The sequence below is a fragment of the Cupressus sempervirens genome, chromosome 11 (genome assembly GCF_028749045.1).
Source record: "Cupressus sempervirens isolate cs-2001-9-10 chromosome 11, ASM2874904v1, whole genome shotgun sequence".
Lineage (NCBI taxonomy): Eukaryota > Viridiplantae > Streptophyta > Pinopsida > Cupressales > Cupressaceae > Cupressus > Cupressus sempervirens.
The window spans coordinates 375339959-375484137 of NC_143128.1; positions in this window are offsets into that span (position 1 = coordinate 375339959).

The window sequence follows — 144179 nt, forward strand, 5'->3', positions numbered from 1 at the left end:
GATTCCACATCTAATGATCATGTTGAAGTGTGTGTGAGGTTTAAAGGCCCACAATCTACACATACATTTCTAGCGCCCACAATGGGGTAGAGGAAAATAATTTTTCTAGCCTCATTTGTCTAGTTTTTTGACATGTTCATCATTCTATCATACTTGCATGTACAATCTTCTAGATTTTCATGTGAGAAATCTCATTTTTGCAGAAGGATTTGAAGGTTTCACCAGTTGTTGTCCACTTCCTCAAGTGAAAAAGTGCCCTATTTTGTGAACTTGTGCAATATTTTGCACGGACTTGTGCAAATGGATCCTCATCTAACACCTCATTTTCTCACACGTGTAAGTGAGAGAATTCACATGGACTTGCACAAGATTTCACATAAAATCTTGAAACAACACAGTTAAGATGCAATTTTTCAGTATGTTGTTTATTATTTTTCACTAACATGTTTTCTCTGAAGCATCTTTATTTTATTTTCTTATTTTCTTGTAGCTTAACAATTGTTTGTAGGGTGTTTGACAAAGACTCCTTTACACAAAATTTCCCAAACATGAACTGACTATGTTTTTGTACGACATTGTCAAAGATATGATTGTCGAAGACCAATTTTAAAACCCACTAAAACAATGTGTCTTTTTCTTGTTTTCCAAATATAGTCTAATTAGGGCTTGTGAACTTTGTAGGGTGCAAGACAAAGGAATAGGGGACTATGCTCTTCACCACTTGGAGGTCATGACCAAGGGTGAATTAGAAACTTAGAAGCCTCTGAAAGATGGTATCTAAGGGAGGCAAGCAACTTAGTGGTTCTCTAGTATGAATCCTTTTCTATAATGAGATGGTGATTTCCTTTTAGGGGATTAGAATCTCTAGAAAGGATAAGTCTAGAGTGATTAAGCTAAGTTAGTGATTAATGTATTTTGTGTGTTTAGGTGAGTTAATAAGGTAAAGAAGTATGCTCTTTTCCCTTGAGGGAAATAAAAAAATTTGACCCTTATATTCAAACCACTAGTCTAAGTCAATCCTTTAGAGGGCTTGCAATAGTGATCCAACCTCCAGGAATGACCTAAGTGAGCACACTCCTTTTGCTGGAAACTCCAACTCACTATAATAAAGAAGCTTTGTAGAGAAAAATATTCCAAAGCCATGTTAATTTCCTCTCTTTCATTCTTGATATCGCATATCAAGGAGAGGCTCTATTTGTTGCACAGGTCGGCACCAGCCCCAATCTTGCTAAGAAAGTGTGTGCACTTTTTAGATGTTGGTGTGGGTTGTTGGTCTCAACTCTACTTGTGGAGCCATCAAGGATTAATATGAATGGAAGCCAAGTAAAAACCTTTAGTTAGAGGCTACCTAGTTCACCTCCAAAAGGGGGCATACTCTTTGTGGAAGGAAGGGGAAGAATCTCTCCTATAGAACTCACCATAGGCATGCTATTAGGAATTAGAAGGTGGTATACACATTCGACCCATACCATAAGGGTGTTCATTTAGTGTATATATTATTGAGCCCTTTGATTACACCAAAAACATGGGTGCCTTCTAGGGGGTGACATGGCTATGTGAGGTGCACACATTCACATAAGTTGTGGGATAAAGGTTTTTCCTTCTCTACCATTTTTTGGTTTTAGGGATAAAGTGTATTTGTAACTAAGTCCTAAATATTTCCAAACCTATCTAAATAAGCTAAGGGTCAAGACTCCTCCATCCCTCTGAGTTGCTTTGTCTTCAATTGGATTTTATTCAACTACTTCTTACTTCTTGTGTCTTGTTAAAAACAATTTGTCTTATTTGAAACCCAACACTATTTTACAATTTGAAAATCAACCTTGCAATCTATCTGTGATCTATTGAACTCACCAACAATCTGTCTAGAATATTCTAAAACTTACAAAATCTCTTCAAAATCTAGTTCAGTTGTTAGTCTGGTCTCAATTTTCATGCACATTTTGCAACATTTCATGCAAGTACTTTTTGTCCTATCACTGCTTCATGTGGTTCTGATCAGATCCTCACATGAGTAATTGTACATCCCTGCATGAGCTCTTGCTAACATCATTCTATTTTGTTTGCCAAATCCCAACACTTCTTCACATGACCTATAATAAAACTTCACATGAGCTTAGATTGCTATTCTAAGACTTTGCCTATGCCTTTGTACTTTCTTGTACACCTCCTAGAGGATCCTCGTGTGGGATCTTGAGTCAAGACTATCAAATTAATCTATTCAAGATATTTGTGCTTTGAGTCTAGTTTGTTTCCTACATCAGTTTACATCTTCTATATCTATCAACAATCCTAAATAGTGGCATTTTTCTTGGTTGAAGACTGTGGTCTATACTTTAACTAGTCTCATCTCTCATTTGTCTTGTCCTCATCCTCTAGTGTTTGTTATACTTTGTGTCATGATAGTCATAATATTTGGTTGTTCTAACTTTCACTCATACTACTCATACCTCAATATACAAGACTCTTCTCTTGCTTTTAAGACTATGTTTTAGTGTGATCCATATCTTGGTCTTTGTTTCTTGCCCTTGTCTATGATTTTTACAACAAGAAGTGGAAACATATTTTATCCCCTTTGACTTAGGTGAGGTTGAGCTAGGAGTCATAATCATGATAGAGGTCACCTTCCATTTTATATATGGTTTGCATCCAGTTTATCCATTAAGGAATCTTTATGATTTCCCTCACCCATTAGATCACCTCGAGTCCAACAAATGTTCTCCATAAACTTACAAAAAACTAGGAAGCCCTTGTATCAAGAGGATCCTAAGACTAGAAAAGGTCCCACATCTCCAAAAAAAACTTCTAAATTCTTTTTCAAAAGACCTTTCCAATCACAACATACTGAAATTGAACATGTTCCTACAATGGTTGATTATGAACTTGAACATGGTAATCACAATAGACACCAAGACCAACCTAAGAATGAAAAACAAAAATACCATGATACTGATGAGGAATAGGAAGAGGTGGAAATACTTCTTGAACACATAGCAAAGTGTCATAAAGACAAAAAATTTCAAAAGGTCATGGAAATCCTACTCAACTAAGAGAAAGAAAAATACTTTCTCAAACTCTCCCAAGAGGGAGCTAAGCTACCCCATCATTTCAATGTGGAAACCATCATCACACCTAAAGAGGAGATTGAGACTTCCAAACTCCAAAAATAATTGAAAATTATGCAAGACCAACTAGCTTAGATGATGTGTGATAGAGACAAATCCATAGAAACATACACCTTAGATGCTCTTTGTCCATTTCCATTTGACAAGAGCATAGATATGCCTCCTTTTCCAAGAGGAGTAGAGTTACCTAAGTATGATAAATACTTTAGAACTACCAATCCCTAAGATCATTTATGGGAATTTGGTACCTTGTCTATGGATTTTATGCATAATCAGTCATATCTCATGCATTTATTCCCAAAAATTATAGGTGTTTAGGCTATGGAGTGGTTTTCACACTTTCCTATTGGTATCAAAATGGTTGATGAAATTGCCAACCTATTTGTTCAACAGTATTCTCATAACATTCAACACCCTATTAATATTCAAGATTTGTGTAATCTTAAGTAGAAGGATAGGGAACCTTTTCTCACATTCCTTTAGAGGTGGAGACAACTTTACACTAAATATTCATGCAAGATTTTTGATATGGAAAAGCTTGACATCTTTACTGATAATCTCCTTCATAATTTTGGGTATAGAGTCCAACTTTAAGGTCCATGCACCTTCGAAGACATGGTCACACAAGCTATCTAAATAGAGGAATTCATGGTCAAGAAGGGAAAACTTACTCTTTAGAAGGACACAAAACAAGGATCCACCTCTAACAAGGACAAACCCAAGTACATCAAGAAGAACCGAGAAATTCTACATGATGGGGTTGTTGACAATGTCATTCCTAAACTTGCTAAAGTAGCCTTTAATCTAACAAATAGTCTCAACATGGCCAAGAATGTTGAGAAACCTCCTCCTGACAACAAGAAATCTAGAAATAGATTGAGAAAATCGTGGGCTACATGCTCTAAATCAGAGTATAAACCTTTGGGTGAACCTTTGGATGTGGTTTACAAGACCTTGTTATAGAACAAGCTCATTTAATCATTGGACAACTCTCACCCTTATGATCCACAACCACACCCACCATGGTGGAACAAAATTGCATTTTGCAAGTACCACCAAAATAAAGGACACAAAACTAGCAATTGCATAAACTTGTATCACAAAGTCAAGGACATGATTGATGATGGTGACATTGTGGTAGATGGACATAACAAGAACTCAGATCATAAGGCTTTCAAAGAGCCCTTCTTGGCTTGTGAAAAAGGAGAGAGCTCAAAACCAAAACCTAACAACAAGGTCAACTATACATACTTTAATGATAACAATGTGATCAACATGGTTGAACCTATGGATTTTGATTACTGTGACATTATTACCATCAAGGGAAAGCAAGATAATGATAAACCCAAGACACCATTTGTCTTGAGAAAGCCTACTTCCCATACAATGAACAACACATCTTCGTAATATTGTGCCAACACTGTTACATGCTCTCACGCCAAGTTGGTGCTCAAAGGCCTTGCTCCTTCTACTCTTGATCTTGAACAACACAAAGATAAAACCCTTGCTGGTCCATCTAGTAGAGGTGTAAAACTCACAAAAAATTCAGTAGCAACTAGCTACAGTGCTCTTGATCAATTAAAATGAAATCACAATCTTTGAGCTACTTAAAATCTTGCTTGCCCATAGGAAGATTCTGACAAAGCCCTGACTGAGGCAAATGTTCCTCAAGATCTTGATCTTGAGTGATTTCAATCTATGTTAGGTCACCCAACCTTGCCTTACTTTATGTCCTTCTCTAAGGAGGATGATAATTTATTGAGTCACCCACAAAACCAACCTCTACATATTGAGGTCATGATACATCAGACACATTTTTGTTAGGTACTCATCGATAATGGTGCTAGGTTAGACATTGTCTCTACTACTTTGCTTAGACAATTAAATTGTTCTAAGGACTCTATTGATCCTTTCCACAAGATCACTACCAAAGCATATGAAAAAGTTGAGTGAAAGTATGTAGATCTTGTTGTGTTTCCCCTTTGTGTCAGTTTTGTAGAAAGGGATGTCACTTGTTAGGTCCTCGACATTCCCTTGACTTGTGACATTTTGATAGGAAGGCCATGGATACATGAGATGTGCCTTGTGCCATCCACATACCATCAATGCATAAAATTCCCATTTCATGGCTTTGAAGTCACTATCCCTACTGGTACTAGCTATACCTACAATATGTTGAATGTTATTGAGAATTTTTTCCCCACTAATAAGGAGTCTATTGATTATCAGGATAACAAGCTAAAGCAAATTGAGCAGTCATTCGAGCTGAAAGAAACTAGCATGGGTGAATACCAAATCAAACTAGTGTTGCCATTAACATCTCTTTTTGAGTCCTCTTGTCATTATGGGAGACCATCTAAGGCAAAGAAGCCATTTTTGTTGACACCTCAAACCAATTATAATGGAACTTTTATCAAGGCTACAATCCCCTTAGAGGATGAAAGTGAAAATAGAGCCATTATTGCATGGCTTTATAAAGAGGAGACTCTAGTTGACCTAATAGAACAAGCTTGTGAGATCACTCCTAAGAAATATGGCCCTGGTCTTAGACTCATGAAGTGCTTTGGCTATAAGGGAACTAGTCCTATTGGATGAAATAATAGTGGTCTAGTTGATCCTATCAAAGTAATAGCTTGAAGAAATAGATATACATTTGGTCTAGGCTTTAAGAAGGTTCCCTTCCATTTAGGGGCTATCAAATTCATATTAGAGCCTAAGGGTTCATCCAAAAATGAGTTACAAGACAAGTCAAATACTCAAGAAGATAATTTGGACCATGAGGATCCTTATCCTTATCCTATTCCTCATGATCTTGCTAAATTCTTTGCTAAGCTAGATGACTTTGTTCCATGCATTAGCACTATGGATGGTACTAATGATTCTTCTAAGGATAATATTGATCCACACTATGCTCATTTAGAATAGGGGGAGTCTAGCTAGGTGTTATGTGTTGAGTATCTATGTAAAAATCTAGATGATGAAGGAGAGTATGTCCATATCACTGTTGGGGAATTCTGTAGCTTGTCACCATGCAACACTAATTCTAAGGAATATGAATTTGACTCCCTTTTAGAAGAAACTACATATAAAGACACTGACCAAGTTCATGTCTATGAAAACCAACTCAAAGTGGGTGAAATGTCTAGGGTTAGGTTGGATAGGTCTGATCCAACTAGTATCCTCAAGTCTTTAGTTTATGATGTTAGTACTCAAAGGCATTTGAACACACTTGTGGACACAACCACTCTAGGTCTTGAATTGCTGGTCCAAGTATTTAGACTAGAATCCTAATACATCTAGTGAAGTCCCCACATTCTATAATGACTATGCTCTTGCCTACTACTTGAACATTATCGAACTAGTAATGTCTTCCACCAATGAACAAAGCATCAACATGACTGAAGCTAACATCAAATATCTCAGTCATTTAATTAAAATGAAAAAAAATAGAAGGTCTAATGGTGAAAACCACATTGTGGCAATATCAAAAACCAAAAAAGTAAAAATAAAATACGCATCCAAGGGTGAAAACCTCTCTAAGATGCCTACGGATGTGATATTTGATGAACTTCCTAGTCACTTTCAAGAGAGATCATCAATGTTGATAGAGCCAACATAGAAAATCAACTTGGTCATAGAAGAACATCCTCATATGATACATCTGACATAGTCATTGTCTCTAGAAGAAAAGGAGGAATTCATTGCCTTCTTTTGAGAGAAGAAGATAAATTTTTCTTTAACTTTTTCTTGGACATATTCTAACATGTTAGGACTAGATCCTAATTTCATTATGCATCATTTGTCCATCACACCAGGCATTAAACAAGTTTAACAAAAAATTCACAAAATGCATCCTCATGTTGCATTACTCATGAAAGCTGAATTGGAGAAACTTATGAAAGTTGGTTTCATCCATGCTATCAATTATGTTGAATGGATATCCAACATTGTTCTAGTCTCCAAGCATGATAAATCCATTAGCATTTTTATTGACTTTTTCAATCTCAACTTAGCATGTCCTAAGGATGATTTTTCACTTCCCAACATCAATATGATAGTGGACATGATAGTAGGATATGAGATGTACTCACTAATGGATGGGTTTTCTGGTTATAATTAGATCAAAATTGCACTAGAAGATCAGGAAAATATTTATTTTATATGTGCATGGGGAACCTTCTATTGGAATGTAATGTCATTTGGCTTGAAAAATGTTGGTGCTATATATCAAAGAGCGGTCACTACAATTTTCCATGATATGATGCATAAGACCATGAAGGACTATGTGGATGATACCTTGGTCAAGAGTGAAAAATGCAATACTTATCTACAAGATTTGGGACCTATCCTAATTACATGGAAAATTTTAGTGTTAGACTTAATCCTATGAAATGTGCACTTAGTGTCACATCTAAGAAACTATTGGGATACATTGTGTTTGCAAAAGGAATTGAGGTAGATCTGGAGAAATTTCAAGCAATTATGGATATGCCTCCACCCTGTAACATCAGCTAGATGAGAGGTCTACAAGGAAGACTCCAATCTACTTTTAGGTTCATCTCACAGTTGATGGATAGATTACAACCTTTTACAAAGACTCTAGATAAGGGTGTTAAATTCAACTAGAGTTAGGATTGTGAGCAAATCTTGACACAAATAAAACAATATCTTGCTAATCTGTCAATCTTGATGCCTCCTATCTATGGAAAGCCTTTGATTTTGTACATCTTAGAAACTAAAACATCTCTAGGAATCTAATTACCTCAAGAGGAAAACAATAATATGGAAAGAGATATTTACTATTTGAGTCACATGCTAATCTCTTATGAGATAAATTACAACATCATTGAGAAAGCTTGCTTGGTGGTTGTCTTTGCTTTCAAATAGTTGAGACACTACATGCTTGCTCACACTACATGGCTAGTGGCTAAAATTGATCCACCAAAGTACTTGCTCAAAAAGGTGGCTCTAATAGGAAGATTGGCTAAGTGGGTCATGATACTCAGAGAGTTTGACATTCAATATGTTGAACAAAAGGCTATCAAGGGACAAGCGATTGTAGATCAGCTAGTAGATGCACCTATGTAGAGTCTTCTCCCAATGAACATCAATTTCCCTGATGAGTCAATTTTGACACTCACACACCAAATGTGGCTAATGTTCTTCAACAGGTCCTTCACACAATAGGGATCTAATGCTAGGTTACTCTTCATAGTGCCATAGAGATATTCATTGCCCAAAGCATATAAGATTTTGTTTCCTTGTACAAATAATATTGAAAAATATGAGGCTCTAATTAATGGCATGAAGATTGTAGCTAAATGAAGAGTGAATTAGTTAAACATCTTTGGGGACTCTCAGCTCATAATCAACCAGGTTGATGATGTGTATTAGAAAAAGGATGAGAAATTGATCCCTTACAAATGCATGGTTGATGACATGAAGAAATATTTTGCTCACATCACCTGGTTGATGCCATGGCTACTCTGGCCTCCTTGCTATAGATGCCTAAAAATGATCTTCGACATGAGTTCTTGTTACTCTACCCTACTTATGATACTCCTAGTTCTAGGATGCTCTATTCTATTGTAGGACAAGACTCATCCCACTATTACTACCTCTACTCCTATCTCCATGACCAAACCATTCCGGATAGTCTAACCCAGAATGAAAAATGTTACCTTAGCTGTAATGCTTCATGATATGTCATTATTTCTAATGAATTATTTAAGAGAGGTCTTGATGGAACACTCCTTAGGTGTCTACAACCCAAAGAGTCCAAATGTACATTAATTGATGTTCACAAGGGCATTTTTAGATCTCACTCAAATGGCTTAACACTAGCTCACAAACTCATTAGAGCTGGTTACTATAGGCCAAAAATAGAGCAAGAGGCAATTAAGTATGCCAAGTCTTGCAAATAGTGCCAGCTCCATGGGAATCTGATTGATTCTCTATCCAAGAAGTTGATTCCATCTACTAAGGTATGCCCATTTCAACAATGGGCCTTTGATCTTGTGGGTCAGATTCACCCATCTTCTTCCAATGGACATAAGTTCATTATTATGGCTACAAACTACTTCACAAAGTGGGTAGAGGCAATACCTCTCACCATAGAAAATGGAAAAATTGTACATCTTTTTATCATAAAATACATCATCTATAGGTATAGTGTACCATCCTCCATCATTACTGATAATGGAGGATAGTTTTTTTTTAAATACCTCAAAGATTTATGTAAAAGATTCAAAATCACACAACATTGGTCTTCTATCTATTACCCCCAAGGTAATGGTCAAGTAGAGGCATCTAACAAAGTGATTCTCAAGATCCTCCATCACACAGTTAGAAAATCTAGGAGGGACTGGCACCTTCAGATTAATCTAGCTTTGTCAGCACACAAGACAAGCATTAGGACTCCAATGGGTATGAAACCCTTTGCTTTGGTTTATGGAGTGGATGTTGTGCTTCTAATAGAGGTTGAGATTCCTACTATTACATGAAGGGCCTCATTACTGATGAAGATTATGGAATAGCTCAACTTCAAGAGCTAGTACTATTACATGAATGTTAACAAGTGGCATGTGATCATCTATAAGCTTATCATTAGAAAATGTCCAAAAGCTACAATAAGAAAGTTAAGCCATGTGACTTCCAACTGGGTGGTCTCTGTACACTCGAAAGTGTCCCACTCTAAACCCTTCTATCCAAACGATTCCATAAGTTTGGAATGCTTGGATGCCGACTTAGAGCTCCCTATCCATGGAGTGCAAGAGAGTATATTTTAAGAATAAGAAGGCTCTCAGATGAGCCTTAGAGATACTCTTCTTGCTAGTAAACCATGCAATGGGAGGTTCCAAAGACAAGATGCAAGAATGCAAATGTCCCAAGGAGTTCCTCAAGAATGCAATGCAAATGAAAGTTAAGCTAGAATGAGATGCAAAGTGAATCTATGCTAAAACATGTATGAGAATGTTACAATACCATTATTAAGCTATGTGAGATTAAGCTACATGTAAAGATGAAAGCTAAGCTAAGATGCTATGGTATGAGAGAATGTAGACAATAAATAGAAGTTCTCCACAAAGCTCCAAAGAAACCTGTTAGAAAACTTGCAGCATAACAATGTTCAAAAGATGGATTGAGGGGGAAAGCTCTCTCCCTTTTAAAGATGTATGGATGGTAGAGATCAAGATGAAGATGGTGGATGATCAACGGTGGAATTTGAAAAGAGGAGTGATCCATGTGCACACACAAATCAACCAATAGAATATAAGTTGACTTGTCATATAAGACAAAAGTCACAAAGCCTTTTCTTTTAATTGCAAAATAGAAAAAGGACTTTATGTGTGCACTTTAAGTGGGTTAGAAGAATGGGGTCTTTTATTTAATTAAAAGGGGACATGTTCTTTTAATCAAATAATGAACTTAGGATAGCATAGTCAAACTATAGGTTATAATCAAATAAATTGATTATTAGCAATTTGGCTTAGGTAAGTGATTAAATTAATTTAGCCAAAATGTTGAAAAGGGGGCCAATAGTCTAGATGACCATTTTTAGGTGATTACATTTGCCCCTCTTTGACTAATGCATGATCGATCTGGGAACACATTATGTCAAAGAAAATTGAAGCCAAGTAGGCGATGATAGATATAGATGTCTAATTCTGAAGAGTGAAATGCAAAAATAGATAGCAAGTCCTAAATGCACAGCCTGATAGCAGTAGTACTGAACACTAGGAAGAGATGATGTTAGAATTCAAGAAGAATACTAACACTTAGAAAAGCAGATAGAGTGAGAGCAAGTGAGAAGATCAAACAAATGCTCCTAAGTAGTGATAGAGTATTTATGCCCCCTCGGGATCGAAATTGAAATGAGGTAAGGGGATGCAAAAACTGGCTAGAAATGAGAAAATTAGAATATAGCAATGTCCAAGATGACAGATAGATGATTAGAACCCAAGAATGACTATATAAAAAAATTGATAAAATGCCCCAGTTTGACTAGAGTTGACCTTGAAGGATATAGCATAAAAATAAGGTCAAAATGAGTAGAAAGGTGATTTTAGACATGAAATAGTGAATTTAAGTAGATATGAAGTTTGGAAATGATGAAGACATGAAGAAATGAAGATGCCCCAGTGATGATTCGGAGATTAGACCTCAAAAGGTCAGCTAACTGGTCAGAAGAAAGTAGAATTTTAAAAGACAATTTTGACCATCAAGATGAACTCAAATTTGGATTTCGATCCCGAAAATGAATTTACGATGTTGAAATTATTTAAGAGGTCAAAAATTAATAGAATGTGATGATAAGATAGAAAAGAGATGAAGTGAAAGATTAAGAAGGTGAAAAGACATGAACAAGAAGAAAGTAAAGAAATATATGAAAGGAGTTAGCCGATATGTCCATAGAAAGATGAAGAGAGAGCTCTCCCCATATGCAAGAATGCAAGACTAAGCTAGAAAATGAACCTAAAATGCAAGCTAATATGCAAAGTGGTTTACCAGCAAGAAGTGCATAACATTTAGACTCTTAATTTCATCATTGAGCATTTAGTAGGGACATCATGAGATCATACAACCATCACTAGTATAACTATGAGGATATGAATATGATCGATATTAGATAGGTATGTGGAAATCCAATCTAAGCATCAGAGACATGTAAGTCAAGATAACTACATGATTAGATTCCCTAAGTTTAATTTAGCAAGATTACACCTGTATCAAGGCATAAGAGCCAGGATAAACCCTGAGTGCGGTCTTGCAAAACAGTCAAGGATGATACATTTATAAGTCAACATGTTGGATAGGACAAGCATAAATGCTTACAACACTATAGACAAACAAAGTATACCCACAAGCAAAAATCAAGAAAGTATGTCCCATGCCCCCAGTCTTCTAGTCAATGACATCCTCGAAAGACTACTAGGGAGGGAACACATGGCAAAGAAATCATCATAGACAACACACAAAGTAGATAAATGTCAGCATAGCTCAGTCGTTTAAGTGTTAAAGTGCGTGTGTGTAAGTCACTTGGCCATTTCTTCCAGACTTGATTCTGATAGTGAGAAATATCGTGACATCGAAGACCATAGGTAAACTATCTAAAAAGTGTTGAAAAACACTTGATGTCAAGCTGGGGGAAGTGTTGAGAAACACTATTTTGTGAGTTGTCAAAGAAACCCTAATGCACAAGAATACCTCAATAGGCTAAGTATCTATGCCCCCAAGATGAGGACAAGAAACAATTTCAAGCTAGGAAATGTGTAGTGAAGTGGACGATTGAGACTGATAGACATAGTTGCAAGGGTTTCAAGTAGTGCCTATTTCTAGATTTTCACCACTTGAAAAAAAAATTTCAGGACTTTTTTCAATTTTATTGTATTTTTGAAGTTTTTTTTTATTTTTTTGGTGATACATCAAAGTGCCTATTGCTAGGTTTTCACTAAGAAGATCTTTTTTTCAGGACATTTTCTGATTTTTAAAATTTTTTCAGCATCATATATGATTTTTTGGATTTTTTAGAAGGTTTTAGATATCACTAGTTCTCAAGAAAGATCACATCATTTTCTCCCAATGTCTAGCAAGGTATAGGACACGATGGAGAAACAAGCCGATAGATAAGCAAAGATGCATAAGAAAGGAATGTGAAGCAAGTGAAAGTGATCCTCAAGGACTGACTCCTCAAGAGTACCCAAGCTAGGGAAAGAGGTGAAATAGTCATATGAAGCATATTTTGGATAAGCAATGGAAGTAATGAGAAAGATAGCATGTAGGATAAGCAATGAAGCCAACAAGTGTGATAGCACATAAGATAAGCGATGGAAGCCAATGAATAAGATAGCATGTAGGATAAGCAGTGGAAGCCAATGAGAGAGATAGCATGAAAGTGTGTAGTCCAAAAGAGTAGCCATGTCAAGAGACCTATGAGAACCATGTTTCATTTATTGTGATCAAGACCAAGGGGTCAAGTAGATAGGATAGCGATGGGATAAAGCAATAAAAATAAAGCTCAAGATGGAGGCTATGAGGGAATGAGAAAACACAAATAGAGAATCTCATGGATAAGATAGCCAATAAGCAAAGATAGGTCAACATTTTCAAGATTAAAGAGAGAAGAGGGGATAGATGGATGATGGAAGAATTACGCATGACGCCTGTTTGCAAGGTTTTCATCATGGTACTTATCCAAGGTGTCACAAGAAGTAGTTTTCACCATAGGATAAATTTATTTCTCTTTACTTTTGCTACCAAGGTGCCACAAGATGTGGTTTTCACCAAGGCACATTTTCATTTTTTTTCATTTATTTTTTTAAATTTTTTTTTTTTTTTGAATTTTTTTTTTTTTTTTGTTTTTTTTTTGAATTTTTAGAAAGAGCTGAAGCTGTTTGAATGTAGATAATGCTCCTATAGAAAAGATAAGTCATGATAAGCAAAGACCATAGAAAGGTATGCTCAAAGATGTTGATAGGGTGATGAAAGAGAAAGGGTAGTAGGAAGAGTATATGGAGGATAAGAGTTCATGTATAGAAAGGAGGTGTAAGCTTTAGAGGATTTCATGAGGGTAGTTGAAATATTGGACAAGATCAACAGTGAAACACACCTTGAAGGGTATTGAAATGATGGAGGAATCATGGATGAAATAGCTTGAGATTTAGATGTATGAGGTGGTAGAAAAGATTTGGAAAAAAGTGTAGTGGAAGGATTTGGAATATTTTTAGGAAGATTTTTGGAAGAAGATGGAATAGAAGCCTTTGGAAGCTTGAATGTCAACTTTGAAATATTTTCAATATTCAAGTCTTTTAAAAGAGACTTGGGAATCCACATAGCTTTAGATTTTCCTCGTTCTTTGGGTGCTTGAGAGTGCATTTGTATAATGATGGATTTAGGAACCCATATTTTTTTTGGTTTAGCTCTTTGAGTAGTGGACCTTTGCGGTCTTTTTTGTGCATTCTCCTTCTTAGCATTCACATGTCGATTAGATGGGACATAGTGATCTTTCTTTTTCAATGGATTCTTATGTTTATTCTCACTTCCAAAGGACTTGGGATTTGTGGATGAATACGACTGATATGACTGGTTTAGATGTATAGATGGGTGAAAAGTCATCAAGGATGAGTGTCTTTGTTGATCTTGAGGTACGATTGGAGAGCTAGGGAATGAGCTAGGAGTGAATGTAGGAGATGGAGGAACATAAGGCCCCAATATGGATGGAAGGTTTGAATGCTTTAGCTTAGATGGATAAGGAACAAGGATAGATTTAGAAGATGCAAAGGGATAGTGGGAAGGGATATCAACATCTTTATAGTGAGAAACATGGTCAAAGCCATCAATAGACTCATGAGTACCTTTGATAGGAACAACATTTTTAATAGAAGCAATTGAAGCTTGAGCACAATTTTGAAGTGGATGTGGAGAAGTAGAACATGATGGGATGCTTTGATCTTGACAAGTAGCTTTGGATAGCATATGAAGAGAACTTTTCTCATAATTTTCAGTAAGCTCAAGGGGGATAATGGAAGTGGTGTCTTCATCATACTTAGGAGGTGGATAAGATATAGGATATGGAGGGGAAAAATCTTGAAAGAGATGAAAGGGTGCTTGATCTTGATCTTTCTTAACATTTATAGATTTTTCTTTTTGAGAGTCCTCTTGACATGGAGCCACTTCTAAGGACAAGGGAGAATGAAGAGTGAATGGAGTAGTGCTTGGACTAGGCATAGTAGTGCATGAAGGTTGAGGATGTTTAGGATTAGTAGCATGGAAAAGGTTTGTAGCCAAGTGAAGGTTAGCTTGAGTTTCTTTTAGAGGTAGCCCTTGAGGGTACACATATTGCATATGGAAAGCACTAGGTTTTTTGTTTGTTGGAAGCAAGTTGGAAAGATTTGAAGTGTTGGGAGATGCATGAGTGTTGGGAGAGGTGGAGGTATCAAGGAAACCATCACTAGACATAGGTTCATTCATGTAATCTTGCTCAAGAGAAGTATCTTCACCACATGAATCATTAAAGGTATCAATAATTCCATTATCAATAAGATCTTGGATTTTATGTTTCAGCTCAATGCAATTTGAAGTACTATGCTCATTATATTGATGATAAGCACAATAGATATCCAAGAATGGGTTTCCATATGAGCTAGACTTTGGTAACATGATGATCTTATTGCCAAGAAGTTTTTGCAAAGTGTCATCATAAGAATCTTCCAAGGGAGTAAAAGTTCTATTAGAAGTATGCCTAGGATCTTCTTCTTGTTTCTCAAGTGAATGGTATGCATCCATGTCTTCATCATTAGCTTGGTCAAAGATAGGTCCATCATGAAATTTTAGCATAGGCTCAAAGGAGGTATCACTTGCTTGTTCTCTAAAGAGGTCTTTAGATCTAGAAGATGAAGACATTTGATGTCTTGAAGTAGAGCATGTAGACCTAGAAGAAGAGGATGACCTCAAAGAAGGTGTCTTACATGCATGTAAAGACCTTAAAGAAGATTCATGTAATGATGCAATCTTCTCCTCTAACCTTTTCTCAAGTTTAGACTTCATTTCCATCATGCGCTTAGAGAGATGAAGGTAAGAAAGATCATTTGTCTCTTCTAGTTCTTTGTATTGTGCATATAGATCTTGAAAATCTTTAGTGACATGGATGATATCATGATCATCTAGATTCGGTTGAAGTTTGGTAGCACAAGGTTTAGATCTCATAGTTTTAGATGCAAAGCCAAGCATAAAATAGTCTAGAAGATAACTTGATGTTGAAACTATAAGAGGTAGAGTGTTCACTTGTTAAGATAGCAGAGAGAGATTAAAGTGACTTTTCAAACAATATGTCCAAGAAACTTACGACATGAATGACTCAAGTCAATAGCTAGGCAAGATGCCCAAATAGCCAAATAGATAGAGCAAGCAGGGTGACAAGTGAACAACTCTCCAACCCAAGTGTGTAGTCAAGAAATCAAGGAAACCATTTCAGAAAAAAGATAACTAGCAAGTAAACATAGACCATGAAGATAGGAAGACCATTAGCACTAAGACCAAAGAGTCACTTTAAGCATGTTCAAGAACTAGAGACATATAAAATAAAAATCAAATGATGAGACTCCCCTTAGCAAGCAACACAAGAAAATGTTTGCATTTGATGTTTTGACTTGGTTGACAAAGTTTGACAATAGTTGATAGCATAGAAAGTTTGATGTTCAAAAATAATTTCTTTCCAAGCAAGATAGTGACACATGGAGTAGTCTTCAAACAATCAAGCAAGGGACAAAGCAACCTTGCATGATACAAGAATATGTGACGTCTCAAAAAAATTCCCTAGAATTATCGTCATGTGTATGTTCAAAAGATTTTCACAAGTATACCACATTCGAGAACACATCAAGAAATATCTACCTAGAAGTCATGGTTCATTACTCAACAACTTGGCCCACGCTTGATGCTCCTTTGCCTCACACCAAGTGGTTTCCCACAAGAGATATTGGCTTTGTCATGGAAATGCCATAAGCATAACCAAGGGAACACATATGGTGAGTGTAAATCTTGGGGTGATCCGGGTAGTCCACTAGGATCAATCCTTGCACCAAGAAGTTGAGCAGCTAAAAAAGGTAGTTACTAACTTAGGGTGTTTAGATAGGGATTCTATTCATAGTGTTCCTCTTGCTCCCAATTATGAGACACCTCACCTTGCGATGAGTAATCGATCTCGCGATCACAAGAGTACCTTAAGCATTCTTGCCTAGTGATCTCCCTATGGTCGAAATCCCATAAGCAATCACACTAGGTGAAGATAAACACTATGTCTATCAAAGTTTTGTGTCCTTGATAGCCTTGAGTTTATAGTGGGTTGGAAGAGCCGGGTAATCTGCTTGTCCCCACTTGGGTCGTTCCTCTCAGGTTGTCCGAGAGCAGGCCCTCTAAAGGATTCTAACTACACAAAGAGTGGATCAACTTTCGAAAGTCAAGATTTCTGATTCACCACAAGGGTGAAGAGCATACTCTCCTATTCCAATTGTTTTCTCCCAAACATGCCAAGAAGATTCAGTTACCCCTTGCTTTTGAAACCAAATGGCAAGTCAAGATTTCTGATTCACCACAAGGGTGAAGAGCATACTCTCCTATTACCAAAAGACTCCAATCACAAGTTTTATGTGCCTATGAAAAATGAACAATTATTCAATGCCACACATGAAAATATAAAATCAAGAAATTTTGGGTTTTTATGCTTTGGGCAGCCCTGCAAACAATCGTTAGTAGCCCTTGTGCATTTGAAGCTTTGACATGCGTTCTTTTTATGCAATGTTTCAATTTTTTTCACAAGGATGGCAACCTGAAATCACAACTTGTTAGCAACAAAAGTTAGTGTGAAGTAACATAAAAATCTGCAATAAAAAGTGGTGAGTTGCTTCAAAAATCTAATTTATCTTCCAACCAAGTACATGCAAAGAAAGTGCAAGTTAATCACAAATGCTTTCATTTTTACTCTTTGGTTTTGACCTAGTCAACAAGATTGGACTTTTTTTGCTATGATTTCATATCCAAAAATGAAAATGAAAAGAAGAGACCCCTGTTAAAAATCAGAGAGCTTTCCAAAAATGTAAGAAATTTTAAAAAATCTCTTCATTTGCTTCCTAGAGATTGATTTTGTCAAAACAGGTCAAATTTATCAAATCGAGTTTTTTATCCTTAATACGATCTCAAAATTCAAAACACAAAGAAAGAACCCTCATTAGAATTAAACAAAAATTCTGAAAATGTAAGTTTTTAAAAAAAATCGCTGATTTGCGATCAGAAACAACTTTTTATGAAAAAAAAAGAAAAACTCATAACTCCTGAAAATCACGTCAAAATGCTTTGCAAATCGGACTGAGACATTTTGAGCATATATCCAACCTGCAAAAAAAATTTCAAAATCAAAATCCAAGCGGTTTAAAAGATATGATCAAATCTTTAAACCAACTAAGTTTTTGGCCTTCAAACCAATTTACTTATGGCTTGGCCTTAAAACCAAAGTGATAATTCTACAAAAGAATTTGATTAGACCCAATATGCTACTGTAAAAAACCAGAGATAAGAAATGAAAGCAAATGGAGCTAAAAATTTGATTCAAGCCCCACGGTGGGCGCCAAAAATGTACACTCGAAAGTGTCCCACTCTAAACCCTTCTATCCAAACGATTCCATAAGTTTGGAATGCTTGGATGCCGACTTAGAGCTCCCTATCCATGGAGTGCAAGAGAGTATATTTTAAGAATAAGAAGGCTCTCAGATGAGCCTTAGAGATACTCTTCTTGCTAGTAAACCATGCAATGGGAGGTTCCAAAGACAAGATGCAAGAATGCAAATGTCCCAAGGAGTTCCTCAAGAATGCAATGCAAATGAAAGTTAAGCTAGAATGAGATGCAAAGTGAATCTATGCTAAAACATGTATGAGAATGTTACAATACCATTATTAAGCTATGTGAGATTAAGCTACATGTAAAGATGAAAGCTAAGCTAAGATGCTATGGTATGAGAGAATGTAGACAAGAAATAGAAGTTCTCCACAAAGCTCCAAAGAAACCTGTTAGAAAACCTGCAGCATAACAATGTTCAAAAGATGGATTGAGGGGGAAAGCTCTCTCCCTTTTAAAGATGTATGGATGGTAGAGATCAAGATGAAGATGGTGGATGATCAACGGTGGAATTTGAAAAGAGGAGTGATCCATGTGCACACACAAATCAACCAATAGAATATAAGTTGACTTGTCATATAAGACAAAAGTCACAAAGCCTTTTCTTTTTAATTGCAAAATAGAAAAAGGACTTTATGTGTGCACTTTAAGTGGGTTAGAAGAATGGGGTCTTTTATTTAATTAAAAGGGGACATGTTCTTTTAATCAAATAATGAACTTAGGATAGCATAGTCAAACTATAGGTTATAATCAAATAAATTGATTATTAGCAATTTGGCTTAGGTAAGTGATTAAATTAATTTAGCCAAAATGTTGAAAAGGGGGCTAATAGTCTAGATGACCATTTTTAGGTGATTACAGTCTCATCCTGAGAGAGAATCCCAAGAATCAACAACAATAATTCCAAAAATGGAAGTTTGAACCAAACTAGCTTGGTCCTTACATAATCACCACAGTGCACAGATCTGGTGCTTACCAAATTTCTACAATTGAGGGAGAAGTGCTCAAGGAGCCTATCAACACTCTTCACCTAAAGTGGTTCTATAGCTGATTTGATCTCAAAAGATCTCTGTATATATTTAAATGTCTTGAAAAAAATCATTAAGTTGGTGAAAACCTAGCAATAGGTACCTTAGTAATACCAAAAAATTTGGAAAATTCAAAAAGTAAAAAAAACAATCAAAAAAGAGAAAAATACAAAAAATTGAAAAACAAGAAAAGTGCCATTAATGAAGACGTAGAAACAATCATTATGGTAGCAAAAAAATATAAGCTCTGCCAAGAAGGTGAAAACTTGGCAAATAGGTGCCTTTTGTTCCCAATGCTCCATCCTATAGTGCATCTTCTAGCTCCCTATACAATCACTCTCCTACTTAAGTTTCCTACCTTTTTGCTCATGTATCCATGGATTGAATCTTGTCACAACTTGGGGGTAGTACCACCCTTCAGTGTCCTAGAATCTCTTTTTTGATAGTCACCAGTTATTTCAGCTACATCTGCCTATTGTTGCTAGTGTCACTCTTTGTCAAAATTCTCTTTATAGAATCTCTTTCATGACAGTCACTAGTTGTTTTAGCTAAGTCTACCTACTATTGCTAGTGTCACTCTTTGTTGAGATTCTTCTCATAGAATCTCTTTTGCAATAGTCACTAGTTGTTTCAACTATGTCTGCCTACTATTGCTTGTGTCACTCTTTGTCAAAATTCTCCTCATAAAATCTCTTTTATGATAGTCACCAGTTGTTTTAGCTATGTTTTCCTACTATTTCTTGTGTCCCCTTTTGAGATTCCTTTTATGAAAGATCTCTCTTGCATTAATCACCAGTTGTTTTGGCTATGTCCACCTCTTGTCACTTAGTTCTACTCAAGTTCTTCACCTTGAAGATTCCTCTTTGACTTTAGTCACTAGCCATTTTGGTTGTGTCTATCTACTATTGTCACCCTATTAAATTGATTTATTTCACCCATGTTCTAGACATTGACACTTGACATCAATCTTACAACACAAAAATTGAATTCAAAATGATATGGTTGTTTGGATATGCTGAACATTTTATTTGTTTTTTTCACTTTCGCTTTATGATGCCTCCTCGAGCGACTCAATGATGTCATTCTAACTAGAGAAGTAATGACTAGGGGCATAATATTTTTTTTACTTTCTATTTGTGGTTTAGTTCCAACAATTTGAAATATCCATATAAGAGGGGTATCCAATATAAGAGCCTCCATCTCATATCGGATGGCCAAGCATACATTGACTCCTTTTATATGGATACGTCAATCACATTGGTTCTTCTCCTTGCTTGTTGGAGTGAACTCTTCATGCTATAGTAAATACTAATACTCATGCTACTAAGTGAATGTATGGGTCACTGTGAGTATACCTAGCACACTTCTATCTCAGGTTATGAACACAAGGGTTATTACAGACATAATACTTATAGAATACTTAACATAAGAAATATCTCTTGTGTGTTTGGTGTGTCTACATGCAAGAAATATTCTAGTCATCCCAGTGTTTATGATTTGATGCTTATGTTAACTTGTTACATCAAAAGGGATAAATGTTCTGGTCATTTTGGCTTCTAGTGCCTCAAATGCTTACATTTAATCCCAAAAAAACTATAACAAATGTCCTATTCATATTATCATGATTGCAATATTAGTGAGAATTGTATGACATCTAGGGTTTTTCTATATGCTCAGTGATGATAATATCTAAAGCTTGGTAACCAGACCTAGGGTTGCATCTAGTTATAGGTTACATCTACCATAGGATGGCATTACATACATTACTTGATTCAACATATGATTTGATTGCCAATCTACTTCCATCTTTTGTAATGGGGGATTTCTAGTCTCTTCAAAGTACCATGATTCATCATGGCTGCACAAGCATTTAGTCCTTTGGTTCATCCTCTCCCTCCTTGATGGAATACATGTTACTATCAAGAAAAAACATGAAACACTACATGAGATGTTAATCCATTCATGTTTCCATATATCCATAAATTCATTTCACTGCATGTACAAATCAAATCAAACATCATCCATGCATCACATCATGTTTTTCATCAAATAATCACAACATAAAATATCTCATGTACATCAAATTAAAAGGTAGACAATGACAATGACATGTACATAGGATACTCGGCTCAAAATCTCATATATATATATATATATATATATATATATATATATATATATATATATATATATATATATATATATATATATATATATATATATATATATATATATATATATATATATATATATATATATATATATATATATATATATATATATATATATATATATATATATATATATATATATATATATTGGTATCAATGAATGTGTTAGTAAAAACACTTGGTGCTACTTGAGCATTGTCAATAAAAAATGATACAAAATGGTGATGGCACACCAATCAATACATAGCCAAGATAAAAGTCAGAGGAAAAATAATATCATGCCTAACTCTATCCAGTACCCTCACTTCCTGGAGGAGGAAGAAGAGGAGGCAGTGGCATGTCTAGCCTTGCTGGTGGTCATGCACCCCTTGACACTCGAGCATAATGGAAAAATTAGGGCACCTACTAAGCCTCATCAGGCACCACTATGGAGTATGCCACAAAATAATAAATCACTTGAGCCACCTATAGTCAAACCTCATCCTATAGCATCTCTACCCTCCACTCAGCCACCTACACCTACTCTCATAGTTCTAGGATCTCACAATCTCACTCTACTATCCATGTCTCCCGCATGACCACCTATATCTATAGCTCCTCTAGCTATCAAGAAGCTTGTTGAATCCACTCTCTAGCCCTCCTTAGTGCATCTTAGGGCTTGATAGCATGCTATCTTGCATCTCCTCATGTAACTGCTTAGCCTACTACTCTGGTAGCACTTCCTCCTTTGTGCATGGTCTCTGCCACCAACCTAGCTCTGCCCAACTGCCACCTACACCTAGATCTGACCCCATTTGTTGGGAGGGTATTTGTACCTATCTCACTCTATGCCTCACCTATTCTATGGGACCCTATGGTGGCTATTATGGTGGTTTCTGAATTGGACCTTGTGTGGGTGCCTGTTGAGGTCCTTGTGGCATGGGAGCTGCCATCCCCAATGGATCTGTGAACTATTGGAAGGGATAGCTAATAAAATACACCTAGTAGGTAGGCATTATTTGGCATCTGCTACCTATAGGAGATAGTTCCATTGTACTGCAACTAGGTTACACACATCCATGATTGACCTCTCAGGGTCTAACCTCATCAACCACCCCTAATCTAGATCTCTTGCTATCCAGGCGTATGAGTAATACTCCTGTGAGATATCTTGGGGCTGCTTGTACTGTTACCATACCTGAGTGATGGGAAATCTCTTTATATTATGTGTGGCTTGGCCTAACAATAGCCATGAGGAAAACATCCAACTAAGCTCCTAAGGAGCATCATTGCATTCCTCAGTCTCTCTCTAGGGCCACCATATGATGGATACTAGGTCATCAAGATGTGTCCTCTAGTGCTTAGTCTTATTCAAACCTACTTGGGTAAGCTAGCCCCTATACCTACATATAAACAGCTCTATAGGTTTGTATGCATCCTCAAAAATGGGCCTAGTAACCAATAGGTGCTCCCATTCCCAAATCTAAGAAACATAAACTCTAGTGGCCATGCTCATCTGCTCATGATAGAATATCTCATTCATCTCATGATACACATGAGTGAGCATACACTGTCCCCACCTGAATCTCTCTAGGGCATTAAGCATCCATTGCAACATCACACCCCAACCACACTCTAGTCCATACTGCCCTCTATTAGGTACCAAAAAATAACTGATGAAAATGGCCAAAACTAAGGCCAACCTATAAGTAGTGCCATATGTGTGAACAAGCTCATCCCATGTGATGGCTCATCTTATTGCCAACTCTTACTAAAAAATGGCCCACAGTACCTCTGTCCCTACCCTTGACACTATATCATATACCACTCATGGCCCATGAAAAGGTCCCCAAAAAATCCTATAGATGTCCTCAGGGGTGATGGTCATCTCTCTCTGGGGTAGGTAAAAGGTGTTTATCTCTAAATGGAAATGCTCCACCAATGTTGTCAATAGGCTATGATTCACCAGCACTACTAGGATTTGGCATAGATATGCTAACCCCAATCTATCAATATGTGCCATATCAACATCATCTAAACTCCACAACAAAGCTCTGTAAGGTAGATAGTGGGATCTAAATGCAATGTCATCGAACACAACCTGCACACATGACAAATGACAATAGGCACATTGTCAGTCACTGCTAAAAAATCCAATGTAATGACCAAAATTTCAACTTTATTTGCTACAAAGGATAGCAATTTTTCACACAAGAAAGTACATTCTCACATGAGATTTCATTCTTTGTATGAGAAAACACATTCTTACACGAGAAATGACAAGACTGTGGTCAAGATGCACCCAAAATCTCATGCATCTTTCATGAGAGGTGGGTATCTTATGGGTGAGATTCCCCACCCACATGTGTGAAGAAACACCAGGTTGTTGTATCTTCATGTGAAGATAGATTGGGTTCACTCGAGGAATGAAACCCTTGCACAAGAGCTGACAGACCTAACCTGAAAACATGCTAAAAAATACCTCAAAATGTGTGAAAAATCAAATGCAAAGAAGGTTTTTTTTATTATTCATTGGAGGTCTATTGTCTATCGGCCGACTATGTTGTTATGAGTGCTTGAAATGATGTGTACACATAGGAACTGCCATCTTCCTCTTAGAGCTCTCTTCTTCAATAAAGATAAAATGCACAAATGATTTGAAAATAACCTATTGGGCTCTTATATAGGTTTTGACCTAATTTCTCAAAGTGCTTTGATTTGTACAAAAATCACCCCCTAGCTAATTTGATTGTTATGAATCCATTTTCACGATCGAATTCAAAATCTGACACACTTAGGTAGCTAAAAAATGCATTTTAAAATTTTGGGACCAACGCAATGAAATGCTTATGCAGTCCATTTTTCTGATACTTAGTGAATTTTGGAATCTTTTCAAATCACATTTCCTTCAAATTTTTCAAAATTTATTCAGGAATAAGTCAACTCAAGTCAACTATGGTCAAATTTGGTCAACTTTTGGTCAAACTTGGTCTTTTGGACCTCGAACTCAAGTTGAATTGAATCCAAATTTTCTTTTGATTTTTTTGATCTCTCTTCTATTCTACTAACTCTTGCATTACTTCTATATCTCTCACTATACCGCTCTATATCATATTTTTAGTGTGTCATCTTTCAATTTTGGTCTTGAGGGGGCAGGATGATTACATCATTGAATCTAAATTTCAATGCAATTTGAATCTTATGTCCTCATCACTAGGGGCATCTTGTTCCCCTCTATCTGACATCATTTTTCATCTATCTTATCTTTTCATTAGTTGATCACATCTTTTAGCAGTCTTTATCAGAGTTCAATGGATAGGTATCAAGATAGGCTAAACCCTACCTCCTGAGGATCAAGCCTTGTTCTAGGGATGATTCTATGACTCATGGTTAGATCTTGTTATCTTTTATGGCCAGTTATCTAGGTGTTCTATCTAGATCCCTTAAGGTTAAGCTCCATTCTGGAGATAATCTTTAAAAGCTTATTCAACTCAGGTATCTAGGTGTTCTATCTAGATCCCTTAAGGTTAAGCTCTATTTTGGAGATAATCTTTAAAAGCTTATTCAACTTAGGTATCTAGGTGTTCAATTTGGATTCCCTAAGTTTAAGCTTCATTCTAGAGATAATCTTTAAAAGCTTATTTAACTCAGGTATCTAGGTGTTCTATCTAGATTCCCTAAGGTTAAGCTCCATTCTGGAGATAATCTTTAAAAGCTTATTTAACTCAGGTATCTAGCTGTTCTATCTGGATTCACTAAGGTTAAGCTTCATTCTAGAGATGATCTTTAAAAGCTTATCAATTGGTTTCTATGCCATCAAATTGCAGAATCAATCTTGTTTCTTCATCTGTGCATCATGCTTTTTGATTTTCTTGGAATTGAATGTGTTTCTTGCACATTCATTCAAAGAGGGGAAAAATGTAATACCCCAAAATTGGCTTATTGCCATGTTAACCAATTCTGGTCTATTTTGATCATTTCTAAGTCCTATTTTACTAGGCAATTCTTATTCTAATTTTCGCTACCTGACTTAATTGTCAAATGTAGAAAACCTTAATCTACATTAATCAGGCTACTTATTTAATCCCTAAAAGTATTGACTTGAATTAGTCACATTAAACCTATTGGTTAAGATTTAATTTAATTTGAAGTGTTTATACTTTAATTAAATTAAATTATATCCTAAGGCTAATGTACTAAGGAATTAAAAATATTTAATTTAATAATTATGCTCACTTTAATTAATTGAATGAGGTTATTCAATTAAATGAAAAAGGCATTTATGAGGTCATATCTCACTTTACTAAATTAAATAATTTCTTTAAAATCTTCTCTTTAGTTCAAAAATGGAAAATCTGAGTAACTATCTCTTGAATTAGAATTAATTTAGTTAACTTGTTCTCACACTCATGAACTTCACTTGCACAAGGAAATTTCATTTTCAATTGAATCTTCCCTTTGGTCTTAACCATCCATCCAAATTGATATGGACCATTGATTAATTCTTGGATTCTATTTAAGGAACTCCAATCCCTCATTACAGAGGTTGCAATTTGAATTGTATTGAATTGCTATCAAAATAACTACTCATTTAAGTTCTAGCTTTTACACTTGGTTTAGCATTTGATATCATCTTAGATAAAGAATGCATAAATTTAGCTTAATATCTTATATTTCTTAGATTAATGCTTGCACTTCATATAAATTAATCACATAATCATACCTTGCATAAAGTCATTCATTCTAGAAAGGTCTAGTTGCCTACTCCTCATTTTGAGAGCATATAGGCATAACCCTTCTAGTTAGAAGGAAACAAGTCGCATTTTCAAGTCTCTTGGATAAACAATTCAATGTTTATTCCAAGATGATTGTGCATCTAATGACCATGATAAAGTGTGTGTGAGGTTTAGAGACCCACAATCTACAGATAGAAAAATGTTCTTTCTACCCTTGTTCAATTATTTGAGACATGTTAAAAAACCCTACTATTTGCAAACCTTGCTGTGAATTGACATGAACTAAAATGTCACACTAATTGATCTAAAATTTACCTGATTGTCGAACTGAAACACAAATTTTTGGAGTAAAAAACTTGTCCATTTTCACACAAAACTAGCACTCTATCACATGTACTCTAGAGAAATGTCACAAGACAATTTTTTTCAAAAATTGTGTCACCCTGCTATTCTAAGTTCTATTGCCTTGATATACAAAAATCTATCATCCTGCTTTGTGTGAACTATCTTGCAATAGAGAAGTATCACTTGAGTACCATAAACTATGTTGTGCAACATATTATATTGTTCTATTATCACCTAGCTTCTAAAAAACCATTTCCTAAGCCTTTTTGCTACCAAAATAGAGTCTATGTTCTGCTTAATTTGATTTAGGGTCTTGTTACTTTAGTCCTTCTTGGTCTTGGTTGCACATCGATATGTTACAAGCTATCCTAAGTTGAAAAGATGGGTTTAGTCTATCATATGTAAGTCTTAAAACATCATTGATGAATTAGTTGTCAAAATCTGGTTACCATTCTATGCTAGCTATTCACCATTGAACTTCTTGCTCACTCACTCAGCTTGAGTCACCACTGTTGTAAGTTCTTGAGCACTATTTAACAAGCCATCTATTATACTTTGACAAGTGACTTATCTTGATTGTAAGAGCTTCAAATCTAACACACTTTTCTTGTCCTATTAGGAAAAGAAGAATCCTTACATGCTAGTTACAACTAGATTTCAGGTTGGTAATGGTAGTCAAACCCCTTTCATTCTCAAGAAATTGGAAGACACCATCTAGGCACCCTTGCAAACAACCTTATGTGGAAGACATTGAATCTACTCAAACACAAACAAAAAAAATTCAACATAATTGGCTTTATCACTTTGAGAACCCATTTGGTACACCCTTTGAGACACCCAAGGGTAAAAATAGTTTGATCACTATGGTACACCCTGATGAGGTCTGACGTTAGTTAGAAGAACAAGTGCATGAAAACCAAAAGACCATGGAAGCCATATATGCTAGGGAAAAAGTATATCAACAAGCTGAAACTAACAATCATGTACACCATGAAGGGAATAGGGGAAACTATTCTCAAAATTATTTTGATAGAAATGATGGCAATAACACATCTCCAAGGACTCCTAAAGTCACCACAATGCATTCCCTTCACCACCTAGACAATCACATCATGAAAGTGATGAAGAAATAACTAGCAAAGATGTTGTAAAATTCCAACATGATAGTTTTTCTCAAAAACTAATTCTTTGAGCTTTAGAAGAAAATTGAGACCAATATTTTTAATACATGGTAGCAAGGGGATGGAAACTCACTCAAGGTTTTGATTTTGAACACATAATAAAAAAATGAGAGCCCACTGAGGCTAAAATCTTAAGAGAAGAAATACAAGAATTAAGGAAACAATTTGCACAATTAGAAACTTCAAAAGAGCTACCTAAAACTTCATTTGTTGAATCAATATGTGCTCTTCCATTTGATAGGAGTTTATACATGCTACCATTTCCTAAGGGTATAGAGGTTCCTAAGTATGAAAAATATGATTGAAATGGTGACCCTCACAATCATGTGAGACATTTTTATGCTATTAGCATGGATTTTATGCATAAAGACACCTTTCTTATGCATCTATTTCCTAGGAGTTTAATAGGGCAAGCCATGGAATGGTTCACAAAATTGAGTCCCCCTCTTAAAACATTTGATGAGCTTGTACATTGGTTTATCTAGCAATACTCCTACAACATTCAACATCCCATAACTATGCTAGACTTATGCAATACCAAACAAAAATAGGGGGAAATTTTTGCAACATATCTTCAATGATAAAGGTCCTTATACTATTGGTACCCTCAACAAGTTCTTGAGGCTAAAAAAATTGACATTTTTGTCAACACGCTTGCACCTAAACTATACTTTGACTTAAGAAAATAGTTTTTCACATCCTTCAATACCATGGTTGAGAGTGCATATTGCATTGAATATGTTCCTATTAAAAAGGGTGATATTGTTATAAAGAAAAACAAAAATAAAAATAGAAACGGTAAAGACAAATGCAAACCTTGGAATAAAAAAAATATCTTGTCAATAATGAAGTAGTGGACACTCCTAAGACCAAGGAACCTACATTTAACCTTTCTAATGATATCTATGCTAGAAAATAACAAGAAGGTTCAAAACTACAAATATCTAACAAGAGCTTTAAGTTTATCAAAAAATGATGTGTTTATACACCTATGGTTGAGCCGTATGAAGTGGTCTTAAAAACCTTAATTGAAAAAAAGTTGGTTAATTTAATAGATAATTCCCATCCCTATGACTCACCCATTAGACCTCCTTGGTGGAGAGAGGATCACATTTGTAGTTATCACCGAAGCAAGGGTCACAACAGTGAAAACTATTTCAAGCTCACAGAGGTAATTCAAGATCTCATTGAGGCTGGTACAATTGTCATAGATGGCCTTGCCAAAAATGATAACCATAAAGATTTTAAACAACCCTTGATAGAATATGAGAAAGGTGAGACCTCCAAAGTCATTACAAAGAATCATGATACCAAGATTAGTTATGCCTATGTTGACACAGACAACCTTATAGGCATGCTTGAGCTCATTGAGTATTTATGCATGGAAAGTTATAATGATAAAAATCAACCTAACGATGTAAGACCCAAAGTTATCCTAAAAAGACAAAATTCTCCTCAACACCATAATGATACTAGGCCTAACATGGTAGTTTGAGTGGTTGAATCTTCCTCTTCATAGAGTGAACCACTTAACACCAATAGTAGGGGGCAATCTAAGGTTGTCCTAAAAGTTTCTCATGATCATAAGAATGCTTCATCTTCTAAACAACCAACTACTTCTAGGATTTCCAACTATGACCTTGTCAGCCAACTATAGCATACCTTGGCTCAAATTTCCATTTTTGAGTTGTTAGAATTGTCCCCTTTGCATAAGGATATCCTTGAAAAAGCTTTACATTCTGCAAGTATTCCCATATATATTGATGTGGAATGATTCCAAGCTATGGTGAACCATATCTCTTCACCTCACTACCTCACCTTTTCTAAAGAAGATAACAAAGCTCTTAGTCATCTCCATAATCTTCCTCTTCATGTCAAAGTCCACATCTTTTGTACTTGTATTCGCCAAGTCTTGATAGACAATGGTGTAGGGATAAACATCATTTTATTCAATGTGATACAATAGTTGGGCATGTTTGAATTTTCCATTGACCCTAGGCACACAATCATTATAAAATCTTATGATGAAGTTGAAAGACCTTCTGAAGGTTTAATTATGATTCCAATTAGAGTTGGTCCAATTGAGAAGGATGTCATTTTCCAAGTCCTAGACATACCACTTGCATACAATTTGTTATTTGGATGAACAAAGATTCATGATATGCAAGTAGTACCTTCTACGTACCACCGGTGCATCAAGTTTCCTTTCAATGCTACTAAGATAGTTGTCCTTGGTGATAGCTCCATGTCTATCAATATATTATTTTCTTCCTAAACACTAGTTCCACATAATCACTCTTCTCATGAGCCAACATTGTCCTTTATAGAGTGTGAATAGAAATTGAAAATGATGAGCCTTGGCATGGGTGAATACACTTTAGACTCTATTACTACTTTACTTGTTTCCCCTTGGTCTTATGGGAAACATTCTACCAAAAAGAAACCTTCTACTTTTGCCATGACTCTTTTTGGCACTTTTGTGCAATCCTTAGTTTCCCTAGAAGCAGATAAAGAAGAACAAGCTATTAAAAATTAGATCTATAGGGAAGTGGAAGATGAGGGGGAAGTCACAGTCACTACTCACATTTCTTCTAAACATTATGGAAAAGGATATAAAATGCTTGCAAACATGGGCTATCAAGACCATGGGTCCTTAACTAGTAATGAAAAAGCTCTATTTGAACCTTTAAGTCATACTCAAGGTCATGATATTCAAGATACTACTGGCCTAAGTTTTGGGTTAGAAGATGATATACCAACATTTGATCAAAGCACATCCATGTCTAGCTAATCAAAGGATGATGATCCTCCCTTTATTGCTATCACTTTGCAAGATGAAGACTTTATGCCTATAGATTATCTCATTTAGGGAGAAGAAACACTAATTACCAATAATGATTTTGAAGCTTCTACTTCTCCACAACCAAAACAAGAAAAATATGCCCATGAAGACATATATAGAGGATGAATTAGACAAAATATTCCTCATCTAGTTGCTAGAGATCAAAGTATAGACTCTCATGACTATGAATGGGAAAGCTTATCAAATGCATCTTATGAACTAGGAGTGGATGTCATTCAAACCTATGCAACCCAACCAAATGTAGTTAAAGAATCTAGTATAGGGTCATATGAGTTTGGCTTGCAACATGCTTTAGTGGATCAGGTTGGTCCCTCTAGGTCTATTCTTGATTTGGACTCCTTTTCAAAGTTCACTATAGCCTCAACTTCAAATGTCACTAGAGATGACTCTTTTTTGCATTAACAACCTTAAAGCTTCCACCTCACCCTCATTGATTCACCCTAATCTCATAGATTGGTCAGTTCAAAATCAAAGACCTAAAATACCATCTTTTCAAAATGATTATGAGATTTCCTATTACCTAAATGCCATTGAACCCATCACTTCTTTCACTAGCAAAACCATGGTTCATATGATAGAATTAGATATCAAGAACCTTAGTCATAAAATTAGATATCTAAACCTAACAAAAGAAAAAAAAAAGATGCATCAAATGGTGAAAACTTCATTGAGGCACCTACAAATGAGGTACTTGGTAGTTTTCCAAGCTATTTTCAGGATAGATCTTCAGTTCTCATCAAAACTACACAATATATCAACTTGGGGACAAAGGAATCTCCTAAATTTATCCATGTGGCTTAATCACTATCAACTAAGGAAAAAGAGCATTTTGCCAAATTCTTTCAAGACAAGAAGATTAATTTTGTATGGACATACTCAAATATGCTAGGACTTTATACATATCTTATCATGCATCATATATCTATTTCTCCTAGTACAAAAATTGTTAAATAAAAACTAAGAAAGGTGCATCCACATGTAACCTTATTGGTCAAAGCAGAGTTAGAAAAACTCTTAAGTGAAAACTTTATCAGAGCTATTGACTATGTAGAATGGATTTCCAACATTGTACCTATGTCTAAACATAATAAATCTATCTGAGCTTGTACTAGTTTTAGAGACCTTAAGAAAGCATTCCCCAAGGATGACTTTTCCCTACTAAACATAGATATGATAGTGGACATGACTGTGAGTTATGAAATGTACTCCCTCATGGATGGATTTTTTGGGCATAACCAAATTAAGATAGCTATAGTTGATCAAGAGAAGACAACCTTTACATGTGCATGGGGTGCTTTCTACTAGAATATCATCCCTTTTGGGCTCAAAAAAATTGGTGCTACCTATCAAAGAGAAATCACCACCATCTTCCATGATATGATGCATAAAAATGTGGAAGACTATGTTGATGACACACTAGAAAAATCTATAAAAAAAGACACACATCTTGAAGACCTTAGCTTGATATTGGACCATATGGAACAATTTCAACTTAAGCTAAATAGAAAAGTGTGCCTTTGGTTTCACATCTAGAAAATTGCTAGGCTAAATTATCTCAGCAAAAGGTATTGAGGTTGATTATAAAAAGGTCTAGGCTTCTTGGAAATGCCTCCTCTAGGAAATATTAGGCAACTTAGAAGTCTTCAAGGATATCTACAATTCATAAGAAGATTCATTTCCCAGTTGGCTAATAAAGCTCAATCTTTTAAGAAATTTTTTCATAAAGGCTCTACTCATATCTAGAATGAAGATCATCAATAAAGTCTAGACCAAATCAAAGGGTACTTGGCCAAACCTCTAGCTTTGATGCCACCCTTTTTGTGAAAACATTTGATCTTGTATATATCAACTACAACTTCTTCTCTAGGAGCATTATTAGTCCAAAGTGATTATATTGAATGGGCTATATATTACATCAGTTTAACTTTGGATGCTTATGAAATGAACTACACTAGTATCAAGAAAGCATGTCTGGTAGTGGTCTTTTCTTCTCAAAATCTCTGACATTACATGTTGGTACATACAATTCACTTGATTGCTAAAATTGATCCTTTGAAATATTTGTTGAGAAAAACTGCACTTATTGGTCTTCTAGCGAAATGGATGATGATTCTTTTAGAATTTGACATTCAATATGTCAAAAGTAAAGCTATCAAGGGGCAAGCCATAGCTAACCAATTGGAAAATTTTCCACTAGAGGATACAACATCCATGCAAATTGAGTTTCTAGATGCCTCAATTATGTACATCACTGAGAGAACTTGGAAAATATTCTTTGATGGTTCCCATACATAGAATGGAGTTGGAGAAGGTGTCTTTTTTATTTTCCCTCATGGATATATGATCCCAAAATCTTACAAAATCTTATTCCCTTGTACAAAGAACATTTCAAAATATGAGGCACTAACAAATGGGATCAAAATGGCTCTTGAATGGGGAATCACTAAACTGCCCATCTATGAGGATTCTTAACTTGTTATAAACCAAGTGAACAATGAATATCAAACAAAGGATGATAAGTCGATACCTTAGAAGAATTTGATAGATGTTCTAAGGAATTATTTCACTTTTGTCACATTCTAAAAATTTTTTAGAGTAGAAAACAAGGCTTTTGATGGTATGGCCACTCTAGCATCTATCTCTAATTGCAAGAACATGAATTATGATTTGAGTTCCTAGTGGAAGAACTACATCATCTTGCCTATGATTCTTTAGACAACTAGGTGATCTACACTATTGTAGTCATGATTCTCCCACTACATCACTATCTTACACATGATTAGGTTATTCTCGAAACCCTTACATGCAACCAAAAATGCCAACTCCTTTAAAATGCTTCACATTACACTTTGGTCTTTGGTGACTTGTATAGGAAGATTCTAGATGAAATGTTTCTTAGGTGTTTAGAGCTTGGAGAGTCAAAAAAAGCACTTTTTGAAGTCCGTGATGATATTTTAATGGCCTTGCACTTGGTCAAAAACTACTTAGGGTGGGTTATTACTGGCCAACCATGCAAGCTGATGTTGTTTATTATGCCAAGTCTTGTTAGAAATATTAACTTCATGGTCCTAGACATGAGTTGATTCCCTCTATGATATATTGGCCATTTCAACAAAGGGCCTTTGAATTGGTAGGAAAAAATCATACAAGTTCATCTAGTGGTCACAAATTCATCATCACAACAACTGATTATTTTACCAAATGGGTGGAAGCTATGCCACTATATGCTGCTATAGGCAAACATGTTGCCCTGTTTATACTGAACCACATCATTTGTCATTATGGTATTCCTTCCTCCATTGTTACTGATAATGTAGGTCAATTCAAGAACAAGAACCTCAAACAACTATGTAAGAAATATTGAATCAAACAACATTGGTCCTCTTTCTACTACCCTCAAGGGAATGGCCAAGCTGAGGCCTCCAACAATAAATTGTTGAGAATATTACATTGAATGGTTCATAAGTTTAGGAAAGATTTGTACCTACTGATAAATCTAGCACTTTGGGCCTATAGAACTACCATTCATACTCCTACAGGGGCCACACCCTTTTCTCTGGTCTATGGCTATGAGGCCATCCTCCCATTAGAAGTTAAGATACCCTCCTTGTGAGTCTCCTTACATGGGTTGATAAATGATGAAGACCATAGAGCTATGCAAGTATAGGAACTACAGACTCTTGATGAACATCATAAGGTTACTTTTGATCACATGAGGTCTTATTAGAAGTGCATGTCTACTCATTATACCAAGAAAGTTCACCCTTGTGAATTTCAAGTAGGTGAACTTGTGCTTAGAGCAAATCAGAAAAATCAACAAAATAGAGAGCAAAATGGAAAGTTTCAACCTAATTGGTTAGGTCCATACATTATTACAACACCATTTGGGTCTGGTGCTTATCAACTATCTACTCCTAAAGGGGAACAACTTGCAGAACCTATTAATGTCCTACATTTTAAGAAGTTTTATGCTTAGAGGCTTGTAGCTCTACTATCTTGTACATACTTCTTGATCCTGAAAAATCCTAAAAATTAGAAAATGTCTTGAAAAAATGATCATCTTAGTGAAAACCTAGCACTAGGCACTTTGATGTATCACCAAAAAAATAAAAAAATACAAAAAAATTTGAAAAAAGTTCTAAAAAATATGCTAAGTGGTGAAAACTTGGAAACATGCACTACTTGAGACCCTTGCACCTATATCTATTAATCTCACTCACCCACTTTGTAACACATTTCCCAGGTTGGAATTATTTCTTATCCTTGTCTTGAGGACAAAACTGCTTAGCCTATTAAGGCGTCCTTGTACATTAGGGTTTCTTTGACCACTCACAAGATAGTATTTCTCAGCACTACCCCAACTTGACATCAAGTGTTTTTTTAACACTTTTCATGTAGTTTACCTATAATCTTCAATTTCATGATATTTCTCATTATCAGAACCAAGTCTTGAAGAAATGGCCAAGTGACTTACACAAATGCAGTTAAACACTTAAATGACTGAGCTATGTTAATCTTTATCTACTTTGTGTGTTGTCTATGATAATTTCTTTGCTATATGTTGCCTCCCTAATAGTCTTTCAAGGATGTCATTGACTATAAGGCTGGGGGCATGGGACATGTTTTCTTGATTTCTACTCTTGGGTATACTTTATTCATCTATAGTGTTTAAAGAATTCATGCTTTTCCTATTTGACACTTTGACTTACAAATGTATCATCCTTGATTGTTTTTCACAATACTGCACTTGTGGGTTACCCCAATGCTTATGCCTTCATACAAGTGTGATCTTGCTAAAGAAAACTTAGGGAATCTAATCATGTAGTTATATTGACTTACATGTCTCTAATGCTTAGGTTGGATTTCTACATACCTATCTGGTATTGATCATATTCATATCTTCATAGTTATACTAGTGATGGTTGTATGATCTCATGATGTCCCTAATAAATGCTCAATGATGAAATAAGAGTCTAACTGTTATGTGTTTCTTCATGGTAAACCAATTTACATATTAGCTTGCATTTTAGGTTCATTCTCTAGCTAAGTCTTGCATTTCTACATATGGGGAGAACTCTCTCTTCATCTTTTCATAGACATATTGGCTAACTACTTTCATATCTTTCTTGCTTTCTTTTTTATCATGTATTTTCATCTTCTTGATCTTTCGCTTCATATCTTTTCTATCCTATCATCACATCTATATAAACTTTTGATCCCTAGCTAATTTTAATTTCCTAGATTCATTTTGGGATCAAAATCAAAATTTGAGTACATCTTGATAGTTAAAAGTGCATTTTAAAATTCTATCTTCTTCAATGTAGTTAGTTGATCTTTTCAAGTCTAACCTTTGATTCTTCGCTAGGGCATCTTCAAATCTTCATGTCTTCATCATTTCTACACTTCATAGCTTCTTCTATTCACCTTTTTATGTCTAAAATTCACTTTCTACTTGATTTGACCTAATTTTCATGCTTTTTTATTTATGGCCAACTCTAGTCAAAACAAGGGAATTCTATCATTTCTATATGGTCACTATTTGGTTCTAATCATCTATCTGTCATCTTGGAAACTGCTATATCTTGATTTTCTCATATCTTATTTTTTTCTACAATTCCCTTGCCTCATTTCAATTTCAATCCCAAGGGGGTAAAAATACTCTATCATCACTTTCTACAACTATCTATTTCCTAGTAGCGTATGTTTGATCTTTTCATTTACTTTCAATCTATTTGCTTTCCTAGGTGTTAGCATTCTTCTGGAATTATGAAAGCGTCTTTTTCCTAGTGTTTAGTACTATCACTATTAGGCTGTACATTTAGGATTTACTATCTTCTTCTACATTTTTTTCTTTAGAATCAAATATCTCTATCTATTTCTACCTACTTGGCTTTTTTTTTCTTTGATGTAATCTGTTCCTAGATCGATCACATAGTATTCAAAGAGGGGGAAAATGTAATCACCTAAAAATGGTCATCTAGACTATTATCCCCGTTCTTAGCATTTTGGACAATTTAATTAATCATTTACCTAGACCAAATTACTAATAATTAATTAATTTTTTTATAGCCTATAGTTTGACTATGCTATCCTAAGTTCATTATTTGATTAAAAGAACATGCCCCCTTTTTAATTAAATAAAAGACCCCATTCTTCTAACCCACTTAAAGTGCACCCATAAAGTCCTTTTTTCTAAATTAAAAATTAAAAGAAAAGGCTTTGTGGCTTTTGCCTTATATGGCAAGTCAACTTATATTTTATTGGTTGACTTGTGTATGCACATGAATCACTCCCATTTTTAAACTCTATTATTGATCATCCATCATCTTGACCTTGATCTCTACCATCCATACAACTTTAAAAGAGTGAGATCCCCCCTTGACAAAGGATCTAGCCACCTTTTGAATATTGTAATGTTGCGGGTTTTCTAATAGGTTTCTTTGGAGCTTTGTGGAGAACTTCCATTTTCTTGTCTTCATTCTCTTATTCCATAGCATTCTAGCTTAATATCATGTTGCGTGTTAGTTTAGTTTCTCTTTTGCAATGATTCATCTCACATAGCTTAACTAGGTTGGTGGTAATACTCTCATCCATAGTATAGCTGCATTTTGAAAACTCATTCTAGTTTAGTATCCATTTGATTGCATTATTGAAGCACCCTTTGTAGACATTTTCATTCTTGCATCTCATCTCTAAAAAAACCTCCCATTGTATGGTTTACTAGCAAGAAGAGCATTCCTAAGGCTCAGCTAAGAGCCCTCATATTGGAATCATACCCTCTTGCACTCCATGGATAGGGAGCTCTAATTTGACATCTAATCATTCCAAGCTCATATAATCACTTGGATAAAAGGGTTTGGAGTGTGACACATTTATAGTGTACAGTATCTTGGTGATGTGGTCAAGTGCGCAAAGTCTAAGTCAAATACATATGAAATTTGTACCTGATTCATAGAGAGCAGTTCAAAAATAGAGTATTGGGAAAGCAATTCTTGATATTTATTTGCTATCTTACATCTAAGATATAGTAAGAAGATGTGTAGTCAAGAAGTGAAAAAGGAAAATCTTTTGATGATGCCAATGAGTGCACAAGCCCTAGTATTGTACATGTGAATATTTTTATATACTGTGAGCTAACAATGCTATTGTAATTGTAATTAATTAATTATCTGATTATTAATAATTGGGAATGCCTCAAAGCTAACTCAAGGAATTATTTTGAAGATATGGTATAAAGGAAAGATATTTTCCTTGTTTGTAAAATATGTATTGAAGTGAGAAATGTGAAAAGGAGTAGAGTGTTTGGTAAATGTGTAGTGATCTAAGGGATTATTGGATGTGAGTTTTGTGATCTGGTTACAAGATCAAAAGAAGCAGAGGTTTGGCTGATAAGATAGAAGAAGAGGAAGGAAGTAAAATTCACTTCTATTATTCTACAAGGAATAACACATAGATCATTTAGAGAGTGGATTTATTGGCCGTGCTTTTGAAATTGTTTAAGTAGTTGGTCCAACTTTCTTCCACAACTCTTAAAAGGGTTGGCACAACTCCTCAAAGGGTTAGAATCTCCTAATAGGGATTCAAAGCCTCATAACAAGGACTCATATGTACTTAATGTATTCATAGACTCCTAACAAGTTCCATTCTCTAAGAAGGAATACTTATATTAGTACATCATCTTGTGGGTACCATCCCCGCTAGGGTTTTCTCTTTGATAAATGGTTTCCATAGTTAACATATTTGGTGTTATTTTGTATGAGTATCTTGCTATGGTTCTATTTTATATTTCTCATATGGTTAAATTTGTTTAAGGATGATAATTATGATAATAATTGGATAACTGATTCACCTCCCACCCCTCAGTTATATTAGTAAACTATATAATCTAATAATTTGTATCAGAGCATTAGGTCCTAGAAGGATAAGCTTAAGAGCTTTGGGAGATCAATGATGAATCTTTTAAAAAAGGATAGTCCTAGATTTGATGGGACCAACTATGGTAGTTGGAAGGAAAAGATGATTGTGGATGAAACATAGCTTGAAGAATGGAGTGAAGCAGAAAGAAATATGTTCATATGTAACATGAGAGACAAAGAAAATCTACTATCGACTCGTGCTAATAATATATACACTCAGGTAAAGTCACTTCAAACATCTCATGAAATTTGTTAAAGCATTAGAATATACTTTTGAAGGTGATACACATGCAAAAAGAATGAGATTGAAAAATTGGATATGTGCATTTCAAGATGCTAAAATGATGGAAGATGAATTTTTAAGAAGCTATATTAGTAGAATATCAAAAATTATTTTGGGAATTTGGTCTCTCAATGGAACCAAGGAAGATGATGAAGTAATATGGTGTTAAAATTAGAAGTAATAGTTCACCAATATAATTGAGAAGGGGGGGAGGGGGGGGGGGGGGATAAGTTATATATCAATCTTACACAATTCTTACTTTATCAACCAAATTAAACAAAAATCATAAAGAAATGTGCATACACACATACACTAGATATGTTGACTAGGTAAACATTTGATTAAGGGGAAAAGCCTAGTGGGAGTGATGCCCATAGAATAATGTACTAATCTAAATATTATTTGTTAGAGGATAGACCCTATTAGGAGTTTGTTACAATGCTTGGTAAAAAGATTCCCTGTTAGGAGACTTTGAATCCCTATTAGGACATTCCAACCCTATTAGGAGTTGAAGAAGGTAGCTAAACCCACTATCTAAACAACTTCAGGATCAGATCAATAAACCCACTATCCAATTGATCTTAGTACTATTCCTTTTAGAAAAATAGATGTGGAATAATCTCTTTTCTCTTTCTCTATCTAGTACATTAGACTTCTTCACCTTCAGGTTATGCATATAGATCTGGAACTCATTAGTAACCCTTAAGGTCACTTACACACATTAGCAGATTACTCTAGTCTTCTACTACACAATTTGCAAGTCTTCTCTACTTCCCAATCACAACTACTACTTTAAGCACTTGGAAAAATCCTTTTTCTTTATACCATACTCAATTATTAATCTTTAGAGTTGGCTTCATGCACTTAACATTCATTTGAGTTGGCTCCATATTTAAGTAAATGAAATATACATTTAATTAATGTTGTTAGCTCATTTTTGTTTCCAAACTTTCACATGTGTGATTTCCATACCTGCAAACTTGCTAACATCATCAGTGGTTAGTGTACTTACTCCAATTAATTTTGCAACCCTTCATTCCAAGCACAATATGTTATATTGATCATACAACAAAAATTATTTTCCTAATACTCTATTTTCTTGTAGTTCTTAGTAAATCATCAATGTCTTCCATACATTGTCAATTCAAGTTCTATGCACTTGACCATATGTCAAATACATGTTGTAGTATATATTGTTAACTCCACATGGGTAGATATACAATGTGATGTCTTCAATACATAAATATTAGTCTACTACTCTATCAGTCTTACTATGTTGTCATCAATGACAAACAAAGTCATAACACTATTCTGCAATGTTTTCTCATAGCATTAGCATTCATGATAGCAATCTCACCCTTTGACATTGATAGAAACATCAATGAATAACATCTAGTTACAAAAATACCAATGAGTTTTCTTCATTAATCAAATCTTGCTTCATGTAAGTCCTTCAACACTACTCCCCATAGTGCAAGTTCTTTCTAATGTGTTTCATATCACTTTCTCTCATTCTAATGTTTTTCATATCACTCTCTCTTTCCCATTGACATCAATGTCAAAGGTAGTACAAGAATAGAACATATAACAATCTATTAGCACAACCATAAGACAATATGTTTCTTTACAATCTTTGCATATAACTAAATAACACAAGTATCTAAAGATATTATTGTATACTTATTACTAAGAGTCCTTGACTGACTCTATTCATCACAGATACTCCCCCATCGAGGAAGCATTATCATTTAATCTAGTCTAAAAATGGTATTGTGTACCTTGGATTGATGCACCTCTGCATGTTTTACTCTAAGCTAGGTAGGGGCATAACCCCAAGCATACCTCTCAGGCACTCAAATGTATCCTTTGGTAAGGTCTTTGTGAAAATATCTGCAATTTGTTCCTTAGTATTGATGTATTCCAATCTGATTTCTTTCTCTACAACTTTTTCTTTCAGCACATGATATTTTATAGCAATGTACTTAGTCTTAGAATGCAAAACAAGATTCTTAGACATGTTGACTATACTTGTGTTATCACAGTAAATGATAATAGGTTCTATGAATGTGATTCCAATATCCTTCAACATATGCTTCATCCATATGACTTGATTATAGTTGTTTGTTGCTACAACATACTTTACCTCTATAGTACTTTGTGAGGTACAATCTTGCTTCTTGCTAAGCCAAGAAACTAATCTTCCTCCAAGAAAAAATTCTCCTCCTCTAGTGCTTTTACTATCATCCCTATCTCTTACCCAATCAACATCTGTATAGGTACAGAGAATAAAGTCACTATTTCTATAATAACAAATACCATAATTTGATGTTCCTTTTAGATATCTAAATATTCCTTTTACTTTTGCATAGTGATATTCCTTAGGATCAACTTGAAATCTTGCTAGAATTCCAATTACATTGGCTATATTTGGTCTACTATGAGTCAGATATTACAATCCTCCAATCATAGATTTGTACATCTTTTGTTCAACAATAGGCATCTCATCTTTGCTAGGTAATTTATGACTAGTTACCATAGGAGTTCCAACAAGTTTACAACTTTCTAAACCAAATCTTTTTAGTAAATCCTTTAAATACTTAGTTTGAGAAATAAAGATACCTTCTTTGTTTTGAACAATCTACGATCCCAAGAAATAATTTATTTCACTTATCATACTCATTTAAAACTCATTCCATATACTTTGAGAATTTGTTACTAGCTTCATCATTTCCACCAAAAATGATGTCATCAACAAATACAATGATTACTAGGAAAGCATCTTCTATTTTCTTTAAGTACAAGTTACCATCTATTGTTCCTTTAGCAAATCCAAACTTTGTTAAATATTTGTCCAATCTTGTATACCAAGTTCTTGGTGCTTGATTTAATCCATACAATTCTTTCTTTAGTCTTCAAACCATGTCCTTTTCTTCTATTAAAGGAAAACCCTCTAGTTGCTTAATGTAAACTTCTTCTTCAAGTTCTCTGTTTAAGAATGCTAACTTAACATCCATATGATATACCTTAAAATTCTTGTTTGTTGCATATGCTAGGAACATTCTCACTACTTCCATTCTTTCTATAGGTGCATATGCTTCTTCATAATCAATTCCTTCTTACTGAGAATAACCCTTGCATACAAGTCTTGCTTTGTTTCTTATCACTTCTCCTTGTTCATTCATTTTATTTCTGAATACCCATTTCATGCCATTCACTTTTTTGTCCTTTGGTCTAGGAACCAATTTCCATGTGTAATTCTTCATTATTTGCTAGAGTTCTTCCTTCATTTCTTCTTTCCAATAATTGTCTTTGATTGCTTCATCTATGCTTCTTGGTTCTACTTGAGATATCAGACATAGTTCTTCAATAATTATGCTCCTTGTCATTACCTCTTTTTCCTTACTACTTATTATCTAATCTATAAGATGATTCTTTATCAAGTTCCTATTTGGAGTAGAAGTTGTTGCTTCAATTCTTGTCTTAGTTACTGCGCTTTGTTCTTCTCTTACATTTTCAATTTGCACATTATTTTGGAAGTCATTGTTAGTCTTGAAGAATATCTCATTACTTTTGTCATCCTTTCTAGAGTAATCATCTCCATCAGAGTTATAGCCATTATCTTTTGCTTGGTACCAAACTTTTCATCAACTTTAACATTTGCACACTATACTATAGTTTTTGTTATATAGTTGAAACATCTGTAAGTTTTACTTTTTAATGAATAACCAAGAAACATACCTTCATTTCTCCTTGGATAAAATTTACCAATATCATCATCTCTTCTAATGTAACATTTGCTTCTAAATATCCTGAAGTACTTAACTGATGGTAAGTGACCAAACCATAATTCATAGGGTGTTTTGTCCATATCTTTCCTAATCTGCACTCTGTTCAGTGTGTATATGTTGTATTAACTACTTCTCTCCAAAAGGGCATTGGTACATCATACTCAAATAACATAGCTCTTGTTGCTTTAGTAATTGATTTGTTTCTTCTTTCAACAATTCCATTCTTCTTAGGTGTATGTGGTGAGGATAATTGTCTCCTAATGCCATGTTCTTCACAATAGATATTAAACTCTCTAGAGTTGAATTCTCTTCCTCTGTTTGATCTTAAGCTTTTGATCTTAATTCTAGATTCATTTTCAACCTTGTTCTTAAATATCTCAAATATCTCAAATACTTTTGATTTTTCTTTAAGAAAAGCTACCCACATCATTTTAGTGAAATCATCAACAAAAATATAAAGTACCTTTCTCCATAGAATCCATCTTTTTTCTTGCAGGACCACTCAGATCTATATGTACCAGTTCCAACTTTTTTGTAGTACAATACTACTTGCTAGGAAATGAGACTCTTTTTTACTTAGCCAAAATGCATTCCTTACAAATAGTGTCAATGGGCTTAGAGATTTTGGGCAAATCTCTCTTAGCAAGTGTGTTACTGGCCTTGACAATGTTATCAAAGTTAATGTGACAAAATCTTCTATGTCATAACTAACTGTTATCAATCTTTACTACTAAACATGTTATTTTAGTGGAGTTTAATTGAAATACATTACCTCTAATTTTTGTGCTAGCACCAAGTAGTTTTCCTTCCTTTTTCTTGATAATGCATGTATCATTTCCAAATTGTAGTTGATAACCTTTTTCCATAGCTATCCAACACTCAAAAAGTTATTCTTAAGTCCATCAACAAAATAAACATCTTCAGCATATGTTTTACTATCAAGTGTTATAGATCCAATTCCTATAATATGACAAGTTGCATTATTCCCCACTCTAACAATTCCTCCATCATAGCTTCTGAATTTGACAAACTTGCTCATATCACCGATTATGTGATGTGAACAACCACCATCAATGATGCAATCAATCTTTTTAACTTGTGAAATTAGTGCACTTTCTTCTCTAATTTCTCTATCAAGATCATCCTCTTTTATAGCTACAAATGCTAATTTATCTTAACTTTTGATTTGACCAAACTCTTCTTCATCTTCTTCTTCATTAGCATACAAATAGTTTCTAGATCTTCTAGATTTGAATCTACCCTTAAATTTCCTTTATCTTTTAGAACACTTAGATGCATAATGACCATATTAATTACAAATCTAACATTTGAAGATATTCTTACCATCTTTTTCTCTTTTCACAAGAAGAGCCACTCCTTCTTGGATCTTTTCTTCAATGGATATGCTATTTCTAGTAATGTCTCCTTGTGTTTTTGCGCTCCTTGCTAAACTAGGTTTGATGTTTAATGCATTCAATGCTATCTCAACATTTTCCAATTCACCAAACTATTTCAGATCAAATTTTGCAGCTTCTAATCTACCAAGCAATGTCTCTTTGGTGAAATTAGTAGTGCAAGGTGTCATTAGTTGAATCATTTGTGCCACTAACTTGAAAGGTGGTGTCAAAATTTTCAAGATCTTCCATATCACTTCGTCATCAGATTTCTTTCCATCAAGAGATGTGATTCCTACAACAATCTTAGATATTCTTCCAAGATAGCTTCTCACAAATTCATCTTCCATCATTCTAGCATCTTGAAATGTGTAATACAAAGTTTGCAATATAACTCTTTTTGCATGTGTATCACCTTCATAATTAGCTTTTAAAGTTTTCCAAATTTCATGAGAAGTTTTAAGTAGTTTTAAATGGCTGTACTCACTTTCAGGTAATGTTGACAGTGTTGCTTCTCTTGCCCTTATGTTGCACATAAATACTTCTCTTTGTTCTTTGGTGCAAGTTTCAAGATTGTCTTCTTTTGTAATGTTTTTAGATGTCTTGGTCACAAGCCAATATCCTAGTCCCATGCACAAGAGATGAGTCTTCATTTTATCCTTCCACCTATCATAGTTTGTACCATTGAATCTAGGACTTTCTTTTCTAAACATATTCACCATGGATCTCCCAAAGTTCTTAGACTTTCTTTCAAGGAACTAAGGCTCTGATACCAATTGTTAGAAGTAATAGTTTACCAATATAACTAAGAGGGGGGGTGGGGGTGAATCAATTGTATATCAATCTTAAAAAATTGCTACTTTATCAACCAAAGTAAACAACAATCATAAAGAAATGTGCAAACACATATACACCAGATATGTTGACTAGGGAAACCCTTGATTAGAGGGAAAACCCCAATGGGAGTGATGCCCATAGAATAATGTACTAATATGAATATTCCTTGTTAGAGGATAGACCCTCTTAGGAGTATGTTACAATGCTTAGTACAAAGAGTCCATGTTAGGAGACTTTGAATCCCTATTAAGATATTCAAACCCTATTAGGAGTTGAAGAAGGTAGTTGAACCCACTGTCCAAATAGCTTCAGGATTAGATCAACGAACTCACTATCCAATTGATCTTAGTACTATTCCTTTTAGAATAATATATGTGGAACAATCTCTTTTCTCTTCCTCTATCTAGTATGTCAGACTCCTTCACCTTTAGATCATGCAAATAGATCTAGAACTCATTAGTAACCCTTAAGGTTACTTACACACATTAGTAGATTACTCTGCTCTTCTATTTCACAATTCACAAGTCCTCTCTGCTTCCCAATCACAACTACTACTTTTAGAACTTGGAAAACACCTTTCCTTTATACCATACAAAATTATTAATCTTTAGAGTCAGTTTTAAACACTTAACATTAATTTGAGTTGGCTCCATATTTAATTAAATGAAATAGACATTTAATTAATTTTGTCAGCTCATAGTTGTTTCCAAACTTTCACACATGTGAATTTTGTACCTATGCACTTGCTGACATCATTAGTGGTTAGTGTAATTCTTTCAGTTAATTGTGCAACCCTTAATTCCAATCACAATATGATATATTGATCATACAATAGAAACTATTTTCCCAATACTCTATTTTCCTACAATTCTTAGTAAATCATCAATATCTTTCATATTCTATCGATTCAAGTTTTGTGCACTTGACCATATGTCAAATACATGTTTTAGTATATACTATTAACTATGCATGGGTAGATATGCAATGTGATGTCTTCAATACATAAATCTTTGTCTACTACTTTGTCAGTCTTACTATGTTGTCATCATTGACAAACAAATTCATAACACTATTCTACAATATTTTATCATAGCATTAGCATTCATGCTAACATATGGAAGATCTTGAAAAGCTTGATGCTACCATTCAAGAAAGTATCTTAGATGATTTAGCTAGTAATTCCTTGCACTAAAGATTTTGCAAAGAAAATATTTCTTGGAAGATTAGAATTTGTAGAAGTAGATCTGAGATAGTTTAGAAATCTAGCTTGAGTTGAAACAACATTCAATGCCCTAAACATTCAACCTAATCTGACAAGGAGTGTAAGCACACATGGAGATATTTCTAGTAGCAATAGATTTGATGAAGACAAGAATATTGAGGAAGGAATAGCCCTTCTTGTGAGAAGAGAAAATGAATGTAAGAAAATATTTAAATGTTGAACTTATGATGAATTTGGTCATTATGCATCTAAACATCCTAATAGAGAGAAAAATTATAAGGGAAAGTTTAAGCCTAAAAGAGATAGAGATAGAATTATTTGTATGCAAATGAAGATGAAGAATTTGATGAGAAAGGACAAAGTGAAAGTGGAAATGAATTGGAATTTGTGTCTATCAAGGAAGATGATCTTGATGAATAAATTAGATAGGAAAAATCTCTAATTTCCCAAGTGGAAAAGAAATTTGATTGGATAATTTACAGTGGTTTTTCATATGACATGATTGGTGATATGAATAAGTTTGTTAAGTTTAAGAATCATGATGGAAGTTGTTGGCTCCTAAATTAATAGCTTTTGAATAACCCAATGATAGGAACAAATGCATCTTTGGGTAGCTAATTCCCATTTTCAACATACCTATTCAGACACTAGGGAAAAAATACTCCTTCTTCAGGCTCTACAAGACCTAGGTGGGTGAACATCAGATTCCTTCATATGGAACCAATTGCTAAGACATATATCTAAATCTAGAAAAAGTAGATTAAATCCTTATTTCTCTTATACTTATGCAATGACAAAGCCATGCAATAGAAAATTGCAAATCCTATGAAATCCATAAGCTAAGTGAGGGCATCCTTTTAGCTCTTAAATAGAAAAGGAAATGGGTAATTGATTTAAGTTTGATATCAACAAAATCCAAATATGCAACAACAATAATATGTCGATCCTATAGTTGATCAGTGCCTTATCTATTGGGAAATTTCACAAATTACAAACATACATCCATGATGCTAGTGACATATCCCATACATCAATATATTAGATCTATCTTATCACTTTTTGAATTAGAAATTAGTGTTCATAAAACCCTCATACTCATGATATCCTTCTTATATAACTTGCAACCCTATCAAATATATCAAGCATTTACTTGGTTCTTTATTCCAACAGTAAAGTATATTAAGACATACAACTCTAAGGAGTGTCAAATGGGTTTATGCCCTTGGTTCCTAAACCAAAAAATATTGCAAACAAGAAAGATAGGAGACAAGAATTAGAAGGAAACAAAGAATCTTTTTTTCCTTGTATTCTTTTATTTGAAACAATACATTCAAGATTCATCCAAATAACTCAAAAAAATACTAAGTAGACTAGAACTATCTATACTAACTTTATTACTATTGTTCATACAAGAGAAAATATAAAGGAATAAATGGTGGGATTGCAACTAAAGCTCTACTCAATAGTTTGGACAAAAACTAACCATTAATCAGGTGGATTCATAGTAATGGAGAAACTTTCCAATAAACTGGAACCAACCCCTTACAAAAGAAATAAAGAAGAAAGATATAGAAGAGGAAATAAATCCTGTATCTGATCTAGAAGTGACACATGTCCACTTGAATCTCCATCCCCTACTATTACAAAGTCTCTCTCTTATCTCTATAACTAAAATTTGAATGGAATCTCATCATTAAGCTTAAAAAAATTGAAAATATCATCTCCAACTAATGAGAAAACCTCATTCTAATAAAAACATTAGGTATGCATTTGAAATGCCGATAAATCCTTCACTAAACTAATTTGGAGGTAAAAATACATCACTAACTACATCTCCACTAACTTTGCTGCACCCAATTTATCATTTCACCAAAAAAGAGTTTGAACTGTCATACCTAAATGTAGTTGAAAAATAAGCACCTTCAAAAATCCCTGAATAGCTCAAATATATTGATTCCTATTTAAAAATAAACTAAAAATCTAAAAATTTCATTCTGAGATCTTTCTATTGGTATATGATAGTCTTGGAACTACTTATCAAAAAATCCCAAGAGATTCATTTGAAAATCAATTTCTTGAACTGACTCTCTAGTTTGCATTTTTGCAAAAAATTATCTTTTCCCTAAGTTTAAAAAATTATTATACAATCTTATTTGATTTAAAATGACCATGCATGTTGTTTTAAAAAGAAAAAAAAAATTAAAAATGTATTTTTTGTACTTTGATATTTTCCCTCCAATTATGCATCTAGGTCAAACTTGGTTGACCACCTATGACACATGGAAACACTTGATTCATCCATCCTCACACAATCCTCACCACCTAGGCACCATGTGGCACCCTCTAATCGGTCCACAAATTTCCAACTATCACCTGACATATCACCATGTGGCATCCTCTCTTTGGGTCTCCTATGTATGGTCACCTTGCCACATCCCACCATGTAGCGTCACTTGATTGGTTAAATATATCACACTTCTACTCGAGCCCACTACCATGTGTCAGCAAGTCACTATATCTCTTTAGTTAATCTTCATACAACTTTGGAAATTGACATAGTGCTAAATTTTTTTCCACATGGTGAAATCTTGTATGTCCATCTAAAAATTGACACCTCATCCTGCATTCAATGTGGTGATCTATCACTATGTCTCTATCCTTGTAAGAAATTGCCACTTCACTAGTGACATAGACACATCATGCCATGTGTCTTCACTACCACATCATCACCTTAGGAAACATGTCAAGCCCAAAATTGTTTGCCATGTATTGCGCTATAATTTTTCTACTAGATTGCCACATCATCATTGAGTCATCTTCCATCTCATTAGCTTGGGTCATCAAAATATCTACTCTATGTTTTCCAATTGACCTCAGCCCCATGCTTGAAGAACTTATTGTCGTAAAGCACATTAATTTTAGACATTTGTTTTGTGAGTGTTCACATATAAAACCACCAGGTTATATTACTGCCCCACCAATGTGGGATATATAATTCTCTTAGTAACATGATATGTACACAAGATCAAAGCCTTCCCTTACTCTAGTATTTTGATATTTTCTAGGAAAATATGTAATTTGTCCTTTCTAAATGTATGTCTATCTCATGTACTCATCATGAGACTTTAAAACCCCCAATCAATGATCATTTTCCTTCATATACTGTGTCATCAAAATGACCTCCTATACAAATTTTGTAGATCTAAATTTCCTTTTTATGCTCTAGTAGACAAATTACCAATTGTAGCTCTTGATTTCATGCTAGCAACTGCCAACACAATAATTGTAGCAAAATTATCATAAATCGGAGGCAAGTTGTTAGCTACAAAATAATTATTCACTATATGTAACAAGAGCACTAGATTTATTGGATATACACTTAAGCCAAAACATGAAAGTGGGTTTTGACATTGACCGCTGGAACATTCTCCATTAGACACTTCAATAGTTGTACAAGTTTGGCATGTTAATCTCTCACAATAACTTTTTGTTATGATTTTATATAGAGTAGGCATGGTTATGTACTTCAGTCAAAGCAAGTGGTCTAACATGTTTAAGATCTTTTGCAAAAGATGCACGATTGGACACTACACTTAGATATGACAATGGCGTAGCAAGCTCTTTTGATTCTCCAAAGTGTAGACACCAACATCCACAAGGGATTTTTAGTCAACACACTCAAAGACTTCCATTTCATACCTAGTGACCACATACGTGCATCATTGGACACCATTATTTGTCTCTATCCTTTTACCTTCTAATATAGAAAAGGCTTCCCTCTTACAAAGATTAAGTATGCCTACAACAAGACTACTATAGAAAAAGGGTGAACTCCATCTTCACAAAGGAAAGTCTCCTCCAAAAGTAGTGCAACCTATATCCCAACTTCATGGATCAAACCTAGCCAAGTACGAAATTAGAAAATTGAAAGGGGCTAGGTTAGCTTGTAATGTGGAGGTTGGTTAAAACCATCTACTTATACTCCCATGATCACCTCAGTAGGCTGAAAAGAAACTTCCAAGAATGGAGGCTCTAAATTTCTAATTACATTTATAATTTGTTACCACTCATATCTATATATCAATCTAATAGAATGACAATGTTGTCATCCAAAGGTAAATGAGTGATAATTGAATGTCAATGCAAGAGAGGGAAAAAAAGAACCTCTTCATTTGGTTTATTGCCTCATCATGTTTCAATTAGCTCTTATCTTCTAAGCCTTTAGTTCACAATAAATCATCTCATGAAGTAAAAACCACCAATTCTCACCAAATAAATGATCCTCTAAAATAACCTTGATAAAAAAAAGTATTAACCATATTAATCCACCTAGCACACAAGAAACACAAGTGTTGAAGTATTCAAAATTATTCATCTTGGTCAAAAACCATGTAACATGGCTTCTTAAAAGAACAAATAGAACATAAAACTTTTCTCCAAAAATGAAAAATCATATGAAAATATTTGTAACATCTTGGATCAATAAGAGTACCCATGAGGATGGAAACCTTTATGCTTCTATGAACAATTTATACATATCATTGTATCCTTGCATCAACATTTCACTATGTCTTCATTCATATTTTATCATATAAATCTAGTAGAATCAATTGGGCCCTAAAGTGGGTTTGGCTAAAAAAAAATCAAACTGATACATTAATCACCTAGCACTGATTAATTTCAAACTTGACAATTGAATCATCATTTAAAAATCATTTTACCACTTTTTGTAAACTGTGATTTTTTTGCCCAGAAGCCTCAAAGACTAACTTTAAAATTGACTAAAATAAACAACCAGGATCTAAAAGTTGACATGTCATTTCTTTGTTCCACATTCTGGTACCCTATCAAATTTCATGGTATGAAGAAATATGTATCAAAATATATTAACCATCAAATTTTCTCACTTGAAACTTCTTGCAAACAAACATGTCAGAAAACAATAAAGTACATTCGGTTTTGGCTTTGAAAATAGGTCATACAAATTCTTGGACGCTCAAAAAGTGGGACATTAGTTCACTATCATGAGGAGAGTATAATTTTATGAATTGAGCTCATGAATAATAAATGAGAAAATTCAATAAGTGGTCATAGTTAGGTAATCAAAATTTCAAAACTAGGAACATTGACAAAACATTAATTTTCACAAATAGAATGGAACTAAGAAAGCATGTAGATGGATTCATGAAGACTTGAAAACTAACACACTTATAGTATTTCTAGAGTATAACATAGTGGTACATTGAATTTTTTCTCATCTACCATGGATTCAAAGTTATGACATCCCAAATAGGGCTACCAATAAATTTTCACTTTAAGACACAAGTAAAACTTCATAAATTGCATTTGGAATTGTGTTTGAAAACTAGTCAAATGGATTCATCATAGGCTCAAATCTAGAACATAGAAAATATCTAACCCCTAAAATTTATTTTTCTCATTTCAATCAACTAGATCAAGTTATAACTAGTCAACTAGGGCTTTCCAGAATTTTGAACAATTTGTATCAACACGTCAATAGTAAACAACCAACTTTGAGGGATTGAAAATCTAGTCAAAACATATTGAAATGACTTGAAATCTGAAACATAGGCTTTTTGATAGATATACAAAACAATCCCAAAACTAAGGGTCATGAAACTTTACCAGGTACAAGATATTCAATTGCAAACTAGGCTTCTTGTCATTGTTTGACACTTAGGCAAAAATGCAAATTTGAACAATGCTCAAAATGATTCAAAATGGAAATTTATCATCATAGGAAGCATTCATATAATGAATGTAAAGTGTTAGAAACATGAAACACTTCATTGGCCTCAAAATGATAGTTTACTATACATGCATTAAAAGCACTTATAGGGGCTCAATATGATTCAAAAGTTAGAATGCTGCTCAAAATTGGGGCTTCAATTTTGAGTCCTAATAGTGGATCTATCTGGGGATGCATGTCCCTTGCAAGCATGGCAAGGATTCATATCTCTAGAAGAAGCGTACCACTCTAAAAATTTCTCTCAAACAATTTTATTGAAAGTAAGAAAAATACTCCTACGTTGTATGAATGATGGCCCTAGACTAGTCAAACAAGGCTTTCTAGAATTCTAAACAAATTGCATCAACATGTCAATGGTAAACAACCAACTTTGAGGGATTCAAAACCTAGTCAAAACATATAAAAATGACTTAAAATCTAAAACACAAATTTTTTGATATACATACAAAACAATCCCAAAGCTAAGAGTCATGAAACTTTATCGAGTGTAAGATATTCAATTGCAAACTAGGCTTCTTGTTATTGTTTGATACTTAGGCAAAAATGCAGATTTGAACAATGCTCAAAATGATGCTTCACAATATGATTCAAAATGGAAATCTATCATCATAGAAAGAATTAATATAAAAAATTTAAAGTGTTAGAAACATGAAGCACTTCATTGGCCTCAAAATGATAGTCGAGTATACATGCATTAAAAGTGCTTATAGGGGCTCAATTTGACTCAAAATTTAGAATGGTACTCAAAATTGGGGCTTCAACTTTGAGTCCTAATAGTGGATCTATCTAGAGATGCATGTCCCTTGAATACATGGAAAGGATTCATATATCTAGAGGAAGCATACCACTCTAAAAATTTCTCTTGAACAACTTTACTGAAAGTAAGAAAAATACTCCTAAGTGGTATGAATGATGACTCTGGGCCACCGAACTTCAACAAAACTTCATGAGGTAAGACGAGGATATTACTTTCATCAATTTTACCATTTATATTTTTATTCTCAATCAATTCACTTGGTAAAACCAATTCTACATCTTCACTTTCATAATGCATTAAAAATAGAATCATTGTCTACAATTTGCTCATTATGAAAGTATGGATCAATAGTATATTGGATTTCATAATCATACTAAAATTAATCAATACTAAAGGACTTATGCATGCTACCCAATGGAAATACAAAGGACTCCTACTCTTCTTGATTCAAGGAGTCATATATGTTATGAATTTGAAACTAACCTTGTTTAACCAAACTGATGTAGGAGCATCCAGAGGTATAAGGGCAATCTCATGTCACCCAAAAAATGTACTTAGACTTAGTTTCTATTTCATGTGTTTTCATTTTTGGATACCCATTTGGGTCAAACAAAGGTTCCAACTCTTATAGTTCCACTATCAGTGTGTTTGAAAATCCCAAAAAAATAGGAGCATGTAATTGGGCCGTCATTTTGGTAAACTAGAAGGTGTGAATTGACCAGATGAATGTAATCATGATTTAGAGCATTCTAGAAAAAGAATTAGGTCAAAAGGCCCCACGGTTTGAAAGTTATTGCAGTTTTTTGGGTTTTGGAGACCTCCTAAGAATGCTTCAAAGTTAGGTTAGGGGCATTAAATGACCTCAAAAAGGGCCAAAAAATGGGGGATGAGCAAAGCTTGTCCATAAGGCTATAGAGCGCTCTGAGAGCTTTCCAAAAATGTAAACGGTTCATCAATCGAAGCTATGGTTCAAAAGTTACGCCTCCCGAAAGTTTGGTTACCATTTTTGGATTCTTCTAGATTTGCACTGATTTCTAACATAGTTTTTGGAACCTTCTATTTGGTTGGTGGATGCCTACTAGCACTTTCTAGAATGTACTCCTAGTCCTTAACCCTCCAGGATCTATTTAAGGAGATTTTTGGCATTGTAAAAGGCAGTTCGGAATGGAGTTTGAGAGGAGGTACTGAAAGGAGAAATTTTCTCCAGATTTATGCTATTGTAAGCCTTAGGGCATGTTTTGAAGTTTATTTTCTTTGTACTATTTCTACTAGCTTATTTTCTCAGTTAATACAATTTCCCCTTTTCTATTGTTTCCATTCTATGCTTGGGTTGTGTCCCCATCACAAACATGGAGGAATGAAACTTCATTTCTCCTCATTTACATCCTTGTCTACAACTAATTAGATTCAACATGGTCTGAAATTCCTTCACATTATTTAAATAATGGATTAGTTACCAAGTTGCAAAACACGTCATGAAAATTCTCACAAACAACTTTTTGATTACTATCATTGTCTCTATCTAAAAACTCATTGGAATAAACTTCAAATCTATCAAACTCATCATTACTAGACCCATTAGCATAAAGGGGAAAGTGAGGATCATAATTACAACTTGAATTGTTTTCCTTTTCATCATATCAAACATCAACACTTATTGCAGCATCACAAACATGGAAAGAATTTGGATCAACATTAAATCTTCCCTAAGTAGTAATCTCTATATTAGACAAGTTGTCTTGTGTATTGACATCTAAACTATTATCAGATACACCTACAAAACTTGATGCATAGTATTTTGAATTTGTATCACTTTTAGCATCAAACTTTAGGGAAAGGGATTTGTCTTGAGAAGAAACATAACAAGAGAAAACTAGAACATCCTTTAAAACATTTGCTTAATTTTGAAAATCATGAGCCAATAGCTCTAAAATTTCACCATCATTTAGTAAGACTTCATCACAAGTCTATTCTTATTGGCTTTGATCATAATCTGACTAATCCAAAATATCTATAACAATAGTAACACTAATAGAACAATCTGAAAAATCAAAATCCTTATCATAACATGTTTCCTCTTCATTGCAAAATACCTCTTCACTAGCTACATCATCATAATCACTTTCATTGCAAGAAGAGTCATCACTACTACTACTAGAGTTTTCTTCATTCTCACACATGTCATCACATAATTCATTTTTAGTTAAGTATCCATATTTGTCATGTTGAATGAAATAATTTTATTCATTAAAATTTGAATCCTTTTCTTCACACTAAAAAAGACAAATTATCATTATCCATGGATTCATTACATTCATTCTAACTTTCAGCACATTCACTATCATCATTAGAAGATTCAACACAACTTCTATTTTAAAACATATAATTTTCCATGTTCTTGATGTATTCTTCCATTTTCAAAACCTTTTTATAAGATCAATTGTTGACTAATCAACTGAATTATGCATAAAGACTTATAACAAAACAATGGGTAATGAAGATTCCTTTGGTCGTAAAGAAAAATGCAACTCCATGAGTGTTGATTTGAACTTTGTATAAAGTTGACCATTTCTCATATCTCCTACCATATTTCTTATGAATCTATTAATATGATAATAGAGTTCCTTTTTTATCTTAACAATATCTTCAAGCACATCTTCATGACTTGGTAAACTAACTTCAAATCTAAGATTTGAATTTATTTTGAAGCACAAATGTCTAACTACCTCTTTCTCCTAGTGTTGAAAATCAATAAATAGGGGTAATTATTTTATTCACTTGACTTTCATGAAAATAGAACCCATGAAAATAAAAATACCTTAAGTGTTGATGCTAAAAATTGATCTATTAATTTGGCACAAGTATAAACATGAACTTCTTCACACCATTCATAAAAGCAATGTAGAGTTGCCATCTCCTTGAAAGAGGATAGAGAAATCACTGGTGTGATTTACCTTTTAATACTTTAATTTCTTGCAATAGCATAACCATACAACACTAAAACTTTCTAATTAAGAACTTATAAATTCTTTTTTAAGAACTACTATCAAAAGCTTCAAATCTATCCAAAAAAATGTTGAAACTCCTTTAAAAATATATAGCATGAAATCAACTAGGAAACTAGTGCAGAGATTTAGATTTTCCACTCATATTTGTGAGAAAGATTTTTACATAATTTGTCACTTGAAAAATTTGAACCAAAATTTCAACTTGTAGGAAAACTTGTAGATCATCAAACCACTTTTGAAGATTTACACATTCAGACAAAAGATTACAATATATCTTAATCATTCTTGACTCTAAACTTTGCAACAACACTTTGAGACATGATGTAGGAGCATCCAATGGTATAAGGGCAATCCTGTATCACCCAAAAATATGCTTATTGTTAGTTTTTTCTTAATGTTATTTCATTTCTAGATACCCATTTGGGTCAAATAGAGATTTTGACTCTCATAGTTCCACTATTGGTTTTATGAGTTAGATTTTTTGAGCACCTTGGGATATGTGCCAATGCAAAAAATAGGTTATTTCATAATTAAGCCATAATTATGATAAGTTACAGTGTAAGTTAGAGGGATGATTATAGTTATAATTAAAAGCATTCTAGACAAAAACCAAGTCAAAAGGCTTTGTGGTTTGAAAGTTATTACAATTTTAAGTTGCTTGGAGACCTCCTAAGAGCACTTCAAAGTTTAATTTGAGGCATTAAATCACCTGATATGGGACCAAAAAATGGTGGACAAGTGAATCTATCCATAGGGATATAGATCACTTGGAGATCTTTCTAGAAATGTAAACAATTCATCAATTGAAGTCCTAGATAAAAGGTTATGCCTCCTAGAAGTTGGACTACCATTTTTGAATTCTTCTACTTTTACATTAACTTCTAATATATTTTCTAGAATCTTATACTTTTATGATAGATTCTAAATAGCATATTTCATGATTTATTCCTAACTCTAAACCTAATTTGGTTTACTTAAGGACATTTGTAGCATTGTAAAGGTAGTTTTTGGTGGAGTTTGGGAGACGGTACTATGAGAAGGGTTTTCTACAAAATCTGATAACATTGTAAGCCCATAGGGCATGTCATGGAGTCTATTTTTGTTATAGAATGTAATATCATATCATTTTTTATAATAATATTCCCCCTTTCCTATTGTGTTCATTTTTTGTCTTGGATTATGCCCTCATCAAGTGGTATCAAAGCAATTTTTCTTGAGTCTGTAGATAGAGCACTGACTATGAGGTAATTTTCACAAGGATTGTGTGGTTGTGGGTCTTGATACAAGAAGATGCCTCCAAAAAGGGAGTGTCATAGAAGGGTTGGAATTGTTACTCGTAAGATTAGAGCCTTCTAGAGAAAATTCTAGACATTACAGGAGGAGATTTGTAGAGGGATGAATGTTGTTGTAGGGGATGAAAGTGAGGAAGAAAATGAAGAAGAAGGAAATATTGGGAAGGAAGGGAAAGGAGATGAAGAATTCCTAAACTAAGTGGAGGAGAGGCTTTTTAGGGCCATTTCCAAGCTTGGAAAAAGACCTAAAATTTACATTGGCATGTTTTTGAGAAATCTAAACCTACATGAGTTGATCAATTGGATCAATGAGCTAGAGGAATATTTTAAGTATGAGGATATTGGGGACCCTGATAGGGTTAAGTTTTTGAAGGCCAAAATGAAAGTTCATACCAAAATCTTGTGGTAATAGATTCAATTGGAAATGAATAAAAGAGGAAAGGAGAAAATCATAAGATGGGATCAAATGGTGGAAAACCTAAAGAAGTAGTGCATTATTGTTGATTATGAGCTTGATTTTTTCAAGAAGATGCAAGGGTTAAAGAAAGAAAGAAAATCTATCTAGGAATACATAGAGTAATTTTATCAAGTTCTTATTAGGGAAAGGGATGTAGAAGAAAACAAGAAGAAGGTTTCCCATTACTTTAGTGGGTTAAGACCTAGCATTCAGGAGGAGTTAAGTTTGGTTAGAATGACCAGCATTGAAGAGGCATACCAGTTTGCCTTGTGAGTTGAGGAGAAACTAAACTAGAGGAATGAGGTTTTCAACCACTCCCATGATCAAAACTTTGGATATTAGAGAGGAAGAGATAGAGGACATGAATAAGGTTCAGGAAGAGGCAACTTTTGTGATACCTATTTTCATTGCAATGAAAAAGTTCATCATGCCTTTGAATGCCCTCAACACCAAGGAAGGATAGATAAGAGAGTTGATAGTGAAGTAAGGTATGCTCATTTGAATAATGATGTACAATCATCACATTTAGAGAATGCAAAAAGAGGAGAGGTCATAGTTAATGAAAGGGTCATATTGAGTGGTGAGACTAAACCTAGACAAAGGAGGAGTTTGTTTCATACCAAGTGAAAGTGTGAGGTATATCTTGTGATGTGATTGTTGATGATGGAATCACTAACAACTTGGTGTCAGAGGAGATGGTCTCAAAGTGAAGGCTCAAGAGGGAGAAACACCCCCAATCGTATTGGATTTCTTGGGTGCATGATGATCATAAGGTCTTGGTTAGTGAGCAATGTTTGGTAAAGTTTAAGATTGGGATTTACCATAATGAGGCTCTCTATAACACCATTCCAATGGATGTCCACCATTTATTGTTGGGAAGGCCATGGTACTTTGATAGGCATGCTATAGATGATGGTCATGCAAATACATACGTTCTAACAAAGGATGAAGTTACCACAAATTGAAGCCCTTGATAAAGGAGGGTGAAAAGGTATGCAATAGTGCTAGGGAGTGTTTGGTTGATGGAAGAAATTTTTTAGATGGCATGAAACATCAACATATGTGTTATGATTTAAATCCTAGAAAGGATAAGGAAGGGAAAAGACCTAAAATTGACATTGGCATGTTTTTGGGAAATCTAAACTTGGATGAGTTGATCATTTGGATCAATGAGCTACAGGAATATTTTGAGTATAAGAATACTAAGGACCCTAATAGGGTTAAGTTTGAAAAGGCCAAAATGAAAGTCCATGCCAAAATTTGGTGGCAAGAGATTCATTTGGAAAGGGATAGAAAAGGAAAGGAGAAAATCACAAGATGGGATTGCATGCTAGACAAACTAAAGAAGAAATTCATTCTTGTTGAATATGAGCTAGATTTGTTCAAGAAGATGCAAGGGTTAGAGAAAGTGAGAAAATCTATCCAAGACTGCATAGAGGAATTTTATTGAGTCCTTATTAGGGTAGGGCATGCAAAAGAAAACAAGGAGAAGGTTGACCATTACCTTAGTGGGTTAAGACCTAGCATTCAGGAAGAGTTAAGTCTGGTTAGAATGCCTAGCATTAAAGGTGCATACCAATTTGCCTTGTGAATCGAGGAGAAACTAAACAAAAAAATTTATGGAAGGAAATGAGGGCACAATCAAGAGGATAACATAAGGAAGAATGAGAAAAACTAGGGCTAATAGCACACCTAGCTCTCCGAACCACCTTGCAAGAGTTAATATAACGAAAGAAAACACAAAGAACAACAACCAAAGGAGGAAGAAGAGTAAAATTCTTTCATTGATTCTTAAAATATTCAACATAAATGCCTAGCTATAAGGCTTTTTGGGTTATTTCTAGATACAAATTACATTCATACACAAAGATCAACAACAAATTCACACTTTCCAATTCTACTCTACAATCCTCTTCAAATCTACCTCCCAAAAAACTACTTAGCTCTAAGCCTAAACACTCTATCTATACTAGCCAAAATGGCTTATAGATCATTTTAGAAGATGGAGAAGCCACAAGTTGGCTCTCAACAAATATTGAATGAAAATAAACCAAAATTAAATGCACAAGTTAGCTTGCATCAGCAATTAACTATCCTAAAATTGATGTCTAGGAAAAATCATGATATCTCATAGCTCTGATTGAGTTAGAAAGCATGCTTTGAACTATGGGTAGATATCATGGTCCTCTACAATCATCTCCAACAATATAAGGAGTTAGGACTTGAAATCTAGAACACAGATAGTAATCTAGGCCCTCTTGAATCCATAAAGTGTGCAACCTTTTATTAATTTTGGAAAAATAATTACATGGTCTACAACAGACACCCAAAAACCATAAAACACAATTTTAGCAAAACCTAGTTTCAGCAACAAAGTAAAAATTGAAAACATTCAGGATAGAAGTGCAACCTAGGATGCTCTTGGATCAAAAAACCAGGGTTGGAAGAAATGATTCTCCTAAATCATTGAGATGACACAACCTAAGCTAAATCCAACTTGGATTAAGGAATTCATGAAGCATCTTCCATAGGTTTGTTCTTTCACTTCACCAGATATTCATTATAATCTTTTCCTCTTGTGCTCTTACCAATTCTCTGATCCAATATCTATTCAACTTCTTCAATTTTCTTCTTAGGATAGTCTTCTAATACAAAAAATTCATCATCTAATTTAGGATACTTGTATAAATCAACAACATTGAATATAGGAGATATATCCATGTCATTAGGTAACTCAACTTTATAAGCATTTCCATTATCAAATTTCTTCAAGATCTGACAAGGTCCAAACTTCTTCATCTTCAACTTGCTATATTTTTCAACCAAAAATCTTCCTTTTTTCAAATGAACCATTGCCTCATCATTAACTTGAAAATCATGATGTCTCCTAGACTGATCAGCATTCGCCTTATACTTCTGATTACTTTGTCCTATCCTCAACTTCACTTCCTTATGCAAAGACTCCATATAATCAATAAATTTTTCTCTTGCAACACTTCTCTTTTCTTCACCAGCAACATCTTTGATATTTGATACTTCTCTAGGCTTCATTCTAGTAATAATCTCAAAAGGTTTCTTTCCTATAATACTATTCACAGAATTATTATATGCAAATTTAGCTTGTGCCAATACCATCTCCCAATTACTTGGCTTATTTCCAACTAAATATCTCAGCAAATCACCCAAGCTTCTATTCACAACCTCTATTTTTCCATCTATTTTCAAATGAAATGTAGAGCTAAACTTAAATTTAGTACCCATATTTTTCCACAAAGTCTTCCAAAAATAACCAACAAACTTAGTGTTTCTATTAGAAATAATACTTCTTGGCAATCCATGCAATCTCACAATCTCTTCAAAGAAAAGTTTAGAAACATGCATAACATCTTACATGGTATGAAATGAGTCATCTTAGAAAATCTATCCACTACAACAAATATAGAATCATACCCCTTCACTATCTTAGGCAATGCAAGAACAAAATCCATACTGATGTCACTCCAAGGTTTCTCAAGAATAGTAATAGGTGTATACAAATCGATATTTTGACTCACTCCTTTTGGAAATCAACAAACTCCACAAATATTTACAAATTTTTGAACATCCTAATACATTTTTGACAATTAATACTTCTCTTTTAGCAAACTCAATGTCTTATCAATTCCAAAATGTCTAGCCAATCCACCACTATGCTTTTCCTTAATCAAATTCAACCTTCTAGAACTTCTAGGAATACACAATTGAATACCTTTAAACAAAATACCTTCTTGAATAAAATACTCATCATACTTACTTATGTGATCTATTAGATTTTTTTCTTTACATTCTCTCCATGCCTTTGAAAAATCAAGATCAACATCATACAACTCTTTCATTTCATCAAAACCAAGAACTTCAACCTTCATTTCAGTCAATAGAGAATGTCTTCTACTTAATGCATTAGCAACTTTGTTAGTAACTCCACTCTTATGCTTAGTGACAAATGTAAAGATCTGTAAGTATTAAACCCACTTCATATGTATTTCATTCAATTTATGTTGACTTCCCAAGTATTGTAAAGCTTTATGATCAGTATACAACACAAACTCCTTAGGAATCAAATAATGTCTCTACTTCTTCAATACTTGAACAATAGCATAAAATTCTTGATCATACATAGAATACTTCCTTTTAGTATCATTCAAATTCTCACTAAAGAAAGCAACAAGCTTACCTTCTTGACTTCATATAGCTCCTATTGCATTACCACTTGCATCACATTCAACTTGAAATACTTTGTTGAAATCAGACAAAGCCAATACAGGTAATCTAGCAACCTTTTGTTTCAAAGTCTCAAAACTCTTATCAGCTCCATGCTTTCACTTGAATTCTTTTTTATCTCCCCTTATTATATTAGTCATATCATTACAAATAGAACTAAAATTCTTTATAAATTTTCTATAAAAACTATCCAAACCATGAAATGATCTTACCTCACCCACATTCTCAGGTGTAGGTCACTCCAAAAATGCTTTAACCTTCTTAGGATCCATCTTCAATCCATTAGCTGAAATCAAGAACACTTTTTCAGATTAATTAGCAACTTTTCCTCTTTTAACCTCTACAATACTTGTCTAATATTCTCAAGATGTTCTTCCTTAGTCTTACTAAATATCATAATGTCATCCAAATAAACAATCACAAACTTACCCAAGAATCTTTTTAGAACTTCACTCATTAACCTCATGAAAGTACTAGGAACATTAGTTAAACCAAAAGGCATAACCAACCATTTATACAAACCATCTTTTGTCTTGAAAGTAGTCTTCCATTCATCACCTTCTCTAGTTTTTATCTAATGATAGCCACTCTTCAAATCAATCTTTGTAAAATACTTTGCTCCACTCAAACAATCTATAATGTCCTCCATCCTTGGCATAAGAAACCTATATTTCATTATGATCTTGTTAATAGCTTTGTAATCAGTACACATTCTCAATTCTCCATTCTTTTCAAGTGCTAATATAGTAGGTAGAGCACATGGACTCAAAATTTCTTTGATTAAACCTATTTTCAACAACTCATGCACTTTTCTATTAAGTTCTTCATTCTCTATAGGTGTCAATCTATATGGTGCTTTGTTTGGCAAGCTAGCTCTAGGAATCATATCCATACAATGACTTATGCTTCTTACTGGAGGTAAACCATTACGAATATCATCAACAACAATATCTTTGTATTCATTCAACAATTCTATAATTTCTGATGTCATTTTATCATTGCCAAGTTTTTCTACTTGGTCATTACTACCAACACTCAGCCCTCTAGGAACTATGGCAAAACAAATTTGATTCTTCTTTACTTCCTTTTCAAATTTCTTTCCATTAACTATGTAAACTTTTATTGCAGTATAACTCACCTTGTATGGACTTTAAATCAAAGGTCACAATGCTTGTTTCTTTCCATTTACCCAAAGAGTATATTGCTTCAATCTTCCATCATGCACAACATATCTATCATATTTCCAAGGTCTACCCAACAAAATATGACAACAATCCATGGGCATAATATCACACAAACTTCATCAAAGTAATATCCAATTTTGAACTTCACAAAGCATTGCTCACTTACCAATATCTTATGCTCATCTTTGATTCATGAAACATGATAAGGTTTGCAATGTTTTAGCCTCTACATCTGCAACTTTGTAACTAGCTCTTTTGATTCCAAATTTGTTGAACTTCCACTATCAATAATTACCTTGCAATATTTTTCAGCCATCTTGCATCTGGTCTTGAAAAGACTTCTTCTAAGGATAGGTTCCTCATCACTTCCCTTATTACACAAGGTTCTTCTCACCATCAAATTTTTCTCCAGCCTCAAGTCCACTTTCTAAACTCTCAATGTCTTCTTGAATCACAACATTTCTATTATTTTTCCCAATTTCAAAAGATCTATGCCCTTCTTTACCACATCTGAAACAATTACCATAGAAACTACTTCTAGGATAAGAATTACCTCTTCCTCAGTAAGATTTAGTACAACCTTTCCACTCAGTTTTATCTTTGTCATCACTCTCCCAATTTTATTTTCCTTTATCCTACACAAAATTTTTAGATCTACCACCTTCACCATAAGACCTACCTCTGCTTCACTAGAATCTACCACCTCTACCTCTTTGTCTTTATTCATGCTTCTTTTCTAAGATATCCTCAACTTTCAAGGCATATTGGTATGCTTCTTCCACACTTTTCAACTTCACAAAACTTAGTTCATCTTAAATTCAAGATCTCAATCCATTTATCTACCTTGCAATTTTCTCAACATCATCATCCACATGTCTAGATCTGATGTCCAATCTATAAAATTTCTTAGTATACTCTTTCAAGGTCATGTCCTTTTGTTTCAAATTTTGCATCTTTCTCAACAAGCTAACTTGGTAATCAGTAGAAAATAATTTGTTCTTTACCTTGTTCACCATCTTTGGCCAAGTTCTGATCTTCTCCTTTCCTCTATTTTTCTATCAGTTTGCAATGTTCTAACCATAGTGATGCATGACCTTTCAACCTAATGAATGCAATCTTCACCTTTCTATTATTAGGAGTGTTTTCATACTTAGAGAATTTCTCCATATCTGAGATCCAATCTAACACAACATTGGTATCAATTTTTCCATCATAATGAACAACTTCTACAATGAGCTTTGAATTTTCCCTAGACAACACTCGCAACAATCTTTCCTCATCTTGATCTTCTTTAAGTTTTAGATTATGGTTTGGTGATGTTGCTTCATCATCACCTACATCATCAAGATGTGCTCCTCTCCTTTGGGATGTCTCCATAGCATCTAATCTAGCTGTAATTTGTCTCAACTGATCCAATATGGCATTATCAACATTTCCTCTACCACGAACCATTTTTACAAATCAAGTTCCTGTAAGATCATAACCCTCTACAAGTTATAGGTTAAATCTATAGATCTGCACTCCTAAAAAAAAATTCTCTTAGGGTTCTATACAATGCAATATCCACAATGATGAACCTCAAGCTCTAATACCACTTGATGCCAGGAAGCATAGGGAAAACTAGGGCCAATGGCACACCCAGCTCTCTGAACCAACTTGTAAGAGTTAACACAATGAAAGCAAACGCAAAGAACAACAAATAAAGGAGGAAGAAGAGTAAAATTATTTCATTGATTCTTCAAATATTCAACATACATGCCTATCTATAAGGTCTTCTAGGTTATGGCCAGATATAAATTACATTCATACACAAAGATCAATAGCAAATTTTCACCTTTCAGTTTTGCTCTGCAATCCTCTTCAAAATTACCTCCCAAAAAACTACTTAGCTGTAAGGCTAAACACTCTATTTATACTAGCCAAAATATCTTATAGATAATTCTAGAACATGGAGAATCCACAAGTTGGCTCTCAACAAATATTAAATGAAAATAAACCAAAATTAAATACACAAGTCAGCCTACATTAGCAATTAACTATGCTAAAATTGATGTCCAGTAAAAATCATGATATCTCCTAGCTCCTATTGAGTTAAAAATTTCACTTCAAAATTGTGGGTAGATATATAGTTTCTCTAAAACCCTATTAGTTCACATGGTCTAATTCATTAAGGAAAAGTGTGTATCCATTCTGAAAGTTAGGCACAAGAAACTATCACGCAGAACTACTAGAAATTGATGTTTTGGAAGAATTTCCATAGCTCTAGAACTATAATGAGTTAGGACTTTTACTTTGGAAAATAGATATTAATCTAGGCCCTCTTGAATAATTGAAGTTTGAAGCCCTTAATGAATTTTGTAAAATTAGTTACATAGTCTACAACAGACACCTAGAAACCAAAAAATGCAGTTTCAGCAGAACCTAGTTTTAGCAACAAAGTAAAAATTGAAAACATGTAGGATAGAAGTGCAACCCAAGATGCTCCTACATTAGAGGAAGGGGAATTGGTAGGTAATTTGGATGCTGAAATGAGAACTAGAAGAAAAATGAAAATGTGGGTACTAGCTAGAACTAGAGGAATGAGGGTTTCAACCACTCTTGTGATCAAAACCTTGGAGATTAGAGAGGAAGAGGTAGAGGATGTGGATAAGGTTTAGGAAGAGGAAGCTTTCATGGTACCTATTTTCATTAGAATGAAGAAGGTCATCATGCCTTCGAATGCCCTCAACACTAAGGAAGGATAGATATGAGAGCTAATAGTAAAGTAAGGGTTGTTCATGTGGATGATGATGCAAAATTATCACACTCAGAGCATGCTAAAAGATGAGAGCTTATAGTTAATGAAAGGGTCTTACTAAGTGGTGAGACAAAAATTGGACAAAGGAGGAGTTTTTTTCATACCAAGTGCAAGTGTGAGGGTAAATATTGTGATGTGATTGTTAATGGTGGAAGCACTAACAACTTGGTATCAGAGGAGATGGTCTCAAATATAAAACTCATGAGGGAGAGACATCTCCAAATCTATTAGATTGCTTAGGTGTAGGATGATCATAAGGTAATGGTTAGTGAGAAATTTTTGGTAAAGTTTAAGATTTGGAGTTACCATGATGAGACTCTCTGTGACATCATTCTAATGGATGTCTTCCATTTATTGTTGGGAAGGTTGTGGCAATTTGATAAGCATTCTATACATGATGGTCATCTAAATACATACTCTCTGACAAAGGATGGAGTATGCCACAAATTGAAGCCCTTGATAAAGGAGGGTGAGAAGGTATGTAGTAGTGCTAGGGTATATTTAGTTGATGGAAGAAAATTTCTAGATGGCATGAAACATCAACATATATGTTATACTTTGAATCTTAGAAATGATAAGGAAGGTAGTATTGAAGTTCCACTTAAAGTTTCAAATCTATTAGGTGAGTATGGAGATGTCATCTCTAATAATGTTCAAGAAGGGTTGCCACCAATAAGAAAAATTAGTCATCAAATAGATTTAGTCCCTGGAGCTAGTTTTTCTAACAAGGCTGCTCATAGGATGACTCCTATTGAGACTAAGGAGCTAAACAAACAAGTTTAGGAGTTGTTGAGGAAAGGTTTGATTTGAGAGAGCCTGAGTCCATGTGTAGTACCTATAGTGCTAGCACCAAAGAAGGATGAAGAGTGGATAATGTGCATAGACTCTTAGGCCATAAAAGGAATAACCATCAAGTATCAGTTTCCTTTGTCAAGAATGAATGATCTTATGAATTGTTTGAGCGGAGCTCAGTACTTCACAAAGATAGATCTCAAGAGTGGTTATCACCAAACATAGATACAAGATGGAGATGAGTGGAAGACTACATTTTAGACCAAGGAGGGTCTATATGAGTGGTTAGTAATGCCCTTTAGACTAACCAATGTGCCAAGCACCTTCATGCATCTTATGAATGAGGTACTAAAGAAATTTTTTGAAAAATTTGTTATTGTCTATCTGGATTATATTTTGATTTTCAGTAATTCTTTGGATGAACTTTTATTGCACATTTGTAGTGTCCTTAAAAGGTTGAGAGAAGAGAAATTGTTGATTAATTTGAAGAAGTGTAGCTTTTTTGAAAGAGAGTTAGTCTATTTGAGATTTGTTATATTAGTTGAGGATCTCAAAATGGACCTAGAGAAGGTGAAGGTCATCTTGGAATGGCCTACTCCAAGGTTTTCCACTGAGGTAAGATCATTCCATGGTTTGGCTATTTTTTACAAGAATTTCACTAGTAATTTTAGTAGTATATGTGCACCCTTAATTGAAACAATAAGGGGAGATAGAAAAGAGTTCAAGTGGACTATAGGAGCTACAAGGAGTTTTGAATTGCTAAAGAAGAAGGTGATAGAGCAATTATGTTGGCACTTCCTAATTTCAAAAAAGTGTTCCAAGTGGATTGTGATGCTAGTGGTAGTGCTATTGGGGCTATATTGAGCTAAGAAGGTAAACCTATTGCCTATTTTAGTGAAAAATTGAATTATACAAAGAAGAAGTATTCTACTTATGATCAAGAATTCTATCCAATAGTTCATGCCTTAGGGAAATGGAGGCATTATTTGTCACCAAAAGAATTTGTGTTGTATACTAATCACTAGGTATTGCAGTACCTAAATAGCCAAGGTAAATTGAATTAGAGACATTTGAAATGGGTAGAGTTCATGCAAAGATATACATTTGTACTAAAACATAGAAGCAGAAGGTCTAATAGGGTTGTAGATGCATTAAGCAGGAGACAGTTATTGCTGATAGTAATGCAGGTTGAAGTGGTTGGGTTTGAGGAACTCAATATTTTGTACCCTGAGTATCCTAACTTTGTAGAGGCTTGGAAGGCTTGTAAAGAACCTGTTACTCTAGAGAGGACCAGGTGGCTAGATTACATGATTTAGGATGGTATGTTGTCCAAGGGAAGTCAATTATGTACTCCAAGGAGTTCCATGAGGGAGAACTTGATCAAGGAGAAGCATAGTGGAGGGATGGAAAGATACTTTGGTATAGATAAGACTATTTTCATTATTAGAGAGCATTATTTTTGGCCTCAATTGTCATGGGATGTGAAGAATTTTGTGAAGAGTTGTCAAGTATGTCAAACAGCTAAAGGATCTAATCACAATACTAAACTTTATCAGCTATTGCTTGTTCTATCGAAGCCTTGGGAGGACATAAGTATAGATTTTTTTCTTGGATACAAGGATAAAAAAGGGTAATGACTAAATATTTGTGGTGTTTGATAGGTTCTCCAAGATGGCACATTTCATTCCATGCCACAAGACTCATGACGTAGTGCATATTGCAAATTAGTTTTTCAGAGAGGTGGTGAGGCTACATGGTCTCCCAAAAAGTATTATTTCTAATAGAGATACCAAATTTTTTGGATATTTCTAGAGGACTTTGATAGAATTGAAGTTTAGTTTTGCACGTCATCTACAGACTGATGGATAAATAGATATAGTGAATAGAAGTCTAGGAAATTTGTTGAGGTGTTTAGTAGGAGATATGCCTAAGGGATGGGATTTGATTCTACCACAAGTAGAATTTACTTACAATAATTCTATAACTAGGAGCAATGGTAGATCACCATTCCAAATTATGTATGGGATTAGTCCAAAGACTACATCAGAGCTAAGGAAAATGGAGCAAGGAGAGAGGACAAGTGCTGAGGCAGAAGACTTTGTTGAACATGTCAAGAACCTACATGAGGAGGTGCAAGCACATATTATGAAGATGAACCTATAGTATAAGGTTAGGGCAGATCAAAAGAGGAGACATTAAGTGTTCCAAGTTGGAGAACATGTTATGGTATATTTGAGAAAGGAACAATTTCTAGTGGGTACCTACAACAAGCTGAAGATGAAGAAATTTGGCCCTTGCAAAATTTTGAAGAAACATGACTCAAGAAATGCATATGAGATGGAGTTTCCAAATGGGATTCACATTTCTCCTATTTTCAATGTTTCAAACTTAATAGAATATCATGATGATGGTCTAGATGGGGAGTTGATGCTGGAGCCATGCCTAATTCCTAGTTTAATGAAGGAAGAGATTGAAGAAATTTTGGATAGTCATGTGGGCCAAAGTACCATAAATAAGCAGTATGAATAATTCCTAGTGAAGTGGAAAGGATGACCAATAGATGACTCATCTCGTATATTTGCAATGGAAGTTACCCATTTGGATTTTCCTCTACTCGCTATAAAGTGACAGGGTCACTTTTCAATCTACCATGGGTTTCTGATGCAAGAGCATCTAGTGGTGTAAGGGCAATCCTATATCATCCAAAATATTCTTAGTGCTATTTTCTATTTAATGTGTTTTTATTTTTGGATAACCATTTGGGTCAAATAGAGATTCCAACTCTCATAGTTCCATTATTAGTTTTCTAGGCTAGATTTTTTGTGTGCCTTGGGATATGTGCCAATGTAGAAAATAGGTTATTTTTTAATTGAGCCAAATTTATGATGATTTAGGTGTAATTTGGAGGGATGATTAAAATTATAATTTAAAAAACTCTAGAAAAAGAATCAAGTAAAAAGGCTTTGCAGTTTGAAAGTTATTGCAGTTTTCATCTGCTTGGAGATCTCCTAAGAGCACTTCAAAGTCAGATTTGAGGCACTAAATGGCCTTGTATGAGCCCAAAAAATGGGATATGAGAAAAGATATCCATAGGTCTATAGAGCACTTGGAGAGCTTTCCAAAAATGTAAATAGTTTATCAATCAAAGTCCTGAATCAAAAGTTATGCCTCTTGGAAGTTGGACTACCATTTTTGGATTCTTCTAATTTTACACTGACTTTTGACATATTTTCTAGAACCTTATATTTTAGTAGTAGATGCCAAATGGCATATGATAAAATTTATTCCTAACTGTAAACCTAATTTGGTTTACTTAAGGACATTTCTAGAATTGTAAAGGTAGTTTTTAGTGGAGTTTGGGAGAGGGTACTATGAAAAGGGTTTTCTCTAGAATCTAATAACATTGTAAGCCCATAGGGCATGTCATGGAGTCTATTTTTATTATACTGTATGTAATAGAATATGATTTCTAATAATAATATTCCCCCTTTCCTATTGTGTTTTTTTTGTCTTGGATTGTGCCCTCATCAAAACATTACTCGACTCAATTGATTGATGATAAACTTACAATGGTTGTAGCACAATTTTCATACGATTGTTTTGAATAAGGTAACCACTAGGAGACATGAATATTCAACAAAGAGATGTAAAATAACTTCACAACTTTTTTACTATAGTAAATTCTTCACATGTCTTTTTTCTAATTGTATTGAATCTCTTTTTAGATTCAATAATTCCCTAATAGAGTCACCATTTTGTTGGGTCTTGAATTTAATTTTTTTTGAATAACCTAATGATAGGAACAAGTACATGTAGGGGTAGCTAATTCACATGTTCAAATACCTATTCAGATACTGGGGCCAACTATAAGGCTATACTCCTTCTTCAGGCTTTGCATGGCTTAGGTGGGTGAGCCTTAGATTCATTCATATAGTCCTAGTTGCTAAGACATATATTTGAATATGGAAAAAGTAGATAAAACCCTCATTTACCCTGTACTTATGCAATGAAAAAGGCATGTAGTAGAAAATTGTAAATCCTATGAAATCCACAAGATGAGTGAGTGATGCAGAGCCACACCTTGGAAAGCTCAGGAGGAATACTCACTCAACTGAGTTACTTCAAGGGGCACGACATCAATCAGCCAAGATTGAACTCAAACCAAACTCAAGATTGGATTAATCAGAATATATAAATCTCCATAGTTTATCTTCACCCACACACCAAGATCTTTAACCCGAAATGTCCTCAAAGAAAATATATTTGCACTTTTACAAGAGAGACCAATATCGAATTGCTGCCAAACTCCATAGTTTATTACCTATATTCTTTTTAAGGCAAAAATTGAAACTTTCTCTATTACCCAAATTCAAATGCCTCTCTTACATAGCCAACCGGCTTATTTAAAACTAACTCTCCTTTTTTAATAAAAGGATGAGAAACATTTTTTTTGTCTTCTATCCAAGAAAAGGATAAGAATCCAAAAACTGCCTACTACCTATTATTGGAATCTGACTATCATTAAAACTATTCTAAATTAAAGAATCTACACCCGATCCTAGGTGGCTATATCTAGAGAGCTCATCTAACTGCTACTCTAGGTATGCCACCACATGTAGGATGTTTATTGAAAACATTAAATTTAAAATACACAAAACATAAACCTTTCTTATTCTATTTCTTGCTCTGCTACTGTAGCAATGAGGGCATCCTTTCAACTCTTAAATGGAAAGGGAATTGGATAATTGATTTAAGTTTGATATCAACAAAATCTAAATATACAATAGAAAGAACACATTGATCCTATAGTTGATAAGTGCCTTATCTATTGAGAAATTTCATAAATCAAAAACATACATCCATGATACTAGTGACATATCCAATACATCAAGATATCATATCTATCTTATCACTTTGGGAATTAGACATCAATATCATAAAAGCCTCGTACTCATAATATCCTTCTCATAAAACCTACAACCCTATCAAATATATCAAGCATTTACTTGATTCTTTGTTTTAAGAGAAAAGTTTATTAAGACATACAACTCTAAGGAGTTGCAAATGGGTTTAAGCCCTTTGTTCCTGAACCACAAAATATTGCAAATAACAAATATAGGAGACAAGAATCAAAATGAAACAAAGAAATTTTTTGTTCCTTGTATTCATTTCTTTGAAAGAATTCATTCAAGATTCATGTAAATAACTCATAAAACTACTAAATAGATCAAAAATTTCTATATTAACTTTATTTCTATTGTTTATACAAGAGAAAATACTCAAGAATAAATGGTGGGATCGTAGTTAGAATTCTACTCAATAGTCTAGACAAAAACTAACCATCAATTAGGTGGGATCACAATAATGGAAAAAATTTCCAATAAACTGGAACCAACCCCCTGTGAAAAAAAGAAAGAAGAAATATATAGGAGAGGAATTAAATCCTAGATTTGATCTAGAAGTGACACGTGTCCACTTGAATCTCCATCCCCTACTAGTGCAAAGTCTCTCTCTTCTCTAAACAATTATATGCACCTAGTACACCTCAACAACATGACATTACTAAAAGAATGAATAGATCAATCATGGATTGTAGAAGGACCCGTATGATAGATTGAAATGTTGCTATCAAATACTAAAAGAAAGAAATCAACATTATAGTTCATACCTTGAACCAAGTTTAGTTGATGAAGGATTCAAATCAAACACCTTTTGAGTTATGGTATGGCTATAAACCCAATGTGTGTTACTTCAAAGTATTTGGTAGTAAATGTTATACTCTAAAGGATTATACAAAAGGAAAATTTGATGTCAAAAGTGATGAAGGAATATTTATGGGATATTCTAATAAGAGAAAAGCATCTAAATTTCTAAATTTATCTACTCATAAAGTTATGGAAAGTGCACATGTGAAGATTGATGAGCTTGTAGAAAAGAGTGAAGAACAAAGTAGTAAGGAACCTAAAGACTATAGAAACTTTGTTTAGTATGAGCTTGATACTATTCTTAATATTCAAGTAAGTGGGAATCAATAACCTTCACCACCTAAGTCCCCAAAATCTCCAATTCAACCCAATTTGCAGCAAGTGCAACCTAAATCATCAAAAGGACCTGAGTTTCAGCAAGAGGAAACTAAGTCACAATATGATGGACCTAAGTCACAAACAATGGGACCCAAGCCTGAAACAAAATATCATGGTGAACCTAATGATTTTAGAAGGAAGGAGCCTAGACTTATTGATATCTCAGAAGGCATCATGCACTTGAGAAAATCATTAGAGACTAGCCAATAGGTACAATGACAAGAAAAAAACTAAAAGGTACATGTTTGTTTATTGAATTGAACCTAGATCTATAGAAGATGCATTAGAGAATGAACATTGGATTAAAGCTATGAATGAAGAAATTGATTAGATTGAAGGGAATAAAACTTGGACTCTTATTCCTAAACTCAAGGATAAGAGTGTAATTGACACAAAATGGGTATTTAGAAATAAGTTGAATGAGAATGGATAAGTTTCAAGAAACAAGACAAGGCTAGTTTGCAAGGGCTATGCTCAAGAGGAAGGTATTGACTATGGATAAAAATTTTCTCCTATTTCTATACTTGAAGGTTTTAGAATACTCCTTCAATATGAAGCACACAAAGGATTCAAAGTGTATCAAATGGATGTAAAATCAGCATTCCTGCATGGGATCTTAGAAGAGGGAGTCTACATTGAGCAACATGAAGGGTTTGTTGATCCTAGAAAAAGGGACATGATTTGTAGACTACACAAAGCTTTGTATGGTCTCAAACAAGCCCCAAAGCTTGGTATGAGAGGTTGCATAAGTATCTCATAAAGATTGGTTTTTAAAAAACTAATGATAACAACAACTTATACATCAAAGAAGGACTAGATATGAAGATTGTGTTGACAAAAATCTTTGTGGATGATACATTGTTTACTAGAAATGATAATTTGTGTAAATCTTTTTCTAAGGAAATGAGTAAGGAATTTAAGATGTTAATGTTTGGAGACATAAAATTCTTTATTGTCTTGTAGATTCAATAGAAGAAGGATGGTACCTATATTACTCAATAAAATACATCAAGAAGATATTACAAAAGTTCAAATTGGAATAATCTAGACTAGTTGGAACACCTATGTCTATTGGACATAAGCTTTCCAAATATTATAATTCAAAAGAAGTAGATCAGACTACATATAGATCAATAATTGAAAAATGTTAGTATGTGGTCATACAAGACCTGATATAGCATTAGTAGATGGAATGGCAGAAATATTCTTTGCTAATTCAAAAGAAAAGCATATGATGAAAATCAAATGAAACATGAGGTATCTAAAGTGTACTGAAGATTATGGTTTGTGGTATATGAAAGGAGGCAACATTGAATTGAAAGCTTACACTAATTTTGATTAGGAAAGAAACATTGATGATAGGAAGAGCACTAGTGGTGAAGCATTCTTTTAGTATCTTGGACCAACAAGAAGAAAAACTATATCTCTTAGTCAATAGTAGAAGCAGAATATGTTGTTGTAGTAGTCAATTATTCAAATATTATTTGGTTCAAATAATTGTTGACAGGTATGAAGAAGAGATCAAAGATCTAATTATTCTTTTATGTGATAAAACTAGTGCAATTAACATTTTCAAGAATCTTGTGATGCATACCAAAACCAAGCAGATTGCAATTATCATTTCCTAAGAGAATTGATGCAAGATAAGAAGGAAAGATTAGAATATGTGATTATAAAAGAATAGATTGTAGACATATTCACCAAGCCATTATCTAAGGATGCATTCTTGTATCTAAGAGGTAAGCTAGGGGTCATTCCCCTATCTAAATCTCACAAATCAAATTTAAATGATGCATCAACAAAGCATGTTGAAGATCAGTTAACTTGATGCAGTACTATAAAGGGAAGATTGCATATGAATCAATAAATTAGGTACATTTAAGTTCATCGAATTCTATATTTGGCATGAAATGTCAGAGAGGGAGAGTTTTTTCAGATAAACTTTATGTCTGATAGAGGAATAGTTTGTTGTCATATATCAGAGATATTTTTTATATGTTAGACATGTCAAAGAGGGAGAATGAACTTGAATTTGATATTGCAGTCACAACAATTAGATATTAATGTCAGAGGGAGTCCACACTGACAAAGGAAGTTCCCATGAATGAGAATTATAAAGAAGCTAAGCATATTAAGAGTTTGATATTGCAATCACAACAATTAGATATTAATGTCAGAGGGAGTTCCCATGGATGAGAATTAGAAGGACACTAAGGATATTAAGAGTTTGATATTGTAGTCACAACAATCAAATATTAATGTTAGAGGTAGTTCACACTAACAAAGGGAGTTCCCATTGATGAGAATTAGAAAGAAGCTAAGGATATTAAACTTACTTTTATTATTCTCTAAAATTTCATTGCATTATGACATGTTGTTCTACCATCAATTCCAAAGAGGGAGATTTTTGAAAATAATTATTCAATTGTATATTGTCTTTGATATTACACAAAATTTCAAGTCTTTACTAGTTAGTGTCTACCAAGCTCACTCGAGTGATAAAGATAGTTTCTAGTCTCTACCGAGCATTCTTGAATAAACCAAGTTCAAAGAAAGTATATTTCAAGCTTCACTTGGGCACCAAAGAGAAGTTGGCATGGAACCAATGTCAATCAAGCTCACTCACTTACCAAAGGAATTTAATTTAGGATGTAGTGTTAACCGAGCTCATGCAGTTAATAAAGGAAGTCTAAAGAAAGTCTTTTTTAGTGTTGACCAATTTGGGTTAGCTAAAGAATGATTTTCTTAAATTAGTATATTTAGTTTGATGAATTATTTTTTTAAGTTTAGCTAACTTAAGGGATGAATATTGAATATTTGTAAGTATATTTTAGTTGGCTTGACAAGGAAAAAGATATAAGGTCAAGTTGTGGGATTGAAAGTGAGAAACATGAGATTTAAAAGATAAACCAAGGAAGTAAATTGAAAGGATAGCAAACCATCTTGAGTTGACTGAGCTACAAAGTTTTATCTAACCAAGGAGGATCAAGTATTCAAGCTAGAGAAAATATTTGAAATCAAAAATATAGTTGCATCAGCAATCAAGTTGTATCATTTTTACTCTCTAATAATTGTAGTAGTGTATCAAATCTCTTAAAAGAGTTAGCTTAATAACTATTTTCCAAATCCTTTATCAAGGTGGCATTTTTAGACAGAAGCATTTAATGACCCCTAGAAAGGCCACTCCTAACAAGGTGATTAAATCCTCTAATATGCTCACACCTAACAAAAAAAAATTGTAACCTTTAACAGGGTTGGCTCCTAACAGGGCTCACTTCAAAAGAGTGAAAAACATTAACTAGTTGCAATAGGTGGTTTTTCCAAAATTGGGTTTCCATGTTAAATTCTGGTGAAATATGTGTTCCTATTATTTTATTTATGTTTTGCAACTAATTTAATTGTGGTTAATCACATTAAACATCTAAAGAAATGATATTTCAGTTCTTACTAGGTTACAATAATTCTTATGTTTGCTAAGTGATTTAGTGCTAATTGAGTTACAACAACATTTTCAATTTTAGAAGAGTTTGGTTTTGATTTGTATTGATATCTAAGGGATCTAGGATTAATGATTGTGGTAACTGACTCACCCCTCTCCTCTCAATTACTCCTCTTATATTTTAAATAGTGCATAGTAAGATTCTGACATTTATATGCTTTGTTCTTGTTGGAGTATCCTAAGAATATTCCTTCGTCACTTTTCACATCAAATTTTCATTTCTTAGTTTCTTTCAAGATATAAAATTCACTTCCAAATACTTTGAAATAATATACATTAGGTTTATAGACATACCATAATTCATAAGGTGTTTGATATGAGTCCTTTAGTTGAACTCCATTTCAGGTATGAACTACTGTGATGATTGCTTCCTTCTAGTATTTGATTGCAATATTTTTCTCTATCATTAGTGTTCTTGCACATTCCATAATGGATCTATTTCTTCTTTCTACTATGCCCTTTTTTTGAGGTGTACTAGGTGTAGCTACCTATCTTTTGATTCTTTTTTCATTGCAAAATTCATTGAATTCATTTGAGATGAATTCTCCTCCTTTATCTGATCTTAGACATTTTATTTTCTCTCATATTTCTTTCTCCACTCTAGCCAGGTACTATAATTACCAAAAAATGGTCATCTAGACTATTAGCCCCCTTCTTAGCATTTTGGATAATTTAATTAATCATTTACCTAGACCAAATTGCGAATAATCAATTAATTTGATTATAACCTATAGTTTGACTATGCTATCTTAAGTCCTTTATATGACTAAAATAACATGTCCCCTTTTAATTAAATAAAAGACTCCATTCTTCTAACCCAATTAAAGTGCACACATAAAATCCTTTTTCTAGTTAAAAAATTAAAAGAAAAGGATTTGAGACTTTTTTCTTAAATGGGAAATCAACTTATATTTTATTGGTTGACTTGTGTGTGCACATGGACCACTCCTATTTTTGAACTCCATCTTTGATCATCCATCATCTTGACCTTGATATCTACTGTCCATATGGCTTTAAAAGAAGGAGCTCTCCCCTTGTTAGAGGATACATCCAACATTTGAATATTGTTATGCTATAGGTTTTCTAATAGGTTTCTTTAGATCTTTGTGGAGAGCTTCTCATATCTTGTCTCATTCTCTCATCTATTACATACTAGTTTAGAAGCATCTTGCATGGTATCTTAGTTCTTTTATTATAATTGTCTAGCTCACATAACATAAATAGCTTTGATATTGTAATACTTTTATTTTGTTAATGTAGCTACACTTTTCATTTCATACTAGCTTACTTCATATTTGCATTGCATCCTTGAGGAACTCCTTTGAGGACATTTGTACTCTTGCATCTCGTCTCTAAGAAAACCTCTCATTGCATGGTTTACTAGCAAGAAGAGAATTCGTAAGGCTCAACTAAAAGCCCTTTGTATTTTAATCATACTCTCTTGTACTCCATAGATAGGGAGCTCTAATCAAACATCCAAGTATTATGAACTCATACAATCCCTTGGATAGAAGGGTTTAGAGTGTGATACATTTCTATTATACATTTTTAAATGAACTACACTAGTATTGAGGAAGCCTACCTTGTAGCGATCTTTTCTTCTCAAAAACTCTAACATTATATGTTGGCACATACAGTTCAACTAATTACTAAAATTGATCCTTCAAAATATTTTTTGAGTAAAGCTATGCTTACCAGTCATCTAGCTAAATAGATGATGATTCTTTTAGAAGTTGACATTCAATAGGTCAAATGTAAAGCCATCAAAGGATAGGCCATAATTAACCAATTGGATGATTTTCTAGTAAAGGATATAACACCCATACAAATTGAGTTTCTAGATTCCTCAATTATGTACATCACTAAGAGAAATTGGAAAATGTTCTTTGACAGTTCTCAAACATAGAAGAGGGTTGGAACAAGTGTTTTGATTATTTCCCCTCATGGAATTATTTCCCAAAATCCTATAAAATCTTATTCCCTTCTACAAATAACATTGCAAAATATGAGGCATTAACAAATAGGATCAAAGTGGCTCTTGAATGGAGAATCACAAAATTGTACATCTGTGAGGATTCTCAACTTGTTGACAATCAAACAATGGATGACAAGTTGATACCTTACAAGAAGTTGATAGACACTCTAAGGAACTATTTCACTTTTGTGACATTCCAAAAAATTCCTAGAATAGAAAATAAGGGTGTTGATGTTATGACCATTATAGCATCTATCCTCCAACTACAAGAGCATGAATCATGATTTGAGTTCTTAGTGGGAGAAATATGTCATCCAACCTATGATTCCTTAGATAATTAGGTGATCTGCACTATTGTAGGTCATGATTCCTCATGTTATGTAGCTATCTTCTCTTACCTAAATAATCAAGTTATTCCTAAAATCCTCACATGCAACCAAAAATGCCAACTCCTCTATAATGCTTCACATTACACTTTGGTCTCTGGTGACTTGTACCTAGGAAGAGTCTAGATAGAATGTTACTTAGGTGTTTAGAGCTAGAAGAGTTTGAAAAGGAACTCATTGAAGTCCATGATGAAATTTGTGGAGCACATTAAAATGGCCTTGCACTTGCTCAAAAACTATTTAGGGTGGGTTATTACAAGCCACCATGCAAGTTGATGTCATTTGTTATGCCAAGTCCTGTCAAAAATGTCAACTTCATGGCAACTTAATTCATGCTCTTGGATATGAGCTGATTCCTTCTGTGACATATTGGCCATTTCAATGATGGTCCTTCAACTTGATATGAAAAATTCATCCAAGTTCATCTAGTGGTCACAAGTTCATCATCATAGCAACTGAGTATTTTACCAAATGGGTTGAAGTTGTACCACTATCTATTACTACAAGAAAAAAGGTTACCCTATTTATACTAAATTATATTATTTGTCATTATGGTATTCCTTCCCCCATTATTACTGATTATGGAGGACAATTCAAGAACAAAGACCTCAAACAACTATGTAAGAAATTTTGAATCAATTAGCATTGGTCCTCTATCTACTACCCTCAGGTGAATGGCCAAGTTGAGGCTTCCAACAAAAAGTTGCTGAAAATCTAACACCGAACAATTCATAGGTTTGGGAAATATTGGCACTTATAGATAAATCTGGTAGTTTGCACCTATAGAACAACCATTCATACTCTTATAGGGGCCACACCCTTTTCTCTAGTTTATGGCTTTAAGACCGTCCTCCTATTAAAAGTTGAGACTCCCTCCTCATGAGTCTCCTTACATGAGTTGATAACTAGCAAAGATCATCAAGCTATACAAGTACATGAACTAGAGACTCTTGATGAATGTCACAAGGCTAATTTTGACCACATGAGAGTTTATCAAAAGTACATGTCTACTCAGTATAACAATAAAAGTCACAGAGAAGAAAAAGAAAGAGGGGAGGATCAAAGGTTTTAAACCTTCTTCCAAATGCACCCCCTTTATGCATCAGCAATTTGTTGATGACACCACTATGGGTGGAGAGGCCTCAGTCAAGGAGGCAAAGGCTATGAAAGACACTTTGGACACCTATTCTAGAGGGTCAGGGCAGCTCATCAATTGGGAAAAAAGCTCTATTTTCTTTATCAATACTCCAGAGGAAAGATAGAAGAGAATCTCCAGAATCCTGGGATGTTAGGTGGGGAAGCTTCCTTCAACCTACCTTTGTCTCCCCTTGGGAATGACCCCATCAGATTCCTTCTAGAATGGCATCATGGAAAGGTTCAGTAAGAAGCTGGTAGGTTGGAAAGGAGCCATTCTTAGCCAAGCTAGAAAATGTCAACTAGTTAAATCCATCCTCCAAAACTTCCTGATATATGCTCTGATCTTTTTTACCATATCGGTGAAATATGCCAAGAGCATGGAGAAAATCCAAAGGGATTTTTTATGGATAGGAGCAGAAAGGAATAAAAGGTACCCCCTTGTTGCTTGGGACAAAGTTTGCCTCCCCAAGAAGAACAAAGGTCTAGGAATCAGGAAGCTCATTCACCTCAATAAGGCCCTCCTGGCAAAGAAAATATAGCACATCTTTAGTAGCATAGGGGAATGGAGAGACACTATGGTTAATAAGTATATTAAAAGGCCCTCTATTCAGTTCACCCTATTCAGTGAGGATATCCCAAGAGGTTATGTTGTTTGGAATGGTTTCTTAAAAGCCAGGGACTTGGCTAACTCAAAAATCTCTTGGAAGCTGGGTAATGGGGAGAACATATTGTTATGGTCTGACAGTTGACTCTCTTAGGGCCCCCTTATGAACATCCCTAGCTATGGTTTCTAGGATAATGATTGCATCAACCTTTATGGGCTCCAAGTTAGCAATTACAGGACCGAATAGGGGTGGAGGGACCTTTCCATTATCTCAAAGGACCTCAAACCAATCATGATCATGCTTAATTCCTTATCCCTTAGCAATAATAAGGATGAATTTTTTTGGAGGGATAATGCCAATGGGCTCTATTTGGTTGCCTCTAGGTACTCTGCTTTATGGAGCTTAAAAGAGTCTCCCCCTTGGTTGAGGGCTTGGATCCCTAGCCTCATGCCAAAAGTCAACATGTTTTTTTGGTTGGCTCTTTAGGAAAAAACTCTAACATAGGATAATCTCATCAAAAGAGGTTATATCATGTGCAATAGATGTGTTTTGTGTAAAGAAGAGTCAGAGATAGGTAACCATATGTTCATTCACCATTCTTACTCTAGGATAGTTTGGGGCATCCTCACCCAGGATTGAGGCCATAGCTGGTGCTTTCCTTCCAACCTTCTAGACATTTTTTGTCAATGGCATGGCATGTTCAATGGGTCTGCCTTATAGGAAATTAGCTCTTGGATCTTGCCCCATTTTTGTTGGAGCATATGGAAGGAGAGAAACAATTAGATTTTTAGAGATAGGGAGGAGATGGCTTTAGTTGTTGGGAGAAAGATCTTTAGTAACATAAAGGAAAACTTTTCTATGAGGAAGGGGGGGATTTCGAGATAGGAGGTAGGAAAAAAGAGAAGGTAAAAGATAGAGTGAGGAAAAGATAGGAAGCCAAATGGATCCTCCCCCCTGAAGGCTAGCACAAAGCCAACTTCGATGGAGCCTCCAAGGGCAACCCTAGCTCCTCGAGAAGTGGAGGTGTGATAAAGAATGAAAATGGAGATAGTATTGTGGCTTTTTCTCTCCCACTTGGATTTCAAACTAATCATTTTGTGGAAGCCAACACCATGTGCAATGTAGTAAATCTAGCTTTTGAAATTGGTGTTACCAATTTATGGCTCGAAGGGGACTCAAATAACATTATAAAGTGCATCAATGGCAACTCACATCCATCATGGATGATTGCAAATCTTATTGATGAGACTCATGTGACCCTCAAAAAATTTAATAGAATCCACGTCACTCATATTTTTTGGGAAGCAAACCAATTTTTGATAGGTTTGCGAACATTGGGGTTGACACAGACCAAAAAATGACTTGGCTTCCCAGAACTTTTTTTCCGGTAGATGTTAAAAGTCTAATTGACTTTGATAAAATCCAAGGAAGTATGGAGAAAATCAAGCTTTAATTATGAATATGAAGGTTTTAAGAAATAATAGTACTTTTCAAAATGGAAGCATGGGAAATCGCAAATGCAGTGATCCATTATTGATTAATCAATATGCTTTGTGGGTTGTTTTTCGCAATCGCTTTTGGAGCAGTAGCAAGGTTATTTTTCTTTGTTTATTGCTAACTCTCGGAGGTTTCTTTTAGTAATAGAGTGAAGAGCACATGAGTAAAGAGGGTGTCCAGTGTGTAGAAATGGTAGGTGAGAGATGTAGAAAGGAGCGAATGGGAGATTTTGAGAAATAAAGAAGTAGGTCAAAAGTGTGGGAAAAGCTAGAAGAGGGTGGGGTTACCAATTATATCATGAAGTTGCATAGATTCAATCAGGAGTTGACCAAATGTATGGTGGGGTCCTGGAAGGATGGTAGGGTGAAGGTGAATGGGGTCTACTTCTGAATAACAGAGGAGGTGATAGTGGCTGTCACCAAAATCCCTATCAAGGGTTTTAAATTCTTCAAGGATAAGAAGCTCTTGGCCAATGCAATTAGGGACTTTGTGGAGAGCGAAAAGAAATTGAAGGTGCTAAAAAAGATTGACACCTACTATGTCCCTAACTCCATGAAGAAGTGGTGGAGGTATGTTTTGAAAGCTATTATCAAGTACATAACTTTGGACCCTAGGTTTGATAGAGCCCATACCCACCACTTTGTTATTTTGAATCATTTCTGGCATAATGCCTTTATTTCCTTTCCATATTATCTGTTAACCTCTATGAGCAAGGTGGTGGATAGCTTCAAAAAGAAGCCCACCACTAATTTGGCTCTACACGAGGGGCTACTATTACTTATTCATGAGCACTTCAAGGCTCAAACTATAAGCATCGCTCCCCCTCAGGCAAAGAATGTGGAGTTTGGTAGTTCTAGTTACTCCTCTAACTCAGATGATATACAAAGCCTCAGCTCTAAGAAAGGAGGGATCTCTTCTTCGGGGGAAACAACAACTTAACAAGCTTAAAAATTGCCCTCCCTCATAACCCCTAGCAAAAGAAGCCCTAGGGATCTCGGGCAGAAGCCTCCTAAGAAGGCTGAGGAGGGAGACAGTGATGATGAGGAGGAGTCAGTGTCTAAGGAGGTGGTTAAGGAGATGCAAGAGGAATTTAAGGATGAAATTGGAAGGAAGAAATGCAAGAGGGAGAGTTTGGAGGAAGTGCGCCCTTAGTTTGAGGAGGCATCTATGCTGCCCCTATCTCCTATTCATCTTCAACTTGAGGAGCAAAAAGAGGAGAAAGCTGGGTATGCAAAAGGGGAAGTGCAGACCAATGATAGGAGAAAATCTTGGATAAACTTCAATGTCAAGATTGTGAAGATGGGCATCTTCAAGGAGGCCATGAATCCCCAAATCCTCATGGAAAATCAAGAAGAATAGTGGCTAGAAGAACTCATTGACCCGGTGATTATGGCTATTTCAGATAGAGCCAAGGAGATAGGGATGAACCTCTTGAATAATGCTTGTAATAGTATGACTAATAATTTTTGATCAATCAAATGGCTTTTCCAATAGCTAGAGGAGGTCAAAGAATAGGTGAGACATATTGAGGCAACAAGGAAAGGGTTGGGTGCTAATAGGAGGATGGATTTGGCCGATAGGCTCAGTCTAGCAGAAAAAAGGATTCATAACCTGGAGAATTTCAATCACAACCTAGTGAATCAGATGTTCTCTTTGTTAAGATCCATTAACAATAACATCATCTCCCTTATGGGCTAGATCAAAGATAGAGAAATGTAGAATGATGAGAAAGGTAATGGCAGGGATGAAGCCAGAATAAAAGATGACTTTGCAAAGGACAACATCATTCCTAATCAGGACTAGGAGAACCAAAGGGCACAATAGCTAGAGGTAGAGGAGAATCAACTAGCTGGATTGAAAGAACGAGGAATAACTCTCGCCTGTTCTTTTGTTTCTCATTGTCTTTTGGCTTTTTTTCTGGCTTTAGGCCGTGGTTTTGCTTGTCTTTTTTCTTGGTCTTTTCTCATAACTCTACTTTTTGGCTGGGCTTTATGCTTATTATCAGCTTATGAACTTATACTATTTTGTCTAGGCTTTCACGCTTATTATCAGCCTTTTATGTTTTAACTATTGGATTTTAGGATCCCTATAAAACCTATTTATCTAATCAAAAACAATAAAGGTCACCCTTGTGAGTTTCAAGTAGGTGAACTTATGCTTAAAGAGAATCCAAAAAATTAGCAACATAGAGAGCAGAAGGGGAAGTTTGAACCTAATTGGTTAGGCCCATACATTATCACAATAGTATTTGGGTCCAATGCTTATCAACTATCTATTCTTGAAGGGGAAGAACTTGCAAAGCCTATCAGTGTCCTACATTTGAAGAAGTTTTATGCTTAGAGGCTCATTGCTTAGCTATCTTGTAGATATTTATGATTCTAAACAAAATTATAAAAATTAGAAAATGTCTTGAAAAAATGATCATCCTAGTGAAAACCTATCAATAGGTACTTTGATGTATCACAAAAAATACAAAAATACAATTTTTTTTTAATGTCCTAAAAAAATATGTTAAGTGGTAAAAACCTATAAACATGCACTACTTGAGACCCTTGCACCTATGTCTATTAGTCTCAATTATCCACTTCATAACACATTTTCTAGCTTGGGATTGTTTCTTGTCCTCATCTCGCAAGCACAACTACTTAGCCTATTGAGGTGTCCCTATGCATTAGGGTTTCTTTGAAAACTCACAAAACTATGTTTCTCAACACTACCCACCCCTAACTTGACATCAAGTATTTCTCAACACTTCTCAAATAGTTTACCTTCAGTCTCTAATGTTGTGATATTTCTCACTATTAGATTCAAGTCTTGAAGAAATGGCCAAGTGACTTACACACACACACACACACACACACACACACACTTAAAATCTTAAACAACTGAGCTATGTTGATCTTCATCTACTTTATGTGTTGTCTATGACAATTTCTTTGCTATGTGTTCCCTCCTGAATAGTCTTTCAAGGATGTCATTGACTAGAAGACTAGGGGCATGGGGTATGTTTCCTTGATTTATGCTTGTGAGTATACTTTGTTTGCCTAAAGTGTTTCTTTTGAGCATTCATGCTTGTCCTATTTTGACACTTTTTGACTTACAAATGTATTATCCTTGACTATTTTTTCAAGAATGCACTTAGGGGTTATCCTAGCACTTATGCCTTGATACAGGTGTAATCTTGCTATACTAAACATAGGTAATCTAATCACATAGTCATCTTGACTTTCATGTCTTTGATGTTTAGATTGGATTTCCACATACCTATTTTATATTGATCATATTATATCCTCATAGTTATACTAGTGATGGTTGTGTGATCTCATGATGTCCTTGATGAATGCTCAATGATGAAATAAGAGTCTAAATATTATGCATTTCTTGCTAGTAAACCACTTTTCATATTAGTTTTCCTTATACATTCATTCTTGCATCTTTTTTATATGGGGAGAGCTCTCTCTTCATCTTTTTGTAGACATATCAGCTAACTACTTTCATATATTTCTTTTCTTTCTTCTAGATCATGTCTTTTTTATCTTCTTGATCTTTTCCTTCACCTTTTTCTATCCTATCATCACAAGGGGTTAATCTAAAAATCACATTAGATCTATCCAAGTGTTACATGTTTCAAAAACATAAGTCTACATCATACACATGAGAGCTAAACATCATACATGAGAGAGATACATGAGCATATACCCATAAGTATAATAGCAACACATATCTGAACAAGAAACAAAAATTGAAACATCATATGAAAAATTAAAATGTTGAAATATCCATTGGAATGAGACAAGTACACAAATCTATCAATCAAATGTAGTATCTCATATATATCAATGTGTCACAATACATATACAAATCTGAGATCCAAAATCTAGATATATGTCTCAAAGTACATGGAGTACACTCAAAATTGCTAGCCTAGACCTAAGTTTAACTCACACCCTCTACAGCTAGTGGTGGCCCTAGTGCTAGAGCCTATCTCCTATTTGATTGTGGTACCACATCCTCTGATTTGTCTACCTACTTTGAGTAGTTGGGAAGTCTCTACCCTGGTGGCATCACAACCTTATGGGCAGCATAATAGTATGTAGCACATGTTCCATGATGTGATGCCTCTCACCTAGAAACATCTTTCTCCTTGTTGAGTTGCTCTCCTCATGCTTTCTCATCCATGAGTTGTTGATCTTGTACTGCAATAGTGACTTGGGCTACCTATAGCTTTGCCTCTAAGGTCTAGATCCTTGCATTGTGATCATCATCTCCCTTGGTAAGCTGCTCTACCTATGCCTCTACCTACACTATTCTCTATCATCCTAGTGGCACCTCATCTTCCTCCCCCTCATCCTCCTTCTCCTCCCTCATGGCTTATGCCTACATGCATCTCCTCCCAAATTAGGAACTATCCCCAACATCCATCTATCTCCCACCTCCACCTCTACCTCTACCTCCACCTCCACCTCCTCCATGTCCCCTTACTATGGGAAGAGCATCTAGCTCTATAAATATAAGAAAGGGATGTCTCTACATCTTATATAAGTATGTTGGATCTGCCCCCACATCAAATACATCTGGATGATAATCCCAAGGAGTTTGTACCAAGGCTATTCTCTCTTAGATAACTGTCTAATAGTCTAGCATGGGTAACTAGCCTTGTGCCTCATCCAAGTTAAAATGAGCATAAGTAGTAGTCTCCACTGAGATCATTTGTGGCTCTACAAACTGACGCCATATCTAGCTAATCACAGATCTCCTTAAAATCTCTTAATGCTTGCCTACTAATGGTCTTCTATATCACATATACTCTAGCTACTAGGCATCTAACAATCTATGGTACACTCGATAAGGCTATCATGTGAAAGTTGTCAACTCACCAAAAAAAAATTGGTAACATGTAACATTCCCACTATGGGTATGTGGGACAAATCCTATGTATCCAAAAATGTAGGCCTAGCTCTACTCCTATGGCTATGCTTACGGTCAAATCACAACAATGTGTTCCCATGCCTAGATCTATGCTAACACTACTTTGTATGCCTAGCAGTGACCCCTATGTTACACTATATCATGTAACTCATGATACATATCAGCAAGTATAGTTGGCCCTCATGCCATCCTATGAGGCTATGTAATCAAATCTACTACCTATTGACCCCATCCTAGTGGGAAGCCCTTTTGTCTCCTATTTGTCACCAATTCCTAAGCAGTGGTGGGTACTCATCCCCATACTCATCAATGAGTTTCTCCCAACTCAAATGATGATCTAAGATGGTGACATCATGAAACATCTGTTGCATCGCTACTCGCCCCTCTGTTAGAGTTTGATCATAGTGCAGTTGTGACATATTACCACACCTAGCATCAGTATTCCTTGCATTGATATTATAATTTGAAAAGCATAAAAGAGAAATAAAACATACAACTCACTAGATCTCTATGGAAAGGTACTTAGAGGATATGATACACATCCTCTAAGGTGATCAAGGCCTCTTCGTGAAACATGTTATGCTCACTGTACCACTACTCAGCAAGCATAGTCAACAATCCATGATTCACCCATATATGGGGCATCTGTATAACCCATCTTAATCCCATGCTAGTTATGGTAGTAGTCTCATCATCCATCAGATACTATACAACACACAACCCCACAACTTTGGGGGCTCTGATAAGAAGGGCTAGAAACACCATCTGCAGCATAAGACATGCAAACATTAGTAACACATCAAAAACATGATCAACACATAAAAATTCAATATAAATTCTTCAAAACAAGTTGTGTGACATTTCCTACTATATATATGCAATATAAAATGTTGATTCAATATGGTATGATAGTTTTTGATATACTCATGCAATACTTTTATGTTGTGTGACATTTCACACCGGTCTATGCAACAAATCTGTATGCTCCATACGACATAGTTTTTACTACCTGCATGATAAATTTTTCAGTGCAAATTATTGTGCAATATTTTCTAAAGTGCTCATGCAATAATTTTTAAAATATCACATGATATTCTGTATTTTACTTCTAAAATGTGGAGAAAAGGTTTTACAAACTCCAAAAAGTAGTTAAAAAGTGAAAACTTATCGATGCCTCATAGTAGGCTAGCTGGTTGTGCATCTGGCTATGCTTGAAATGGTGTTGATGGGTCAGAATACCTACTATCACCATTTTCTCTCTCCAAATCACTCTAATCTCTCCAAATTCACAAAAGACATAATGAATTTGAAAATGACACTTGGACCCCTTTTATAGCCTTCTGACCTCATTTTCACCTAATTATTAAACTCCTCAAAATTCCAAAAAAATTGCACCCCCGGCTAATTTTGACATCCTAGATCCATTTATAGGATCAAAATCTAAATCCAAGTTCATCTTGATACTCAAAATTTCATTTTAAAATTCTATCTTTTTCTATGTAGTTAGCTGACCTTTTTGGGTCTAATCTTTGAATCATTATTAGGGCATCTTGATTTCTTCATGTCTTCATCACTTCTATGCCTTATATCTTCTTCAAATCACCTTTTCATGTCTAAAATCACTTTTCTACTTGACTTGACCTAATTTTTCATGCTTTATTCTTCATGGTCAATCTCTGGTCAAACTGGGGTTATTTGTGATTCCTTAAATAGTCACTCTTTGGTTTTAATCATCTATCTGTCACCTTGGACATTGCTATATCTTAATTTTCTATATCTCACTCATTTCTACATCCCCTTTCCTCCTTTTTATTTCAATCTTGAGGGGGCAAAAAATACTCTATCTGCTTTGCTAGGTATCAACATTCTTCTTGAATTTTGACATCATCATTTTCCTAGTGTTTAGTACTACCACTACCAGGCTATACATTCAAGATTTGCTATCTCTTTCTACATTTCATTCTTCAAAATTAGATATCTACATCTATTGGTGCCTACTTGGCTTTTATTTTCTTTGACATAATGTGTTCCTAGATCAATCACACATTAGTCAAAGAGGGGCAAACATAATCACCTAAAAATGTTCATCTAGACTATTAGCCCCTTTCTTAGTGCTTGGCCAAAGAAAGGGATCAAAATCCTACAGCAATGGATTGCTTAACCCAAGATTGGACATCTAAAGTGGTTCTTACCTAACTCTTTTGGACTTATTTAATTTATCAACTAGGGAAGTAAACTTGAAATGGTGTTTGCAAAATGTATGCTTCAAACTTATCTCAACTTAAGAAACACTCTAAGGAAATTCAAATGCTCAAGCTACAAGAAATTTAAACTAAAGATGAGAATCAAATCTATTTTAACAAAGAATGAAAGTATAGTTGAGAATTACTTCAACTACCTATGCTATAGGAACAACCCACTAATTCTATTCTTAGTGGTTGTAAGAAAAATAGAGTCTACCTTGGTTCTATTTACTGAATGTAAATCCTATACTAACTAATTAGTTCACTTCCTATGTGGGCCCCCACAGAGAAGTGAAGTACAATAACTCAGTGATGAAAAAATAAAATATTCCTTTTATTCATAAAAATTATAAAACATACATACTGATGAACAACGAGATTGTATTCAATACTCATCAACTTTTTCTATTGAAAAATTACTAAAACTTAACACCTCTGGAACACAAACTTTCAATTATTTAAGAACACAAACTAGGAATAAAAGTCCTAGATTTAAGAATCATCAACTACTAAAGCAAATGATGGTATTAATTATTATAATAGGTGCATTAACAATAGCACCAAAAATAATGGTAGTCTAGGATATCATGACCCTTGAATTTCCTCCACTCAGGGCTAGTCTAATAACACAACTAACTACTTTGACTCTTGCTTGGTTGAGTTGACCTCACTTTTATATCTAAAAAATATTAGCACTTCTAAAGAAATAAGATACATTAAGACTTATTCAAAACATGTTATCTAAATTAGTTTACCCTATGTCACATTGCTATAGGAGAACTACCCAACCTGGCTAAGGAAGAAAAAGCATCATTCTCACTATTTTGTAATTAAATGACATCTTTCCACAACATATTCATTTTGATACTAAAAAGTAATTAGGCACACATTTGTCTAAAATCATCATAAACATCATGTTCTTGAACATCAAAATCTTTAGAAAGTTTGTGAATTAAACTAAAAATGCAATGAAAAAATAGACCATATTCTAGTCTCATCATTCCCCCCAAATAAAACTTTGACTTGTCCTCAAGAAAACATAAAATTTTACACCTTGTAGCCATCCTAAAATATGAAGCAATACTCTTCCCTTTACCTCTTGTAGAAATGTTCCAATAAAAACCTTTATTCTCCTTGTACCTTTCCCATCTGTGAAGCTCTTTTGTCATATCAACTATCTCTAAATCTTACTAATTAGCAAGAAATGGGGACAATAATAGTGGAGGCTAAAAAGTTAAAGGGATCCAATCATTTTTCCTTTCTTCCCCCAACTTGGTATATCAGAGTGCTCACCAAGTAGCCATGATAAAACTCATTGGAGAATGAGGTTCTTTCTTCTACAGGTCTTCATTCAATCCTATCCATCACCATTGATTCCTCTACTTTGCTACAAGGAGATCTATTTCTACCATAGCTTTATATTCTTGATAGGGTGCATCCCTTAAAGGAGGAATAATCTAGTTTCCAAGTTTTGAGGAAGCAATTTTCATCCATTCATAGTACATAGTTCTGGCATCCTTGGCTTCAGGACTGAGAAGAAGTGGAGTCTCATATTCTACTTCTGTTAACTTGTGGTCTTGGTGTTCTTTACTAATTTCATTTTGGATTCAACACATTGATGCCATGAGTTTAATATCACCCACATAAGGTAGAGGGTTCCAATCTCTATTGTTAGAGACTGCTAAATTATGTAAAAAGAGTTCATAGAGAAATTTTTTGATGGCTATAGGGGTAGTATGGAAGGCTTGAAAGAATTCATGAGGAGTATTCAATGTTAAACTCTTACCCTATATTACATAGGTCATCTAATAACTAACAAATTGTTCTTTCAAAAAGAGAGCATAAATAGGAGAAGGAAAGTGACAAGACATTAATTTAGGAATCATGGTAGTGACCTTTGTAATTTTAACACTTAATTTCTCAATCTCCTCATCCTTTTTAGTCAAATCTTGAGTTTGATTGAAGATAGCTTTTTCTAAGCTCTCTCTCTCTCTGTTTTCCATTCTTCCATCTCTAAAATTAACTAGTTAGATAACTAGGAAATAATGCTTAACAATGAAATAGTGGAACCAAGATAGAAAGTGACATGTGTCTTAGATGAAGGATCTATAGGATTAGTTTGTTGAGCTGTAGATAATAAAGCATCAAGTCATTAAGAGAGAATCTATTTAGTGATAGTATTAACTATATCAAATTTTATTCCCACATCTTCTTCATGAAATTTTTCCCTTTGAGGGGGAGGAGAATTTGAAACTCAAACAAATTCATTGTCGTCATTGTCTTAATCTATAGAAATGATGGGTGATTAGGTAGAGGATTCTCCTACTACTACAAGTACTCATTCTACACTTTCACCTTCTTCAATTATGATCTTATCTTTATCAAAAGAAGAGGATTTCTTTTTAGCTACTTTTTTAGACATAGGGGATTGAAAAGACACACCCTCATTAGGTTTTACAGATGATTGGCTACTTCAAGTTCTACACCTAAAGGGTACTTCTTCTACCTCTAAAGTTATAGGAAGTCCTAAAGATGTATCTTATACATTCCCTTTCTTCTTCTTATGAACCCTAGGAGCTACAAGAGAGTCAACATTTGGGAAAATTTTAACATTCCCCTTACCCTTATTAGATTTTGGACCCAACCCAGAGGCAGAAGCCATGGGAGTAGAAATTGAGGTTTTCTGTGACCTCTTGGGTCTAATTGAGAAAGAGCCTAGAGCCAGGTTTACAAGGCTTTCTTGAGGTTCTCTTTCCTTTTTAACTTGCTTCACAGGTTTCCTAACAGGGTTTTGCACTTTGTTTTCAACAAAATCATCCCAAGATATCCCAAGTTGTTCCCTAAGGGATTTTTCTATGATGAGCTTAAAAAAATAGTGGTGTGAAACATCCTTCAGGGTTCTTTTTTGTACTACAGTGACTCTTTTTAATAGAATGTGATACATAAAATGAGGAACATACAAAGGGAAATCATCATGTCTTAGGTAACTCAAAATTTTGAAATGGGTGGCATGCAAATATGAATATCTCCTCTCACAAGTAAAGTATTTAACAACATAGATAGCACATTCATTAAATGGTTGTGGTAAAGATGTGTAGACTACACCTTATTTATAATCTATCTAAAGTTGTAGGTCTATGTGCACTATAAATTGGGCTCTAGATGACACTGCATCCAATGCATCTAAAAACTATTCTCTGGCCAGTAGCAATTCCATTATATCTACTACAATTTTGAGTGAAAATGGAACCCTTACTCCTCTAATTGTAGCAAAACCATCCCTCAACAATCACAAGAATTCTAAGGAAAGCTACTCATTCCATGTAGATAGTTTGAACATGTAATTTGGCAGGTAAATTGGGTCTCCTAGCAATGTTGTATGGTTAGCTAGTTCTTCTCTTAACAAGCCACCCCCATTATTCCTTAGAAGTGATTATAGAAGTAATTTCAAAAATAGAAAAAAACTTTCAATAAGATGAGAAAAAAAGTGATAGTACTTGTTTTAAGTAGCTAACATTTTTAGCATTAAAGATCACTTATTTTTGCATTAAGTACATACTTATCGATTCACAAAAATGTGTGACATAAAGATAGCAGTTGCATCACATTATTATTTTTATCATGTGGTGGCATATAAAGAATAATGAACATTTAATGATCAAAAAAAAAATGAATGAGATTAAATTAGGTAATAGCTCCTACAATTGCTATTGACAAAAGTAATAATAAATAGAACAACACATTAAGAAAAAGTTTAAACATGAGTATGTGTATGGACCTGTTAAGTTGTGTTGTCATTTTATATGGTCATGTAAGTTGATGAAGGGTGAGGTGAGGTGAAATATGAGAAAAAGTGAAGTGAGGTGGAATTATTATGGAGAAAATACTTTCACCAAGAAAGTAGTTTATTATGATGAGTGAAATGTTTTTAGAGAGAGGACAACAAATGAGCGAGAAACTCATCTACAGTTGCTGTAGGAATTGTAAGATCAGAAGATGACTAGAATTGTAATAGGAAATCTTCATGACTAGACATCTTAAGGTAGATTTTTAAATGGTGTCCATTAACAAGTAACTTGAAGAAAATAGGATCAATGGTATAGAGTTGTACTGCACCATTGTTGAACACACAAATGATTTCATACAGTCCTAGCCAACAGGTTTGGAATTTTCCTGGAGTTTGTTAATAATGAGAATCATATAAGAGGGCCTAGTCTCCAACAAAAGATTTCTTGTAATGGATGAACTTATCATGCCATTTCTTTCACTGCTACTAGATTATCTCTATATTGTGTAGGGAAGATTCTTGGTATTCATCAAGACCATTTGGTTGCAGTAACCTATCTTCTTGATCTTTGGAAAGATCAACATCTAGCTCTAAAGTAGTTTTTAGAGTCGTGTGTTAAAATTTGATAGGAATAGAAGTAGATTTACCATAAAGTAATTCAAATGGGGTAAATCTAGTTGTGCTCTTCCATGTAGTCCTGTAAGCCCAAATTGCTTTAGGAAGCCTAGTAACCTAGTCCCTCTTGTGAATAGCAACTGTTTTAGTGAGGATGGCTTCTATTTCTCTATTTGTGATTTTTAATTGACCATTAGCTTGAGGATGGTATGGGAAAGATTTATCATGATGGATCTTGTACTTCTTCATGAGTTCTGTAATCAGGTTTTATATGAACTGAGCTCCTTGATCTGTGACAATTTCTCTAGGTATTCCAAATCTAGTAAACATGTATTCATATAGAAAATTTTCTACTTTGTGATCTTGTGCTTGTGTAATAGCTTGTGCTTCAACCCATTTAGTTGCAAAATTAGTATATACTAACATGTATGATTTACCATGAGAAGAGTGCTCTATTGGACCAACAAAATCAATACCCCATTGTTCAAAAGGTGTGACTACCAGTTGTGGCTATAGGGTTTCATCAATTTTAGTGGGCCTTCCCATGTGTTGGCATTGATAACATTGTATTGTATACTTTTTTGCATCTTTGTGAAGAGTAGGCCAATAGTATCCAATTGTTAAAATCTTATAGGCTGTTCTTTTTGCTGCAAAATGACCCCCACATTGTTCATCATGGCATGCCCATAGGATGTCATAAGTTTCATCTTCCCTTACACATCAGTGGGTTACTTGATCTAGTCTAGTGTAGAACATCAATCCAACTATCCTTGAGAAATTGAAACGCTTTTCCATTAGGAGACAATGCTGATTGGGTGAAAAGTGTGGTGGTGTTCTTCCTATAGCAAGGTAATTTCCTATATCTACGAACCATGGGTTATAACTTTCTATTGAAAATAATGCTCATCAAGAAAGCTATCATCTATGGCTAGAGGATCATTAGGTACTTGAAGTCATGATAGAAAATGTACTACTACATTGGCTTGGCCTAGTTTATATATTATCTTCACATTAAACTCTTGCATGAGGAGTAGCCAACGTGTTAATCTATCAAAAATAGCAGGTTTATTCATCAAGTATTTTATAGTAAAGTGGTTAGTGTAGAAAAAAACCTCATATCTTGTAATATAATGTCAAAATTTATTAAGTGCATACACAACAACAAGCACTTTTTTTTAATGACAATATAATTAAGCTTAGCAACTTGCAAATTCTTACTAATATAGTAAATGACATGCTCAATGGAACCTTCTTTTTGTCCAAGAACTACCCCTAAAGAAACGTCATATGCATCAGTATGAATGTGGAATGGTAGCTTCCAATCAAGTCTTTACCTTGCTTTTTAAGTGGATTATAAAAAGGAGCAACAAGCTTACTAAAATCTTTGATGAATCTCCTGTAGTATCTAGTATGTCCAAGAAAACTTTTGAGATCTATTTTCTTGGTTGGTGTTGGAAAATTAGTAATGACAACAATCTTTGTAGGATCCACTTGAATTCCAAAAGAGGAAAGGTAGTGCCCAAGAACAACTCCTTCTTCCATCATGAAATAACATTTCTCACTATTAAGAGAAAGGTTGTATTCTTGGAACCTTTTTAATAACTTCTCCAAGTTGGCATGATCTTGTTCAAATGTTTCACCATAAGTAGTGAAATCATCCATATAGATTTCAACACCATCAACAACTATGTCAAAAAATATGCTAAGTACCACTCGTTGAAAAGTTATAGGTGCATTACACAATCCAAATGGTAAGATAGAGTAAGAAAATGTTCCCCATGGATAGGTGAATCTTTTCTTACCCTAGTCTTCTAGAGAGATCTAGATTTGGTTATAGCCATTGAAACCATCTAGAAATGAGAAAAAAAATTTCCTGCTAAGTTGTCTAGTACTTGATCAATGAATGGCATAGGAAAGTGATCCTTTTTAGTGGTTTTATTAAGCTCTTTGTAGTTTACACATACTCTCTATTCCCCCCCCCCCCCCCCCCCTTTTGGAAAAATAACTAGATTTGACACCATTGGCTATTAGAAATAGGATAAATAAATCCAACATTAAGACTTTTTTGTAACTCTTCTTTGACTATATCTTTTAATGTTGGGTTTACCCTCCTCTGAGGTTGTCTTACTAGCTTACATTCTAAGTTGATAAATTTTCTATGTATACAAAGACTAGGATCTAAACCCTTCATGTCAGTATAGTCCCATGCAAGGCTTTTTGACTATTTTACAATGGTTTAATGATACTTCTCATCTCAGATGTAGTAAGTTCATTATTGATATTTAGTTCTTTTCCTACAGAAATCTATACTTTCTTCACTTTATCCATCATTAAAATCTCTACTATTCATGGAGATTTAATTTCATAGGGTAATAATGTATGAAGGTAATTAGGCACTACAAGAGATTGAGGTGCATCACATTTAGGCAATATAGTTTGCAAGGAGCTAATAGGATTTTTAGAAGTAGACTCCCTAAAATCATATTGATTAGTAAGGATAGCTACCAGTATATCATCTTCTTCCTAGGACACAAAAATGGGTTTCTTTCTAGCATCATGAGCTATTGAATAGAATTAACTTCTAGAAGATCATCACCAAGGTCTAGCTAAGAAACTTGGTCAAGATCTAATTGAGGTTGTGCAGGAGAGTATAGAGTTAACTTCTTAGTGTTGGTGCCATCTAATATTGTCTTTTTTCTTGATTGACATGCAATGCATGCATTTGTAGTAGCCAACCAAGGTCCTCCTAAGATTAATGGATATCCTCCAATGGTGCCTCTTGGTGATAGCACACCAAAGTCTGAAGGAAAATCTAGGGAATCTAAGGTTACAATGATATCTTCTATCATACCATCAAGTTTGATAGTTGAATTACCTACTAGTTGGAGTATTGTAGGAGTATCCCTTAATCAAATAATGGTAAGTCTTAACAAGATTTCTCTGATCATGACATTAATTGATGCTCCTAAATCAATCAAAACATTCTAAATTTGGAGGCCATTTTTATGTATGGTAAAAATAGGACTTCCTAGATTAGAATATTTATGCATCTGGGGCTTTTCTCAACATTAAATTAGAAAGTTTCCCAACATATGGATAGTAGGAGGATCCTTTTTCTTTCTAATAAACTATTTGACACATGCTTCCTTAAGAGTTTTATTGTAAAGGGGAATCTCCTTAAGCACATCCAATAAGGGAATCTATATAGTCATTTGTTTAAGTTGGTCTAGGAGATAAGTTGCTATAGGATTTGGTTTGGATGAACCTACAAGGACTAACCTTTATGGAAATGGAGGAGTAGGTGCTAGAATAGATGGAGAAATTGGGACATCAACTAGTTGACTTGCTAAGCCATTTTCAATATTAGTGACCTCGGTTATAATAGGTACTTTAGGTATAGGCAACTTGGTTCTGGACCTAAGATGAATATCATTGACCTGTAGAGAATAAGCTTGCTACTTATTGTTGGGATTTGGTGATGGTTGAGCAAGAAGTTGTGGTTGCTTATGTGGGCTAGCATTAGCTATAGGAGATAGAGGCATCAGTGCTTGTTGCTAAGGTGGAGGCATCAGGGCTTGCTGCTAAGGTGATTGGCATGGCCCCCATTGAGGTGGTTGCCGCCAATTCCATTCATATAGAGGTTGTTGATTCAAGCCCCACTAAGGATATTGGTAGTTTTTTTGAGGTCATTGAGTATCTTTTTGGGGATACTGAGGTGGTTGATGTTAGGCTTGATTATACTGAGGTTGTCAGTTGGGCCAATTAGTATTCCAATTTTTTCCTTGAGTGATAGAATTTGGGGGAATATTACCTTGCCACTGATTATTATTATAACCAAAATTATTCAAAGGGCCTTGAGGCATACCTTGTCTCTAAGCCCATGGTTTCCTTTGAGCAACATGAATCACTTCTCTCTTATCCTCATCAATTGCTTTAAACTTAGTAGGTATTGGTTGTGCATTTACTACTGCAATGGTCTTGCATGTGCAACTCTTCTTTCTTTATCTACAACGAGAGCAAAATTTAGTCAGCATGGCATCAACTTCATCCTTTTTCCTTTGAGCTTTCATGGTATCCAATTGAGTAGCAACATAATTAATGATATCTTTCTTGAAGCCAAACAAAAGATTATATAACTCCATCTTTGACACTCCTAACACACCATTGGTCTTATGTGGTAGGCTTCTCAATCGTCTACCTTTCTTCATAGTAGCCCTTGAATAGTTTTGACATATCTCCTTGATTTCATTCCAAGTTTTTTGTGTAACATCTCCTCCATCCATTAGGTCTAGGGCTTCCATGCTTTCTTCTTGCATACCTCTTAGAAAAAGATGTTTTTTAGATTCTTTATTAAGGTTATGCTGAGTATTTTGTTGCACATTAAACAAGAATCTAGAAATATAGTCTTCCAAAGTTTCACCCTCATTTTGTGACATTTTAAAAATTTCATCCCCCTTCATATCTTGACCTTTGCAATATTCTTTATATTTTTGAAGAAACAAGTTACTCATTTTAGTCCAGTTTGCTACACATTTGCACCCAACCCCATGAACCATTGTAGAGCAGCATCCTTAAGAGTAAAGGGAAACAATTTCAACTTATGGGAATTATTTTTGTAGTCATAGATCCTAAAAATAATTTCAAAATCAAAGAGAAAGGTTTTAGGGTCTTTTGTAATAAGGCCATAAAATTTTGGAAGTGTAGTAGAAGGTATGTTCTTCAAATTTTGGTTCCCTTGCTGAGGTGGGATAGGAAAAGGAAAGGTAGGCACAACCATTCTTGGAGGAAGAGGTGGTTCTTGATAGATAAAAATTGCAAGTGGATTATCTTGACATTTAAGCTCATTAAAAAGTTCATTCAAGTTGAGTGATTCTTCAAATTGAGCATCACTATCAGCTAATGGATTTTCGAAGGGTTTGTCATCATTGTTCTCTCCTTGGGGTTCATCTAGTTCAGGTTGAACATAATTGAATGGTTATTCCTAATTATAATGATGAAGGAATCTCCCTAAGTGGTCTCTTCTTCTATGCATAACATGCTTCTTTACTACTAAATTCTATCAACTAGAAAGACTAATTTGAATTAACACCATCCTTGGCAACAATGCCAAAAATGCTTAGCTAAAGAAAGGGATCAAAATTTGATAGCAATGGATTTCTTAACCCAAGATTGGACATCTCAAGTGGTTCTTACCCAACTGTTTGGACTCATTTAATTTATCAACTAGGAACATAAATTTGAAATGGTGTTTGCAAAATATATGCTTCAAACTTATCTCAACTTAAAAACTAGTCTAAGAAAATTCAAATGCTTAAGCTACAAGAGATTTAAGCTAAAGTTGAGAATCAAATCTATTTTAACAAAGCATCAAAATACAGATGAGAATTACTTCAACTGCCTATGTTGTGGGAATAGTCCACTAATTCTATTATTGGTGGCTACAAGAACAACAAAGCCTACCTTGATTCTATTTATTGAATGTAAATCCTATGCTAACTAATTAGTTCACTTCCTATGTGGGCCCCCACAGAGAAGTGAAGTAGAATAACTTAGAGATGAAAACTTAAAATGTTCCTTTTATTCATAACAATGATAAAACATACATAGTAATGAACAACAATATTGTATTCAATACTCAATAACTTCTTCTATTGAAAAATGACTAAAACTTAACACCTCTAGAACATAGACTTCTAGTTATTTAAGAACATGAACTAGGAATAGAATTTCTAGATTTAAGACTCATTAAATAATGAAGAAAATGATGGTATTGATTATTACAATAGGTGCATTAATTCTAGTGCCAAAAAGAATGGTAATCTAGGAGCTCATGACCCCTAAATTTCCTCCTCTTAGGACTAGTCTAATAACATGAGTAACTGCTTTGATTCTTGCTTGGTTGAGTTGACCTCACTTTTATATTTGAAAAATATTAGCACTTCGAAAGAAATAACATACATCAAGACTTATTCAAAACATGCTATCTAAATTAGTTTACCCTATGTCATATTGCTGCAGGAGAACTACTCAATCTAGCTAAGGAAGAAAAAGGATCATTCTCACTATTTTGTAATTAAATGACATATCTTTCCATAGCATATTCATTTTGATCCTAGAAAGTAATTACATACACATTTGTCTAAAATCATCATAAACATCATGTTCTTGAACATCAAAATCCTTAGAAATTTTGTGAATTAAATTGGAAGTACAATGACAAAATAGACCATATTTTGGTCTCATCACTCAGTATTTTGGCTAATTTAATTAATCATTTACCTAGAAAAAATTGCTAATAATCAATTAATTTTATTATGACCTATAGTTTGACAATGCTATCTTAAGTCCTTTATTTGATTAAAAGAACATGTCCCCTTTTAATTAAATAAAAGACCCCATTCTTCTAACCCACTTAAAGTGCACACATAAAGTCATTTTTCTATTTTACAAACTAAAAAAAAAGGCTTTATGAGTTTTTTCTTATATCAAAAGTCAACTTATATTTTATTGGTTGACTTGTGTTTGTACATGGATCACTCTTATTTTCAAACTCCACCGTTGATCATCCATCATCTTGACCTTGATCTCTACATCTGTATGGCTTTAAAAGAAGGAACTCCCTCCTTGTCAAAGGATCCATCCACCTTTTGAATATTGTTATGCTATAGGTTTTCTAATATTTTTCTTTGGAGCTTTGTGGATAAATTATCATATCTTGTCTCATTCTCTCATCCATTGCATAATAGTTTAGAAGCATATTGCATGGTAGCTTAGTTCTTTTGTTGCAATAGTCTAGCTCACATAACATAATTATCTTGGATATTGTAATGCTTTCATTTTGTTAACATAGATATGCCTTGAATTTCATACTAGCTTACTTCATATTTGCATTGCATCCTTGAGGAACTCCTTTGTAGACATTTTTACTCTTCCATCTCATCTCTAAGAAAACCTCCCATTGCATGGTTTACTAGTAAGAAGAGCATTTCTCAGGATCGGATAAGAGCCCTTGTATTCAAATCATAATATCTTGTACTCCATGGATAGAAAGCTCTAAGCTGGCATCCAAGTATTCCAAACTCATGGAATCCCTTGGATGGAAGTGTTTAGAGTGTGACATGTTTCTAGTGTACAGGTACCACTTGAATTTTTGAAAAGCTTTATATTTATCTTTTAGGTACTTCACTTTCATCATCCTAGAATATTCATCAACAAATAAAATGAAATACTTATCTCTATAGTAGCTTTCTATGCCAATAGGTCCACAAAGATCAGTGTGAACCAACTCAATAATTTCTTCAAAATGATTGTTCATGCTTTTAAAAATTTTCTTTCCCATCTTTCTAATTTGACAATTTCTACACATGCCCATATCAAGTTTCTTTAGACTAGGAATGCCTCTCACTCTTTTGTTCTTTCTTATGTTGACCAAGTTATCAAAATTTACATGACACAACCTTTTATACCATAACCAACTTTCCTCTACTTGGGATAGGAAACATGAAATTTCAATCTAGATAGAATAGATTACCTTTTGTTTGATTGTTGCTCCCAACTACATTTCCTTTCCCATCTAGTCGCTTGGCCTTTCCATTCATGAATGCTACCTTGAATCCAATTTTATTCAACTATACCACACTAAGTGGATTGTGTTTCAATTCTTCAACCTAGAAAGTATTGTAAAATATAAGTTCATTAGTCAATGTAATGCAACCTTTTCCATTTACATAACAAGGTTCATCATTTCCAAATCTAAAACTCTAACCATCATAGTGTTCCAAGTTCTCAAACTTTGATTTATCACTAGTCATGTGGTGAGAAAAACCACTATCAATAATCCATGTGTTATTCTTGATAATATGATAAATTAGGGCCATCTTATCATTTTAAAAATCTAATTCATCTTTAATAGAAATGTAAACCATTTCATCTTCATCACTACTATCAGAGTCTTTAGCCATGTAACAATATTTCTTACCTTTATCCTTGCAGTCTTTGTAGCTTTTGAAATCTTTCTTTTCTTTGTACTTGTCATACTTCTTTTCTTCATTTCCTTCTTTGTTCAGACATCTTACAACAACGTGACCAAAATCTTTACAAGAAAAAAATATTAGAGGTATTTTTCCTTTGCACTTTCCTTTTCCTTTATGGAATCTTCTTGCAAGAAGAGATTCAATGACTTCAAGGTCATCATCATAATTATCTTCATCTTCATTTTTAGACCTTTTTCTTTTAGACTTTTCAACTTTCTTTTAGAGTGATAGTTTAGCTTAAAATGCAAACACGATGCTACTAGAGTTAGGAACATAGTTATCAAAGTTATCTTACTCAAAGCTTATCAACCTTCCCACTAGTGCATCCAAAGTTATATCATTTTAAGGATCACATCTCATTTCTTGAATAACTAAAACTCTAATTTCATAAATAGGAAGAACACTTATGAGTACCTTTCTGACTACTATCACGTCATCTATTTTCCCTTCTGAAGATCTGATTGTGCTCACACTTGCTTTGATTCTTTAACTATATTGAGAAATGTTTTAATCTTCTCTAATCTTCATCTAATCAAACTAACCTCTTAGACTTTTTTCCTTAGCTCTCCTTAGCTCTCCTTACATTGTCATCTTCTTCATAGATATCTTTTAGCTTGTTCCACATTTAATGAGCAATAGGACAATCTTTGACTTCATCAAATTCAATATAATTGAGAGTAGAGGCAATGGAAATCATCATTATGTTATGATTCTTCTTTTCAAAAATTTGATCCACAGTCAAAAGTCTAGCAGGTGCCATATATATTTTTTCTAGATATTTCAAGCTTGTGTCTCCAGTGGTTTCCAAATGTAGCTTCATGAGTTCTGTTGGTGTTTGAAAACGCTGGAGGGTTTTCAATTATCCCACTGAGAAAGTGACACATCTAGGGGTAGCTAACTCCCATTTTCAACATGCCATTTCTAAAAATGGGCCAACTATAAGGCATGACCCTTCTTCTACTTTAGGCTTTGCTAAACCTAGGCAAGTAGAACTGAGATTCAATCAATATCGTACCAGTGCAAAACATATTCCTAAATCTATTAAGCAGATGAAACCCTTATGTCTCCTAGTAACTCATGAAATGACATAGATCTGTAGTAGCTAAATGCAAATCTAGAATATTCATAAGTTGAGTTAGGGTATAACATTTAAGTCCTTTAACATACAATGTAAAGATGATTTTGATTTGATTTTATGTGGGTTGGGGAAAGTGGATGAAAACCAAGCATAGACAACAACTTAATGACCCTATATCTTATCAGTGCCTGATCCATTGGGAAAATTAATGAATCTCCCTCATGCATTTTAGATATCTGATACTTATTTATATATTCAGATATGTGATCTATCTATTAACCTTGTAAATAGAAATCAATGTTCAACTTAAATCTCATTCTTACCTGATATCCTTCTCAATAAATCTGCAACCCTATTGAATCTATGAAGCATTTACACAATTCTTTGAATCATCAGCAACAATGAAACAACATACAGCCTTAAGGGACTGCAAAAATGACCTAGGCTCTTTGTTCAAAGATCATAAAATATCATAGATCAACTGAGAATGGAGACAAGATTCAAACTGAAACTAAACCCTTGCTATTTTTTTGTATTTATTTCTTTGAAATAATATATGAAAATGCATGAAATTAACTCACAAATCACCTAATAAACCAGACTATATAATAACATATGTTGTCATACAAGAGAGAAAATGGCAGGAATGATAAATTGATGGGATGGGAAGGGAGTATCACAGCTAAAGCAAGGCTTCATGGTCTGGAACCAGCACATCCCAGATCTTCCATCTAGAATTCATCAATTCCATGGCCAATTCTGCTAAGTGTTTCCATTTAGAGAAACTTTCCAAAATTCCAACCCCTACAATGGAAGAAAAATAGAAAGATATAGACAAAGGTGAATTCCTAGATCTAGTATGCAACTGACATCTATCCACTTGAAATTCCCTCTCTTAGCAACTGAACAACCTCTTTCTTCTCTCCTCAACCGATGAATCAAATCTTCAATCAGTTATGGCTCCAAAAGCATCAAATATCTGAAACTATGATTGAACAAACAACTTATTTGATTTTTGATTTTTACTCATGGTGAAAATGAAAATCAATTTTTAAAACTAACTTCTAAAAGATAAGAAAACCATTTAGAAGCAATTTTCTTCACATCTAGACTTCACCAAGCCTTTATATCTGCTTTTTATCTGATCCTGATGCTTCATGCTAAATTCTGCTCATTCCACTGAGAATGCCCCATAATTTGCAAAATTGCTTATAGCATGAACTAATGAATACCTATGCATAATCTGACTCCATATCTAGAAAATTTGGATTCTCCTAGTTCCAATGGTATACTGCACTGCCTATTTCTGATAAAAATCACCCCTGTTATGGCAGTTTGAAAAACAAGCCCCTGGACTGAGAACAGAACAATAAAAATGAAAAATTTGAAAAAGTATATAGTTTGGACTATATAACAATTCAAAATATTTCAATTTTTCATTTTAATCCATTCATGCGTTTGAAATCATCTGAATTTCCACTTTTTTGTCTTCCTCAATCTGTTGTCGCCATGTGTCAGATCCAAATTGCCTGTGACTTTTGAAAATATTAATTAATTAATAATTAATTAATTCCCTTTATCCATAATGTTCTCATTTCCCGTGAGATCATGAGCATATGAAATTTTCTTTACATTCTCATGTTGAAGGATGCCTTTTACGTTCTTACAAGCTTGAACGTAAGCGTGGGACCCTTTAACAACTCCATTTCTAGCTTTATGCTACCTCTAAAATGTAAGACCGAAGTCTTTTGAAATTTGCCTCATGTCCTTATGCTAAAAATTTCCCTTTATGTTCTTACAGCCTCAAACGTAGCACCAGAGAAGCTCAAAATTTGTTTCACGCTCTTACGAGCGGCTTTTCCTTCATCATGCTTTGATGAGCCAAGCGTAACATCAAGAACTTTCAACTTTCCACTTTCGCTTATATGCAATCATAAGACCAGAGGACCTTCGAAATGTGCTTCCCGATCTTACGTGAGCTTAGGTTCAAACTCATCGGGCACCAAAATATTCACCTTGAACTTGCGGGCCCCACACACAAGGCCGCAGCTTCAAAAGTTGTGTGTCTTTTAAGACACCTTCAAGTTGTGTGTCATTGTATTTAAAAAGCTGAGAAGCTTCTCATGTAATCCATATGGGATAAATGTCTTTTGAATGATTTGCCCCTTTTAACTATAACCTTGCAGCTTGGATTGTTTGACTGGCGCTTTGATTTCTTCTTTATTCATGATGCGAGTTCTACTCCATTTGCGTCTGCTTGTGGTTGCTTATGATATTGGCTGCATGATCTTTCTTATGGCTTACTCATGGTTTGGCTATGGCTTTCTTTTATTAAAATGGTCTGCTCTTTTTTCACATTGCAAACTATCACCTTTTAGTGGGCGTGACCTTGTTTTCATGTGCTAAGGCTTTTAAACTTTCAGATCAGCACCTTTAATATTTGGCATCCTAAATTCATTTGCTAGCGGCTCTCATGCGTTGTTCTTTACATGCTTGCATGAGCTTTTACCTTCATGTGTTGGGCTGTGAGCTTCATTTTTTATGTGTGAGGCTTCTTATTTGATGCATGTCTCCTAACCTACCCATGCCATGGGATTTTATCTATATGTTGCTGGATCTTCCTTTAGGAAACATCCATTGATTGTAGCAAGCTATGGCTCTGACCAAGCTTGGCGTGAGGTTTCCATTGAATCCGTGTGAGAGCTCCCTGATTTGTGATGTGGCTTCAAACAATGAAATCCTCTATTGTGCATGAAGGTGCTCTTTTCTTGGCATTGCTCTCTTAAATGTGTGGAGCTCTGTGAGTATTTAAATCGGCATTCTCTGTCTTATCCTTTGTGGTCTACTATTTTTACTGTCTCTATTTGCAACTTCCTTACTTCTGTAGGTCACGAGTCTTTTTTGGATGCTGCCCTCCATTAGAAAGAGGTCCCTCTACTACGTTGAGTCTTCAATCTTATTTTACCATGCTGCAAACTCTTACTTTTGCCACAATGTGGAACATTGGACACCTCAAAAAGAAGGATTCCCTACCATATGTGTCCCCTATTAACTTCCTTTCATACACATGGAGTGAGCTATATTTGGCTTCAACATAAAATGTGGGGCTCCCTACAGATGCTATGGAAACTCTGCCCTTCCATTGCAATTAGCTGCTTGGTCACTTTATGTGGAGTGTTCCATGGAGATTTCTCCTCTTTTGGAGTGCCTTGAAACAAAAGACTCCCTTCACTCATTCTTATTATTGTCCTTGCAAATTGAAAACATGGAGACATCAGATTGGATGTGTCAAACCCCCAAAAGCAGTCCAACTATTGGAAATCACTTATGCCCTGGATTGACTAGATTTTACATCAATGGCAATACATTCACATTCTAAAATGCAATACACTATTATCCTCTTGGAAAACATCATTAATATTTATACCAATGGCAAGACATGGTTTAAAAAATTAACGTGGTAGAAGGACCACAGTGGCATGCTTATTTTACAAATCCCTCCTGAACTCAAAAGATTTGTTAAACACAATTAATTATCATATCACTACCCTCTCTTGAAACTACAACATTTTATCTCAAACTCCATCAATCCTAGAAAGAATAATCGAGCCCCAAAGTGGGTTCGACTAAAAAAAAAAAAATCATTCCCAGACAACTAAAAACTGAATTGATCTATTGATCATGTTGAAATGATTAGAATCGAATTCAATCAATAATCTATCATTAAAAACTCATTTTAACCTTTTTTCTAACTGTCAAATTGGTGCTAGAAGGTCTCTTGGTTGGCCTTAAAAATTGACCCGAAGAACTGACCAGGCTCTGAAATCTAACCCACTGAATCTCTATTCTGCACTCTTGCACCCCATTGAATCTCGTCTCATGAAAAATTCCCAGTCAAAAGACATTCACTGTCAAAGTTGCCTTCTCAGAATCAACTGTAAGTAAACACGTCAGAAAACAACAAACTGGGTTTGGAATTGCCTTGAAAAATTGGGCAAACTAACACTTGGGAAGACAAAAACTGGGATGTTGCTTCTCTATCATGAGGACATTATGGATTTATTATTTGGGCTCATGACGAATAAAAAGACACAAATGGTGAGCGTTCAAAGTGGGCTACCTAGATTTGATGACTGGAAACAATGACAAAAAGTGATTTTTTGCAAATGGAATTGACCTGAAAAAGTGTGCAGATGGATTTGTCATGACCTAAAAATTGGCACACTTAAAGTATTTTTAGAGTACAACACAATGGTACAATCCATTTGATCTCACCTATCATAGATTAGGACTTATAACATCACAACCAGGGGTTCCAACAAATTTGCAAATGTTGACACTAGTTAAAAGATACAAATTACGTTTGGAATTGCATTTGAAAACTAATCAAACAGATTCGTCATAAGCTAAAACTTGAAACATAACAAGCCTTTGACATCTAAAATGCAACACAAAAAATATTTCAAAATTTTGATCAACTGGGTCAAACTTATAGCTCGTCAAATAGGGCTTCCCAGAATTAAGAATCAATTGCAAAAGCATGAAAATAGTAACTGACCAACTTTAAGGGATTCAAAACCTAGTCAAATGGACTCAAAATGACTCAAAATCTGAAACATAGGTTCTTAGGTATGGACACTAGACACTCTTAAAGTGGTCTATCATACAATGTTTTTGGGTGCAAGATGTTCAATGGCAAACATAGCCTCCTGTCGTTGTTTGACACTTAGGGTAAAATGCAAATTAGAAATGCACTCAAAATAGGACTTCATAGAATGGTTCGAGACAATGATTTATCTTCATGGAATAGGTAAATGGGCTGAATGGAAGGTGTTAGAAACATTGAACACCTTTTAGGCCTCATACTGACAACCGGGTACAATCTCATCAAAAGAGCATTCATAGGGCTTGTATTGACTCAAAATTTGAAATGGGACTAAAAATGAAGCATGCAATTTTTCGTCCCAACAAGTTCCTCCCATGGTTGGAAGTTATCTCTATTCAACGAAAGGAATTTCCCTTCTATAAGACATCTTGATCTTTAGCTTAGGTCCTTGAAACCTTATTTGAAAACATCAAACACTCTGATACCAATTGTTGAAAATGGAAATGAGTAACTAAGAGGGGAGGGGTGAATCAATTACTACAAAAAAATCCAAAAGTCCCCTTTTAGATGTTAACACAATATAAAACTAAACCCTGTTGTAACTCGATTAACACTGAATATACTACTTTCACTTGGTTAGCATAGAGATCTTAAGATAATAATGTGATTAGACTTTATTAACTTAGTTGCAAAAACATAAAGGAAATAACATGAACACAAGAGACACCAAGATTTAAAGTGGAAAACCAATTTGGGAAAACCACCAATTACAACTAGTTATTATTTTGCACTCTTTTGAAGTGAGCCTTGTTAGGAGCCAACCCTGTTAAATGTTACAAAACACACTATTAGGTGTGACCTTATTAGAGGATTTAATTCACCATGTTAGGAGTGGCCTTGTTAGAGGTCTTCTAACACTTCAATCTATAAATGCCACCTTGTTAGAGGATTTTCTAAATAGTTGTTAGGCTAACTTTGTTAAGATATTTGATTCACTACTACAATTATTAAAGAGTAATAATGACTTGACCTGATTGATGATGCAACTAACTTTGTAGATATATATATATTAGTTCTATCTTGATTACTTGATCCTCCTTGATTAGAATGTTCTTTGCAACTTGATCAACTTGGATGCTTTTTCCTTTACAAATATCCATCAAAATCACTTCCTTAATTCATCTCCTTCAATTCCATATTCAATCCTCAATTTGACCTTTCATATATATGATTCATCTTGTCTAGTTGGCTTGAATACTCTTTTAATAAATCAAATATCATCCCTTAAGTAAAATTTTATTAACCAATAAATTTATTAGACTTAGTAAACTAATAGTTAGCTAATACAAAATTGAGTACTTAGTCAACTCTAAGAATCCCTTCATTAACCAACCCAACTTGGTTAGAAGAGCAGTTCCAATGTTAACCAACCCAACTTGATCAATATTGACTTCATGCTAACTTTCCTTTGATAACTAAGTGAACTCAGTTAATACAAGATTTTCTTCATTAACAAACTAAGTTTTATCAATAATGTCTCTAAACTTGGTCATCATTGAACACTTGAAATACATAGGAAATTGTCTTCTATGCCTGAGTGATCTTAGCTATCATTGATTGCTTGGTAAAGGCTTGACATTTTTTATAACATAAAATTAAACATACAATTGAATAAAAAATTTCAATAGCTAATGTGGAGAGTGTTGAAATTTAGATAGTTCTACTATAGCAATGCTCAAGTTCCTCCATAAGATCGATGCATGCTTCATGGATATTCAAATCCTAGAAATGGGTGTGTATTGATTACATTGTATCTTCACCTTGTTATTTTTGGTACTATTATATATTTTTTGACAAGATTTATCATAAGATTTTATTATGAAATTTGATTTTCTTTTTATTTTTAATTTTAAGTTTGAGGCTGAATGATAAATTTGAAACTTGGAATGCCTAGTCAATGAGAAGATAGAATGTGGAGCCACCTCTTGAGAAGAATATTAGATTACTCATATATGACATGTTCCCATATTGGTAATGATAGCTGATGTAATCCAAGAAACTCATGAGGAGTGCTTAATATGTGGGATGAATGGTTATAATTTAAAACCATTTGGAGAGGAAGAACTATATACATAAGTGGCCTATTTTTTGAAGCCTAACTCCACATTTTATTCCTCTTTTATTTAATAATCATCAAAGGATGAAAAAAAAAATGGTATCACCACCAACCAAAACTATATGAATGATTGTGAAAATAGCTAAGAATTCATGCACCAATAATCCTTTCGAGCTATAAGATATAGTTATTTGGAGACATCCTTTTATAGAGGTGTTATTTAACCATTCTATTGCTCGTGTAATTGGCAATAGAAGTTGTCAATGACACTATGATTATTGTACTTGTAGTCTTATTACTATATTTTAAAGATTTTTTTCAAGCCACCACAAATTGAATGTCCATGAAAGATGCTTCAGCTACCACTATCCTTGATATGTTTGGATTTGGAGGATTCTAATTCTATGCTAATATGTTGATTTTCTCTTATATAAAATTTAGTGATGATACTAGTTCTTTTATTGAGAGAATTTTGCACCAAACTTATATTTAGTTTTATACAACAAGGGAAGGCAAAAGAGAAGGTAAACTACATTCTCTCTTGATGGTGGAATTACTCATTCTAGATACATAGAAGAAAAAAGATGAATTTTTTATTCAAATGGAAATCCTTTAATCATTTATCTTTTCATATATACATTATATGAATAGTATTAATGTGTCATAAGTCCATTTATGGATACAAATGTAAAAATATAGTAATTGTTAATCACTATGGATGCATGATGATTACTCATATCAAATTGAAGGGTCTTTGAGTAGGCTTCTTAGTGTATCCAAGAGAATTTAAAGGCAATATGAAAAATAAGAGATCACTTCAATCCTCTTTTTGTGTGTGTGTGTGTGTGTGTGTGTGTGTGTGTGTGTGTGTGTGTGTGTGTGTGTGTGTGTGTGTGTGTGTGTGTGTGTGTGTGTGTGTGTGTGTGTGTGTGTGTGTGTGTGATTGTTTTTCAACTAAATATTTTGAGGATTGTCGTTAAGAAGTGCTATAGCCAACTTGTTGCACTATCTTAGAGATATCTATTTTGTTAAATATATCAATTGACTACTTTGATCCTCTTATTGAAAACTTTGTTATAATTTTATTATCCATCATATTTAACTTGATGGGATCTCATTAAATTAGGAATCAAACTTAAAGAAGTAACCTTGTAAATTTGTTAGCAAAATATTGTGCTAAACTACAACTATAGAATAGAAACAACAAAAAATAGTCCCTTTCCCTAGCATCTCCCCCCACTCCCCACTAAAACTTGTGGTTTATCCAAATGTGAATAGCAATATGGAAAAGAAATTATCTCAAAAATCCTTCTAAAACCTCATTATTATTTTTGGAGGTTTTTAATTTTTGTTTCTTAAGGGGGGTTGGGGGAGGCAGTTTATAAGAATTAAAGGTTAGTGAGTTTTTGTTGACTAGAATTCAAGGGCTTTTGAAAGGTTCAAAATTTTTGGTATTTATTATAGAGTTGGTTTTTTTTATTTTTTAGTCTAGCAAATAAGTTTAGTTTTTTTTTTTATGTTGAAATTAGATAAGTTTTGAAGATCTTAAAATTTATGAGTTTTGGTGAAGTTCAAGCTTTCTAGAAATATAAAAAATGGGGTTTTATTTTATTATCTCTTTATGGGGAGAACTGTAAGGATGACTAGAGTATCTCTAAGCTTCAATGGCTTCTTCCAAATTAGTTGGAGAAGTGTAAGAACCTCTTCTTATGCAATTAGTCACTAAATACCTCGTAATAACCACTTCTAGACCCATACTCTAGTCTTCCCTTCTCATTTCTCTTAACAAAAGCACTTTAACAAACCCTCCAAATAGAAAATGAAATTAGAGATATTGTAATACATTATTATTGAGGTGTTGTATCTATTATTTAGTACCTATAAAAGGATACATTACATAAAATATTTAAAAAATTATGTAAAACCATAAAATGATAATCAAATATTCATTTTCTAACTTTACTACCTATAAAGAATATTGTATCCATCATAGTTTATAATAGCCTAGACCATCTAGAAAAAATATGGACGCTACTAGTGTGACTAGTTTTCATGCCTGTCTAGAAGAAACACATAAGTTACTATCACACATTACACCAAAGTTGGGTCAATAATTTTTATTTCTTAGTTTACATAGAAAAATAACATAATGACTAGTATTGAGTTTTGAAATATTGTAGTCAGTCATGAATTTGATGGTTTTCATTTTAGATCTATGTTACAACTTTAAAATTCATTCAACTACATAGATAGAATGTAATATAACCTATTAATTAGGAGACTAATGTAACACTTTAATTTATAAAAATTGTGAAATCTTTCATGAAAAAAAATTAAACTAGTCCTTGCACCAGATGAGGTGCAAGGGTATAACTAATAGTATTATATCCCTGAACATATTTATAAACCTATTATTATTAGTAATTTTCTACTCTCATTCTTGTCTTTCCTTCAATATTTGGTTGTGCTCTTGGTGCTCCTATCACAAAGTACTTAGTTAACATTGATGCTAGGTATTGATAACAATATGGCAAGCAATGAAAAATAGAAATATGGCAAGTAGTAACACACAAATGAAGGATAGCCACAATTTTTAAAAGGATGAAAAATGACAACCTAAAAAATAAAACATAATCAGAAAATAAATTTTAACTCTAGTAGGATACAACTTTCAAAAAAATATCCAAAGTGGTATGCATTATATTAATTAAGTAAAATGAATACAAACAAGGGAGGGAAACTAAAAATTACCCTAGTAAAAGTTTGCAAATAGTAGATATCTACAATGTGGGAAATCAAATATACATCACTAGAAGATACAATGCACTAGCTCCATTGTTGTGGAGCTCACTTTAGATGGGGATTCTAAAGAAACATATATTGTATGACATTGTTACATAGTAAAGTATAAAGATGTCAGTTTGATGTTATTTAGAATCAGTATGAATATTGCTAGCATACCCTAGGTTGGCAAAGGAGATACAAGAAGAAGTAGCTTTTTGAATCGAAAGAAACCATCCACTCTTCTTCATACATATGTGGCCATGGATTTAATACCTTGAGTGAGTTCTCAATTTTTTTGAACACTTTGAGTGCATCCACAAATCTATCAAACCTTATATTTCCACTTATCATAACATTCTATGAACAAGTACTTCTCTATTGAATTTTGTCAAAAATTTTGTGCAAATCCTCAAAAATCCAAAATTTTAAATAAAAGGTAATAAGAAAAATCCATAGTAAGGTATCAGGCTAAAAACTAGTTGTGAGCATTTAGGAATGAAGTATCTTACCTGATCTCAAGTCCTTTGTGTTCATATATTGTTCTAAAATGTGGGCATTATCTTTTATAACTAGTGTTTCCTAAAATGTTTAGGGTATATAGTTTTAAGAAATACAAATAAAGTCTAACCTAAGACTTAAACCATCACTATCTCCACTGTTGCAAGAATGATTGGCTCCCTATTTTTTGATCATTTCCTACATGCATGGCACTTGAGACACTCATCCAACTTAGATTGCAATAGATATATCATTCAACCACTCATCATGGATCATATAAAGCTCCCAATTTAGCACAAGCGAGAAGGATATTAGCAAATGACATCAAGTTTGGCTTCATAATTTCCAGTGCACATGCTTGAAAGGATTTAATGCTTTTACAATAGATCCATTTTTATTGTCCTAAAACCATTTCAATTAATGTGTTAACATATCTTGGAGGAATTTAGTCAAACAAATGAATTACCTTGTCCATCCTTTGACATTTTGAACACAAGCTAGGGGCGAAAAACACCCGTTTTACTATGCTTCGATGGATGCCCATACCATGTTCCAAAGCTACCTTTTAAGAATTGGTGCGAAGGATTTTGTAACGGGTTGTTGAAAATAGTGTTATACATGCCAATTTCATTTTCATGTAAGTTTTTGAAGCCTATTCAACAAGTTATTTCTATGAGGAATTGTGTTAAACAGTTTAGTGGATTTATTAGTGCTTTCACATTTTGAACAAATACCTAGAAGGGTAGTTGCAACATCACCTTAAAAACTTCTTCTTTCCTTTATGCTCTAATGGAAACATGGTGACTACATCTAAAGCCTAACATTGTGGACTTACTATTTGCAAGGCAAAAGCCATGGAGCTTTTGGAATTGATTAATTTTTCATAAGTTTCTTTTTCCTCGTGAAGGATTTGGGTATGTACAAGAGACTAGCTTTATTTGGCTAAAGATAATGAATGGAGGAGAAAATTATGAGTGGGAGTCATGCCCATGGAATTACTCCAAAATCATGATGTAAAACTAGTAATGTATTTGAACTTGATCTAACCATCAAATGTGAATGTTTGGCTTAATAATAAGAAATTTTAATTCAAGGCCAATGATTAGATATAATTGAGTTCACTATTTCACATGTCAAGCTTGAGTTTATGGTTTTACTTGTCAATTTTGGAACCCTTGTGAAATAGAGGCAATCTTAAATATATTTCATCATGTAGATAAAGAACCGATCTCGTTGACATTCAAAAACTCATTGTATTTGATATAGTATTTGATAATAGGGCTTTTACAATCTCACTGACATTTAAAAACTCAAAGGTGAAGTGTTGATTAATCATTTAAAGATTAAAAATAATTTTATATGGCCTACCTTATTATAATCATACCTAAAAATATATTAGAATTATTAGAAAGAATTTTACTCCTAATATTAACATTCTAATAGGATAAGGTATTCCATATTACATTTTGTAACTTTTCACACATAAGAATAGATTTTCATATGAAAAAGACTCTCATTACATTATAAGGAATTATGTCATGATAAAAATATTATGAGCCTAGATGATGATTATTACCATGTAGTAATTATGAGCACTTTAATAATTTCTATTATGAATGTAGTAGGTTTCGCAATTGCGTAAAATTTAAAATTCACAACAATTAATATTCGTGACCTATATAAAAATAATTGAACATAAATAAGTTTGAGTTCAAGAGTGTGCACCTAGGTACAATCTTGAATATTGACACATACCTACGTACCTGGAATTGGTTATTTGTAAGCAGTAATGCAATTGGTTTCTTATGTGTCCCTTTTTTCATGGACCTAGGACTCTAAATTTACAAATAATTTAGGTTTCCATCGAACCTTATTTAATTATATTACTCTTAGGGAAGCATGTTCTTTTTTTTGTTGATGGATTTTGAATATTGTTGGGAAAAGGTTATTATCAATGTTAAAGGTATAGTCATTTTTTAATTCATATCAAGGTATCTAGAGAAATGCAATTGATATCAAATCTATGTCTAAGAATTTAATTTTTTGAAGTCTATTAAAAAGGTAAGTTGTTACGATAAGTTGATGTGTATTTTTAATATCATCTTTCATCTATTTTTGATTATGAGTACAATCTAAAATTATTTGTTGTAAGTTACTCAAATAATGATCTTTCTTTGTAACTCATTTGTTTTGTATTTTATTGTAATTGAGTATCTCTTTCATGCATGTGAGAGTATATCTACACATGTTTTGTTAGATTATAGAGGCTCATTAGTTGAGAATCAACCATAAACATTAGATGTAATAGTTGTTTATACACATTTGAATTGATGCTCCAAATTTATGCATCAAATCAATTTAACACATGCTCTTTAAAGGTCATATTTGGATGAACATTGGGACTAGCTAAGTAAAAAAAAATTATGAGTATTGTATCCCTCTTCTAATGAAAAATGCATACTGTTAGTATCAACCTCTTACACATTAGGTTAAGGGTTATTCTTGTGCCCAAGTTGAAGATGCATTAATGTAACTCTAGGATAACATGCGAATTTTGTTATCATTTATCTAGTAATTTTTTTGGGTGACTAATTGTTAGTGACCAATAATTTAGTCATTTATTTGAACATTTATTTAGTCACTTATCTTTACTAACCTTGTGATTTTACTTGATGACCAAATCAGTCATTCATTTAGTCACTTGTACTTGTAAATTGTAAAATTTTATTAAAATTTAATTACTTCTAGTCACATGACTAAATTTTTTAGTCTTGTGACTAAAATTTTTAGTCATGTAGTCATTTATTTGGCAAAATTCTATTATTGATTAGTATTCAAAATCCTAAAGCTAAACTAAGTGCTAGTTTTTTAATTGCAAGAAAGCATGACATAAAACACATGAATGAAGATCAAAGAATAATGACTCAAGTAGAAATGTATCTATATTCCAAGGTCATTGTTACAACTATCAAAAGTATGGACATAGAGCTCATAAGTGTAGATTCAATAAAAAGTCAAATTGGTTACTTGAAAAATAAACCTAGACATTAAGGAAAGGAAAATCCTATAATTGGGATTACAATACATGGTACAATTATTACTATTATGGATATTTTGGCCACATTCTAGAGAATTGCATCAAAAAAAATTCAAAGGAAATTACAAGAAATGGCTAAATGGAGAAATAGTATGTTTTAGTTGTCTCAAAGTTGGACTTATCAATAAAAATTGCAAAACCAAAACACCAGCACCAACACCAAGTAATGAAAGTGAAAAATTAGAAAGAAAGAAAATATGGATAGAGATAGTAAGAGCTAGAGGTAGTAGAGAAGATAAAACTTTGATTAACCAATCTAATGGATCAAGTGATCACACCACATCTCACTAAAGAAAGAAGGTATGTGGGAACTATATATTCAATGTTATACTTTACATGAATTCCTAGTATAGAAGTGATAAAGGTTCATATTTGTATAAGTAGAGATGCATTGAGAACTATAAGAAAAATAAAATCATAGAGTACTGAGTATCAGTGGTACAATCTATATAGGCTAAGCTTTTTAGTATAGACCAAGTAATCAAGGAAGGTAATATACTGACCAAATGAATTAGTTATGACTAAGTGGCAAACCTTAACTGAGCTAAAATGGAGACCGAGCTAGCTATCATACACAAACCAAGTACAAAGACATTAATTGCAGACCTAAAATGAAAATTTCAAGGTATTTATAAAATTTGGAAATTATTTTTTATTCACCAAGTGATTAAGAGTTTATGATATGATTTCAAGGCAATCAAAGCAATTTTAGCAATCAATGCAAAAGAATCATAACAGTTTATCAGTGAATTGGTGGAATAAAGTATTATTCTTAGTGTTGAGTTAAATATTCAGTGAAGATATTTGCAAAAGGTTTTGTTGTAAACCCTAGTTCAAAATGGCATCTAGAAGTAAAATTTTGAAGGACATCAATGCACAAATCATAAGAAATGATCAAATTCCTCCACCCAACTTCAAAAATTTAGTAAACCTTGAAAATATTGTTGATGATATTAGAGATTTATCATTAATTTTTCCCAAAGTATTTGACTATTTAAGATATAAGATCATGTTATCTATGAAAAATAGGAGAAATTGAAGAGTTTGAGATTAGAGAAACTTATGATAAGCTATGTGTTGATGGAATCCTAAAGGATGAATACAATATCATTGCCAAAAAAGGGGTTACCCATACCTTAGGATTTCCAAAGGTTTTTAAAGTTGAATGGATAAATATTGTGCTCAGCCATGTTCACCACATAAAAATATGGTTAGAAGGTGAGCTGACTAAGATAAATAAATTTATTATTGGTATGGTAACTGGATACCCTCATTTTGATTGATCGAAGAGTATAAGAAGCACAACAAAGAGTGAAACTAAAAACATGACCAAGGTAAAGTGGAATGGTTGTGGTATGTCAATGGATGGGATTGAGGACCGCTAGTTTAATTTTTTGTTGGTGTGATTGTACATAAATTTTATCAATATAGTAGGTTACACATTGCACCTTATGTAGTAGTGGTCTTGGACTAAAAAATTGTGAAGAAAGATCATTCCTATGATCTTGCCGAGTTGCAACTTCACCAACATATAGAGAATTTAGAGGCAATGAGGAAAGAAAAGAATACCTCTAATAAGTTTGGATCTTTATTAGATTTTTGTATTTTTCTATGTACAAAATTATTTTCCTACTATTGGTACAGTTTCTTGGGATAGAAATGGAACAACTATGGCATAGATTGGTGATTTAATTAGAAAATTGCTAGAAATTTTTTAAGCAGCAATCGACAACTACTTTGAAGAATTCAAAGTAACGATGAGGAATAGATTGAGGATTCCTAAGTCAATTATGGATAGTACTATAATGAAGTATTTTTACTGTAGATATAGATTTTTTGTATACTAAAGAGATTTTTCCAAGGATAGTATGGCTAAGGCCAATGCCCTATGAAGTAAATATAGATGAGTTTATTGTAGTAGTTACCATACTTTTGACAAAAGACATAGATGCAAGTGCCAAGAAATTTGGCACATACAAAACTATAATTTTTGAGATGGCTATTGAATCTAGCACACTCAAAGTAGGAAAGCAAAGAAAGAGAAAGATTGTTGACAATAGAAATAAGGAAGGAGTAGGGTTTAGACAAACTATAGAGGCCAAGGAAGATAAAGGGAAAGAACTTGTTAGCCACCAAGCGGAAAAATGTTTTTGTCATTGAACCTAAGGTAAAGGTCAGCCTAAGAAAGAATATGTAAGAAATGGTGACACCTTAGAAGCCAAAGGGAAAGGTGATCATCACTAGGAGAAAATCATCTTATCGCCCTCTAGAGAAAGTCATAGAAAGTTCATTAAAGAAGAGGAAACTAGCTAAAAAAAAAAGCATCCAACACAAGCAAAGATGAGGAGAAAACTAATCATAAAATAAGAGGAGGAGGAAGATGATGAAAATATTGAGTCTAGTGAACCCAAAAAACTTTGAAAATAGTGAAGAGATTCCCTCAAATGATTGTGGATCAATTATGTGCAAAATTAAGGGAATATAAAAGTGTTATAGGATTCAAGGATGTTCATTATGATTCTTTGAATAATGTTGATCAAGACAAGCTTGAAGGAACTTTGATTGACATGATGATCAAGTTTAAATGCACACCCTTATAATTGGGAATTGGATTTCTAGTGGGATTATATAATCAATTAGATGCAAAGTGGAAGTGGGAATTGTCTAATGAGAAACAAATAAGAGAGACAACACTGGCACAAGCTATGTCATATTTACAGAAGACTCATATGTTTGTAGCCCTTAAATATTTTGTAAAGAATTTTATGCCAAGAGACAAGGAATATAATATTTTGAAAAATAAAGCTCATGAAGTTGAGCAAGACAATATTTGGATATGGAAAGAAGCATTTGGGTTGCTTACTCCATCTATGGAAGTGACGGAAGGCCGAGACACAATAGAATTTCAGGTTGACTATAAGCAAGAAGTGCCCAAGCTAACCAAGGAGATTCATCAACTTTTTATTCAATGTGAATAGAAAGAGACTATCATAATAGACTATGACACTAACACCTCTCTATGTACTTGAATATACTAACAGAAGAGGAAATTCAAGGCTTAATGAAAGATTCAAGAAAACTCTATACTAACCCAATTTTCTTACAGATTGTAGAATATCAAAAGCTTCAAAATAAGAATATTGATGGTATTAATGTTGAATTAGTTATAGAGGATACAAGTGCCAAGAAACATAGTAAGGCTTTAATTGTATATAGACCATTAACTTGTATGCCTATTTTGCAAAAAGAGGCAAATTTTGAAAAAGACTCATGCACTAAATTAGTAGAAGAAGTAAAAAAAGAAAAAAAAAGAAAGAGGCTACTCAAGCTCTTATTCAATTGCTGAGTGTAAAGTTTGTAGAATAAAAAACTATGACACCTATGTAATAGGTTGTTCTACACAAGTGTAGTAGACAAGATCATGATCAAGTGAAAAGGGAAATCAACTACAATTATCACTACCAAGTGATACACTCTCACAATCTCAAGATGTGAATCATTCAAGTGAGGATGATGAGTTAGTGAGCCTTGATGAGGTAATCACATTACCTATGTATGATTTGAATAATCTTACACTAGATAAAATGCAATAGCTACAAACCTTTTTGAGCCATAAGGAAAAGCAAGAATAGTTGAGTATAGAGCAGAAGAGAAGGTAAGTATTACATAATATCAAAGATATTTTTGTAGATGCATTTGAAATCAAAGATTTGAATGATTGGCATACAATTTTGGATGAGTTAGTACATTTAGTTGATAAGGTTAAGATAAAAGACATAGACACCAATGACAAATTATTATAGTGGTTTGAAAGAAGAATGGAGCATAAAGTGTTAGGAAAAGTCTCACAAGAACTTGTACATAGAAAGATGAGCATTTGACATCAGTCACACAATTTGAAATAATTTTTCCAACCATTAATTCAATGTATATGAAATTGTGTGGCATTTTTTTTTTTACAACAAAATCTACACATTAATTAGAACTATTACATATAGACATAAGAGAAAATGTAATTATATTGGGAAAGAACCCAAGTTCAAGCTCATCTTCATATAATGAATTGTCATTCATTCAAAAGAGGTTAGTTGAGCTTAGGGATAAAGATATAGACATTAGGCATAAGTTGATGTTGATTCAACTACAATTATTACCACACATAGAGATTATTTAGAAGATGGTATCTATTGCCAAAGAGATTTTGAAGAAAGATACACAATTTTCACATATTTCTAGATTCATTGATCTAACTACCAAGCTAGAGATTTACTTTCAAATTTTGGATCAAATTAAGGAGAGATGGAATAAAGGCTATGCCAATATTGTGTCAAGTCATCAAAAATTCTTTGATAAGTATCAGTTAGCCCCAACAACCCCAAGTTCCATCAGTGACAAAAAAGGGAATAGATTTTTTTTTTTAAGGGGATATAAGGGAATAAGACAAGGAGAAGAATTGAGTAGATCAAAGATTAGATGTCAGATTTTATAGGTTCAAACTATGGTCTTAGGGGGAGTACTCATTTTTGAAAGAAATGATTATTTTATTCATGACAAAGTGTTTTTTCGCTAATGTCAAAGAGAGAGATTGTTGATCTCTAAGCCTATGTTGTTGATTAGTGTCCAAACACTTAGTCATTTACTAGGGAAGATTACAAGGTCATCACTATGACCAATTTATCTAATAAAGGCCGAGCATACAAAGCTTATGCTGAGTAGGATAGTGATTATAGAGTATTTAGTAAAAACTGAGAAAATCTATGCATTGACTAATAGAGTTATGACCAAGCATGTTGACAAGTTATTGATTACTAAGAAATCAAGTATATAGAAGTGGATTCACAACATAAATAAGTCTATGTTCAACCAAGCATCAGAGTATTCAAGTGCCAAGCAATTCAGTTTTGACATATAGATTTGTAATAGCATAAACACATATGTAAACTATTTTGGTTGACTTTTAAATGATAATTAATATTTGTAGAGCCAACTAAGAAGATGATCACTCATCATTTTAGAAGATAATGATCCCAAGGCATACAAATAAACTAATCAAAAAATGGAATAGAAATGAAAAAAGATGATGAAGTCTAAATCGTCAATCAAGATCTAGAACTTTCATAAAACATCTATTTAAGGAGGATTCTAACCATAGAAACATGTGAAGTATCCTTATGCAAGTATGAAGGAAGAAATGACTAGATTATGCACACGAAAAGGAGAGAAGACCAAGTTCAAAAATAGATGAGGCAGAGAGCAATCAGAGTAGTGAAGGACTAATTAGAGTTATAAAAAATTAGGAGATCGGATTGGAGATATAGCAAAGAGGATACCCAAGATCAACTTACAAAGAAAACTAAGGGTTAGCCATTGAATCAATTATTGTTAATTGAGATAGGGTAAATCTCTTAATAGAGTGTTCTTAATAGACCTATATAAACCTCCTAACAAAGCCCTCACTTAATTATGAGTATAAAATCCTTAAACAAGGTGAGACCTAACAACCTCTTAAGCTTTTAATTGGGTTGACCTATCATAGGGTAGATCATATATTATGATCAAACATTGTAACCATAACATTTTAACTTTATTGTTGCAATAGTGACAATTTGCAGGTTTCATCCTCACACTAGTTTTACATTCACCTTGAATTGTTTCTAGGTTACCAAATCATTATGTAATGTGTTGAAATCTTTATGGATGTGATGTATTTCATTTATGTTTCATCATTACTATTTTAACAATAGATTTATTATATGAGATTAATTAGGTGGGGATTTAAGAAATTGGTTTTGAAGTCAATAAGTTTAAAATCTTGATTCACCCCCCCTCCCCCTTAGTATTTTGTTTCCCATATACTCATTCCAAAAAATAAATACTCTAGTGATTGTCAAGCTTTTTAGGGAAAACAATTGAAGTCAAGTGTTATAGAGGCTGAATAATCTAGCATAGACTGATCATAATTAAGGCCCAGGGACAACAAGATGAAATAGTTTATGTCAAATGTTAGTATACCATAAGTTCCAAGCAAGATAGTTTCACATATTTGTTTGGAATTGCACAAACATTAAGGTAAACCTTTTTAATCAAGCTAGAAGTATGTTTTATATATTGAGGAGGTAATCAAGGAGATGATTACATGTCCAATAGAGAATCATTAATCCCTATGTGATGAAATCCACCAATTAGAAAATTGCAACGACTAAAAAAATAAATAAATGAATCTAGATCATTGATTGGGATCTCGAAGATTCACCAAAATAACTATTTAAAGAGGGTTAATGACCTAGTTTGTGTGTGTGGATGAAGATTTTGGTTGCATGAAAATTCTTAGAGGTAAATCAAAGTGTTTAAGGAAAAAGTGATTGAGATGTGTAGTGAACACTTTTTGAATAGAGTCAAGGAAGATTCATTATAGAGAGGTGATAATACATTGCATAGAGGAGATCTAATATACATATTTGAAGTACATACTAAATGATTAGGTACTAAACATTCTAATAGGTGTTTTAGGGTTTAAATATCTTAATAGAATAGCTTTAAGAGGACTTTATAAATATCTTAATAGATTACTCACTTAGCTGTGATGTTAAATCCTTTAATCAAGGTAGGACTTAAAAATCTTGCAAGCCTTTGATAGGGAAGACCCACTCATAGGAAAGATCATCCAAAGTGATCAAACATTGTAGCCTTGCCAAGCATTTTTTACTACTATAGTAGTAGAGATTTTGTGGGTTTCATCCCTATCATAGCTTTACCTTCATCTTGGAAGGTTTATGTGTTACCAAATCTACATGTTAATGAGTTATGTGTTTATGACTTTTTATTCATGCAATTAGAGGTTATATCTGATGTTATATTGATGTGAATGATTATATTGATATAAGGTTAATGTTCAAATGAGGGTTTATGTGAAGACATCAAATATGTTTCATGTTTGAAGTGTAAAAAGTTTTATAAATCCTTATCCACCCCCCTCCTCAATATCTCACTTTCCCTATTAGATTTGCAACATCAGCTTTGAGGGAACTTTTAGATTTACTCCTCTACTTTTCACTCCACTATGGATACCTTTTTAGCATGAATTTTGATGATTTTTCTATGGGGGAGTATCCTAGCATGACTATGTGTTGCATTCATGACTATGTATTTCATTGATGTCAACATACTATTGATTCTTTGAATATTGATAGAGAAATAGAATGAAATAGAGATTGTACAATTCAAGGATTGAAGATGAGATCAAGAGAAGTTGTGTACATTTTCTATAGGGTTTCCTACTAACATAGTTATAAGCACATATAGTTATTCAAGATTTACAGAAGAACATTACAAATATAGTTGTTAAGAAGTAGTTTCTAGTAATTAGATTATATTTCCTAACAGGAATATAATCTAGTTGAGCATAGTTAGGAGGTATAAGATATCCTAATGATGAGTGAGTGCACAAAGTCCAAGGTCATACATATGCAAGATTTGTTAATACTATGAACTGACATGTTTTATGTAATTATGAAAAGATGTAATGTGGCATGTATTGTTTTATCTTAATGAGGTCTTATTGTAATTGTAATTGTGAAAGACTCAAGGCTGACTCAATGAAATATTTTGAAGGCTTGCTATAAAGGAAAGTTACTTTCCTTGTGATTGAAAATAATGAAAGTGTTGTGTTGAAAGAAGAAAGTGAATTGTAAGTTTGAGTTACATGCAAGTAAATAATCAAATGGATTATTGTGATGTGAATTTACAGATTTGATATTGAGATCTTAAAAGTATTTGATGCACTAAAGGCATAGTCAATAAGTGCACTAACTATACTTGTTAGAGAGTTCTAGAGGATAGTTGATCAATTACTATTATTCTGACAAGAATAATACAAAGGCCAATTGGACAGTGAGTTTAGTGGTCTTTCCCCTGAAGCTAGTTGGACACTGGGTCCTTCTATCTTCCAAAAATCCTAATAGGGTTGGAATCTCCTTGTAGGGATTTAAAGTCTCCTAACATGGATTTATAAGTACTGAATATGTTTCATTGGCTCTGAATAGAGTCCATTCTCTTATAAGGAACTTTTATATTAGTACATCAATTTGTGGGTACCATCCCTATTGAGGTTTTCCCTCTGGTCAAGGTTTTCCTTAGTTAACATATCTAGCATTATTGTAATGGTCATATTCATATGGTTGTTAGTTATTTTTATCACATGTTTGAGAATTAATAAGGTTAATAAAAGTTTTATTAATCCAATAACTTATTCACCCCCCATGGTCGGTGCAAGAGCACCTAGTCATAAAGATATTGTAGATGATCCCAAGAAATAATATAATTATTTAATATAATTCCATATGTTTGGATGTGATATTCCATGTAATGAATAAATGATAATTCCTAAGGACAATAAAATGTAAAGTTGTCAAGAAAGTGCAAAATTAAAATATTGTAATATTGTAAAATGTTGAAGATGAAAGGTCATAGGGGAAGATGGATGTTTTCTAAATGCCTAAAATAGTATAAATAACTTTTATTGGTCATTTCAAATTAGAATGAGAAGAAGGAGAATATTTTGGTATTAGTTTGTGCATTCATTCCTAGATATTTTGATTGGTGTTCACTATTTTTATGTTCTTTCCAAGCCTTTTATAGATAGTTACATCCTGGAAACCCTATATAAGTTAGATATTTGGATATTAGGATGACTTCTATTCTTTATATTATTTTTTTAGTTTAATTTCATTTTGTTTTGAAGAAGCTATGCATATTATAGTGAAATTGGCTATTTACAAATTTTGTATTCCTTGACAACAGTCATGTTGCAGTATTTGGTACTGACACATATAGATGAGTTATGGCCTATAAATATATTCATTGGAAATATATACAAAAAATATTTCATTTCCTTTTTTTTTTGAGTCATTTTCATTAATATTTGTGGAAGTTATACATATTTTAGTTAAAAATCATTTTTAAATACCTTCAATGGAGTTATAGGAAATGATTTATGCATTGAAACAATTAATGAATTAAATATTTAGAAACTAGATTCATATAGGGTTACTATGAAGTTGGTTTGGAATCATTTTTATTTTTATTGAGAAACTTATTGGATTCCCTAGGTAGGGTTATAGGTTTCATTTTTGGTTTATGACAATGAAAATGGGTCTCACTATAGAGACCATAGCTTGTGCATTATTTATTTTATTGATATCATCTTTGGATATTTTTTATAAGGTTTAATTTTGAACAACTCCAAAAAAAAAAATTCTAGTATATGTCTAGAACATCAGTTATAAAAAAACAATCTGATATAAAAATTAGATTGTGTGAATGAAGATATATTTATAAACTTGTTAAAGTATATTTTGTTTTACCTCATGAGATGCCTCTAAATAATAAATTTACTAAAATAATATTAAAGGGATCATAATGGATCATATTTATTAGTGGTTTTTTAATATGATACTTGCATCACCCCCCCACCCCCACAAAGTTATCATGGTGGACATAAATTTCTAACAATTGATATTAGAGCATTAGGTGCATGAAGGAAAAGCTTAACAACTTAAGGAGATCAATGGAAGGTCATTTTAGAAAAGAAAATTAAAATTTTGTTAACTATGACAACATGAAAGAGAACATGAAGAAACATCTTTTATGCATAGGTCCTAGATATTATTGATGACTAAGAATGGGAAGACCACATAGTTGAAGAAAGGAAACTTGAAGAATGTACTAAAGCTGAAAGAGATTTTTTCATCTATAAGATGCTTGCCAGAGAAACATTTTGTCAACTCTTCCTAAAAGTGAGTACAGTTAAGTAAAATATTTGATGTTATCTAGTGAATTTTGGAAGGATTTAGAATCTACCTTTGAAGTTGATAAGCATGCTAAAAGGAGTAGATTATGAAATTGGATATGTCTATTTCAAGAAGATAAAATGATGGAAGATGAATTATAAGAAGTTATATTGGCATAATATCAACAATTTTTTACAAGAATCAAGGCTTGTAAAGGAGCTAAAGAATAAAATGAGATCATATAGAAAATATTAAAAACTTTGATACCACCATTCAAGAAGGCATTGCAAATGATACAAGAAGTGATACCTTGTACTAAGAAGTTCACTAGAGCGACTCTTCTTGGAAGATTGGAAGTAGCGAAAATAAGTTTGAAATAGTCTAGAGATTTAACTAGAGTGGAAACTCCCTTTAGCACACTAATTGTTTGATCTATCATGTCTAGAAGTGCAAGAACCTATTGATATTATGCTAGCAATAGTATATAAAGATCTAAGGAAGAAAAAAAGATTAAAGAACAAATTTCTTAGCTTGTGAGAAGAGAACTTGATTGTAAGAAAATCTTCAAATGTTGGACTTGTGGTAAATTTGGTCATTATGCTTCTAAATGTCCTTAAAGAGTGAAGAAGTACAAAAGGAATTTCAAGTCTATAAAGTCTAGAGAATGTTTGTATATAAATGATGATGATGAACTAGATGAAAGAGTTATGAGAAAAAGTGATGATGAGTTAGGATTTGTTTCTATATAAGAAGAAAGTCTTAAAAAAAGAAGTTAGAAAAGAAAGATCCCTAGTGTCACAAGTTGAAAAGAAAGTTGATTGGATCAATGATAGTGGTTGTTCACATAATATGACTAGTGATAGGAATAAATTTTTTGTGTTTAATAATTGTGACAAAGGCATTGTTACACTTGGTAACAATGTGGTTTTTCATATTAAGGGAATAGGATCGATTACTCTTGATGGTAGAACTAACATAGATGGTGTTTATTTTGTTTATGGATAGAAACATAATCTTCCAAGTGTTGGAGAGTTAGTTGACAAGGTACATCAATTACAATTCATAGAAAAGACATGTATCATCAAGGTTAAGAATGATACGATGATTGGTACTACCACGAGATCAAGAGGTAATTTTTTCCAACAAAATCCTATAGAGATGACATGCTTGGCAACTAAATTTGATATTATCTAGTTATGGCATAAAAGGTTTTGTCATATAAATTTTTATAATATTGTGAAAGTAAGAAGTACACTTGTTGTTGAGGATTTTCCTAAAATTGTGAAACCTACTAATGTTATATGTAAGGAATGTGTTATGTCTAAATAGAAGAAAATCTCTTTTCTTGGCAAAAAGTTCACTATAATGACAAAGTTGGAGATTGTTCACATAGATTTGAGAGGTCCAACACAGATAAGTGGATTCTATGGTGAAAGGCATTTTATGATTCTTCTTGATAATTTTACTAGGATGATATGGGTAGCATTTGTTAAGATAAGTGTGAAGCATTAAAAATTTTTAAGGTGTTTAAAAATAGAGTTGAAAATGAATCTAGATTAAAGATTAAGTATTTAACATCTAATAGAGGTGAAGAGTTTATCAAGAATGAGTTTATAATATTTTGTGAAGTGAATGGTATGAAGAGACATCTTTCAACTCCTAAAACACCTAAGTAGAATGGTATAGAAGAGAGAAGAAATGCTAATGGAAGAAACAAGAAGAAACAAGGTATATGATGTTTGAAAATAATATATCAAACACATTCTAAAGAGAAATAGTTAATATAGTAGTGCATACAATAAAGAGGGTACAAATCATAAAAGGCATAAATAAGATTCCTTATGAACTATTGCTTGGACATGCACCATTAGTGAAGTATTTTAGAATCTTTGGAAGGAAGTATTATATCAAGAAAGATGATGATATTGGTAAGTCTAATTCAAGAAGGCATCAAGGTATGTTCTTTGGTTATTCATTGAAAATAAAATCTTATAGATGCTTTAATTAGAGGACTAAGACTATTGTTGAAAGTGAAAATGTGTATTTTGGATGAGAAATTTGGAGTTCACAAAAGAATACTTGATTATGATTCTAATGAAGAAGATAATCCTAAGGCTAACCAAGAAAATATTGAATTATTTTATGAAACTAACAATGATTTTCAAAATGTGATCCAAGTTGTACAAAAGAGAGAGGAACCAAGATATGAACTTAGAGAAGACGTAGAAGTTGAGATAGTGACACCAAATAAGAATTTAACAAAGAATCACCCTGCTGATTAGATTATTGGAAGGAAAAATAAAGGAGCTATGACAAGAAATATAGAGTACATGAAAATTTATGTTTGATTTCTCAATTAGATCCTAAGAGTATATATGAATCTAATAAAGATGAAATTTGGATTCAAGCTATGAGAGAGGAGTTAGATCAGATTGAGAAGAATGATATATGGGAATTACTTCCTAGACCTAAGGAAAAGAATAGTGCAGGAAAAAAATGGGTTTTCAAAAATAAAATGAATAAATAAGAAGAGCTTGTGAGAAACAAAGCTAGACTAGTATAAAAAAGGATATTGACAACAAGAATGTATAGATTATGAAGACATATTTTCACCTATTCCCACAATTGCAGTGGTAAGAATATTTTTGGCTTATGTAACTAAAAAGAAATTCAAAGTGTATGAGATGAATGTAAAGTCAACATTTATAAATGGAGAACTTGAAGAAGAAATTTATATTGAGAAGCCTAAAGGATTTCCTTTGAAAAAAGAAGGAGATATGGTTAGCAAGTTAAATAAAGCATTGTATGGTTTAAAGAAAGAACCTAGAGCTTGGTATGCAAAGTTGGATAAATATTTGAAAAATTTGGGATTCGCTAAAGCTACTACAGATAGTAACTTGTATTTGACAAAAATTGAAAATGGTTTGTAGATTATTGAAGTATTTTTGGATGATATAACTTTTGGAGGAAATGATGAAGCAAGTGAAGCATCTACTAATGAGATGAATAAATAAATTGAGATTAGCATGATTTCTGAGATGAAGGATTTCTTGGGTTTTCATATTGTATAGAAAAATGAATGTATTTTTATTTCTTAGACCAAGTATTTGAAAGACTTATTTAAGGGATCTAGTTTAGAGAGTTGTAAGCCTATTGTTACACCTATGGTAATTGGTCATGAGTTATCTAACAAAGATGAGACAAACTATTGAGTAGAAGAAGCACATATCCATGATTGGAGGTTTGCAATATTTGACTCATACAAGACCTGACATAGCTAATGTAGTTGGCATTGTTGCAAGATTTCAAGTTGATCCTAAGGAAGCACATTATGCATATGTATAGATAATTTTAAGATATTTGAAGGGTAAACCTAATTTTGGGTTATGGTATGATAGATTAAATGACTTTACTCTATGTGCATATACTAATATGGATTGGGTTGGCTGAATGGATGACAAAAAGAGTACATGTGGTAGAGAATTTTTCTTAGGAGGAAGATTAGTTTCTAGACTAAGCAAGAAATAAGCTTGTATCTCACAGAGCACAATAGAAGAAGAATATGTAGTGACAATAAACAATTGCTACAAAATTATGTGGATGAAATAGATGTTGAAGGATATTGGAATTGAGTTTACTGAACCTGTTATCATATATTGTGATAACACAAGTACATTAATTCTATCTAAGAATCATGTATTACATTCTAAGAAAAAAAATATATCTATTAAGTATCATGTTATGAGAGAAATAGTCACAGAGAAAGAGAATCAAAGTGGAATTTATTAGTAAAAAGGGGTAGATTGTAGATATATTTACAAAGTCATTACCTAAGGATACATTTGAGTATATTTGAGATATGCTTGGGGTAATTCCCCTACCTACTTTAGAGTATATGATGTAGAGATTGTATCAGTCCAATGGCATTGAGAACTATTATTTATCTGGACTGAATGTTGATGCTTTCTCTATGGGGGAATATCTATAAGTAAGCTAAGTCATGAAGGACTCTTGGTAGCTGGTATTAACATTATCTTTGGACACTTGAGATTCTTGAAGATATTGAGTAGAAGATTGGCATAATGATGCCTTTTTTGTTGATGTCAATCAGGGATAAAATACATGAAAAACATTTCCTATGAATGGGGAAAGGAAGTATCTCTTGAGAATGGGGAAGAGTTATTATGAGATGAAGAGAGTATTTATGTCAATAAGGGAAGTATATTAGTGTGGGAGTATAAGAACTAATGAAGAGTTGTTCTTGAGAGATTCATAGTTGATTGATGAAGAGCATTTAAAAAGATGAGAGAAGCAACAATAACATAGTTGTATTTGGTATTCATGGAATGTAGATATTTTTTATCTATGTTTCCATCAATTCAAAAGGGGGAGATTGTTATCATGGATTTTGATGATATTCTTATGGAGGAGTATCATAGAATTGTTGTAGCATTGGGGATATTTTTAGCATGATTGTATGTTGCATTCATGACTATGTTTGTCATTGATGTCAACATACAATTGATTCTATGAAGACTAGCAAAGCAACAAACAATGATAGAGATTGTACAATTTGAGGATTGAAGATGAGATCATGAAAATTTGGTGACATGTTTAATAGGGTGTCCTACTAATGTGGCTAAGAGTGCATGTAGAAAGTCAAAGACTCCTAGCAGTTATTCAATATTTATAGAAGACCATTTAAAGATTGAGTTCCTGAGAAATGGTTTCTAGTAATTGGATTATATCTCCTAATAGGGATAGAATCTAGTTGAGCATAGTTAGATAGATGTAGAAGACATTCTAATGATGATGTCAGTGAGTGCAAAAATTTTGAGGTCACACATATGAAAGATTTGTAAATACTATTAGCTAGAAATATTATGTAATTATAAAAGATGTAATCTAACATGTATTTTTGTTTCTTAATGAGGTCCTATTGTAATTGTAATTGAGAAATCCTCAAGGTCAACTCAATGAATTATTTTGAGGACTTGGTATAAAGTAAAGTTCCCTTATACCTAAGAATAGAGGAAGTGTTGTGTTGAAAGAATAAATTTCAAATTGTAAGTGAATTACATGTGAGTAGTTATTATTAGTTCTAGTAGAACCAATCTTTACCCAATTAATTATGTACTCTTTCATACATTGCTCTAGGGGCATGTTTCAATCCATATAAATCTTTGTGTACTTTATATACCATATTCTTCTTTCTAAGATCAACACATCCTTTTATTTCTTCAATGTAAACTGCTTCTTCCAGAATTCCATTTAGAAAAGTAGATTTGACATCCATTTGGTACACTTTAAATCCTTTGTAAGAAGAATATGCAAGTAATGGTCTAAATCCTTCTAATATTGCAACTAGGGAAAAAAAATTCCTGTAGTCAATACCTTCTTCGTGGGCATATCCTTTTTATATCAATCTAACTTTGTTCCTTTTGGCTTCTCCTTTTTCATTTAGCTTGTTCCTAAATACCTACTTTGTTCAAATAACATTCTTGTCCTTTGGTCTAGGTATCACTGACCAAGTTTTTTCTTCTGTATCTATTCAATTTCTTCATTCATTTATTAAATCCAATCTTCATTATCCAAAGCATATTTTACTAATTTAGGCTCAAATTCACAAAATAAGGATGTATCCCTTCTATGTCTTTTCCTTGTCACAACTCTAAAGTCTTTGATTCCAATGGTTTATTCAGGTGCATGGTGTCTTCTCATATACTTTGCTAGCATAGGTTCTTTTCTTCTTTCTTCTCCTTTAGTTTCATCTTGAAATTTAATTTCAAGTTAATTTTTTAAATCTACTTCTAGTTCTAGTTCTAGTTCAAGTTCTAGTTACTCAACATTGTCTTCTAATTTTTGGCATCTTCTACATGTATCTCATCATCATTATGTTGATTCTTGTCACCTATAGTATGTTTCTCAATAGCTTTATTCAATGGTTTAGGTAAGGTGCAATAAATACCTTCATTAAAATATATGAATTTATTGTAGTCTTTAGGTTCTATCTTGTACTTAACTTCATTTATTTTTCATATTCAACAATTTTCACATTTGCATGTTCCACAACTTTGTTAGTGTTAGAGTTCAAACACTTATAAGCTCTACTCTTGGTGGAATATCCTAGGAATATTCCTTCATAACTATTAGCATCAAGTTTTCCATTTCTATTGTACTTATAGATTCTCTCTAGTATTTCAATGAAACATTCTTCTCAATCATCAGTGTTCTAGCATAGTCCATGATTGATATGTTTCTCCTTTCATCTATTTCATTTTGTCAAGTGGTCCTAAGTGCTAACATATACCTTTTCATTCTTCTATCATTATAGAATATGTTGAATGTATTAGAGATAAATTCTTCTCCTCTATTAGATCTCAATCACTTTATACTCTTACCTATTTCCTTTTCAACTCTTTCCAAACACCACTTAAACAATTGAAAAGCATTATAATTATCTTCAAGAAACATCACAGTCTCCACTCTAGAATAGTCATCAACAAATAGAATGAAATATTTTTCTTCATGGTAGATTTTTACTCCAATAGGTCTACAAAATTTGGTATGAACCAATTCCAAAATATCATTAGATGGGTATGCTTTGCTCTTGAAACTAGGCTTTGTCATTTTTCCCAATTGATATTGTTTACACATAGCATTTTTCAAATTTCTTCAATCTTGGCAATCCTATTACTCTTTTCATCTTACTAATGCTTAATATATTATCAAAGCTCAAATTACATAACCACTTATCCCATAACCATATATCTTCATTTTGTGCAAACAAACATACCTCATTAGATAAATCTAGATAGAACAAGTTACCTGTTTTCTAATGTCCAATTTGAATATGTTCACTAGAAGCATCAAATATCTTGTCCTTCTTGTGATGAAATTCAAATCTATACCATGATTTTTTCAATTTTGAAAAACTCAACAATTTATAGTTAATTCCTCAACCCAATGAACATTATCACATGTTATCTTATTAGTCAATTATATTGATCCTTTACCTTTCACAAGACATGATGAATCATTACCAAACTTAAGACAACTACCTTTGCATTGTTCCATGGTTTCCAACTTACCTTTATCACCAATCATGTAATATGAACAATCACCATAAATTATCCACCTATCACCTTTACTCACATATGAAATTAATGCAATCTTCTCAATAAAAAACAAATTATAGGAAGTTTACCTTTGTATTTTCCTCTACCTATAGGAAGTATTCTAGCCATAAATGATTCAAGCTCATCAAGATCACCATTAGAAATATCATTATCACTATTTACAAATTTTCTTTTTCCTTTCTTACTAAGAATTTGTTGAGACTTAAAAGCATATTCAATAGTGATAGTAGTGAAATTATCAAATTTTGACAATTCAAAATCGGTATGTCTACCAACTACACCTTCCAAAGTTAGGCTATTACTAGGGGTACATCTTAGTTATTGTATTGTAGAAAATCTAATAGCATGAATTGGAAGTGGAGTTCTCAATACCTTGTTGATCACAATCTCATCATCAATATTTCCATTTGATCCTCTTATAGAATTTACCAACTCTTTGATTCTTCCATAGTATTGAACAATATTTTCACCTTCTACCAATTTTATTTCATAAAACTTTTTGATTTTTCTCTCAAAAAATTTATGTCTCCTCTATAGATAGTTTGCAATGTATCCCACATTTACTTAGCATTTTTGGACTCCTTTATGTCATCAAACTTGGCATATCTTAGAGATGATGTAATCACCAACATTGCCTAGTTATGTGCTTGCTTCTCTTTCATCTATTGAGTTGTCAAAGGACTTGGCATCATCATAGATGCATGTTTCACATATTATATTGCACCATCTCCAATTCCTATTAGATGCAACTTCATCAAACTCTTCCATATAGGGAAGTTCTCTTTATTCAACCTTGGCACCTCCTTTTTGTACATCTTAATCTTTATCTTCAAGTAACTTGAAACTTTTATTTATATGAACCAAATATCTAATACCAATTATTGGAATAATTAAGAATAAATGATAGGTGGTGAATTAGTTATCCTTGGTCTAGATGTACCAATTGAACTTCTGATCACTTTGAATACTTCAAATCTAAAAATGTAATAGATTGGTCTCTTTACCAGATAATCAATAACATAAACTTGCAACCCATTGTGCTAATAGTAATAAACTTGAAAAATGTAAATCATTAATATTAAAACATCTCAAATGACATCCACACAAATATGACACTAGGATTTAACATAGATTTCAATTTGAGAAAAACCATGAGTAACATGTCACCAATTTTTCATTCTTTTGAAGTGAGCTCTGTTATGAGAAAACCTTGTTAAAAGTTACAAAACATGCTATTATTTGTTATCTTTTTAAAGGATATAATCACCCTCTTAGGAGTGACCTTGTTAGAGGGCTTAAGAAAATTCCATTAGAATGTCACCTTGATCAAAGGATTTACATATGACTATTAGGTCAACCTTGATTAAAATATTTTAAAGATGATATAATGGTTAGAAAGTAACAGTAGGTTTGATCTGACAAATATAACTCACTTTGCAAATATAGATCACAATTTGGTCTATATTTTGATCCACTGACTAGCCTCGATTGTCATTTTTATCTTGGATCTTCTTGGAAACTCTTCAAGCAATCATACTTCTCCTCTTTACAACTCTTCTTAGCCTTCTACTCAACTTATTCAATCAATAACATCAACAACTAATCCAACCACATTAGGTTAGCCCTTACACCTCCTTAAAAAGGTAATTTTGATCTTGTGCTACTTAAACATCACCGTAGAATTCAGGGTTTGGTCAGATTCACTAAATTCTTCTAACAATTTGTCTCCTCCTTTCTCTTCTAGAAACTTCTCCAAATGTCACCTTGAATTCTTGCATATAAATTCTTAAACATGATTTCCCTTAAATTAAATACTCCAAGTCATCCATCCTTATCTTCAAAAAATTTTACATATCCCAAGAAATCAACTATGTTAGTTGGAAATCATGATTTTCTTATAATCTATCAAATGTTGTCCCTCAACCAATAGTGTATTTTGGCACTTGGTCATTAATGAATTACTTAGTCACTACTAACTATTTTATTTGGCACATTTACTGATGCTCAATTGACACTATATTTTCTCAACTTATATTGTCACTTGGTCAATACTAGCATCTCTCAACTTAAACTTCAAGTTTTGTAATCTTTTGTCCTTTTGCTTGATCAAGCCTACATGTTTGGTCATTATTTGATCAATTCTTCTAAGATTCAATACAATTGTCTTCTTCACTTTTGTTATGACTAAACAATCACTTTATCTTCTCAAATTCCAACTAATTCAAGTGCCCATTATAGTTCCCCATAACTCAATGTTTCCTCTAGGTCATTTTGTTATGCCCTTGTTCTCAAATCCTCTTCATCAATCAATTTGATATGGCACTCTACTCAGATAGAAAATTGTCTTACCAATAAGCTTTGACATCAATGACAACATAATGATTGTTCCAATTGTAGTTTCCAACAAGGACAACCCTCAATTTATTTAGGTTTTTTTAAGTTAAACCTTCAATGTGAGGAGGTTTCTGAGGGGGTAAATTTTAATTTAGAGGTGGTTGTGGATTGTTTTCTAGATCATTGTTTGCTAGGGGAGTGTTTGGAGCTTGGTTGGTATCAAAAATTTGTGTCTATATTGCAAATATATATATAATATATATTTATAATTTGAATGAACATTTTATAAAACAAACTAAAAAACATAATTTTTTATTAAAAACACCTAAATTATAATAAAACATGAACAAAACCAAGTGCAAAACAAAATAAAATAAAATTTCTTGTACTAGAATGGTGAAAATATATTGGTTCAAATCATATACCCGATTAAACTTCTAGTACCCGATTGTTTTAGCTACTCAAATGGAAAGATTTGGAAAAAAATAGCATTCAATTTTATTTTTATAACTATGTGCAGGTTTCAAGTACCTGATATACAAGGTATATGATAGTATTGGATAATGTTTTTTTTATTTGTATTGGTATTAGGATTGGGAGGAAATGTCAACACAAATGGAAAAGTGCTTTTGGACATCTTTAGGCTAGTTTTTTTTTCACATTGCCAATTTTTTGCCCACCATGATCCTATACATACCCATTTGATGATGATTTGATATAATCACTAGTCATTAATGATATTATCATGACTTATATTTTGTCTCGCTTCCATATTTTTATTGTTTAAGGTTTAGGTAAAATATTATTTCATCAATTTAGTATAAAGTTAATTTTGCATGGGTTCTCAAACAAGGCATTACATGTATTTCCTCAAATTAGACATGATTATTTTTTGATTGATAAAACTAGACATGATTCTTATCAACAATATCTATAACAAATGTAAGACCAACAGTCATCATAACCTACAAACACTATTCACTTCTTACTAATTAGTGTTTTCTTAAATCATTTAATTGACATCTTATATCAAGTGATCATTCATGTATTTCTTGCATAAATATATATCGAGGAGACACCATTTACCTTGATATCATATTTTTTCCATTGAAGCATACTAGAGCATAATTTTATTGTTCTTTAAAATAATTCCTAGAAATGCATTGTATTAAAGAGGGGGAATGTAGACACTTTAAAATGACCAAGTGTTCTAACATGACAACTTTTCTAACATTGATCTTAATTGAATAATCTTTACAATCTAATCTATTTATTTATTTCTACTATATTCTAAATTATATTTTCTCCTTAATTTTACCATTAAGTGATTTTCTTTAATTACTTTAATTATTGAATATTTAATCAATTATCTTGTTAATTATTTTATATAATATAAGCAAATAATAATGATTTAAATATGCCCGTATGTCACATTATTATTAATTAAATATTTTTATTTAATTACTATCATTCTTTCTCATTATTTTATTGATAATAATAATAATTAAATCAAATCTTCACTCATATATAGATAAATTATATTTTATTAATTAAATGCATACCCTTGTTTCATAAATAAATTCTTTTAATTATTAAATCTCAATTACTCTTCCAAAAGCTAACTAAGACTAACTTTTAGTTCACTCATCAATCATAATTCTGACTATTCAATTAACATTGTTGATTCCTCCATTAATAATCAATTAAGTATTTAGTCAATATTGTCTTCTCATCCATCTAATCAATATTCTATTTAATCAAATGGGTTAACTCATCCAAGAATTCTATTATCTCCACAATAAAAGAAGTTGTTTCACCATTCATATTTCTTAACAAATTAATCTAATCTATTATCAAGGAAATCAACCATGTTAACATGTCAATCAAATGCCACTACCTCTAGCATTTTCTCTATGAGGTTGGCTTATGAACTCACTCTAACCATGTACCCAATGCTAGTCATGAATGGGAGTCTAGGACCCACACCAAATCCCTAAAATAAATTTCTTTTAGTGGAACCTCCTATGTGGGAAACTCCTTACTCGGGATAAACTTGTTAAGTGGGGTTTTAGCCTGGCCAATAGATGTGTCATGTGCAAAAAAGAAAAAGAGAATATCTATCACATCTTCCTCTATTGTGAGTTTACCTTCTAAATCTAGAAGAAGACTTCACTAAACTAAAACTTTCTTAGGATATGGATGTGCATCTCAAAGAATTTGTAAACTATCATAGCTCTTCAAAACACCCTCTAATTCATATCATGTAGAAACTAGTTCCTCCCCACATCTGCTAGTTTATCTAGAAGGAGAGAACAAGATGAGTTTTAGAGAGGAGGAAAGCACCCCTCAAACCATCCTTCACTTGGACTTGAGGTTGCTATTAAAGATTGTGGCTACTAGGGAATGGAAAATCCTAGATTCAACCCCCTCTTTGGTTTCTATAGGATTTTCTATGGAATGGAACCTCCTTTAGGGATTTGAAAAGTTTTACAATATAAAAGGGTGGCTAGAGCCAACACCAAATGGTTTCCTCCCCCTCTTGGATAGTGAAAACTTAACTTCAATGGTGTGATCAAAGAGGAGCTTTAGGAAGGAGGTAGTATCCTAATGAATTACATGGGAAGATGCATGGTTTCTATTGTTGGGCCTCTAAAAGACCACACAATTAATAGGCTTGAAGGTTTGGCATTATTGTGGGGTCTAGATTCTGTTGTGTCTATTGGAATCACCAATGCTAAGATAGAAGGGGATTCTAAAGTTATCATTCATGCTATCCAAAAAGTGGGGGTAGTGTTGGGTAAAATTTTAGCTCTATCCTTGATGGCCCTACTACTCTCCTAAAAAGATTCCAAAACCATAAAATTGGGGACATCTATAGGTAGGAAAATATGATGGAAGAATCTATAGCTTTAATTAGGCTTTGTATAGAAGGACTAAGATGTTGGAGGGAGGTAAATCATCTTCCTAAAGATGCTCTTAACCTTCTGAGGAGGGTAGAACATATGGGTTTCTATTAACCATGCATAAAAATCAATTTGATGGTTACATGGCACAAGAGAAGGGGTATTAAGGGTAACCTTTTCCCTAACTCTTGATTTTTCAAAATTCAAAAAGAAAACTCGATGATTGTCATCATGAACTAGAAAGGTAGTCCCAATTTCAAGCTGATTTTATATTGGCATCACACCCTAATCATTATACAACTTTTCATCTTGATTTTGAGTAACTTTAATCCTATTGCCCACAAGAATAAAATTATTAAGAATGGAAAGTTCAGTACCTTGCCAACATGAAAATTAATTGGCTCACATGTGTATGCTCATTCAGATAATTTATTAAGATGGTAATTCCATCTTGGTCATTATGGAAACAAAATTAAAGGCTATGACCACAATAAAAAGGTTTTTCTAGGTTTCATTCTAAAATTTGTATTGTTGAAAATTAGCTTTTTGTCTCTGCATTTATCTAAGTGTTGGCTTCTAGTTTTCACGGGAAGAAACAAACTTTGTATTGAGCCTAATATAATTGAAAATATCTTTAGAAGGCCATGTTTGTGTGTGAAGAGGGATGGTTGTTGCAATTTATGGAATGTGTGACAAAAGGGCATGATGAGAGTGTCTCTAAGAAATTTCTTTCTTCCTAGAATGATAAAAGGGTTACTATGAGAGTACTTACCTTTGAAATAAATGATGAGGTCATATATAAAGTTTGTCCATGGAGGTGATAAAATGGAAGAAAACCAACAAGATGTTGGATTATAATTCCTTTAATTAATTTTTTAAATCTCGAGAGGAACCAATCAAAAAGAAAGGTGGGTTTTGTAGGGAAAATATCCCAAGTGTCTAGAAAGATATCTCCCACATCACCATTAAGTATATCACCCTTGAACATAAGTTCATTGTGTACTAAATTTACCACATCCCTTTCCTTAACCATTTGTGCCATTAAGTCCTTATTGAACTATTATATTTTATCTACTTCATTCAATTGAAAGTAATATTGAAGCTAACCGCAAAGGGAAGGATGATGTTATTTTTCACCAAGGTATTTTTTTCAAGCTCTATAATTTCCACCATGCATTATGCCCCTAATTGTTGAGACCACTATCATTATAAATCATGTTTCCACCCCCTAGTATATCCTATAAATCTAGTCCTTCCTAGTCTAGTACTAGTAAAAAAAAGGACTTAAACAAAGTCATCCTCCCCACCTAACCCTAGTGAAAGAACTAGTGATTATACCGAGTCCCCCAAAAGAAACAAAATGTAAGAGCATATTATAGTGTTGGCTGAAAATGTTGAAACCTCAGGATCTTGTAGGTCAAATAGGCTTACAAAAGAGAAATACAAGAAGGCCTTGGAAAACCTGATGGGATAGACTCTAACGATTCCATTGCTAAAACTATTAAGGATTCTTCCACTCAATTCTTGATCAAGTCCCTTAACTCCCCTATCCTTTTGTAGCTAAACTCCCCCTGTAGTGCCTACCCTTGTTCACATCTTTTCTAGACACATTGTTGTTATTATTATCAGACTATGTCAGACTAGTTTTATGGTTGATGGATTAGTGGTTTCCTTTTGAGACTATCAGACATTATGTTATGGATTCAGTTGGTATATGATGAGATCATTTAGCCTTTACATTTCATGTATGCATGATGATCATTACTTTGCTTTGCTTTCAGTTGCTATTGATGATTAGTTAGATGGTTTATTATCTCATGTGCTTTATTATGGATACTTACCCCATACTTGCATGTGTATGGTGTGCGTGTTTTCATATTGTATGGCATTTTTGATGTGGTTAAGGAAGGGAGTCGTAGTCACCTGCTTAGTCAGGATCTACATGATGCACCACTTCCTGCTACTATTTGTTTAGCTTAGCATTATATATATTGTATGTATATGCATGGTTTTTCTGCAAGTTATAGGTACTAAGTATCAACTTCCCTGAATTGCCAAGATGAGTGTACCCTATTATACTATCTCAATGATAAGAGAAGGGAGATAAATTCTCAAGTCCAAATCCCAAATCATTAAACCAATTGTCCTAGTGAGGTAGGACAAGTATCTGGATATTTTACCCACTGAATGTGTTGGATGACATAATTCATGATTTTTAACCCTTTAGATTGATTTTGTGTGAATTGCTCTATGATGGGTTTTCATATTTTATCTTGGAGGTCTATGGTGAATTTTCTATTAATTAAGTCTTAATAAATAGATTTAATTAATAAATTAATTATTTGAGAAAATTAATATAAAATATCATGTTATTTGATATTTTGATTATAATTAATTAAATAAGAATTAATTGAGGAAAAAGAATTAAATAAAAGAAAATTAGAAAATTAAAATTAATAATAATAATAAAGTAATAAATAAATAATAATAATAAAAGTTATAAGAATTAAAATGAAAGTTATAAATATTTAAATAGAAATTATATAAAAAGTGAATTGGAGTTATAAGCTTGCATGGGAGTTAACACACCTTTCTATTTCTCTTATGTCAACAACACGGAGGTTAGTGCATCAATTAAGCACATGGTGTCTACAACCCTATGGCTCATCTAGAAGGTTAGAAAAGACCCATGCTTAGTTGGTGACACCTTCTAGCTATTTCTAGAAGCATTCTAGATGTTTCCTGAGAGCTCTTTATATTCAGGCATTCCTAGAAGCTTAGACATAGTGTTTGGAGAGCAATTGGAGCATTGGAGGACTCGAAAACTCTGAAGAAGTGAGCTTGCTCTGCAGGTTTTCTGAGGAAGAGCAAATTAGCATCAGAATCTGGGTAGATTCTTGTGATTCTACTTATGCTATTTCCGCATCTTGCATTCCTTGTCTTCTTCGTGTCTTCCATATGTCTTTTGAGGATTTTTCCTATTTTTATTGTATGCATTCTCAATATGGGTAGTTAATTTATTTGAGAATTTTATATCCATAGATCTGAAAAGAACACGGGGCTAGGGTTTAGATTCATAATCAAACCCATTAGATTAATTATTGGAAAATTTTTGAGATCAAAGGTTTATAGGAAAATTCTGTGGATTGGAATTTATATATATATGTATATATATCTTGTGTATATATATGTTTATATTTTTAATTTGCATACACATATACATATATATATATGCAATTATATATATATATATATACATGTTTATATGTTGTGATATTTTTAATTCTACATGTGTGTATATATATATATATATATACACACACAAACATATATATATACATATACCTTCATATATATATATATATATATATATATATATATATATACATACATATGTATATATAATATATATTTATTAAAAAACTGAATATTATACCATTAATCGAAAATATTTTGAAAAATGTTAAACTTTATTAAGAACCAAATCGCATACCCGAATGGAAAATTGCATAAGCGATTTTAAAGAAAGTAATATGCATAAGTGCGAGGGGACGAGACTCGTGCCCCCTTGCCACTGCGGTCGCAGTGTACCGACCGTCGCAGGTACTGTGATGGTAGGGGTACACAGTACCCACTGACGTCACAGGCCCTGCGACCGCAGGGTCCTACATACCGCTGACGGTTTATATATTATATGTATGTTTATAACACTTGCTACATATGAAGTCAATTTTTTTATTGTTATTAATATGTTAAATAGTATTAATTGAATTTATTAATTTGATTTTGTAAAATGTAATAATAATTTATATATTTATATATGTATGTGTATATATATTTAAATATAAATATATACATATGTATATATATAATATGTAAATATGTTAATAATAATTTGAATTATAATTATATAACTGATAAATGATTTATACCAAAGGTTCATTTCTTTTATAAAGGTGAACTCTTGTTTAATTTTTAAGATTTAATTAATTGTTTTATAAAGTATATGAAATTTAATTGTTAGTTTGGTGGGGGATGTTTTCAAACAAAGATTATAATTGGAAGATGGAATTTAAGAAAAAACTTTTATTCATCCAAAACGTACAAAATGTTCCTCCAATTCATTCTCTAAACTTGGAAACATAAACCGAGATCTCTACATGTAAATTCAAGTTTGTAAATTTAGCAAAACCAAAACATGTGTTTGTATTGTGTATTCTCTATGCTATTGTTTTGGGTTTTGGGTTGACTAGTGTTGACTAGTTATAGGACGTCTACCAGAGGCTTGGGGGTTATGTGATTGTGATGTCATCATGATGATGTTTTAATCTTGATCTTTATAAACCCAACCATGGTTGTGTGATGGAATGCTCTATGTATTGGTTGTAACTACTGATTGTTATAGTTGAGATTCTTATGTATGGGACACTTGACTTAACCATTTTTGGTCATCAATCAGTTATCCTTGGTTATTTTCTAGTCGCCATGATGGGACTGTAATGTGGATTTATTCTTGATGATGTCATGTTGTGACATGTTTGACTCAACCATTTTTGGAGTCTTCGATCAGTATGATTGAGATATATTTTGGTTATTGAGAACCATTGGATACTTTTGATTATCAGTGATACTTCAGTTGCCAATAGAGAGCTGTTGTGGTCATGATTTTCTATGGATGCTTGCTCATGGAGATTTGATGTTTTTATGCATATTTGATGATTTTATTATGGATTATCTTTTGTGATTTTGAGATTTATGATTCCATGAGCTTAGGGTAGGTTATTTGCGTGTAGTTTCGGAAAGTGGCTTGCAATGGGGGCCAGGGCCCTAAGAGGCTGCCAGGGTAACTCATTGTAAGTTGGATTAATAAGTGATAACATTCACACCTAATACTAACTAAATGAACCTAAAAAGATAAGAGTTTTGGTTCTTGCCCATGCCTTGAGTGCTTGTACAAGCTAGGATGAGAGTAGTGAGAACACATGGTTGCGACCTTGCATTCCATAGTATGCCTTGTCAGAATGAGAGGATACTAGTGGCCGCATGAGATTAGTATGGACCCATGGAGTTTAGCTAACTACCAAGGTAACTTGTACGTGATAAATGCGATGATACTTTCCCACTTGCATAGTAGGTTCCTACATGTCATTGTGTGCCTCTGGGATTAGATGTCAATTTTGTGTTTGGAACCTTTGAGTTAGTATACTTTTAGGATTCCTGAACTTATAGAGATTTGTGCTATGTGTTTTAAATAGCCTGTTTGGGACTTGAGATTATCTCCTTAGCACGGTGGGAGTGGACCACTTAGGTACCATACGGTCAGGTGGTAGTGTTTTTCACTCTTATCATTTGAGATTCATTGAGACATTGTGGCCGATGCATCCTTCATGATGGTGGATATGTATCCTTTCATTGATGATTAGCATATGTTAGATGATGTTATCTTATGCTTACATTTGCATGTTAGATTACTTTCTGTATATGATATAGTATATGTTAAGAGTGACATTCCTACTATGTTAATACCGATGATCTCTTCGATGATTTGGGAATGTTACACATGGAGGGATGGCTAGGATCCACAATGGTCTAATGATGCTATTAATGGTTGGGAGGAACCATGCACTTAGTTTATTATGTTTGATCTTTATGATGGATGATGTATCATGTGATTATCTTTACTTTGATTTGAATGAGATGATGTACCATATTTCACATATGTATATTCTTTTGAGCTTTTCATACCCTATGACATGTACAGTGGATGATTGAGCATTTGAAATGTAATGTATAAACATTGCACTTATCATTAATATTTCATGTGGATGTTGTACTAGATAGATTCATGTATGTTAGATGTGATTCAACGTTAAGGGATCCTTAAAGAATGTAATATGTTATGTATGTTATGTTTACTTTTAGATGGACATTGCTATTGCTTCCGTTATTATGCATAAGTTATATGTGGTATTTACTTTCATGTTTTAGAAAAAAAAAATGCTACCAAACTTAGTGGAATTCTAGGTTAATTCTTTAGATCCCTTGGTGGGGCATTACATCCCCCCACCCTCCTTCACCCCCTCTTAGCACTCTAATTATTGTGATCCCTAACCCCACCCCCAACCCCAATCCCAACTCCACCCTTTTGCAGGTTTCTTTCATGGAGGCATAAAAGGAAAATTATGACCCCAAGGTTGGTGGGTTTTTAGGGTTCCTTAAAGACAACCTATAGAAGATAGAGGGATTGGTGCTAAAGATGAAGAAGGAGGTTGGTGATTTCAACAAGAGGATCAGGGACTCTAATAATTTTTCCATCAAGGTTATTCACTCTTGTTGTTTTATGTTGTGTATGTTATAGGAGAAGATCATTAGGACTAAGACTAAGACTAACGAGGACTATAAGGAATTGCTTCTTTTCCTAAAAGAGGAATGGACTACCACACTTCTCTCTAAGCAATAGGGAGACAATTTAGATAGTTAGTCTTATGGTTTTTATTCATTTTTTGGTTAATAACCATGATGGTATTCAACTTCTCTTAATTACATGCCCTACGTGGCATAGATGTTGTGCGTATTTTATGTTGAAAGACTCTACTATGCATGTTTCAACTATGAACTATACATTTTTCATTTTTGATAGAGGAAAACATTGGGTTATTGTTTGTGCGGATAGTGTGCTAATGCCATTAATAT